Raw genomic sequence first — 142,757 nt, forward strand, 5'->3', positions numbered from 1 at the left:
CAGGTGAGTTGTGATTTATGTTTACATTCAGTAGTGATTTGAGATGCATAGAGAGCTCATAACCTGCACCCCCAGTGTTAGTGTTCCCGCCCAGAGTTGGGCACAGTCATTCACGTGATGTTCACCTCCCGCACCACACGCTCAGCTTGGATCCAAGTTAGGTGCACAGTCCTATCGTACAGACCACTTTAGGTGGTTCCGACTCGTAGGTGACCCGCGATTATTCGCCCAGCCTTCACGTGATCGTAGCTCGTATATATATATATTACACCCAGGCCTGTCGTACAGACCACTTTAGGTGGTTCCGACTCGTGTGCAGGTCTAGTTAGTGAGACGGAGATTTGAGCTCTAGATTCAGCCGTACAAGTCACATTAGGTGACTCCGGCTGACAGATTATATGATATTGATGCGATATTACCTGAGCACTTGCATTTTACTTTGAGGTTTTGGCATAGCATATTCCTGAGCATGACTTGTATATATATGTTATTTTCTGGGAAGTATACAGGTTTTACAGCGAGGGGTTAGAACTTATTTATTAAATGGTTTTCGAAAAGCTTTGTTTTTGCCCATTCACGCTTTTGTTTTGCACCCCTTCAGGTTCTAGTTGGCTAGCACGTTTGGTGGCTTCCCTGAAGATTTTCCCGACATATCTGACAAACCACCACCAGTGTAGGACCACCTTCAGGTGTGCTTTTGTTGTGTCGTTTTCTTCTGGACTGCATTAGGCTTTCATGCTCTGAACCTAGCGTTCACACTTACGCTTGCACTTGTTCATTATTACCTTGTGTAAAGCTAGTTTTTATTTATTCGTACTATTTATATTATTATTTTATTAGCTTCCGCATTGTGCACATGGTTACGTCACTTCCACGTGACGGCCAGCATGCCCTGATCTAGATCGGGGTGTGTCACGTAGTGCGAAGGAGGCGTGCAAGAAAAGCAAGAGCAAGAGGAGATGGTCCTAGTACGACAAAAGAAGATCATCCTAGCACCACAAATTGGTTAAGTGATGATGAATAGAGTATTTTTTGTAATCGGAGCCCATAATTTTCCAATCACTTTGGGTTGTAATTTATTATTTATTGAATAGAGTACCTTATGTTGTTTCCAATTTATTGAATTTAGTACTTTATTTAAAGTGAGAGTAAATTTATTTAATTTGGTAATTTATTTATACTGAGAGAATCTTTATGCAAATGACATAAACATACCAAATAATAAAAAACTCACTAAATGAACTAAAAAAAACACACCAAATAAAAACAAACACACTAAATGAACCTAAGTATCTTGAGCTTGTTTCAATTCCACTGGTACTCTATCAAGTCAATTTGCCAGGCATTGTGCATATATGGCCTTTGAAGTGCAGTATATCGTTGAATGAGCCTTTCATTGTAACGTCCATCCCTTTCTAATGGCTCGTGTTGCACGGGTTCTTCGGTGGCGTCATGAGCACAATATATTTGTGTTCTGGAATTGTTCATCTTGTCTGGCTCATATTCATCAATGGCATCATAATCGTACTCATCTTCCACAATCATGTTGTGAAGAATGATGCACGTCATGATGACGGATTGAAGCGACTCTACATCAAACATTTTGGCAGGACCTCTGACAATTGTCCATCGAGCTTGGAGGATACCAAAACAACGCTCCACATCCTTCCTGCACCCCTCTTGACAGCTTGCAAAGTGTTTTTCCTTTGCACTTCGTGGACGTGGCACTATTTTGACAAATGATGACCACCTTGGGTAAATGTTGTTTGCTAGGTAGTATGGCCCGTCGTACTTATGTCCGTTGACCTAGTACGTGACTTTTGGTGCATTTCCTTGCAGGACATCGTTGAACACTGGGGATTGGGCAAGGACATTGAGGTCATTTTAAGCTCCTGGAACCTCAAAAAATGCATGCCAAATTTATGTATCAAAAGATGCCACCGCCTCCAAAATGATACTTTTTGCTCTTTTCTGTCCCCATAAGTGCCTTGCCATGCACTTGGACAATTTTTCCAGGTCTAGTGCATACAATCGATGCTTCTAATCATCCCAGGAAAACCTTGCATCTCGACCTTCTTCAGAAGCCTTTGAAAGTCCATGCCAGTAGGTTTCTAGAGGTACTCTGCGGTTTAGATAGATTCGATTGCTCCACAAAACCTCATCAAGGACTCAAGAATGGTTGATTTCCCCATCCTCGCTATTGATAAGCTCATATTTATATATTTTTTTAATATCAAATTCACTTGTCTTTTCTTAGTTAGTTCCTTATATTTTTGAGTTATTTACTTTGTTTTTGTGTTTTGTAGGATTTGTCAAGCAAAGAAAAGAAAAATAGCACAAGTGGGATTTTAAGTAACAAATTCGTCAAAACTGCTTGTGCAAGTCAGCTGACTTTGGAAGCAAGTTGCGGACAGCTCAGAATGAATTAGAGAATGAGCCTTATATGCTTGGAAATCTACGGATGTCTATTTTCTGGAGCATTTCGCGTATTGTTAATATCATTTTTCTAGAAGAAGTTATGGCCGTTTTAACACTGAAAGGTTCCCAAGAGGCTGAGCAGTTTGTAACTGACAAGAAAGCATTGAAAGCAATAAATCCAATAAATCTAGCAGCCAAAACTGATGCAATCAAGAAAAACCAGCTGACACCTATTCAAATATCAGAGGAAATGGAATTAAAGATGAGGATTAAGAGGGAGTAAATGGCATAAAGGCTACCCAAGGAGTTACAATTGTTTTACCTTTTCCTCTCACTTATTGTTATCACTAAATGACTATTAGTGGGTGAGTTAAGGAGAAGAAAATGATGCAGCAAGAATTGGTTTAAAAGTAGTGTTAGGGAAGGAAGGAAAGAGGAAGCCTTAGTCGATTTCTTTCGGTTCTATTTTCTCAAACTCATGTCTATCTTTTGTTTTAACTTAAGGATTGTGTAACTAAATTTTTAGTAGTTAGGGGCTGTTTGAAGCCCCGAATATGATTGCAAGTTTGTTATGACATTTCGTTTGAATTACTTTTATGAATGGATGAAAATTGGTTCACTACTTGTTTCATTGATGAATTCTTTATGTGTTTTCTATGGATGCATACTTAGTAAGCATATCTAGGATTCTAATGCTATGAATATGTGTGTGCCTGCCCTTGTCGAATGAGGACCTACATATGTTCTAGAGTAGTACTTGTTAATTGCAATTAACATGTGAACCAATTTCTAGGATAAGTAAGACAACATTAGTACTTACGATGCCTTGTGATGACTCCAACTCTTTTCGTTCTTAATGATTTCTACTTGTTAAATCTATGAACACGCCATTCTAGATTGCATGTTAAGGACTAAGTTAAGTTGAAAATGTCATTCTCTTAACATACCATATAAAAAAGAGTAATAGGTTGAGTTCTAACATTGAGCCAACTTGAGCATCTTCATCCATATATAGAAGGAATTTGAATGAAACATAACATGTTTGTATGATTATTTGGTGGTGGATAACACTTCCCCTAACTCGTTTTCTTAACTTGTGAATTACAATCTATTTTTACTACTTAAAATCTGTTTCTATCCTGTTTTTGTTCAATTTAATTTAAATAGCAAATCAACTCTAAAAATCCCAAAAATTTGTATGAGTTTAGCTCTGTGAGTCTAGTGTTCTCATATAAAATTTCGTAGACTTTAGATAAGTGTAAGTCAGTCTAATAATTACTTTTCGGTGGCTGGTTAGTAGGGACAGCATCCCAGTTTTTGTGACATTTTAAGTAATTAGATAAAACAATCTTCTGCGGGAAAGACCCTTATTTTTATAAGCTACAATTGACAAATCTTAGTGTTAATAAGGAAAATCAATAGGACATTTGTGTGCTACTTTGTGGTGTGCTATTAATCCTATCAAATTTTTGGCGCCGTTGCGGGGGATCGAACTCAGGTCACCCGCGTGACAGGCAGGAATACTTATCACCAGATATGTCTACCCTTATACCTTAAACATTTTTCCTTACCCTTTCCAAGCTAGCTAGTGAGCAATGTGAGATTGTCTTATGAGAAATGTTTGTGAAGTACTTTGAAGGAGTTTGGCAAAAGAATAAGTGTGGGGGTATTTCATGTTTGTATTTAGTTATGTGAAAATTGGTTCAAAAAAAAAAAATTGTATACAAAGCAAATAAAAAGGTTTTTAAGTTTCAGTTTAGAGGTGTGGTTGGAGGTATTAGTAGAGTGGTTGGAGAGCTTGAGTTCTTATAAATCTCAACAAGAGAATTGCTTGCAATGTAGCTTGGAAATTATGTTTACCTATACTTTCATTTCTATAACCCTCTCCCTAAGCCTCATTACAACCAATAAAAGTCCTCTTGATTTTAGTTTTGCAATTATGATTGTGGAGATGAGATCTTTATGCAAGCTTATGGTAGATCTTTCACATTTGATTATTTGAGCGAAACATGTTAAACTAAACATATGTGTGATTGAGTGTATGTCCCGTGAAAAGGTCACTAGTTTGCATGTGGTGTTTTAAAACAAAACTTGAAATTGCATTAGCATGGCTATTGTTAAACCCCACCCCCATTTTATTTAAAAATGGTTTTTTAGTTCTTAATTAGTGAGCCCAAAGGGTCCACCCCTTTATTTGTGTCCCCCACCCCGTGACCCTCTTCTTTCTCTCATTCCCTCTTTCTTCTCTCAACTCTCTTTGCACTCTCTCCTTCTACCCGAGCACCACACACACACATGCAGACCACCCACCCTTTTGTAGCCTCAATGAACCCATCACCCTCGAGACTCCCTCGTTAGGATCTTCAACACGTCGAAGTCTCTCTCTTCCTTTTACCACGACAAGCACCGAGAGGGTGCAATGGCGAACTCCGTCGAACTCCACCATTTGCGAGTAGGTGAGGCTCAGAATCATCTTACCCTATCTTAATTTGGATGTTGGTACGAATTTCTGAGTATGTATACCTGTTTTGGTGAATGTTGGACTTGAAATCAGTTTGGGTGTGTTAAACCAAGATTCCGCGCGGGTACCCGTGGCTTCCAGGCCATTTTCCAGCCAACTCCGGCCACGATGACAGGAACCAAGGGTATATTTCGATTCCTTACCTTTGAGGCTTCAATTTTGTATATTGAATGACATGTTTTGGTTGAGTTTTGAGCTCCATCGGAGCTTGGGAATTCTCCGGCATAAATCCGACCTTCTCCTTCCTTGGAATCCGATGACCCACCAAACCCAAGGCCTTTGGGCCTTTCCAGTCCAAGTCCCATAACCCTATTCAAATTTGTCTAACCTATTTATTTAAGTTAAGCCCAATAACCTTTTGGAGACCTAACCTATACTCTGGGTCCTATTAAACTTGGGCCTAAGCCCTTTTATTTTTAGTTAAGCCTGCGGGCCGAGTGTGTGTGTGCATGCGTATGCATGCTGTGCATGTGTGTGTGTGTTTGTGAAGTGTGTGTGTATGTGTGTCCTTGTGAGTGTGTGCACGTGTGTGTGTGTTGTGCCGTGTGTGTGTGTATGTTTGTGTGGGTTTGGGTTTAAGCCCAAACCACCTCTTTTCACCCTAACCCTTTTTAACCTTAGGACCCGAAAGCCCAAAATCTCTCCTAGCCCAGTTTCGATGTTCCGAATCTGTTTTTGGCGTCCATTTCCTGGAATTCTATCGTTTGGGCATAGTTTGATAAATTGTACATTTTTGTGCTTAGGTGAACTTGCTAGTGGGGATTTCCTTAATCCTTTTCTACACAACTCTGCTGCTACGGAGTATCTGTGAGTGGACCCCTTCTAAAATTACATTATTTCATAGTTTAATTGCATAAATGAATAGCATGCCTGACGAGTTTTATGAACTGATTTTATGTTAAGCATGTTTATGGAATATATTGTTTATCGTCTCATTTTTTGTGAGGAATTAAGTATTAGCCTACATTGAGCTATAGTTTGATACATCATATTTTCTATAAAAACCATGAACTGGTAGACTATCTGATGGATGACGATAGGATGCTAGAACATGTTTTAGAAACCCCTATTTATAGTATAAACGAAGGATGACTTTATACTATGAAGTGGTTATTTTTGAAAGGCGTAACTATTTGTGCGTACCTAGTGGACACTATGTCGCCTAGGGCGAGGATCTGGTGTTGGCAGTTAGGCCAGGAGAAATAATCCCTAGTTACAGTCTGAGGGACACTGAGCAGGCATTGAGCCGGGAGTTGGTTGATAGGAGCATATTTAGGCGACTTACTTAGCTTGTTTTCGTGCATCTATGTTGTTAATTCATAATTGTTTTAGTAGTTTAAGCCATTTTCGTGTGTTTTTAGGTTCATATGGCTAAGGAAGCAAAAAGATGCATTTTGGAGCATTTTGGAGCAAAATTGGGCTTGGAATGGATAACATATGCTTGGAGCCAAAGTGTTGGACGAATTTGAAAGCCTTGTATGCACTTTGGACATAAAACAAAGGGCCTAGCCCAATCAAACAATCCTTTGAGCCATGCAAAACCTCTAGCCCAATCAACAACCCTTAGCCACATGCATTCACATGCATCACAACCCCAAAACCATCAAGAAAAACCATTCACACACACATGCACTTACTCTTTCATCATTGCACCACCATTCACACACACATGCACTTACTCTTTCATCATTGCACCACCAATTCAACACATGCATTTCCACCTTCCTACTTCATCATTTCATCCACATGCACTCTCAATCATAACAACCACATTCACTCTTAAACAATCACCCACATACACATGCATTTCCACCTTCCTACTTCATCATTTCATCCACATGCACTACTTCATCATTTCATCCACATGCACTCTCAATCATAACAACCACATTCACTCTTAAACAATCACCCACATACACATGCATTTCCACCTTCCTACTTCATCATTTCATCCACATGCACTCTCAATCATAACAACCACATTCACTCTTAAACAATCACCCACATATTCTCCCATTCCCCCTATAAAAACCCATACATTCATACACAAAAATCACATCTCATTTTCATACACAACACATCACAAACACATCCAATCTTCCCTCATTGCCTTGAGCTACCATTCCCTTATAATCCAAACACCACTCCTCATCCATTTCCATAATTCCCCAATCCATTCAACACACCAACAACATCCCTTAGACCTTGTGCTACGACGAAGAGGAAGATAAGAGGGCCTAAACGTTCATACAATTCAAGTTTGAGTTGTTGGAATGTTTACGTGTTTCTTTGATTATCTTTGTTTTGTACCATGAGGAACTTCCTCTCGGCTTCATTCCATTAGATACACTCTCCCATTTCTTAAAGGATTTCGACATCAGTTTTGCTTCAAGGGTTCTTTCTTCTTAATCCTATGTTCACTCATGTTATATATTTTTATGTCAAACCTTTTGTAAACATGAAGTGTAACTAATCTCTCTCTAGGGATTCGATGTAGCCTTGCAAGATTGCCATGTAGTTAATTCGGAATTCTCATTTAATCTATCTATTTCTTGTTTCATTCTCCGATTTAATTGTGACTTAGTGTGTTGATTTTAATGCTTGATCATCATTTGAATTAACCACAGGTTGTTTAGCCAAGATTAAAGCACACATCATGCATAATCTTGGTAGATATGTGAATGAATGAAGGGAATGTTTTGCAAACATCCTGCCGAGTGTTCCCTTTGGTTTTGTGAAAGTTTCTTGTGCACTACATAGTCTTGATTAGGAACCAAAGTTGCACATCACAATTAGGCTCATGATTAAAGACATTTGATCAAATCCACACATCATATGGCTGATCATATCTAAGTGAAACAAACCCAAGAAATAAGTAGAGGGATGAGTATAATCTGACTTAACAAGCATGGACTTGGCTTAGCAATGGTGAAATCGAATCTCTAGCTTCATCTCCATTTGTGCTATCTCTTTTTATTAGCTGTTGATTCATTCATTTTGTGTTTACTTCATTTCCTTATGCTTTAATTTACAATCTGTCATTTAGTTTAATCAAAACTTAAATCCCCCTTTACCTTATTGTTCAATTTAGTTAGAAATCAATTTAGTTTATGCTTTAAAGCATTTTGAGTCTTTGGTTTGTCTTAGTGTTTTAAAGTTTAGTTTTGCATTCTTTGAGTCTAGTATAGTGTTTTAGATTGTGTTTTTAGCGTTTTTGAGTCAAATCCAAGTGATTAACAATCCCTCCTAATCCCCGGTCCAGAACGATCCCTACTTACATACTTACTACAATTGTCAAAAAGAGGGTTTAATTTGTGTGCGTATAATTCTCGCATCATTGGTAATCTCTGGCTATGGGCACAGAGACCACGGTGCTGGCATAGGGCTGGGAGTTATATTTATTCAGTGATCTTACTAGCAGCACACTGCGCTTATGAGACGATCTGTGAGACGATTGATATTTTGATTTCCGCGATATGTCTTTTGAGACGTTTTTGGCATGCTAGGGTTTTCAGTAAACCTATCACTTATTATGCTAGTAGTTTTCTTTATATAAACTGTGGGGGTTAGTATCTTGATAACTGTTTTATTATTATTGTATATATGAACCTGGTCTACTCACCTTTGTTTTGCACCCCCATTCAGGTCGTAGAATCGAGGCATACAATCCCGGTATCAAGGCACTTCAGCATCGGCATCTTCGAGCCCTCTTGGTGTAGGACCCACTCCTTTATTCATTCAATTTTATATTATTTCTTTTAGTGTTCTAATTAGTTGTATACTCTAAACACGTTCCTAAGTTGTTAATTCATTGTATTTCAATTCATAACCCTTATTTATTTCTCATTCTTAGCTTTTGTATCAATTAATGGCTTTCGTCACCCTCGAATGTCGGTCAGCACGTGTCTATCCTGGTATTCGAGCAATATCAGGGTCGGGGCGTGTCAGCTATTGCACACATTACACTTCAAGGATGATTAAAAGGTCGTTGTTAACATTTGAATCAGGAAAATGAGCTTGGATTAACTTGTTTGGTGCTAGCTAAGGTTCTTGATGATTTGTTTCCTTGAATGAAATTCTATGAGGGTCACATAGGGGGAAGCTAATGTTTTTCATGTTGCTACTTTTTCATGTTTTCTTTGTTGTGCTCGAGGACTAGCAAAAGCTAAGTGTGGGAGACTGTTATTGGCGTCGTGTCGCCGGGGATTGTTATTTCTAATTACTCATTTTTCTATTGTTTTCTTTTCTTGTCTAATTAGTGTTTTTGTTTTTATTTCAAGTACTCTTTGTAGTATATGCATACCCAAAGGTCCAAGAGGGTTGACCTAGCTTCCTATGATCCTGAGCTTGAACGAACACTTCAAAAGCTTCGAGAAATCAAAGTGGAAATTCAAAGTGCGAAGACCAGAAACATGTACATGTTTAATCATCTTTGAAAAACCAAATGCACATAGCCTTGTTGATGTGAAACCAAACCATAACTTAAAGCTTCGTATGTGAATATAGTGACCATATACAGCCTATGTCAGTTTTTGAGCCTATTGAATGTGTGTGCATTTTTCATACACTCCTATTCTTTCATGTGTGATGAACTTATGTGACTTATATCTCTATAACTTGCGTAACGATCTTTCAAAATGTTTGTCATTGATTGCATGAACTTGAAAAGGATAAAGGCATTAGGTTTATCACCATGGCCCAAATAAGCATGTTTCCTAAAGAAAAATGTCATTAGATTGCCAATTTAAGCCCTATATGTTGAGCCTTTTATTTCTTATCAGCTATCTCATTCACTTGGTCTGCAGATGCTTTATATGCAAGCATTCGCAAGGCAGCAATAATTTTTTGCTTATGAAGGAAACCTATATCACCAAAAGCATCATTCTTTTGCACAAAGTAATAATCATGGTTGCAAACAGCAATCATGATTTTGTTGAACAAATGTCGTTCCATTCTAAAACGACATCTAAAGTACGTATCAGGGAATGCACTATTACAGACAAAATAATCATCCAAGAGTTTCATACCTCGTCGTTGCTAACTTCTACCAAGGTTTTCGGAACGGCTGGGTCTGCAGATCTGACCCACAACTTGCATGACTCGATGGGAATGTGAGGCTCTACCCATTCTTACTTCGTCATCTGTCCTTCTACGATCCTCATCCTCTTCCTTCTCATTTTGGGCCACCTGGAGATTAAACATTCCTTCTGATTGGTTAAACAATTCTTACTCTTGCTGATCGATTTCCCACATCATCCTTGAAGAAGAGGACATTGTAAGAAGGAAGTAGAAATTGTGAATAATGATATAGATTTTGATTTTGGTGAAGAAGGAAGCAGAAACTATGAATAATGATAGAAATCTTCTGAAAATTGATGTGAGATTTCTGAGGATGAATGGTGGATTATATGGAAGATTCAGAAAGGATTAAGTTGTAGATAATGCCACGTGGCATGCCATCATTCGTTAAAAATCTAATCGAAATCTATCCTCAAATATTGTAAACAGATTGTGACACGTGGCGCGATGTGATTGGTTAAAAATTTTATTAGAAATCTATCTTCAACGATTCTGAAAAGGTAATGACACGTGACACGACGACATTGGATAAAAATTTTATCGAAATCCATCACCAATAATTGTCTTTTCGGATAATGACACATGGCGCAACGAGAACAATTAAAAATCTTATCCGAAATTACAAATTAAATTATTTTGTATTATTTTATAAATAAAAAAATTACTAATATTTTATTACCTATTGTCAGGGTTATTCGGTGTAGGGATGGAGATGCAAAAGGCAGTTACTGTTCATTAAGAGCAGTTACTGTTCACTGGGTGGATTAAATAGTGAATCATTCAGAGCAGTTACTGTTCATTAAGAGCAGTTACTGTTCACTGGGTGGATTAAATAGTGAATAGTTTGAAAGGGCCTTTCCCACGGGGGAACTACTCTTAGAATAAGTGATGGATTTCACTGGATTATGTAGGCTTTTATGAAAGAGAATTTTAACGAAAAGCTCTCGGTACTATTCATTTTACTCTTTATTTTGTCCTTATCGTTAAAACTCAAAGTTTTTAAGCCCTTTTTATTAGTTTTCATTTTATAAAATCTATATGGATTTTATAAAATTTGAGAAGATTCATATAACGGATTCTTATGAATTTTGATATATTTTGTAGTGTTGAATCTTAATCGTCAAATAAATCAAATGGTGAAAAATGTATCATAAATATAATCAAATGAAGTTGTTCATACTTTGGAGCTACACCTTGGAGCCGAAAAAAGAGTCAAGATTATCAACTTATCACATAAACCCAACTCCTTACAGATCCCCAGTTGCACCTCTTTCCAATCCTACTTCCTCTCCCACTTTATTTTTATCCCTCTCGTTGTCACCTGTATCTATTCAAGTATATCAATGCTTGATTTTTATACAGGAGTACTTTTAATATTAAGCAGACATGCTCTCAAAATCCCCTCTTGATCAATCTATTAGACACCTAGGTATCATAGTCTGGAGAAACCTTTCATCTTCATCTACGCCTAGAATACTTAGCAGTCCATCAAAATATGAATCTACAACGATAACTCAATTTTCGCTTTCTTCGAAAATTTATATTATAATAGCATTGATACACCAATATTCAATTGAATTATCGTTTCTGTTCATCCTGACCATTTCTAAAAAAGTGTAACTGCAGTACGACGAATATACCATTAGACCTTTCCTGACTTTCTCTTTCACTTTTGATATTATTATGTTGGGTAAATTACACAAAACTACATCAACTATAGGTTGTATCACAATCTCATACCTCATGTTTTAAAAGTTATAATGTCATACCTCATCTTACAAATTTGTTTCAATGTCAGACCTCCGTTAGTTTTTTTGTCAATTTTTCTCTTAAATGTTGACGTGGCTTGAAGTGGGACCCACTCCCTTGTCCAATTGGATTAAAAAATTAATTAAATAGTAAAATTAAAAAACAAATTCATTTAAATATTTTTGTAAAAGAATGTGAGACCCACATCCTCTTTTCCCTTCCGTCTGTCCCCCTCCCTCCACCACCCAAATCAACATGAATGTGACCTGCAAACTCAAACCCAGATCAACAGTTATAATCTTCCCCAACCCACCACCCAAAACATTTAGAAAAACAAAACAAACTCACATTTTACAACAAACTCCACTTGACCCACCACATGAAAACCATTAAAATCTAGAAAATCTTCAAATAACGAATCAAAGAATATAAATTTAAATTTACAACTCAATCAGATCAGAGTTCATCGTAGATTCAAAATTACTTCTCTTCATGACGTTATCGGAGTATATTGAGAGCTCGACGAAGAGTAGGATTTTGAGATCTAGTAGGGTCAGTTGGCGATGGTGGTTTTCTCATCGATGGTGCATGTGGAGGTGGTAACTGAAACTCAATTCTTTCCTCTCTTCCGATTCGAATTCCGGGTTCTTCTGCCTTCAAATTTGTTTGAACGCCTTTCTGGTGAAGGGATGAGGGATGGGGGATGGGGGGAAGGAGGGTGAGGATGGATGTTCGAATGCCTTCCCGACATAAAAATCTCAGAAATTCCACGGTTCGATCCACAATGAACGGCGGTAAACAACGTGAAATCTGGGTGGGTCTTGTTCGTGTCACTGAGAACAGTGGAACATTGGTGGTGGCAACAGTGCTTGTCGCCGAAGTTTGCTATAAAGTCACCTTGGAAGCTCGCCCAAGAAACGAGTTGGGGCAGATGGAAGGGAAAAGAAGGAAGGTTGTGGAGACGGGAAGAGTGAGGGTGATGGGTTGGTAGGGTGGGTCCACAATTTTTTACAAAAATATTTAAATAATTTTATCTTTAATTTATTAATATTTAATTAATATTTTTATCCAAATGGACAAGGGAGTGGATCCCATTCCAAGCCACATCAGTATTTAACAGAAAAATTAACAGACAAACTGACAAAGGTCTAACATTGCAACAAATTCATAAGATGAGGTATGACATTGTAATTTTTAAAACATGAGGATTGTGATTCGACCCATAGTTGAGGTAGTTTTGTGTAATTTATCTTATTATTTTGTAGTCAAACTTGGTAAGAATATCATTTTTGTTAGGGAAATTTTATTTGAACCCATATAACCTATCTCTACATCCAGCTTACTCTTTACACCCATATTATTTTTTATCAAACTTTTAATCTCTCCTTAAACCCAAATTTACTATCAATACTACCCTCAAAAGTCAATTTAATATGCAAATTTAGACACCCATGTTTTCGCATTAGAAGCTACCCGGATCACTCTCATGAAGATCCATGTCAATTAAATCCACTAATCTAATTAAACACAGTCGCCATGAGACTATGAGAGTCAAACCAAATTAATCAAACCCTAGTTAGTTTAACAAATGCATGCATATTTTGCAAGCCGACTTGCAGTACTGGGAATAATAGCTAGCAAGCATGCACGGAAGTTAGAAACTAAGAAGTGGAAACTCTTTTAGAATATATAAAATAAAATAATAATAAGATCAAGGGACTAATTATAAACACTCAATAGTGCACAAACAAAATGAAACGAAGTGCAATGATTATCATGTCCTCACATGTTTGCAGTGCATCTACATAGCAAGACTACTAATTAAACATGAGTAACATCTGAACGTGTTAATTAAAGAATTAAAAGAACTTTAATTACTTAATAAGAATGGATAGTTAAAATTGCAGAAAAACACTTTATTTAGAACTAGGTGTTGATCTTGACCAGCTGCTGCTTGTTGCTTTGGTAGCAGTTGTAACATCCCACATCACCCAGGGGAGTGGATCCTGTAAGCCTTATATGTATATTCTCATCTCTACCTAGCATGAGGCCTTTTGGGAGCTCACTGGCTTCGGAGTTCATCGGAACTCCAAAGTTAAGCGAGTTCGCGCGAGAGCAATCCCAAGATGGGTGACCCATTGGGAAGTTCTCGTGTGAATTCCTAGAAACAAAACCTTGAGGGCGTGGTCGGGGCCGGACAATATCGTGATACGGTGCCAGGTAGAGATGAGAATATACATATAAGGCTTACAGGATCTACTCCCCAGGGTGATGTAGGATGTTACAATCCACCCCCCTTAGGGGCCCAACGCCCTCGTCGACACACTTCCGGCCATGGATTGTCTCTAATACCAAATTGTCACATCCCAACCCGGGCCCCCCCACATCATGGGCTCGACTCCACCGTAGCACAATATTGTCCACTTTGGGCCCCGACCACGCTCTCACAGTTTTGTTTCTGGGAACTCACACGAGAAGTTCTCAGTGGGCCACCCATCCAGGGATTGCTCTCGCGCAAACTCACTTAACTTCGGAGTTCCTACGGAACCCGAAGCTAGTGAGCTCCCAAAAGACCTCGTGCTAGGTAGAGATGAGAATATATATATAAGGCTTACATGATCCACTCCCCTGAGCGATGTGGGATGTTACATAGTAACCGCGTATCTCTATGGAGATCTTGATACGAAAATTTATATTAAAGTTCCCAAAGGACTTACATTGACTGGTTCAAATATTTCTAAACTCCAGAACATGCTCTCAATTCAGCTAAGGATTTGAAAAAAAACTGCAAAATTTGATTGTGTAAAATTACATTTCTGGCTTATATTTCTTATTCATGTTATGTTTTAACTAGAAGGTTAAACTGATAATTTCATAAAGTTTTGGTTGACAATGAGTGTTTTATTAATTAGTTGAAATTAGTAGAGATTAAAATTAAAATTAAAAAAAAAACAAAAACAAAAACAAAAAAAACCTCATTAGCCCTCTTCACCTATCCCCAAAATCCCATCTCCCTCCTATTCCCAGAATCCCATCTCTTTCATCCCCTCTCACCGCCACTAACTTTACTCGTCTTCTTGCTCCAATTCATCCCACCGCCACCATCTTCCGCCACACCCGCATCTCGTTTGCAACCAATCACAAACCTGCATCTCCTCCACAATGGGGACCCGATATGGGCGATGATGCAGAAGTTCCTGATATGCTTAATGTGGGTGATGATGGGCTCCTGGGAATGGGTTGGGTGCCGGTGGATTGGGTAGAAGACTTGCTGGAAGCTGTGACGGTGAAAGGTTTTGGAGAAATGAAAAAGGGTTTTGGAGTGAGAGCAGAGGCAGGTGGTGGTTCAGGGGGGGCGGGGGTGTTGGGGGTAGTGACTGTGGCAAGTTGTGGGAACACAAATCTCAGCGAATTGACAACGGGATGGACGAAATCCCAACGAATCGAGCCAGGAACAAATCCGAATCAGTGAGAGAGAATGGAACACAGGACCCCGATTAAGTTTGATTTTATGTCCTCCTACTCCTAGACGAAAAAATCAGCAAAGGTAGAAGAAGCCGTCTTCGCCTGAATTATGAAGGTGAGGGTGGTGTGGGAGCAGAGAGAGCTGGAATCGCTAGTTTTGGAGGACATGGAAGGAGAATGCACAGTGGTGATGAGATGAGTTGCTAAGCTTAGTGGTAGGACACGATTCATTAAGTTTAATTTTAATTGTTAAATAAAAAATTCTTAATTTTTTTTAATTCTAATTGGCAAAAGAATGGGCCCTACTCTTGCTACGTCATCATTTAACAGCCAAAATGACATAAAATTTAACAGAGGTCTAACATTGTAACCAATTTATAAGTTGATGTATGACATTGCAATGTTTAAAACATGAGGTATGAGATTGTGATTCGACTCATAGGTAAGGTAGTTTTGTGTAATATGCAGAGAGAGTGCTGACGCTTCTAATTAGGTCGGTCAAACAAGTCGCGTTTTTTTGTTTGTGTCATATTTGTTATCATAACGGGTTGTGTTGTGTCAAACTCGTTATCATAACGAATTCCTAATAGGTGATCTGATAACGATTCGATTCATTAGCGGGTCGTGTTGTTTCGTCTCAGGTTAACACGTCATGTAAAAAATTGCCATGACTAGTGCTTAGAACTAACAAATGATATCTAATCGGGGTTTTTAATGCATGACCCAATAATGAACCGAATTGTTTCAAATTCTTAACTGATGTCCTAATAACAACCCAACTCGTTAACATGGTCTTAACGGATGACCCAATTACAATCTAACTTGTAATATATGAACCCAAAACCTGCTATTTTTGTATTATTTCATATTGAGTTAATAAGTCGTACACAAATTGTCAAAAGGACTTCCAATTGAGAAGTGGCTGTATTATTGTCAACCATGCCAATATACCAGGCGAACAAAGAAATATTCCTGCCCGTTAACAGTTAACTAGGCCTAGGCCATCACGTGAGACTTAATTTTTGACCTCTGAGTTTACTTGTCCTTTGCTTAAATGTAATCCCACCGCATACCCAACAGGATCCTCCGGATCTTTTTGGTGATGATCCTAAGAATTCGTAAATTGTATCCGTCAATCTTATATCGTGCGGTCGGTTTTTGTCAAGCATTGTTTGTGTTTAATTTTAAATAAAAATATTTAAAATGATTTTTGGCCGTACAATGTACAATGAATGGACACGATTCATGGATTTCTGCGATCCTCACAAAGAGGATCTGGATTCCATACCCAACAGGATCCTCTCCGGATCCTTTTGATGAGGATCCGAATTCACTACATACCATTGACTCTTTCCTCTTCTTCCTTCATTGCCTTTCCATTACAAAATTCAAAAATGAAATTACAATTGTAAGAGTAATGCTAGGGAGACTAAATTTTATAAACTAAATGACATAGAAGTTAGTAATTGAATTATTACTTAATCGTTGATAAATGTACTTATTTTCAATTGATGACATCTCGTTTGATTTTGATTTACTAATTTAGTCTACAACTACTAACATTACTCTAATAATAATATGGCCAGACCGGCACATTAATTCATATTATATAAAAAGGCCTAGTTTGCTCATCTTCTATACATTATATGTATGTACTCAAGCAAATTCACAGGGACATGCACCTGCACCTAAATCCTCAAGTCCTCATCCATGGCACTACTCTCCTTCGACTTACCCTCTTCCTTCTTCCTCGTCTCATTCGCCTTCTTTTGCATTGCCATCAAATTTCATCACTTGTTTCTGCACAAGGACAACACCGCATGCCCTGCCAAAGACTTCTGTACCTACGGCTCTTTCATCAAAGCCTCCAAATCCTTCCCCGGATTTGGCACCACCGGAAGTTTAACCACGCGCAAGCGTGAGATTGCCGCCTTTCTTGCTCAGATCTCTCACGAGACAACAGGTGGGTGGGCTACTGCCCCTGATGGACCATATGCATGGGGACTGTGCTTCAAAGAGGAAGTCAGTCCCCAGAGCTACTAATGTGACTCGACCAACAAGGAATGGCCTTGCTCTCCGGGCAAGTCCTACAAGGGAAGAGGCCCAATTCAACTATCTTGGTAAGTTAACTTGATTCATCACATTCACAGTTATATATATATATATATATAAATATACAGTTACCTCCGGACAATTGTTAGTTTATATTGGCAGACAATGAACGTCATAGTCCAAATCCTCTAGTAATAAATTGGTTACGATTCTGTATCGACAAGTATATATTATAACGTTTTGACAAGTTGAAAATTTTAAAATTAATCTAACTTGGTAATTGATTAGGAACTATAATTATGGACCTGCTGGTAAGGCGTTGGGGTTTGATGGGCTGAGGAATCCTGAAGTAGTGGCAAACAATTCGATGATAGCGCTGAAAACGGCTTTATGGTTCTGGATGACAGAGCAAAATCCGAAGCCTTCTTCTCATGACGTCATTGTTGGACTGTATGTACCCACAGAAGCTGACGTTGCGGCCAATCGGACTGTTGGATTTGGGCTGGTGACTAATTAACATCAACGGTGGACTAGAGTGTGGAATACCCAACGATGCACGAGTGAATGATCGGATTGGTTATTTCAACAGATATGGTGGACTGCTTAATGTCGGTACTGGACTTAACTTTTAGACTGTGAAAATTTAAAGTCCTTTTAATTAACTGTATTTGGAATTTTCTTAGGACTGCTTAGTATCTTAGCCTGATGGATTTCTCTCCTCTACTTTATTTCTCTGTGAATCTATTTCAGATTCGATGAAATTAAAATACGGTGTAATTAATCCCTCAATAATGGAGTGTAATTATAAAAAGAAGGATACCAATTTCTTTGGCGGATGCTATGCGTCCAACAGCAGACTCGTATTGCAGCAGCAGGGCACATAAAACATGTCTGACATATCTCCATGCCCATGCAAAATATAGTCCAATGACGCTAACAATTAAGAAATGGTAAGACTTATAAATAGATAGGAAGAAACTGGATGGGGATTTGAACATGACATTAAGCAAGGGTGTTCCTTATCAAATTACACCAATTGCTAGTTTGAATTGATCTGATATCATAGGTTGAGAATGGCAGCAAAATTGGCAAGTAATCAAGGAAGGGTCGTGACAAGCTAATGACTGGCGAGAGTTGTGACCAGATTATCACTAACCATGTTTAGCAAGCACCAGAGAGTCAGTAAATCAACTGAAAATGTCATCAACTAGTGATAATAATATTGACGGGCGGGGGAAAGAGGCAAAAGCCGCAAAGCAAAACGGCACTTACCTAAGTTGATGTGGAAACCTGAGAGCCGTTCGATTGTGTGAACGGCTAAAATTTGCTTACAAGTGCAGAGCTCTCAATCACTGGATTGTTACAATTGTACCCCTCCCTCCCTCCCTCCCTCCCTTATCCGAGCTCGTCTCTGCTTTAGTTTTACTCCAGACTAAACCGCCGCATGCGCAGCCTTGCCCTCTGCTCTCCTCTCTATCTTGTTCACTTCGTCTCCAAATTATCCAGTTATATCCAGGTGAGTCACTTCACTGTAAAATTAATAGCTTCATCTTCTTAATCTCTGGATTATGTTATGTTTTCTCTTGTAATCATCAATCAAAATCAATCTTGTGAGTAATATTATACTAGAGAGCTCAACAAATGATGGAACTTAAGCTGTTTCCTTCTTCCACCAAGTCCCTTTCTTTGCCCTTGTTTCTCTCCTCCTCCTCTTGCACCAAATCTCCTTTTCTTCTCAAACCCAAGCAATCTCTCAAAACCCCCCATTTCTCGCTCTCCCAAAAATCCCAGTTCTGGGGAAATGGTTTAGTTTTACACGAGAGAGATGCTGCTTGGGGTAACCTCGCCAAAACCACCCATGTCCCATTTGGCCCAATATGTGCTGCTGCTGTCAAGAGAAGGAAAGAGCTTCCCTTTGACAACGTCATTCAAAAGGATAAGAAGCTGAAGCTGGTTCTCAAGATACGCAAGATTTTAGTCAGCCAACCTGATAGAGTTATGTCGCTTAGAGAGTTAGGTAGGTACAGGAGAGAATTGGGTCTGCAGAAAAAGCGCCGTTTCATTGCCCTTTTAAAGAAATTCCCAGCCGTGTTTGAGATTGTTGAAGAAGGGGTTTATTCCTTGCAATTTAAACTGACTCCCGAAGCCGAAAGGCTTTATTTTGAGGAGTTGAAGGTTAGGAATGAGATGGAAGACCTGCTGGTGGTCAAGTTGAGGAAATTGTTGATGATGTCGTTGGATAAGCGGATTCTGTTGGAAAAGATTGCCCATTTGAGAAATGATTTAGGGCTTCCCCAGGAGTTTCGTGACACTATTTGTCACCGGTACCCACAGTTCTTTAAAGTAGTTGCAACTGCGAGAGGTCCGGCATTAGAATTAACTCATTGGGACCCTGAACTTGCAGTCTCAGCAGCTGAGTTGTCTGAAGAGGAAAACCGGGTTAGAGAGATAGAAGAGAAGGATTTGATTATAGATAGGCCTATCAAGTTCAATAGACTAAAGCTGCCAAAGGGCCTCAATCTTTCAAAGGGTGAGATGAGGAGGATATGCCTGTTTAGAGACATACCTTATATATCCCCATACTCTGATTTCTCGGGACTGAGATCAGGTACTATTGAGAAAGAGAAACATGCTTGTGCGGTTGTTCATGAGATTTTGAGTCTTACTGTGGAGAAGAGAACTCTTGTGGATCACCTTACTCATTTTCGAGAAGAGTTTAAGTTCTCTCAACAGGTGAGGGGTATGCTGATTAGGCACCCCGATATGTTTTATGTGTCCTTGAAAGGAGATAGAGATTCAGTTTTCCTTAGGGAAGCATATCGTGATTCTCAATTGATAGACAAGGATCGTTTGTTGATCATAAAGGAGAAGCTTCGATCTTTTATTTCTGTTCCTCGGTTTCCTAGACGGGGTGCTCCCAGAACTGAGGCAGATGGTGCAGAAGAAAGTGATGAGGCAAAAGATGGAACTCTTGAGGAAGGAGAGGAGTGGTCTGGGGATGATGATGATGAAGATGATGACGAAGATGATGATGAAGATGATTGGAGTGATGAAGATGATGATACACCCCCAGATTTTGAGGAAGATGGGAAAACACCGACTATTGGAGTGAGCAAACCAGTCAAACAGGAGGGCAGTTTGAGAGAGAATAATGGAAAAGTGCTTGTTCCATTGTTGCCAGATGGTCAACCAAGGGAGCGCTGGTAAATGAATGAATCTGTGGACTCCGGTCTCAAATATATCCTGATAGGGTTCGTTATTTGTTTTTGGCCTGAAATACTATATATGTTTGATCCTGCTCAAAGGAGAACGCCAGGCCTCTACCAATTTTCCTCTTACTCGAGGTTCAGAGAAGTTTTCTGTGGGAGACAAAGGCATCAACTTCAAGTGTTATATTCCTCTACTGCCTTCTGTAACAGAATCATATTATTTTTGTACTCTTTGGTTAAGATAAATGAATATTTTGTGGGAATGAAAAGTATCAGCCTGTTTCATATGATTTTTCGTGCATCTTAGTAACCTGGGTGATGTTGATCTGTTTAGCCGTTTTTCCGGATCTTCATCATACCACCGTTACTGCAATTCCTTACTTAAGGATTCAGAAACTACCGAATCTACCTGGTAAGGATCAAAAGGAACATCAGGTGAGAAACAGTTTTTTTTTTTTTTTTTTTTTTTTTCTTTTTTTTCTTTTTTTTTTTAATAACCCTGATGACAATGATAACAAGTATAACAACCATGCTAAAGAAAGATTGATCGTAAACAGGGAGGGATACCTGAGTTTGGTAAGTTGTGAATAATTTTGCATCTGCCTTTATCTGTAAGTTGTCCTCATTTTTAGGTAGCTGCTTCTGCAAATATGCCACTGATGAGACTATTACTTACTGATTAAAAGTGTGCCTAACTGCATATATAAGCACATATTGTTTTTATAGGACTTATCAGCTTGCTGAAGAGTCTTCTTGTATTTTTTGTTGCGTGCCTCATACCGTACCACTCCCAGGTCTAGTTTTGCTCAGACTACAGTTCTTCTGTACTTGTGAAACATCATTATCATACACAATCTCTCTCTCGTCAAGGATGAAATTTGATAAACGATAGATGCATGCGGGTGTGGTTGACTGCTCGTAGCATTTCACTATAACAAATAGAGAGGCCACACTTGGCCTCAAAAACGCACATTATAAGGCCCAGCACCATCCCAACACCCTACCAGTAACTCCATTGTCACTCCTGCACTTAGCTTCCCACCCTATTTTCAAAACTACAGGCTACACTGGCTCTAAAGTTTGTTCTTGTATGTAAGATTAAGATAGACTATTTGAAAATCATCATGGAAAAGTCCTAGTGATCTTCAATCTTTTCGCTGCGGACAAGAACATCCTGCAAGCATAAAATTGATGTAGAATTAAATTAAGCACAAGGACAGGAAATATTGTGACTGAAAACTATGTGGGAGTTAGGAAGCGATTAAGAATATGGATTGAGATAATGAATTGATGAAATAGACTTACTTCCAAGGAACATCACCAACTATGAGCCAATCCCCTTCCTCGTCCTCATATGTCAAAACATGAAGTTCGTAATGACCAGAGTGCACTCTGTCCACATCATCTCCCCCTGTTATTGTTATTTTTTGTTATACAATATGTATATATAAGTAGAATGAAGTTAGAGGTAGGTAAGTACAGAGAATGTTGGTGTTGAACATATGTTGGGAGTGTCCATATCGTGTCATGAAAGCCATGATGGGCTAATAGGTCCAGCTTTCTTCCAATGGCATGCCCTTCCATGTAAACCTTGACATACAGTCTTCTTCTTGTGTTCCTGCAGCTGCTGCTGTTCTCAATATCATTGTAATCATCATCTGCTGTCGCTGCATTCATCTTCTGAATAACTGGCTTAATTAAATTCTTGTCCGATGCTCTCCCCCTAATATTATTACATAGAAGGCCAGGGACAGCGGCTACTAATTAATATTAGTTAGTAATATGGAATGGAATGGACTTAGTAATATGCAACTTGCGGCAGACTCAGACAAAGGGCTTGTGTTGGCTTGTATTGTACTTGTTGAGAGGCTGCAGAGGGTGATAAGCTAAGCCCAAGCTTAAGTTCTTGGTGAGATCTCTCTTCAACTGTTTTAACTGTTTTGACAACCGTGAGTGGTAGTGTGACAAGGAGGACGACGATGAAGAACAAGTAGTGCTTGTAGTTAGTTATAGGTGTGCTGCTGCTGCCTCTGCTCATCGCTTTTAGCAAAATCATTGATGAAGCCGCAGCATCGTCATTGCCATTGCCCTTGCTCTTGCCCACCAACTTTGTGTATGTTATATGTATGGTTTTTATGGATTGAATTTTGGAGGGACAAAGAATATTTATCAAAATCTAAATGTGGATATGTTTTCTATGATTTGATACAGTGACACTACTAGGTAGGTGTGGAGTGTCGACCCGAGAACTCGGATGCTCTCAGCCCAGCCGACAACTGGTACACGTTTCAAAATCCGCTTTATTAGGTACGTAATGTATCAAAATAATTACATCTCAACTTGATGAATGCACATGCAATGTTGAGCATGCATGTGAATATATTATATGTATATTAAATATGCAGAAGAACAAACAAAAAGTTGTATTTTTAATCTTTACCTTTTATGTATCCAGTTCACAGCTTTGAGGTGAAAACTAGAAACATCTTTCTCGCTATACAAATCATTACATATGGAGTTGTTTCATTTAATAATCCGCAACAAACTCAAACATGCAACACTATTTTTGATTTGTGCGTGGTTGGCTTTAAATGTTCTCATTGTTACATTATTGTTACAAGTATATTTCTTTCCTTAATTAAGAAATATAAAGTAATTATTGAACAGTATTTTGGATGTACATACTTAACCAACGAATTAGCGATGATTATGGGGATGGACTCTCAATCAATAAGAGCTCTGGTATCAAATTCACTAATATTGGTTAACTAGTAGATTTGAATATATACTTTAAGCTGCTATTGACACTCTAAACAATTTTTGAAATGAAATTGAAGCATTTAAGAGTTAATCACCTTTGTCATCACATTATAGGACGTAGGAATCGTAGTCACACTATTCACACTAGGAATTAGGGAAAGAATGGGACAAAGAAAAGACACTAATTACTAGTATTAGCTATACTGCTATAGTGCAGTCAAATTCAAATTCTTCTTGCTTTGAATAAATTAAATTTGCAGCTTCTCCATTATATTTATATTCCCCCTGCATAAACTGTGTAATCATGATTCATGTGTTAGATTTCGTGCACCACTTCCACTTTTACTTTTGCCAAATTAATTTTCACCGTCTTTTTTGTTGATATGTTGGGTTGCATTAGATTTTCCATGTTTTTATCTCGACCGAGACCGATGCCGATGCCGATGCCGAAAGGCCCAGAGAGGAAGGGAACATGAATATCTTTCTTTCTTAATTCTTACAGACCTAAACAAGAATTGACGAATTAGAAAACAAGGGAAAAGGGAAAAAGTGCATTTCATGCTCCCCACTACCCCAACCCATGCCATCATAATAACAAGAAGGTATCGTTGCATCAATTTAATTTCTTTCATCTTTTGTATATAAAAAAATATACAAATACATATATTATGAATTACCTGAGTTACAGCAACTTTATAATTTGCTACATCAATTAATAATTTATTATTTTTTAAACACAATGTTTGTTAAATTAATATTTTAAAAATAAAATATAATACATTGAATGGTGTTTTGCCGACTCCTTGATCTCAACTAGAAGAAGTGCTTCCGTACAATAGGAAGGTCATTGCAAAGTATTTCAAACCAATCAAACATTGCTACGTGAAAGTTATAGTGCAAGACAATACAAGATAGTTTTAAGATACCGTCACTAACGACATCTCAAAATAAGTTTGTCTCCTCAAGTATGCACACGCTGCAAAGGTGCCTAAAGCTAATGACAATAACAACTTTAGTGTGATGGTAAACCTTCACCTTGGAGGCGCCTGATGTTTAAAGGGAAGTGGAATACCCATCGATAAACTATGGCCAATCGTCCCCCTTCTCTAAGCCTCGTCATCAACCCAAAGAAAGAAATAAAGACAAGAATTTTCCAAGTGTGGGTGTGAGTAAGTAGATGCTAGATAGAACTAGAAGAGTGTAGGTGGACCAAAGCAAAAGTTATTACAACTCACAAGTCACAAGTACCAAGTAAAACTAATAGACAAAATACAATACCAAAAAGGAGAAGGAACTCTATCTGCAAAGCCAGGCTGCCCGAGAAGTCCAAAGGAATATCTTAACTTCCACTTCCTAACATTGCACTTCTACAGGATACATTGCAGAATCACCGTTAATTGAACTATTTGTAAGCATATTTTGATACAAAATTAGCCACCTCAGCCGCAACATCATAAGCACCCTCAACACATCGACCCAAGGCTACACCAGTGACATAGTTGCCGCCAAGAAACAACCCTTGGGTCCCAGTATCACTTAGACCGGCTTTTGCAGCATCAAGGACATCAAAATGACCAACCAAGAACTGTGGAATAGCTTGTGGCCATACTTTCACACCCAATACAAGCGGCTCCTTAGCATTACGGTTTAGGAGGACTTTTCTCAGATCTTGATCAACTGCTTCAACAAGCTTGCTCTCCATCTGTCCGTGTTTTATTTTTTAAGAAAAGAGTTAAAAGAAGAAAAAAATCAAAGCCTTGGAAGCAAAAAAAATGAGAATGTGAATTACATATCCATGCGCGCTGTTCAAATAACGAGAATGTGATTTTAAATGTATATGCAAGTGCACATGGACACGAAGACAGACCAGAAGCAGCAATGGCACAATACCTTGGAAAACAAAGCCTGCTACCAAAGGACAAAACACATGTTTCTGCACACATGGCTGACTGGGACTTGTATGAAGATCCGAGATTCATGCATGATTGCTTGACTAATCAAGTATATGAAATTATGGTAGGATTTAGGTTGACGCCCAAAATGAAAGGTTCACCGGATAGTTACTGAAGGTAATTACAAAAAAGGAATCAGGATATTGGATAAAGTGGGGTCTTCTTTTAGGGTGCCGTATATAAAGTGAAGTACATTTTACAACCTCCATGACAGTTTATGAGAACCATCAATCCACTTAAATGCTATATCACCTGCCTTATCATCACATTCATGGATCTTTCCCACCACAAAATCATATATCCTATGGCAATTGTCTTACCTCTGACAAAATTCCAGGATTGGTGGCACCTCCAATATAGTTCAAGAGCAGAACCCTTCCAGGTGGTGCACGATTAGGAAAGAGTGATGAGCTGTAGATAGTTCCTGCAAAACCCAAGAAAACCCATGGAAAAAATCAGCAAGAAATGGTGATCGCTGATGTCAAGCATAGTTATAGGCATAGATAATGAATTCCTAAACCAAATCGAATCTACCTAAAGTTTTCAGCCCCTGGCTACGAGGATGCAGTTGACCAAAGCCCTTCAGTTCACCATCTATCAAGCAATCAGTCCGAATTGCTTCTTTTGGATATGAAATAGAAACTGCTGCAACTGGTGGGTAATAAAATTTTGATAGTGCATCTGCAGCAGCAGCCTGCAAAAAAGAAACAAGATGAGAAACCCATTGATTTGTCTTGTAAATCACCACTATTAGAAAAAAACTTTGACCAACCACCAACTGTAAATGCCTCAAAATCAAGATTTAACTGTCAAACAAGTGGCAGTAAAGATAAGAAACATGTAGGGCAGAAGCATACAGATAGAGGTCGCAATAAACCACTTGCTACATAGGATGGAACAGTCATCACAACACTTCTGCTCAGAACTGAAACCAATCCTTCTGGTGTTTCGTAGGTCAAAGTGTACCCTCTATCCAATTTACTGATACTTGAAAGCTTCCAAGATAATTTTACTTTGCTGCCCAACCTGCCAACACGATAGAATACAGTACATCATAGCTGTGAAATACAACACGTGTGTTCTCTCCTTGCCAACAAAAAAGGATGACCAACCAACTAGAGTAAGAGTATTTATCCTTTGTTGAAAGAAAGTACCTTGTAGAAATTGCATCCGGCAACATACCAAGTCCCTTCCTAAAAGATCCAACTGTTTGGCCCTTTGGTTTCGGAAGACGCCTTTTGAAAAACTAAAATTAGGGCATTGATAATAAACTTTACGAGTTAAATCATAAAATAACTTCAAAGAAACAAATATATTATTACGGATCTCGAGGTGTCTTAGGGGCATGATTCCTCCCCTGGATTGCTTTAATGGCACCACCAATGATACTACCTCCATTTTGCTCTAGCTGCCAAACTTTTCCGAATGCTGCTTTCATACTCAGTTTTGAAGGATCACCCGCATAAACACCTGAATATGACAAAAGTTTCAGGGCAATTAAGAAATTACTATAACCAGCTGACCAAAAGATACACCACTTTAAAAGCTTAACAAGCATATACCAAATTAACTGAACAGCTTTTACAGGAAGGTTTATGCGGTTACTTTGACAAGTATAATTCACGTAGATAAGTGAGCATGGCTGAATAAATGAATGTGGTCAAAATTCAGATCCTGTGTGAAAAAATGGCAGTTCAGTTAAAAGTGCCTTTTAAAATTTGTGAAAGGTCACATTTCTGTGATGGACCATTTGATGTCACATGGTGCTTGCTTGCATAAATAACAAAAAGGAAGAAGTGCAATTCAACAGTGCAAACAATTCTTTTTCATTTCTGTTTTTGATTCAAGTTTGAATAGGATATGCAACAATTAGGTAGGTTTGAGTCCGAACCGATCTTAGGATCCCAACAGAAGGAAGAAGCAAACGAATATTGGAGTAACTAGAAAAATGCACGAGGAGAAGTTAATGATGTAGTCATAATTATTCAAAAATGGAGATGACCTGAACAAAAAGGCTCAATTAAGCGTTCAAAAACCTCATCGCCAAGATTACGACGAACAAACTCTTCAACCGATTCTTCGCGACCCTGTCACTTTTGTCAAAGATTATGTGAAATGAGCAGTACAGTTGAGGAATTGAGGAATAAGTGAGAACGGCAACATAATAAATGAAAAATAAAGTAAAAAGAAAGAGAACAAACTGGAGAAGGCGGAGAAGGGCGAATGCCAAGAGCACCAAAGGCGGCCCTGAGTTTGCCACCGATGCTCATCAAGTCAAAGAAAGGTATGTCAGCTGGGCTGGACGGCACGGGCCTCAGCTTGCCATCCCACAACACGAACCTAGGTGCATTTGGATCCCCCAGAACCAGATCATCCTTCAAACCACAGTCCACCTACCAAACACAAGAAATACCCAACACACAAATCAATACACATACATTATACACACAGTCATTACTCATACAATTAGAGGAAGAAACTGAATGCCCCTACCACTAGCTAAACATATACTAGCAGTCTAATCTAAGTTCTAATTCACTAATTTGCAATTAATTAATTCAATGTAAGTGTTAAAATGTAAATGTAAATGCAAGAACGAGAACTGTGCCAGAGCAGAAAAGAGAAGTAGAGAAGGGCAATACCATCATGGTGAGCATGGGATCGGACGGCTGAAAACTATTGGGACCTTCTTCCCAGAGATAGCCGTCCTTCTCGACGGTGATGATGTTGCCTCCCACCCGGTCCCTGGCCTCCGTGACTATGACATTCGGGACGGCGTCGCCGTGCTTGGTAGCCAGCACCTGAGCGATGCAGAGCCCACTGATTCCACCGCCCACCACCACGCAGTCAACAGAAACCGACTGTGTACCCTCTCCATTGATCCCCGACGGCGATATGGTCGACTCTTTGGCCACCGAGCATCGCAACTTTAGGGAGGGGGAGGTTCTGTTTGGTTTAGAATCCACCACATAAATGGAGGGAGGTCGGTGACAGTGAGGTGCAGAGAAGAAGAGAGGCTGAGTGGCCGCGATCCTGGCGGTGCTCATGGCGATTGGTTGGCAGTGACCACCACCGGCGTCGACTGAGATAGACAGAGGGCACCCAACCACCGTTTTCTTATCTTTACAAAAACTCTAGTGTCCCAAATCTTATTTTTGGCTTCGATGTATTTTTACGAATTGACATTTTCCTATATATTATGTTATACAATGTTATGATTCTATGCAATTGAGTTGCAACTATGCCCACCCATTTTTCCTAGTTTTTCATTCACTTCATAACTGAAACATACATGACAAATGATTTGTATGTGAGTGACGTCAAATGTGACATTTCATTCCAGTAAAATTTAGAGTTTGTCTCCTAACATTCAGCTCTAGTTTAAATTTAGTTCAAAAACTAAAAAACTGTTAATTTAAGTATCTAAATTTTACAAAACCTACACTTGATCCTTGCCTTTAACTTACATAAAAAAGTCTATTAGTTTGACGGAGCTTCTAAAACCCTAAGGGTGTGTTTGTTTGGAATCACTAACCTTCACTGGACTGGATTGGACTAGTGATTATGAAGTCCTATGTTTGTTGCAAAGAGAGACTAAGTTTAATGGGACTCATGAGGACTACAGTGGACTAGCACCTTCGCTAGAAGGTCTTAGCCAATCCCCCCCAAAAATGAGAGGACTGCTAGTCCCGTCTTTTCCTTCATTCACCAGCAGTAGCCTCACCAACAGATCCTCACCAGCAGCAGCCTTTTCTTTGTACTATGTCTTCTTTTTGCACCAACAGTGTAACAACCCGTCCTGGATTTGACGAATTGGAAGGGCAATTTGGTAATTTCATTTTGGTTGTGGGATATTTGTTTGAAATGTTGCATTATGGCCTTAATTGGTGTGCCCAAGGGGGCCCACCCTTTGATTTTATCCCCCGACCCATTACTCATTCTCCTTTTCCCTCTCTCTGTGAGTCATCTCTTTCCCTCTCCCTGTGAGTCCTCCCTTTCCCTCTCCTCTTCACTCTCGGTGCTCTCTCTCCATTCCGAGGACAACACACACATACATACACGAACTGTCATCAACATCATAGCTAGTTCGTCACTCCGTTTGCTCCTTCTTGTCTTTGTCAACTCTGCAATTAGCCTTATGCGATGAAACGACGACTTCCTTTGACGGCTTAATTCGAAACCCGATGAATCGAGGTGAGTTTGTTAAGTTTAGGTTGTATCTTCGTCTCTAGTGAGAGTTTCTGGGAACCCAAGTTGTTTTTGAGCTAGAAAACCAAAGGTTTTAACCCTGTTCATACGTGTTCTTCTCATTTCCAGTTTTCAGGCGAAACCCGACAGCTTTTGAGCCAATTTCCAGCTAACTCTGGCCACTACTTGGGGAACCAAAGGAATAATCCTAATTTACTCTAGTTTTTCTTTAATTTGGTGGGTAGATCATAGGTTGTAATCGAGGTTCGAGGTTGACGTCTTCGTGAAAACCGATCTTAAAACTGAGGTTGACTCGACCCGATAGCCTTAAACCCAAACACACAACCCTAGTCCGGCCCAAAGATTTGGGCAATGGAACCCAGCCCAATTGTCAAACCCAAACCTGAAGCTTTTTGGCCTAGTTTAAGCCCAATTACATATCCCAAGCCCAAACACCAACCCAGCCCAGAAACTAACCCAAAACCCAGGCATCGCGTGGGTGTGCGTGAGCTCATGTCTTGGTCGGTGCATGGAGCACATGCGCCTCCACTAGAGGTACTGTGCTTCGCCACCGTCTATGGCAGCGTTGACGACCCAAAATGGTGCGTGGCCTTCTAGGCCGCCACCCTATGACAGCGCATGAGGGCGCGTGCACGTAGAGGTACTCGAGGTCGCCTCTTATGTTTTTCAACGTCCTGAATCCGTTTGTGACATCCGTTTCCCAAAATTCAATTGTTATGATAGAGTTTTATTAATTGGACCTTTTATATGTTTAGGTGCATTTGTTTATGGCATTTTCGTCCTCTCTTGTTTGCACGGCTCTTCGCCAATAGTGTAAGGTGAGTGGAACCCTTCTAAAATCCATATTTTACTATTAGAAATGCATACATGAAAAGCATGATTTAATGGTTACGTTTTATGAAACGTTTACGAGTAAATTAATTTTACACTTTATGATATTCATGCTTTATTGATTTTATGTTCTTCGTAGTGTATATGATTGATGACTATATACTACGAATAGGTTTTACGATATGACGTTGTAGCTACCGAACTCCAATTAGGATATATATATATATATATATATATAGTATGTTGATGTCTTTACGTACTTATTTAGTAGTTATTCGAATGTTACTGCCTATGGGCAAATGATACTTTTATATATGCCTTCGGGTGGGTGCTGTAGGAGCCTACAGGCGATTGATACTTATATGCCTTCGGGTGGGTGGTGTAGGAGCCTAAGGGCGGAAGATACTTATATTAGCTTTGGCTGGGGGTTGTGGTGCCTACAGGCGGAAGATACTTATATTGGCTTAGGCCGGGGGTTGTAGTGCCTACGGGTGGAAAATACTTATATTGGCTTCGGTCGGAAGAGTTCTATATGCCTTCGGGCAGGCACACTATATATGATATATGTTTTACGAAGTTTTATGGCATGCTAGGGTTTTCAGAAAACCTATTACTTATTATGTTGTATGAGTTTTCTAAACCTGGGGGTTAGTACATTAAAGATTAACTATTTTCGTATTACTTATATATCACCTTGGTCCACTCATGTTTTGTTTTGCGCCCCCTCAGGACTTAGAATTGAAGCGTACAATCTCGGTGTCAAGGCACTCCCGCATCGGCATCTTTGAGTCCTTTCGGTGTAGGACCCACCTCTTTCTTCATTCAATTTTATGTTTTATATTATTCCTTTTTAGTGTCTAGGATTAGTTGTATGCTTTGAACACGTTCCATAATTGCATAATCATTGTATTTAAATTTATAAGTATTGTTTATATTTATTATTTCTCATGCATCCTAATATGGCTTCGTCACCTTCGGGTGTCGGCTAGCACGTGCATACCCTGGTGTTTGGAGAATATCAGGGTTGGGCATGTCAAACAGCCCTACCCACCCCAATCATCTTCTTCGATAGTGGTGGGCAGTTGTTTAATTCCCCGTCTTCTTCTCTGTCTTCTTTTTGCGCCTACAGCCCCACTTACCCTATTCATTTTCGTCGTCTTGCAAATTGGGGATTCGTTTTGTAGCAAGAGAGGGGAGATTATTTTGTCTTGCAAATTGGGGATTCTTCCTAATTCATCTTGCTTTGTCTGTTTGATTACTGTTGTTATGTCATTTCATGAATTTGCAGGAACAAGTTTGATTTTTTGGTGTCTGAGTTGTTATTATGTTTGATCAAGTTCATCAAATATGATTTATATAACATATTTTTCTTCATTAATTTTGAAATGTTAATTAATTTGAGCATTTGGGTTCTCCAAAATAAGTGTGATCTGGGAAACTCAATCTTTATCTTGGTAGGGAATGAAATACGATGGTGGTTCATGTAATCCTTGCTGCTTATGTATATTTTCTAGGATTCTCAATTGCGAAGTGCAAAGCAGTCAAATTTGATTGGTGATTCATCTGATTTGGGGATGTTACTCATTACCTCTACTACTTCAATTCGATTTTTTTTTGAAAAATTATTACTTTGTTTTCTGTGTGATTTTGATTCTCACTTTTAAGAATTCCAATTTTAGTGGTGTTACTAAACAACTTGCTGCCTTGCTGGTTTGGTATCTTTTGCAACCAAAGAAGTTAAATTCTTTGTTCTTAGTTGCAACATTTTCTTAGGGTTAATTCTCTACAGAGAGTCAAAACTCATTCTTTTGAAAGTTAGATTTGTTCTTTGTTTACATGTTAAGATGAAACAAACAATTGGAAAACAAACTTTTTGACTATATAGTAGAAATATGCTCGGACCATCAATTTGAACAATTGATTGAATGGATGGTTATTTGTGAAGTTCCTGTGTTATGGGAAGTAAAAATATAAAAGGAAGCTGAAATTAATTTTTTGAGCCAAACAAAATTTCTAGTCTGGGACATAGTCTGCTGGTGCACCAAACACTTCACTATTCTTATTATGCTTAGTCCAATCCAAGCGAGTCCGATTTAGTCCCTGAAGCTAGTCTAGTCCAAGATAGTTTGGTGCAACAAACGCACCCTAAATGCTTATAATTAATCATACCTGGACTTCATCAAACTTTCTCAAAACCTAAAAAAAAAGGTAAGTTCGAGGACAAGATGGTAATCTAACAACATAATAAAGATTGTTGGGACACGAAATTCGCTAACTTATCACAATAGAAATGTGTAGTTGTATGGAATTTCTTGGGCAGTGGTTCGAAAGAACACATTACACTTCATATAACCAATTTCGTCAGTTGTGTAGCAAGTAGCACAACACTTTAGGATTTAGTGTAAACCCAAAAGACTGTTGTGCACTTGGCAGGGATAAAACTAGTAAACTGTGTAGTATGTTGGCAGGCAATAGAGTTTTGTATGAGCAAATTAACTGTTAATCTTTCACAAGAATGTGCGGTTGTATGAGTTTGCGCGACTTAATTGCTTGAGGGGTAAGACGTAGGCAATCTTCCAGAATTTGTAGGCTACTCAGTGAACTGGCAGCAAACTTTAGGGTTCTAAGGATACACAGAGATCACAAATTGGTCACATACAAGGTGCTCAGTTGCGACTGCTAACTGGTCACATCAAGGATGCTTAAATGCGTTGAACCTCTATGCGTAGCCAAAGCTAGGATTCCATATCCACGTAGAGATTGCATGTATGTCACGCTGGAGATGCTCAGCTGCTAATGCTAGTATGGTCACATCAAAGGCGCTTAATCGGGATGTTCCTCTATGGGCAGCGGGAACACTATTCCGTAACATGAAGATCGTTATTTGGTCATATATAGGATCCTCAACATTGGTTTCATCACATTAGGGATGCTCAAATACGGTTCATCTTCATGGGCAACCATCTAACGAACAAACTACGTTGCATGCCTCCTCCGTCTCTGAGGCTTGGATCCCTAAAGACCAAGCCAAAGGCCAAAATCCTTTAGTAAGCTAAGTCTTAAAAAGACCATTGTGGCTAATTCTATGGATGTCGGCACATGCCATTGTGTGCCCAGTTACACCAGGGCAGCCTGACCCATCAACGTCTGGATATTTGAAGTGCTAGTTTACCCTCTTCTAGAGGGAGAGTATGGTTGGTTCCCAGAGGGTGCAATTCCTGCGATAAGTCCCGTGTAAGGTGCGATCTTCATTGAAGTGCAGAAGTGATCAGTTGTTATAGGCATGCAGTCGAACCAGGCTTGTGAATGACTTCTTTGATCTTCAAATAAACGTATCAACTTTGCTGAAAGGTAGAAACTGCATAATAACTGGATAATCCTCGGCATGCAAGGTCTTGTTCGTCGAGCTGCTTGAGTCATTGAACTTTGAAAGGCTTGGACAGGGTCTATATGGTAATGACAAAATGTGGGATCCGTCGTTTTGGAGCCTTACCGTCGGGCAGTGATAAAAGCTTTTTTAGGATCAAGTTTCGGGCTAGAACTATAAGATTCGTCCTCTTATTGTAGCTAAAGAGGAACTACTACTGGTGGCATGTGACACGGGTGATAACCTTCTTGCGTTAATTATCTAATAGGTTATGTGTGGTCATCTTCTTTATGTTCTACTCGGGAGTAGGCAATAGAGTATTGATGCTCAACATGGTAAGATTGGGATGAATGATTGCTTCTGAACCGAATACAAATGAGAAAATAGTTTCGTTAGTTGCTCGTTGTTTGGTTGTGCGATACACCCAAAGAACACTGGGAAACTTGTCTGGCCATTTTCCCTTCTTATCTGACAGGGATTTCTTGAGGTAGTCGATGATTGTTTATTGGATGCCTCAACTTGCTCGTTGCCTTAGGGATACCTCGACGTAGACATGTATTGCTTTATGTCATATTTCTTGAAGAACTTTGCCAATCTTTGCTTAAAAATTGCAGGCCATTATCTATGACGATAGCTTGATGGATGCCAAACGGGCAGATAATGTTCCTTTATATGAAGTGCTCTGTGTCTGTCGGAGTTGTGGTCGTCATGGACTTGCTTTCACCCCTTTGGTGAAGTAGTCAGTTGCCATAATCATCATGTCTTTGCCCCCTAAAAGGGGGCAACATTGGTTTTACCGTGTTGATTGCCCATTGCATGAACGGCCAAGAACTCGTCTGCGGGTGTAGTTCGCTGGTAGGTATTGCTGGTACCAGCTTGTAGCGTTAGCAGCTGTCGTACTTTTTCATAAATTCCTTAGCGTCTTGGTGTATTGTTAGCCAGTTGTAACCTACGTTAAAAGTCTTATACCCTAAGGAGTGACCTCTTGAGTAGTTTCACAAATGCATTCATGGATTGAGCTTAGAAACTTCAGGTTGTCGGGAGGTTTTAGGCAACAAAGATATGGTCGAATGAAGGATCTTCGAACAAGCATGTCGTTCAACATGTAGCAGCCTACTGCCTTTGTTTGGAGCTTTCTAGACTCCAATCTGTCTGCGGGGAGTGTCCCATTGGACAAATAGTCTATAATAGGGTATTGCTATCTCAGAGTTGTACTAACTTATGATACTTCGACTGCTGGTTCTGTTTCTATGCTTGACTTTTCCAAGTGCTCGACTGGAATAAAGCGTCTGAATTGATGATCAAAGATAGAGCCTAGGTCTTGTTAGTGCATCTACGTAAGATTTTTCTTCTCGTGGAACTTAAGTAAGGGTGTAGGCGTGAAACATTGTGAGTTGCTTTCATACCTTTTCGAGGAGCTGGGCCATCCTTGGATGTTTGACTGCATACTCCCCAGTAGCTTAGCTGTGATTAATTGAGAATCGGAATAGATTACGAGCTTTTTTACTGACAGGTATTTTGCTTCAAATGTTTGCCGGTAAAGCCTCGTATTTAGCTCCGTTATTGGATGCCTTAAAGTCTACATACCACAGACATAATTATCGACGGAACAGTGAGTTGTAAAGCTTGAGTCAATGTGGCAGGAAGCCATGAAGTATGATTCTCACAGTTGGGAGCTATGGTGCAAGATAGGTGCGACAAGGAGCCGCGAAGCTGGGGTCGTGTTACGAGTAACATAAGGTGGTGCTCTATTGTCGATATAGGTACACTCAAATGCCGAGTTATGGAGCAAAGGTCGATTAAGGCTGTGTGACGCTCAGCAGAAGATGGTGCTCAACTGCTGGTGTGAGGTCATTCTAGGGCCGAGTTGCGCGCAATAGGAGGTGGTGCTCAACTGCCTACGTTGGGCCATTCTAGGGTCGAGTTACGGAGCAAAGGCCGACTGGGGCCGTATGACGCACAGTAAGAGGTGGTGTTTAACTGTTGGTATGAGGCCGTTCCAAGGCTGAGTTGCATGCACCAAGAGGTGGTGCTTAACTGCCAGTGCTGGGTTGCCCCTATGTAGAATCTTCTAGGGTGATGAGGACAAGACTTGTTTCCGACACTTGGTGGTTGGAGGAACTTTCCCGTAAGTTAGGTTAGTGCGCATTTCTAGTGTTTGTTTGCCCTTGGCACGCCTTCGGGCTGATTTATGCGTTTGTCGGAATAGACTTTGCGTCCGTTAGTGTTTACGCCTTTATTGTTGCACGTCTGGATTGGGTAGATTAGTACGTCATGAGGATGACTGCATGCGTTTGAAGGTATGACTTGAGCTTTTGGGTTGCAACAACTAGCAGCAAAGTCAACTTTTGAATTTTGGGCATTTGATTGCATCGATGAGAGCTTTTGAACCGTGGAATACAAGTAGTTGGGCCTCAGTTCTTCTTGTATAAATGTAAAGCTTACTTCTACTTCAGATACTGCCAAGCATGTAAATAAGTTCTTCGCTGCTTCCGGCTTAGATAGTAGGATGTGATGTCAGGTACTTCTTTAAGTCCTGAAATGCTTCATCTCACTCATTATCTTGTTGCACATTCTTGATTGTCTCAAAAAAGGTTTACATCGGGACGGTGGATCGCAATGGGAAACAATTGAGTGTGGCTACTCGCCTGGTCAAACCTTGATACTTCTTTCAAAGCAATGAGGGACTTCATATCCAAGATTGCTCATCGGCCTCATATGTGCATTTAGCGGGGTTGGACTTCGTTTTGTACTCATTGAGAATGTTGAACGCCTCCACCAAGTTGTTGATGTGGTCAGATCGCTGCTTAGGGTCAAGCAAAATGTGCTTGGCATCTTCTTGACCTACTTGCTGTTATTGCTATTCGGTTGAGGTATAGTCGTTTTTTTACACCTCAGTAACCTCTACCGGGTAGAGAACTTCTTTTTCCACTTATTCAAAACTTGTACAATGCACCGTCAGGATGTGGCCTGGTTTAATTTGATCTCTCCGACTCATTTTCCTAGGATGCGGAATCAAATTTTTTGGTAGTCGACAGAAGTTACCGCGCTTAGGTAGTCGACAGAGGTTACCGCGCTTAGTCTCACTAGCTAGTGCCGACCTAGAATCCCGTTATACAAACATAAGTCACTAACTATTATGAATGTCTATTTAAGACCATTAGGAATGTTTACATTTCGAGTTTTACTTTGCCGATAGCAGTCAATGTGTGACCGTTGAATCCGTCTATTTGGCATATCATCGTGTTTCCAAGCCCATCTACTGAATGACTGAAAGTTAGAGTAGGTTGGCTACGCTGTCATTGCCCATCATTATTCTGTTAACTATGACGTAGACCTATTGAACATATACAACCAGAGCATCGTCGTGTGAGAAGTCTACACTTTCAGCATCTTGCTCGATGAAGCAAACAAGGGTTCAGGGTTGACGTCGGCTGCTAGACTTGTGAGATTGATATGGCCTACTAGATCTTCGTCTTCTTGGACTTGTTGGTGGCCTCCAAGTGCTCGGATTCTGCAAAGATGTTGTTCATTCGAATCGTCTTGGCAGATGGTTTTTCGTCTGCGTCTGCGTTCCTCCTAGGTTGCGTAGCTGGTTTGTCCAGATATCTGTCATATTTACTATCCTTCACTAGCTTCTCTAGATAATCCTTCCAAGTATAGCAGTTGTCGACACTAGGACCTCGGTGGAATGCGTAATATTTGGTGTGATCCAACTTGAAAATGTCTCATTTCGTCTATTTGGGTAGCTTAATCCGAGGTTTGCTCTTAAGGTTGCAGAGGATTTGGTTGATCGGGATCGAGAACTTGGTGTAGTTCTTGGTGGTCGGGGACCGGTCTTTGCGCTTAGCCCCTTACTTGCTCTTGTCATTGGACTGCTTCTTGTTTACCTTCTTTTGGGCTACTTCTAAATCATTCCAAGGCTGCTCGGATGGCTTGTTTGCTCGTCAAACTTCGTCCCTAAGTGCATGATTATTTACCATAGTAAATGAGTCTACCAGAGTCAAAACTTTTTCCATGATTAGTTCGCCAAATCATAGGTGGTCTGCTGGGAGTCATTTTTAGAAGGCTATGCTAGCAATCTAGTCGTTGCAGCCGACTATCTTTGCTTTATCTGCCTTGAACCTCTTCACGTAGTCACTGAACGACTTTTTTGGGTTTTTCTTGATGTTGAACAAGTGGTTGGACTTCTTTTTAATCGAGTGGTAGGATAAGTATTCTTTAGTGAAAACCAAAAAAAAGTTCATTGAAACTCCGGATGGACCATGGTGGCAGGGTGTAGAACCAATTATATGTTTCACCTTGTAGGTTGATGGCGAATATCTTGCACATGAACGCGTTGTTGCTCTGATAAAGGATCATGATGCTGCGGTAGTGCTTTTTGGTGCCTCTCCAGGTCTTTGTCTCCCTTGAAAAAAATGAAGCGTGGCATTTTAAACTTACGTGGCAGCTCCGTTTACTCGATCTCGTTCGTGAAAGGTAATTATTTATGGTGGTGACGTCTCATCGAAGCGCTTCATCAATGGTTTTGAAACGTTGGAATTCGCACAGTCGCTCAGTTAGGAGCCTCTTTACTTCATTCTGAATTTGCCTCTGCTGGGGTAGCAGGCATTCCGGCTCGTCTATGTTGTAGTTGCGGTGCATGTGGTTCATTCTTGGCAGGCGAGCAAGTTGTTCATGCTTGTACTAAGCGCAGACTGCCAGTTGAACTTAAGAGCAATATTGAGTGATTGTTTCTTCCATCAGTCATGTTGCCTACTCCGATATAAGGTGGATGATGCTTATTGTGAGCTTAGTCGGGAATGAACAATTCGCCTGGAAGGTTGTCCATGTTGGTTATCGAAATAGCCTCAACCGTGAATGTACGTTTACCTGTGGGCCTAACCGAGAGTGCATGCACCTCTGTGCTCTAAGACGAGAGTCTACATTATCCGGAGGGCCTAGGCAGTATTGTACGTTGCCAGATCGCTCTGTTCGTGGTTGGTTGATGGGTTACTTGCTGAGACGTCGTCTGCCCTTATCTTGTTTCAGGACACTTCGTTTAGGGCATGCTGCATTTCAGTGCGCTGTAAGAGTTGATTCACCAAGGTCATTTGATGCGAGAGGGTGCTTGTCAACTTCAGAACCTGTTAGGACAAGTGTTGTTCATCATTTGGAGTGGAAAAGCTTAGATGGTATGCGTCTTCTTGAGTGATGGAAGTGTAGTGGAGTTCGGGTGCTAGATTCTAGCTGGGATTGATCAAATCTGTAGTGTACATAGGCGCGGGGCTGCCTGCTGGGTACATGGGTGTTAAGCCTTTGCTAGACTTAAGACTGCTGCTGCATCGGTATTGCTTTGGACTGCGATTGCTGGTTGGGCCACAGCCTGCTAGGCTGGTGCTGTTGCACTGTGGGTTTGCTGCTCTGTAGCTTCTTCACCGTGGGCAGGGAAACTTCATACATTGCTGCTGACATAGCCATGATGGGTGTCCTAGATGGTAGTGGTGCGACTCTTGCCGTGGTAAGCCTCAAGGAGTGATGACGTGGAGCCATGTCGTGATCCTCATCGTCTAGTCCGTATCCTTAAATGTAGAAGGTTCCGTTTATAGTGGTTATTGAATTTCCCGTCATCGTATCTCTTCCCCAGGGTAAGAAAATTCTATAGCAAGGTACGTGTGGGGAAATCTACGAATGAACAAAGAAAAGTAGAAACGTTGAATACAAGTTTTTTTCTAGTGCTTAAATCAAACTCTCAATGAAAGCCTCAATTTGTCGATGCAAATTTCGGCAGTCTTCAGTCTTGACGAAAATGTACTTGCAAAAGAGTCAACACCTTTGGTCAAAGACCAAAAGCCTCATGGGCCTACGATGAGTGGGGGGACATCATGGTTTTTCTGTATGTAGAAAAAAGGGAAGTGTTTAGGGTTTTTCTGTATGTAGAAAAGACGTCCAATTTTTGTGTGGAGAAATGAGGTGTTTATAGGGAGAGCAGCCAACATTAGGGTTAGATTGGTGAGAATATTCTCAAGATATTGTGTAAATAATATCTTGGAAATAAAGGTAATTATCCTAATTAAATATAATTAAGATTACTTACTTGATGGGGTTTGTCTTCAATTGGGAGTATTAATAATATGATTTAGGGATAATCCTATTATTAAATACTTTGACTTTTCCATGGGCAGTGGAGCTCTGAGTAGTCGTAGTCTGCAGCCTGTATGTCCTAAGATGTTGAGCTATGTGTGGGATGACTGCTCATTTAATAAGGGCAATTTTGTCTTTTTAGCTAAAAGTCCACATGTCGCCTTCAGGAATTTTGGGATTATTTTTTGCTCTACAAACGATATTTTATACTAAGGGGAAATGGTGAGCTTAGTCTCATAATGAGTTATGAATAATGTAGTTTAAATTTGCCTTTGGCGAGAATCGAACCTAAGACCTCTCACTTGTAAGTGAAGAGAATTACCATTAAGCCATGATACTAAGTAGTAGTAGTTCAACATAAGTTTTTTTTAGTACATCGAGATATTTTTACACTAAGGGGTAAGGAGTTCTGCTAAGCCACACAATGGGCAACCTAATTTGGTATCGAATTCGCCGTCTACGAGATTCGAACCTAAGACCTCTCACTTCCAAGTGAATAGGAATACCACCATACTGTAGTAATGAGTGGCAGTTCAACATAAGTTTTAAATAGCCACTTAGTACTACGGTGTGGTATTCCTCTTTACTTGTAAGTGAAAGGTCTTAGGTTTGACTATCATTTAAGGTGAATTTGAACCACATTATTGTTAACCCATTGTGAGGCTAAGCACACTCATTCTCCTTCGTATATATAATATTGTTTGTTGAAAAAAAAAAAAAAAACTTATGTTGAACTTTGTTATTTAAAACTACCTATCGACTTTTGATACTATTTTTAAAATCGCTAATTTTTTTGTTATTTTCTACATGTGAAAAGAATTAACTAACCCTGTAGTCTTAATCCCTTGCTTCGTTCCATTCCATTGCTCGAGACTAGGGGTGGGCAAACGGGTATAGGAACTGTGGGTCGGGGCGGGTAATCACGATTTGGGACGGGTGCGGGTTGGTTCTAGGGAACAATCAGGTAGGGCGGGCCATGCCCTTTTCATTTACGGGGCGTGCCAAGTCCAGATACTTAGAAAAACGAGTACCTGAACCGACTCGTTTCTAATTATAATGAACAGCCAAGATTTAATGATAACCTATCATCTAATCTCAACTGTTGGTTTCAACCCTAGTTTCTACCTGAGTCCAAGGTTCCAAAATTCACTCTCTCAGTCTCAGCTACCTCTCTATCTCCCACAATCTCTCTCCCCAAACCTTCTTCTTCTTCTTCTTCTTCTTCTTCTTCAAGTTCTTAATCCCAACTGGGTTAACCAGTTCTTGATCTTTGTCTCTAGAATGTTCCAGTCCATCTTCTGAACCTGTGAGAGTGTCATCTTCTCGATGTCAAGGAGGTAAAGGCTTTCGTTGAAGATCGATTTTCTGATGATGTTGTAAATTCTCACGCACTCTTTGCTGTATTCGGATGCGATCATGCAATCGACAATGGATTTCAAATCAAACATCGCGACCCAAGAGATGTGGTCCACCGACTCGTCCTTCGACTCGGAATCTTGATCTGATACGCTAGTCCTAGTCGAGGCTTTGGAGGACTGGTTGGAGACTGTTTCGACGTCTAAATATTCCCGATTGGCGGACAAAATCTGGTAAAACTCTTTCTCAAGACATTTCATGACGGATTGCATGAGATTTTGAGCTCGAATGAGCTTTTCGACGCTGGTGGTTTGGGAGATGAGGAAATGCTGCATGGCGATTAGGGCCTTAACGATTTCGATGTTCTCTTCCATTAGTGAGTCAGAGAAGCTGTGGCGCGGCGATGAAGGCAGCATGGCGGTGGTTCTGGAGGGAGAGTTTGAAGGCGACGGAGACAAATTTGAAAGACAAAGTCCTCATTCCTTTTTGTGGTGGTTTTGTTAAAAAAAAAAAAAAAAAAAAAAAAAAAGCCCAAAAGACCCTTGGACCTGACCCGGATCGGCCTGGGTTCGATTTGATTCCTGTAATGAAATATGATGTACCCAGCCCTTCCCGTCCCATTTCTTTTAAGGGAGTTTTAAAAAAAAGCTCGCGGTACTGTTCACTTTAACGAAAAACCACATTTTTTACACTAAAAAGTCAAACCTGGTACTATTCACTTTACCCTTTATTTTGTCCTTATCATTAAAACTCAAAATTTTCAAACCCTTTTCATTAATTTTCCTTTCTTTTAAACTCCGATCTGATCCGATTCTTTCAAAATTAGGTTTGATCTGGTCCGTGTCCAGCCCTACTTGAGACCCCTAAAGAATAAGTTGAGCCCATCTCTTAACACTTATCGAGTAAATATCACCGAATAAATATAACAGGTTAAAATATTATAGGGTCAATTAAATTTTTTTGCACGTAAGAAAAGGACAAACTCTGAAGTCTGAAGAGAGAATTCAAAATAGAGAAGCTGGTCCATGAAGCTACAGATAGCCCAATATCGAAACCCATGCGACCCAACGGACCTATATCCAACCTGGGCAGGGGTACTATCGCCAACTGAGTTTAAAGTGAGTGCGCAATACACTTCTGGAATAAAATAGAGCCGGTCAGGCGCCAGGAGAAAAACTCACATGTATTTCCCGCCGTGTATTTTCATACATTTTTCATTGTTCTGCGTCTCTCTCTCTGATTCACCGTCGGCAAAAAAATTGGATTGTGAAAGTTGAAAGCTGGAGGTCATCGATCATCAACGCTCAACAAGCAGTAGGCTATTTACTATGATTTTGTTTTTAAAATTTTCATTTTCTTCCATGTAGTTTCTGGTTATGAGATTTTGAACTCCGATTTTCACTTGTTTAATTTCGTTGTTTGAATTTCTCACATTCGTACATTTTCCTGGTCTGGTATGGTGTGGTGTGTCATCTGATCTCTGAGATTCAGAACCTAAATCTGCAATTCATCAAGGTTGTGAGCGCCTGAAAGTTAATTTTCGGTGAATTAGGGTTTATTTCGTATCACCATCGTCTAATTCCAATGAAATACTTTACTTGGTGATTATTTACCAATTACTGATTTTTTTCGTGTTGGTTGATGAATTCGAAATTGTAGAGCCTTAGCTTTATCTTGGGTGCTACAAAGTATGATTAATTAGGAATTTAGGATAAGAAATCATGAAGGAATAGTAAATCCCTCTTTACTTTTGTGCGTGCCTTTTACACTCCTTTAGAAACTTTGAAACCCTAAACTATGTAATAAAGTTACCCATCGATCTTGGTTCTCTGTGTATGGTCTGAAATGAATTATCATGATATTGAATTTCTTTTAGATTCATTTCACACTTTTTTTTCTTCATCAGCAAAGACTATTAGCTTTCTGTCTGCCTTGCTCTGCCCCTCCTCTTACGCAACTGTCTTTGTTTTTCGAACTAAATTGCTTAGTTTACTGTCCAGGTCACAGCTGCAGTTTTGCTGCTTCTTTGTTCTCAAACAATGGAGGTGGATTCACTGCAATACTTACGGGATGTAAGTACTAACATTTGAATATGTCCTAGTTATATAGCTAACGACTGAGTTTCTTTAAAATTTCCAATTAATTTTTTCGTGTTCATCATCTTATTTGGTACTTGGTGCATAATCTTTCATGAATCTCATTATATATATGCTATCATTTACTCATGATTGCCATCTGTTAATTGTTAACATCTGTGTCACTGAGTTGTTCATGTTGCCATTTTGGTTTTACTTTGTTTAATAAGTTATGTGCATGTTATGCATGACTGAGTTGCTCAATCTGAAAATGTTGTTTCATCTGATATGTCTTTCCCCCTTTTGCTTGATGGTTTATTGGATATACATCTTATAATATAGATAAAGGAAACAGGATGGTAGAGTGCAATTGGGATTTGCGATCCCCAAAGAATTAGAATCCTTGGAAATTTTAGTCGATATTGAAAACAAACAAAAATTATATGCTTAATCCCTCACCAAATACGTTTCAGGACCAAACAAGCAATTGTAGGAGTTTTGGAAGCATTAATCATCCATTTAGCCAATCGAGAAAGATATCGATTGGAGTTGTGGTAGACCCATCAACCAAGAAAAAGTCTGGAGTCACCAAGGTAGGTGAACCTGTGGTGCCAAATGCAGAAAGGGGAACATCTAATTTAGGCAATACCACGGAGGAAATAAGCAAGGAGCAAGATGTCACAGCTGCCAAGAAAATAAAACAAGCTAGGGATCCAGAGCAGGTGAATTCCCCATGGGTTAGTACTGCATCATTCCACGAGAAAATGCGTACTTCAGATCCCCCTCTTCATGCAAAACAGTCTTCTGATTTGCCATCTTGTAGTGGGAAGCAGTCCAAATGTGATGGAACAACGAATGCACCAGTTACAAATTCTGTTCTGTTTTTCGCAAACCAGACTTCCTTTTTCCAGTCTGACGGTAAGAAGCAGAAGAACTTTGATGGAGTTAGATACAGAAAGAGAGGAGTGAAGGATGGATCAGTGGAACTTCAGGATTTCACATTTGTGACTGCACAGGAAGTTGTAATGATGGATAAGGATTCACCAGTTGATAAAACAGATGCAACAGACAAGGAGGTGACAGTGGATAAAACAGATGCAACAGAAAGCAGGAGAACTGAAACTCTCAGAATGAAGCTTTGGGAGATATTGGGAACCATTTCTTCACCTGATGAGCATTCCAAATCTCAGCCTCCTGAGGTTGGTGATAGTATAAATCCACAGCCGGAATTTGACCAAATGGGTTCCACAGTTGTCAAGCCTAAGCATATACCAGAGCAAAAGTATGATGACAAGGGTGATGCATTTATCAAACCCCAACAAAATTCAGATACTATAGAAATGGATTCTGAAAGTCCTGATAATATTGTCAGGAGACCTGTGACTCATTCATTGAGCCGAAAGAGAGGTCCAACGAAAAAACAGCAGACAAGTACAAAAAATGGTCCATCCTCTGGTTACAAACTGAAACAGCAAGAGAACAACATATTTTCCTTCGAACAAGAATGCGATGGGAAGCTACATGGCTCTTCTGGTGGTGGATCCTCAAAGTCTATGCGGAAGAAGACAGAGGTCAAAAGTTTCAGAACTGAGTCCCATGGGATCTGCCTTCCTGAAAAGGATAAATCAACTAAGACTCAGAAAGAGATTATTAGGAGTAAGCCACAATCACCTGCCAAGCAAAATAGTTCTGTAGGCAAGAAAATAGGAGATTCTCATGGTTGCCAACATGAGAATAAAAGAGAGTATCATGAACTGGAAAAAAATATTCAAGAGCAGGAAATCTGCCAATCACCACTCATATACAAGAAATTTAAGGCAGATTTTGTCAGTCCCGCAAATAACGACTACCAGGAAGACAATGGCAATCCAAGCTTGAAGAAAGCTACTAGTCCAGAAGCAGATGATCTGAGTCCCACATTTGGAATTAAAACACCCACATCAAGTTCTTCCCCTAGCTCAATCCCAAACTCAGACCAAATGGTAGATGCTAGTAGTCCTGCTGTAACAGAGAGGAGATTTACTGTGGGAGACATTCGAAGTTTCAGTACTTTCTGGACTCCAAAACAAGATTGTTGTGATAATGAACAAGCAAAATCTTCTGTATCCTTTGTTATTGAATGGTTCTGATAAGATAGTTTCACAGTATACCATTCTTTGATTAGTATTTTGTTTCTGCCTTCTGTCTTTCCTTATTGAACTTCAGGATGCTGTAGAGGAACTCAAGGATTCACCATTGAGAAAAACAACACCGGATATGGAAGAAAATGCTGCAGAAGATGGCCTTCTTTCATCATCATCTGAAGAGGGGGACTTGAGGAGTTGTGGAGAAGGTTCTCCTATTATCCAAGGACGTGACTGTATGTTCACCCAGACCCTTATCTATATTGTAGGATAAATGCATTTTTAACTTAAGCATGCTTGATTGATTAAGCACCTTTAGAATACAATTGATTTTAATTGTATGATGTAGGAAGCTGCCATATGTTTCTTTCCCCCTCCCCTGCCCCGCAGAAGAATGATAGCCACTTCAGTTATCTAACTGTTCTGTAGGTTTCTTAGAAAAATATACATTCCCTCCAGAAATTAGTAATGCTGAAAAACTATATTCCAACTTTGTACAGGAGAGACTCTGCTGCCACAAACCAACACATTTATTCATTTAAAGCTTTCAGCTACCTCACCCTCTCTTAATATGCATTAACATTTTGATGTTGCAGGGACTGAAGAAGATAACTGGATAGAGGAACCTTCAGAGCCTAATCTAGTGGATGGACTGGCTAGGTTTTCTCCTCTCTGTTCTTTGTGTTGTTATATGTGATTTGGTGCAGTTATACTTGCTACCCGTTTGTGATTTATGTGTTGCGCATGATAATGTTTCAGGGCTGTTGAATTGTTTACATTGGAATTAGAAAAACTTAAAGCCAAAATGAAGTCAGCAACTAATAGGAAATCCTTTGAAATTTTAATGTCTGTTGCTGCGGAGGTACATATGCAGCTGCAAACTGTTGACTCTCAGATTCAAACAGACATGTAGGTACTTTCAACTGACAGGTTTGAGGTTTCTCTATTAATTTCAACAATTTCTTAGATGTTTTGGATGATTTTCAGAGGGAAGCTCACAAACCTCAGTAAATCAAAGAGAAAAAGGCTGGAATCAAGGTTTGAAGGTTGTAAAAGTTGTATTTCTGATATTTTCAGTTTATTATTATTATAATTATTATGTTTTGGATTGAGTAATTTGAATCTTATAAGTAACGAATATTAAAAATATGTTTCCATCTCCAAATACTTATGTCCTTCCACTTTTCTGTTTAAGGGTGGTTTGATCAAGCTGAACTGTACCCACTCCTGACAGATATATTTATGACACATGTGAAAAGAGTTATTGTTAGATTTAAATGTATCTTGGTAATCACTTATATCATCGATCATAGTCACCCTTCCTTTAGTGTGTTCTATCATGTGATTAGTTCCTGAAAATTAATTTGCTAGCATTTTTGTAATACTCACCTGCACTGGGTGATTTTGCAAGTTCTACTGGGGAATTTTTTTCCTTTTATCCCCTGATTCATGAGGTTGTTTGTTTGGCTATAGGAATAAATGATATACCAATATCATAATAGGTTATCCCCTATGTCATGAGGTAGTTTGTTTGGCTATAGGATTATATGATATACCAATATCATAATAGGAAACAGAGCTAGCTTGTTTTAATGGTGACATGTTTTAAATTCTTTATTGTTGAGAATATGAAGTCTGGCATCAAACGTTCTAAGCCTTTCATTGTAATATGTAAATCCTAGGCCTCCCTTTCAATTGGTAACTGGTTTTGGTTGGGTGGTCCAGCTTAACATGGTATCAAAAATCAAAACAGCAATTCATCTAGTCCAATTTGGCCACATATATTCCACATCACCCCAATATGATAAACCACGTGTTTGTGGGGGGTGGTTTTATTTATTTATTTTTTTTTGGGGGGTGGACCGGGGGGGGGGGGGGGGGTTTGTGTGGTTTTGAGAATAAAGAATCTCACATCAAACATTATATTGATTTTTAGATTGGACGCTCTAGCTTTTTAACATTTAATATATTGGAAATCCCTGATCTACACTGGGTACTTTTTTTGTTGAAAATCACACTCCATATTTTCTTCTTGGAGGGAGGGCTTCATGGAAATCACAAGTATATAATCAGTTTAGCCTGCGTGCACTTGGAATTGGGATTTTCTTCTCGTTGAAGCTATGCCTGAAAACCCACCTTTTTTTATGCAGAGCAACAAGAACAATTGAAAGTGATTTATGACAAGTTCAAGGAACAAGTCAATCAGCATCTTCAGGAATGCAGGAGCACACTTGAAGGGCTGGAAGTGTACCTGACAGAGTTTAAGGGAACTGTTGATAAGCAAAGTATGGCAGCATCTCTACATTTATTATATTTGTATTGTCTTTGTGTCAATTCATTACTGAAATGTGTTTGTATAGGTGTTATATCATGTCGATCATGATTCTGCCGATAAATTATACTTTCAACAAGCTAAATAATAGATATAAAAGCCTCCCGATGATAGTTTAATATGGTGACATCTCCATAGTCACAGGAGTCTTTGAATGCTGACTACATACATTAAAGTTCCATGCATCCTATGCTTATATAGACTACATGCGTTGAAATCAACACAAATCCAGCATTTATTGGGATGATAATGATGAACTAAATAAGCAGCTAGAACTCTGTTTGTGTGGCCGCATTATGTTATACAGCAAAAATCATTGATGTTGAACCCAGACCGTACTGTAAAAGGCCTTTTTAGATGAGCTAAAAGTGTTTGTACTCTCATTGCAAACAAACAACGTTCCAAATCCTGGTACTCTTTTGATTCTGTTTCACTTACAGAAGCATCACACAGAAAGCTTCTCGTGCAAGTGGAAGAAGCAATTGAGGCCCAATTCAATGATGCCCAAAGAAGAATCCAAGTCACCCAAAAGGCAAGTTTTCCTTCTATCTATGTAATATTTATTAGGGAGTTTCGTGCAATTATTTGCGTAATGTAACTGTGTTGCATGTTGGTTTTGCCTTGGTTGTAAGTACATAGCTATAAAGTTATAAACTTACGATAAGTTGGTGCGGCATATATTTTGTGTATATATCTAACTAGCTATTAGATCACTTCCAGCAGCATAATATACACTTTTCAGTGCGTGTCACTCAATAGACCTCGTGAGAAAAACAGACCTACGAAATCCTCTCAATCTTGGACTCTCATCTAGCAGGGATTTATCTTCTAAATTCCCTAGAAAGAAATCCTGCAGGTGTCATTCAGTGACTGGAATCATGGACTTCGTAGTTGGGTTAAGAACTTGAAGATGTTTAAAAAAATTGTCATTTTGTAATAATCAGCCTGTCATCTCATCTATCTCTTTTTATTTGGGATAATGCGTAGGCATCTGGTATAGCTAACTTATTGTCTCACTAAATGCAGATGGCGCGTGGAAAGATGCTCCAGTTGAAACACGAACTGGCATTGTGTTTAAAAGAGGGCATTCTAAGTTGATACACAAACTGCGTACAGCTCAGCTCACCACACAGAGATTTAGAACCAGATAGCCCCAGACCCGAAGCTTGGTACGAATTATCCCATCCTTCGTTAAATGTGATTTCATGTAACGCATGAAAATACACAGTTGAAGAATGAATATGATGTAGTAAAAGCATAGAGCAGGAGTACGGGAAGGAAAGCAAGAGAGACGGCCGGATTTCTTCGGTTCGTTCACAGGAAATTGAGACTAATCACCTAATACAATGACCTTTCTCCTCCCTTGAAAGAGCTGGTGTTTGGTCAAAACTAGATTTGACAATTCATCTTATCTAATAGAACTCTGATTGTCAATTATAACTTCATGAAAATACTATTATAACCTTCTTATTTAAAGCTAAACAAAATTAAAAGACATGGCAATTTAGTAATTACATACCACTTAAAATTTCAGTTTTTTACATGAACCTCAAATGTCATGTATTCTATTTTAAAAATAAAAAAATAAAATGAAAAAATGGAGGAGTTTTTGTCTTTAAACCCACGTCTCCCCACTTCAAAGCCACCCCCTTAACCCCCTCTTCAAAGTTTCACGCCCAATTTTTTTTTTTCCAAAGAAGTGATAAAAAGATTTTTATAACAAATAAAAGACAAATTTAAATTACAAACGTATAACATGTGCGTATATGACTAGTATAGTGTTATAAAATGCTCAAATCAAATGGTCCTTGATATTTGAGTATAGTAGTTTACCTCTTTCCTCTTACTTGTGAGTAAGACGTGTGAGGTCTAAATTTCATAAATGACGAATTCAAAACTAATTTATTAATCCACTTCTTAGCGTAAAAATGTTGCATGAAAAAATAAAAATTGCCCCTATTAACTTAATGTGCACAAATACTTACAAATTCTATGATAACAAAAAACATAAGTTAATTGTTTGATGTCTGCTCATTCTTCCCTCTTTATTTCCGAATCTAAACTTCTATGAATTTTACATGTTGTGCCACGTTTCACCCATTTATTGGTTTCTCTTTGTTTTTGTATTTTTTATCAATTGGTCACCAAAATATAAAACAAACATTTCAAATAACATAAGGTAAGACAGAGAGAATAAGAACTTAGGCTAAATACATTACATAACAGATGTCCATATACGAGGCCTTCGTCTTCTCCACATTCGCCCTAAGTTCCTTGATACATATAAATATTTTCAACCTTTTTTTTTCTTTACTTTTCTTTTAGAAAGGGAACAATTGGTAGATTCGCTACGACAATTCATTTTTCTGGGTACCGAAAAAACTCAAGAGACATTTCAACTTGACCTTAACCACCACCGTGTGATCTTTGAAGTATAGCATTAGTTTTAACTGTCCTTTATTATCTTCAATGCTTAGAAGCGCGAAGCTCGAGCTAGCTAATAGATAATGGACAATGGATTGGGCTAAATCATTATAAGTAAATGGGCCAAGATCACAAACTGGGAGACGAGCAACGAGACGACAGCGTAATGGAGGCCGACGACACACCATCTTCATTAGATTGGAGGTTAGAGTTGAGTTGATTATTTGAATTTGGTTGGGGTTTAGAAATTGAAATTGAAATTGAAACTGGGAAGGAAGCAGTGGACAGTCGAAAAATGGAAGAGAGTGAGAGTGAGAGAGTGAGGGAGTTGATAGGGAAAGCAGTGGGCGATTGGGACGACCAAGTGATGACGAGAGCCCGATTCAAGGCGTTTAGCGGGCAGAGATCCGATTGGGAACCCGTTTACCTCTTCTGGAGAGATTTAATCCTCTGCGTCGCTCGCCAGTTGGGCGTTTTCTTCATTTCCCCCTCTCGCCTCAATACCCACTGGTTCAATCGAGGAGGCCTCGCCCCTCTCTGCCTCCCCACAGTTCTGGTATCCCTCCCTATCATCTATGCATGTTTTGGGTACGGACTAGGATTAGGAACATCAACATTTTCTTGATTTCTTGTTTGTTTGTTATTTCAGTTTGAAATGTATAATGAAGGTGAGGTTGTTCTCAGTGTGGATCTTGTGGACCCCACTGCAGGGCGTCTCTCCCAGATTTTCAGCAGACTTTCCAATTCCATGGCAATGCTCAGGACCACTCCGGAGCTTCTTATGTCCCAAGATCGTCTCATCCTTACCTCACTTTTGAAGGCATTCATTTTTCTCTTCTCCATCTCCATCGCCATCACTTTGGTTTTAACTTCTTATTCTTGGTCATTTGATAGGGGTTTTGTTGGTTGTGAATGTATAGGATAAAGCTGCTCAAGTTGTGAAGCTTTTATCTGAATGCCATTGGACTTCTTCATGCGTCATCACCATGAAGAGGTTCCAGGACTTATGTGGAGGACCCGATGAAGCTTCCGCGGTCTTGTCTCATTTGGTAGCGCAAGCCAAGGCACGCTATCTCTCTCTTTCCAAGGGAGACCTCATAGAGGTAGGTAGTACGAGTACTACTTGTCATTCTTCTATCCTATTTCTTTGTAATTATGCACAATGGATTTGTTTCCTTCAGCTTTGAAAATCATTTCTCATATGATCACGTAAATTGAGATTTGTTTTGTTTGTGGCTTTCTTCTTTTGCAGGGTGTGAAACTTTCCCTTTCAGCATCTTCCCTTCCGAGTATTTCAAGTCTAGATTGTGATGTTCTGCACTTGATTTGGACAACAGAAAAGCTTCAACAGCAACTTCATGTGATTGACCAACGTTATGAAACGTAACTTTTTCTCACTCTTAATACTCTACTTTCTGACTTTCTTGTTGGAGAATCTGAGACCATCTTTTCATAGATCTCAATCAACATACTCACTCATTTCTCAGTTAATGGCATTGTGTGACATGATGACATCTACGGTAGCTCAAATCACTTATAAACAAATGGGCTTATGTGAACTGTTACAGAGATTGCCTCTGCTGTATCATGATAATATTTATGTTATCATTACCTTGGCTCATCATTTCTTGACTTATTTGATATCTCTGGCTTGTGCCAGCTGGTTGGAAAGTTCCGTCAACATTAGTAACCATGGACAATTAGAATGGATTTGTTTGTTATAGAAATGTTGGGTGCAGAACTGTTAAAGATCTACATTATAATTGCCGTCTTCTATGCTCCCTTGATTTATATCTGTTTTCTTATGTGGATAAAAACAAGTGTGTTTGTCCTAGTGATTGAGTGTGTTTTATTTTATGTATAGGTCACGAAAATCAGCATTAGCTTGTTTGAAATCTGGAAACAAGAAAGCAGCGCTGAGGCATGCAAGGGAGTTAAAGTTAGCCAATGAGAGTAGGGAAAAATGTGCAGCTCTCTTGAATAGAGTGGAGGAAGTCCTTGATGTTATTGCAAGTGCCGAATCAACGAAGAAGGTAATTGTAGGAGTGAAGATAATCTTATGTATTAGTGCGTAAATAATTGAAGCAATTGAATAATTTTTGAAATGGGGGAATCTTTAGTAAGCTGATCCATTTTGGCTTGTTGGCAGGTTTCCGAAGCCATTCAAATTGGAGCTCAAGCTATAAAGGAAAATAAGATTAGTGTGGAAGAAGTCCAGCATAGCTTACAAGAAATAGAGGAATGCATTGATACACAAAAGGAAATAGAAAATGTTCTAGGTAATTTCTCTTCTTGAGTTAAAATCAATTAAGCAATGGTTGAATTGTCAGGAATGTGTTTGGTATTTAATATCATATCTGATGTATTTGGCTTTTGCAGAAGCAACTTCCCTTTACACAGTTAATGATGAAGAAAGCATCGATGAGGAGTTGAAGAAATTAGAGCTGGATATGGGATGTGAAAACCTTCACGAACCAAACCTGAGCAGCAGGGTTAACAGCGCGGGGAAAACAGAGGCTTCAGACTCAGCTGATTCATTGATAGACTCTTTATATAATCTCAAGCTTGTAGATGATGGTCAAGCAAGGATACCAGCAGTTGAGGAGGGCACTGCTGAAACAAAGAGAAACAAGAAAACAGAGAGGTCTGAGCTTCAAATTGCCTAAGATTTCCCACATGGCAGAATCAACTGGTGAGTATTACTTTACTAATTCCTTGTGCACTATTTGTACATAAGTAGTAAAAACCTTGTAATAGCCATTGTCAAGAATATCAAAATTAACCCAGTGAATGACGGATTGGGTCAATTTTGTAAATGGACGACTTTCATTTGTTCCATAGTTTCTTTGATTCTATCATTCTATGTCCTGTGACCTGCCTACTGCCTAGAGGTGCAATTTTGATTGGAACTTTTTATTTGGCCCGTCAATTCTTTTACCTGAAAAATTCTGAATACAAAACATTTAAAAAACTCAAAAATTGAAAATTGTGATCCGAAATAAAACTTTAAGAACGGAAATTGGGACCTTTGCTTCGGATCCAATCCCTCCAAAAATGACCCTCCTTACTCCATGTTCTTTGGGTTTTAGCAAATGCACACCTGTTCTTCCTATCCTCTAGTTTTCATTTGTTTTTATTTTTATTTTTTATCTTGGACACAACGATTAAATCACACTCAAGCAATGATAATGATTATGTATCAAACTCATAAGGCGATGAGCAGTAGAATATAAGGTCTTTGTTACTCTGGAAGTGGAGGCGGCCTCTCGTCAACACACTTAAAGGGATTCTCTTTAGATCTTTTCCTTTTAATTTACCAAATCAGGAAATCCGTGTCATTAAAATTTGATCCAACATCTATAAATAAGAGCCCACTTTAAAAGTTATAATAACTTTAGCCGTTCAATCAAATTTTAGTAGTACAGATTTTTTGATTTGGTGGATTAAGAGATAGGGATCCGGAGAGGATTCTTTCCTGGTATATGCATGCATGGGACACGTGTAGCGTAGGAAACGGGAAACTCTCTCCACTTCGATCCGATGGGGACATAATCAGATGAGATTATCAGCTGGAGCCTGGAGCTGTCGTTTGCAATCAGAATTGAGAAGGCGATCGCAAAGCAAGGAATTGGATATGAACGATGACGAATAATCAACGGTCGGTTAACGGCAGTTATAATAATATTAAGCTGAGTTTTTTTTTTTTATTATTAAAATATAAGCTGAGTTATTTAATTAAAGAATTGTTATTAGTACTTCGAAAATTTTATTCTACATTGTTAAAAAGTGTTTTTTTTAATTTTAATTTTAGAAAATTTAGAATATTAAATAAGATGTTTAAAGTGTTAGTAATAATTTCCTTTTAACACATAAGGTTTTACTAGTTTCCCTCCCTCCAAAATTCCAAATTCATAGGGTTAGGGTTTTCTTGCTCAAGAAATCATATTTAATTATCATTAAATTAGTGTTAATGGATAAATAGATACGCTGCCTTTGCCTCTGCCTCTGAAAGCAATGTAGAAATAGAAAGGTGGTCATGGTTGGTAGAGATTTTTCACTATGTTCAGAACATAGAGTAGCACAATATATTTTATTATGCAAGTAGAGGAATGTTTAAAAAATAAAATTTTCTTCTATTTATAGTGACTTGTGATGCAACATCTCGTGTTTACTAAAAAATTTCCCCTTGGTTAGAACTTGAGAGGGCACTTGTGGGGATGAGGTTTGACCACCGTGCCTGCCTGCCTGCCACCTGTCTCTCTGTGACTGCGAGTGGTGGTTGATGGACAAATGGGCCACAAATGGGCCAAATTTGGTATTAATTTGAGGCGGAGGAGGGAGGAGGTGTTGGACATCCATAAAACCATCCATCATTCGTACGGACCCCACAACCACTTGTTTTCTTCCATGTTAGTGAAAACGCGGACAGGTGTCTCGCGTCCTTCTCAAACGCGGTTTTGCATATTACATCACATGCCATATCTACGACTCTTTTCAACATAAATACCCATTACCCGGCAATTTTATATGTTATCAAAAACATGGAAACATTCATTTTATAAAAAACTCAAAAAAACAGAAATTTTATTTGAACTTGTATAATCTCTTTCTACGTTTAACTTAAATTTTAAAATGAATTATCTTTTTTACATTCAACTTAAACTTAAACTTAAACTTATAAATCGAAACAAAATGTTATTTAACATTACGTCTAATGCTATTTTTTTTATTATATAAAATATGAAAAGGGAAAGCAGTCAAATTTTATATAAAGAAGATTATACACAAGGGACCCAGCACCACCGTGGGAAGGAAACTTGTTTGTGGTATCGCATATGGCAAGTGCTCCAAAATTAGTAGTAGAATCGTATAAAGGGGGAGGGCATTGCAGGGATTAACTGAGTGAGACGTAAAGGTATTAGAAAAAAGATGAAATAGGGTAAAGATGAGATGAGGACTAGGTGGGGTTGGATTATGGATATAAATATAATGATCATGGACCACACCTTTACCTTCTTCTTACCATCAACCAACTCTGCTCAACTCAACGCCTCAATCATCACTTCATCTTCTTCTTCTTCTTCTTTTCACTACTACTCAACAGCTACCACCACTAGCTAGCTATCCATTCCTTAAACGCTTTACCTCGCCAGCGGCAGCGGAGGAAGAGGAAGTCCGGAGAGTCAAGACAGACTGACACACACACACACACACATATATCAATGGCGTCGGATGAGAGTATGACCATCCGCTCTTGCATCTCCATGCAGGAAGACGAGTATGACGCCGGGGATACCGATGACGGGTATGATCATCATTATTCCCATCCCCACAACTTGTCCAGGCTTTCCATGTGCACTCGGAGTCGGAGTTCCACCTATTACGACTATGATGACGACCAAGACATTATTATTGCTGATGAGGAGGAGGTTGCTACCTACGCCCTCGACTACTACCACCAAGGCCAACAGCATCAAGATCAAACCCATGCCCGGCAACAAGGCATGACTATGCAAATGTCACTCTTGTCCATCGAAACCCTTGACGATGGCTATGTAGACGACGAGGAGGACGACACATCCTATCACAAACGGCCCAAACAAGTCCTACCAGAAGCTGGCCTCTCATCCGACTCCGACGGGGAACCCGGATGCTACTCGCTTCCCGCAACACCCCCAAGGCGAAGGCGGACACAGGCTGCTGCTGCTGCTCCGGGCCAACTGTTCAGTTATAAACATCCCAATCCCTTTTTGGTCAAAGAGTATGCCAGCGAGAATGAAGATCAAACAGCAACGAGCCACCATCCCAAGAGGAGCAGGAGGAGGACAAGTAGGAGGAGAATCGTGAGGAACCGACACTCATGGCTATCGGCATCACCAGACAGAGGAACCCTTGCGACGAAGAAAGATGAAAATGACGAGGAGGAGGACAATAAGGAGAGCATGAAAATGATGATGATGAGGATGTGCAATATCAGTAATCATCAGCAGCAGCTTGATCATTATCACAGCTTTAGCGGGGAGAGTGATCAGGGCGGCACCAGTGGTCCAGGTACAGGGGTGGTGGTCATAACCAGGCCCAAGGGAGGGAGGAGGTCCCTCTGCATGGACTTGGACGAGGTAAAGGCTTGCAGAGATCTTGGATTTGAGTTGGAGCACCACCAGATGCTGCACGAGACGCCCTCCCGTCTTTCTCGCTCCGCCTCCACCCTCGACACGAACACTACCTGCAGTAGCGGTGCCAACTCCCCCATTGCTAACTGGCGCATCTCCAGCCCTGGTATGTATGCCAGACCTCGAGTTGCTTCTTTTTGAAAATTTGAGTTCTAAACTGCATCTTCCCAAGTACTAAATGTCTCGCTTCAGGTGACGACCCACGGGAAGTCAAGGCTCGACTCAAGGTCTGGGCGCAGGCAGTGGCACTGGCATCCACATCACGACCAGGAAGCTGAGCTAGCTGACTCATTCACAAAAAATCGTCTATTATCTCAGTTTTGATTTCTTATAGGTATTTAGTTTACTCCTTAGTCCTGACACTTATGTTTGAGTACAGAACAGAACAATGAGGCATTTCGGGTCCGGAGGGAGAGTTCCCAGTTTGGGGATTGAACATAGTGATAGTATAGTAGTAGCCTTTCCGCTAAGCACATTTTTCTTTCTTCTGCCTTTTGGGTACATTTTCCCTGTGAGTGTCGGAATTTATGATTGACGCTCCTTCATCTGTATCGAGTTCACTTTCGCTCGTACCTCTGCAGCTTCTCCACATTGTAAATATGACACGATCAATGATTGTCTCATCATGGTAGACTTAGATACACGCTTGATTATGTTTATCGTGTATGAAAGATTTGGAAGTTTCAGTTTCCAATTGGATATTGGTTTGATTAAGTGTATATCCTAAATAGGATTGGCATCGATATTGTATTAGTTATGCAACATGTATCCAAAAAATTTCTCCTCTCTGCATAGTCCTATTGTTGTCCAAAAATGTTGTGCTACCAAAACTGCTCGAAAGCTCTTAAACAAGATTGACTAAACTAAAACAGAGACAGACGAAGAAACAACGCCATACTTATTTGGGTGAAACCCTGGGTCCAGGAGATCAAAATTGAGGTAAAGTTTTTAGCCCTAGCTTTCTCTCTCTAAATCAAACTGCGTTAACAATTAATGGCCGCAGTCAGGCCTAAGGAGACAATCGATGCTGGAGGGTTTGTGCCAGCGAGCTAGTAAATTAAACCCTACCTCGTGATATTAAAGAAACAAATAGAAGGCGAAAATTGCAGTCTCTGCACACACAGAGAGAGATACCACCTATCATCACTGGGCATACTGAAACCACATGATGCATCCGGAACAAATTATGGGCACCATCAAGACACTTAGCAGATTTAGCACGGTTAAAGACAACCTTGTGGACTGAGAATATGTCACGGACGAAGATAAATCCTCGCTGCATAGTAGAAGAATCATTTCAGTCTCTCAAAATTGAAATCGACAGAAGAATTTCGGTAAGGTTATAGAAATCTGACAAGAGAAGGCATCTGCTCATTTGGATGCTGAATTTACTCCTATGTTGCTAACAAGTTGAAAACTTGTACACCGAATAAACACATGAACAACTATCGAAACCAACACTTTCCCAACTCAAGGACGTAGGCACTCGTTCAAACCTCTCCATTTTATTGGCCAGTGCCTCACCACAAGGATCTCTTGATCACTACAAATCTAGGGTCTGTATGGTACTCTACTTGAATCCAACATTTTAAACTCAAAAAACAATTTTCAAGTTTTACGCCTAAAAAACTTGTTTGTTAGGACTATTTTTAAAAACTGAACTCAAGACTAACTAAAAAAATATAGTCTATTCTCTAAAAACATAAAAAGTAAGTTTTTAGAGTTTTTAAACTTAAACTCACTCCTTTCTTTTCCCTCCCTCTTGTCCTCTCACTCCAAATTTATCTCTCTTTTCTTCTTTCTCTCTTCTCTTTTTTTTTTTATTTTTTATATCTTTTTTGTCTCTCCTCCAATCTGCTCTCTTCATTTTCTCGGTTCTTTCTCTCACTCCACGTCCTCTCTATCTCGTCCGATCATCTCTCTTCTTTCTCTTTCCTTCAATCATCTCTTACTTTCTTTTCTCCTCTCTCATGTTTCTCCCTCTCCTGCGACCCTCTCTTTATAGATCTCTTTGTCTAGTTTAAGCTGTAAGATTTAAAATTTTTAAATCGCAAACCAATCAAGTTTTTTAGTCTTAAAGAAAATTGTTTTCAAGAAATGTTCTTAAGAAATGTTTTGAGAAATGATAAAAAATTTCAAATAGGATACCAAACAGGCCCCTAGTGATTTGTGGGCCAATTGACCTTTTGAAACAAAAGCAATAGCAACTAATTGAGTCATAAGGAGTGCACTACTTAGGAGCCATCAGATTTAAAATCATGAAAAGATTCCAAATTATATTGAGCCACCAGAATCTCTTAATGTGAGAGAAAATGAGGATGACTCCAGCAATTACAAAAACTTTCATAAAAACAAGTAGTAAGTTTATTCCAATAAATGAATAGATACAAATTCCAGAAATGGTAATGGAGTAAGCCATGAATTCTCACTCACTTGGACATAAGATTGTGGCAGGTGTTATCGCAGGGGTATGCACAGTCAATAGCTTTAACTGGCACTCTATCAAAATACCAGTCCCCAACAGACACAGCAATTGCCTGCATAAAAGAAATGTAACTTAATCCATGTCTTTTCAAAAACTAATTTCATTTCGTCATAAATGACTGTAGAAGCCAAATATGTGCATCTTGAGATTTCGAATGCTACATTTAATCATTCAATGAAAATTGTTTGCTACATTTTACTGCCTGTAATATGGTATTAACAGAATGCTTCTGCCATTCTCATTTAACCGAAATATTTCAAATAGATAATTACAGACACAATTTTGTGAGTTTAAGGCTGCCTCTGCCCTAGATGAGAATTCACTAAAGTAACCTTTTTCTCATCTCAAACTCTTACTATGACTTCCACAACCATTTGAAAACATAGATGGGGACATACCCTGTTTCCAAGAAGAGGAGAATCATCAGCAAACCACGTATCTTGTCTCTCGGACTGGCAGTGAGCGAAGCAGGAATTTATGAATAATCCGTTTTTATTAGACTTTGAGAAATCACTAACAGCATTGAGCATTTGATTTCTGAAGTCTGCTCCATTGAAGAGAAAGAGAAGATCATTATGTGAGCCTGTTTAAGTTATGAATACATGACGATAAAACAAATAAAATCAAGACGAGCAAAAAAACTGAGAATTACCTTGGAGAAACTGGATCTGGGATGAGTTACAAAGTGCATAATTTCCTTTGCATTCGTTCCATACTCCATGAGGATCAGCAGATCGAGGGGCTAAACTAGCTTGCACCTGAAGAAAACATATACAGGACTTGGGTCAAACTATCAAAGATTTTGTTAATCATCGGGGCCATGAAATACCAGTAAGTCCTTGGCAATTGGTCTTATTAGTACTGATTGTTGTCCTAAAAGTAACAGTCATATGGTTAAAAACTACGGCTTTCAACTATGCCTCTTATAAGAAGAGCATTTTAAAAATAAAGAATAAACAATGCAGTGGCTTGACAATCCAGCAGTTGCACCAAGCAGACAGTGTTTGAGGAGGTATAGATAAATACTGTCAACCAATAACAACAGGCCCTCCAAATCGTATAATGAAAAAAAATAAAAAGAAGATTACCTGCCATGCATCATAGGCTGCATTGAGAAGAAACATGGGGGTCTTAACATTTGCAACCAAATTCTGAGGAAAAAAGCACTGAGAGAGAGAGAGAGAGAGAGAGAGAGAGAGAGAGGGAGGGAGGGAGGGAGGGAGGGAGTTAAAATTGTATTCACACACATACCATCAAATTCAATTAAACAGAGGATTACCGAAGTTGGGTCTAGATGATGGAGACAAGTCTTAGGCAGATTTTTTTGCACTTCCTAAAATTCATAACAAATATCCAACATCAGAACATGCAAAGTGACTGGAGAGTTCTATAAAAGAAGCCGATAAGATGACAATTGAAGTCCATATTGTCTGTTACTAGTCAACAAATACTAATGTCCCAAATCTGTGCTACTAAATATTAGTAAACTTCATCTCAAATGACCAAAAGCAACTCAAACTGAAGTTGTGAACAGATAGCTGCGGTATTGCAATTAATTTGTAGGCCAGCGTGACTACTATTGTTGTGAGTCTTGTGACAAGCTCACAAGCAATACATAGAAAAAGCTAGACTTATTTAGAAAGAAATTTACAATTATAATACAAGCTCTGTCCTTCAAAGGTAAGACCCAGAACTAAACCTAGGTTCTTAATTTAAAATTGGAGGTTAGTCAACCATGAAAGCAGAGACTGAAGAACCCTACCTGCAAGCTAACTACACCTGCATAAAAATTCCTTAATGTGTGCCCACCAGATACATCAGTTCTGCAAAATAAAACAAAAACAATCACTGGAACCTCAACTGAAGAATGCACATTGATAGAAGTTATAGAAGATCAGCTCATTACGCATCAAGGAACATTCCAGCATCACTTAGACATTTCACCGTGGTAGTTTCTGGAAACATGTCCCGGAACTCATCACAGTGTAGTATGGATGCCAGACCCCCAGCAGAGCATCCAGAAAGAAAAGCCTGAAACACAATTTAGTGAATAGAAAGTAAAAATATCGAAGCTGACTCCCATCACTAAAAGCAAGTTCAATGCAAAACCTTGTCGGCTTTCTGCATTCCTTTCGACATTAACTCATCCATGGCAGCCAACCATATCCTTTGCCCTCGAAATTGAAGTTGTGCAGCCTGAAAAGGAGAAATTAGAATATTCAATAAAATTTACAATCAAAAGCTTTTAGTTTTCAAAATAATGAACTCTGCAGTCCTCGTGTGTTAATTAAAAATGCTCATTCATCGATGTAGATATTATCTCTAGTTGACCATGTTGAAAATATTAGGCCAACGATGCAGTGACGGGTTGAGATTTGAATTAAGCGAAGCTAAAGGGTTACAAAATGGTTGTGGGTCACCAAACTAATCCAGAATTGCTAATGAAACCCCTAAAGTTGTAGCGGTTATAGGTCTTAAGTATGAAGGTGATCGATTCCAACACCAACCTCATTCTGACTGTCTCCACTGAAAGATGCCCCGTCGCAGTAACGGAGCTTGACTCTGTTCCAGTTGAAGAAATCTGCAAACATGCAACATATAAATTATCAATTAAAAATTAAGCACGTGCAAATAATTAACCAAGACAAAGAGGGAGGAGCTGAAAATGCATTTGATTTTGATTTGATACAATAAAAAAAATATATTATAACGCATTAAGTAAGTAAGGCAGCAGCGGGAAAACAAAGCAAACCAACGAACCAGGGTTTTGTTGAGGTTTATTGCTCAATAATCCAGTGAACGGTAATTGCTTTTCCATGTACTTGGAAGAACCGCGGCGAGTGGTTTTACGGAAAACACAATTTCTGATTGTATTACACCACCCACCTCCCTCCAACTGAATCAGCCAGCTATTTGCACCCGATCCATACCCACCATGAAGATGGTAACCAGGCAATGTGCCATCCAAACAGACTGCCATTTAAGTATTCAACTATTTATGTAATAATTAACAATGGGTTTAATTTAATTTAATTTAATCAATGGGTTATTAGTTAATAAATAAACGTTGAGTTGAATCAATTCAAAAGAGACGACACGAACCAGCTCCTTTGGAAGCCGCAGAGTCGATAAGAGTGAGGCCAACCATGAGCTCAGGCGCCGCCGCTGCTGCCGCCGCATCCTCCTTGTCGGCAAACTGAAACTCTAACGAAGATGGCTGTTTCTCATATTTCTGGGATCCGTTCGCATCCGCAGCCACCAATGCCACCGTCACCAACCACAACCACCACCACACAACATGCTTCATTCTTCCTCGATCCTCTCTGCTCTCCTCCTCCTCAAGCAAGCTCTCTCTCAACTTGGAATTCTCAAACTCGTATTAGAATTTAGAATTTAGCTCAATTTAACTAATTACGCAGAAAATAACAATCGAGTGGGTTAAGTTAATTCATTAAAGTCCAAAAAAGGAAAGAGAAAAAAACTCTCTCTCTTTCTATTTTTCTTCGAATATGTTCAAAAAAGCATCCGTAAAAGTGATCATTAGTCAGTCATAACAGTGACAGTGTTTACTGCTGAGTGCGCAGAAGAGAGAGAGAGAGAGAGAGAGAGAGAGACTCGTCTTGTCTACTTGTCTATCTAATTTTAATAATTCTCTTTTATACAGCTGTTTCCACCATCCTTTTTCTTTTTTTTTTTTGAACACACCATCCTTTTTCTTTTGCGACCTATTACGAGTGATGAATGATGATTGACCAGGTTTAAAGTTAATTTCGGTAACATAGCAAATATTAATTTTGGGGAAGGATTGCCAAAGCAATATGATAGAACTGATTGACTAAACGAACCGTTTAACTATTTATTAGAGCTGATTGAAAAAAAAAAAAAAAAAAATCTTAATTACATTATGTTTGAATGAGAAAAATAAACTTAAAATTTTGATAAAAATCAAAATTTATAAATTAATATGCACCAATTCATTTGTTTGGATTTATAAACATAGAAATTCAAAATTTTCACGTGGAAACAAATTTTAGAATTTGGAACCTCTAATTCTCAAGTTTAAGTTTCATGTAAATATGTGTCAATTCTGAATTTTCATGAGTGAGTTTAAAAATAACAAATTCTATTTTAAATTTCATTGTTTTTTTAGGTTAACTAAACAAGAAAATTTACAAATTTTAGAAAATAAAATTCCGTCATTTTAAAATTCTTTAATAATCTTATATTTCCTCGTCCAAACAGAGTGTAATTTTAATTTCAATTATAAGTACAAAGTTCTGTAAATCGATGATAAAGAATTTTGATCAAAAATTGCTACTAATCCTTTAATAGACAAGTATTATTTTGAAAAAGAAAAAAAAATTCAGTTAATCAGTTCTCCAAACTGAGATTCGTATTTGCCACCATCAAATAATCCAATACAACTTTACAAAGAGAGGAGGCGTTTGCATTTGAAGAGCCATAAGGAGAGTACTAGTAGGCAGTAGACAGTAGCAGTGGAGTGGATTCCTCCCTCCTCATGAATCAGAATCACTGTTAAAGCATGCTTTTATATCTAAATTCTAATAGGTTGAATGAATATACAAATAAATTCTCTCTCACAATGCAAAACTAGCGCCTCCGCCACGACATATCAATCTACCCCGAAGTTTGAACACTTCGTCCTCCCCCAGTTATTACATGTTTAAATTGAGTAAATTGTTGTAATGATCTTTTAATTTTAACTCAATTGGAGCAATAATATTTCTCAACTAAAAATCCATTATTGTTGATCCCTCAACTTATCAAAACGTACCACTATGGTCCGTCAACTAAAAATTCATTACCATCGATCATTCAACTTTAATTCAACTGGAGAAATGATCATTCGACTTTAACCTAATTGGAGCAATGATCCTTCAACTTTAACTCGATTGTAGCAATGATCTTTTCAACATAACTCATTTTGACAAAATTTTGACAAAGTTGACGAAAATAATCATAACTACATGTTTTGATGAATTGAGGGACCCAATTGTAGAAATAGTCATTCCAACGTAACTTATTTTGACAAAAATTTTACGAAATTAACGAAAATGATCATAGCTATGCATTTTGATAAGTTGAAAGTTCAATGGTAATGAATTTTTAGTTGAGAGATCATTGCTTCAATTTGATTAAAATTAAGAAACTATTGTTACAATTTACTTGTTAAAATTTAATCAAAATAATTTATGAGCCCTTTAAAAACCCATCCCACTTGACAACTTCTCCCCCTCTTCTTCGCCAAACTGATAGTGCTCATACACTTCAAGTAAGAGCTCCCTGCACGGCACAACCGCCCCAAGCTTGATGCAAGCCAAAAAGGCACCCGAAAGCTTGCGGTGAAGGCTGTACGCCTCGTCAGGTGGTGGAGTCACCCTGTGTCTCAGCATCGTTGCCCCAAGGTTTGATACACTCTGAGTGATGTTTGATGCACGGAAGTCATACCCACCAGGCTTCGCAAATGGTAATCCCACAACAAACCCGGCTTGAACATGCGTTTCTAACATTATTTCTGACTCCGTTCCTGAGATGAATCCAAGTCTCCTAGACATTTCTAGGACTGTATCACTATCACCATTTGCACAGGCAAGAACCTAATCAGTCACATATGCAGTGCAAAGTCCTCAGCAACTTGCAGCTCGGTCTAAAACGTTTTAAACAACAAACAAACAACTAATACTCAACCACAAAACTCAGTAAAATATAGAGAGTAAGGAGATTTCACCATTCTTAGATAATCATCAACAAAACTCTTTGGGTAATCCCTAGCTGCTCCAAAGTCGATCAGATTGATTGATTTCTTAGCCTCGTCGTACAAGAAATTACTCCAATTAGGATCAGTCTGTATTCCATAAGGCACAATTAAAGCAAGTTGAGCTGCAAGCCTAAAACTAGGAAGAATGCATGACTTACAAAATCTCAGAATGTTAATTCCTATACGCATAGCGTAGAAAAAAAATATCAGACAAACCATACAATAAAGTTCACATGATGAATAACGCTGGATCAGTTGTCCAGCAAAATGGATATCCCTGAATTTTGATATGTGAAACGAACTAAATATCTTTCATACATAGGAACTGGACTAGACCATAGGTCTTGCTTAACTTGACCCCCACCCACGGCATTTAGCTACCTTAAATCTGCGGCTGGAGATTAAAACTCAGCATATGTGCTAGCTTCTAAACTGGGGCCCATCACCAAACCCTACAATCTTTAGGGGCAGAAAGCACTAGCAATTTCTGCATGAGTACTTTCAGGTTTCAAACCCAAGACCACATAGGGCAAACCTAAGTGCCTCAACCACTCCCATTGAGCCTCCATTGGTTCCTCTACTTATTTCTTTTTCCAATGGAAGCACTCATAAATCATTGCTAGCCTATTCTTTCTTCTAAAGCTCGTCTTTCTTAAAATTTCTGCCATCTTCAGCCCACCATAATCATAGGGACACTTACTTTGTGTTGTGCACTTGTGCTACACCAACTTTACTTTAAACTACTGGCTACTGCCGCTAAAAAATATTGTTACCGTGTCCCTTACAAATAAACTTGGTGGGATTGCTAGTAGGAGACATACTTTAAGTTGACTAGCAAAATGAAAAAAAACTTCGATGGATGGAAAAATACTAAGATATCAACTTCATTGTTGAGAGCAAGTTATTCTTAAGGTTGTGCAAAGTGAATGCTTATAAAAATAACGTAAGAAAAGCAAAGCAAAGATTAAAATAAAATGCTATGTATGCTTGCATTGGTGAAGAGATATAACACAGAACATGCCTGCATGAAACGAAAAACAAATAACTCCTTCAAAGTGAGCTCTAGCAACTTTCTGCCAACATAGTTGCGAGTTTCCTGGTTTAAGAGTGCCACTTTGTCAATAGATATTCCTGCAGCAAGAGAAAGCAATATCATGTTCAAAGATATATCAAGTTATCAACATAAATTCTCTATTGATGATACAACCAATGCTACAATGAAAGCTCCATTTTAATGATAACAATAGGAAAAAACTAGAAAAGACAGCTAAGTTAAGTGATATATACGACAGAAAAAAAATATCATTAGAGCTGGTTAATTATTTTTAATCATTACCATTTTATGCTTTCTTCAAATTGCAGCAATGCAACTTTCAACGTATAAAATTCTGAATCCGTGTAACTTAAGATTGAAAGGAAATCTCTAACCAAAAAAAAAAGGGTCTAAGGAAATGTTGCAACTCATTTCTAGAAGTTATAAGCAGTCCTTAATTACATTCATTTATGATAGAAGATGACTTGTGCATATGGAGCATGAAAAGAATATGACATCATCCAATTAGTAGCTTGCTTTTCAATATCGTCCCTTGATTCATAAGCTTAGTTAGTTACACACACAATTTTGATAGAAATTCCAATTGCTGCACTAGTAGAAAATAAAAGGTGGTCTCTCGACCAGTATTTGTGTGCCCACAACATGTTGTACAGTTCAATATTACAAAACAAATCTTGAAATAAACACTGCTTCTTCAAGTAAGTGTGTTTGAAGATTAACTAATCAGCTTTGGATTTTGTCCATGAGAAAGTCCCGAAACAAAGCAAAACATGTTGGGAATCAGTTCTTTAAATTCTCATCATTGAGAAATCACCCCAAGCAACAACATAAATTTTTCAGGGTAAAAATCATTTTATCATAGTTTAAACAATGTAATAGCATAATTGGCAAAGTTTACTTGCCGGAAACAAGCTCTGTAGTTAAGACTCTTTTGCTCGATATATCATCCACTACCAATGGAACATAAAATCCTTGTGCATTGGATAGCAAGTCACGAAACCTTTTTTGACTTTGTGCCTCCAACACATAGTCGCATTCACGGGACAATTCTTCTTTTGCCACCTAAAAAGGATTCCAAGGAAGAATATAAGCATGCATTTTGAAAATTTTAAGATATCTCATCATCTTCTGAGTTTGAAATCATCCTCCACAATTCCATGTCATCCCGATACATTCCAAACGGAATAAAGTTCTGAAGTCATGAGCATAAGGGAATGATCAATGAGGATTAGATACGCATCCACACTAAAGAAAGAGTAGTATAATGGCCAAATTTGTAAGTGAAGCAATTAGTAAAATTAGGCTCACCTATAATATTCCTAATATACAATGTAAGTCATACAGATGCAATAACCAAAGGCATACAAAATAAAAATACCTTCATAGCTCTTTCAAGATAAAGTCCCTTGGGGAGTAGATTTGTATAATCTAGAAGAAGTTTGACGTTGTCAATGTCACTTTCAATGCTATCAGCAACACCAGGGTACTGAATTTTCATTGCAACATCCATACCATCCTTTGTGACAGCTCGATGAACCTAAAAATGCTATAGATTGTAAGACAAACTGTCTGAACAATGTAAAATACATGACAAATTTTATTACAGAAATCTATCAAGAGATGCAGAAGTTCATGTTGGATTATGATCGCGCTCTTAGGCACAAAGTTGGCATTACAAATACATTGATGGCCATCATGAAAAGTCTTTAGAGTAAGTGTTTAATTTTCTAATACACGGCAATTTGGATGCCCCAGAGGTTGAACATATATAGTGGGTAGGTATGCGTGCTTGAGTGTCTGTAACAGGTAGCAATTAACAAGCAACAAGAAACAAGCAGTACTGTATCTGTCACTGTCACCTGGCCTATACTTGCAGATGCCAAGGGTTCATAATCAAAACTAAAAAGCTTAGATTGCCAGTCAGGTCCTAGTTCAGCATCCAAAACTTGATTAAGCTGTTTCCTGGGCATGACGTCTGCACCTTGACGGACAATATCGAGAGCTGCCAAGATCTAGAAGAAAATGAATATAGCAAAGACATTAAGAAACTGAAAACATGCAATGCAATGTGCTGTAATGCATATGAATTTTATTTAAAAAAGAAAGAAAGAAGTAGAATGTTACGGGAGCAGGGACGAGGGATTCGTCCTGTATACTGAGCATCTGTCCCAATTTGAGGGCAGCTCCACGCATTCTACAGAGTGCGAGAGCCAAACGTTCTGCATTTTGGGGGGACAAAAATGGAGAAAGAGGAGATTGCTTGTCTGATGAGGTTGGTGTACCATAAACGAGCCTCTTGGTAGACTCCTGAATGGTTCCCCACGCGAGCCCAGCTCCGAGACCAGCAAACCTTTTTAAATCATCAATCACAATCACAAATCACATACATATTCATGATATCATTCATATGGAAAAGCAATCATTCATAAGGAAACTAAAAAAGAGAAGTGTAGAGACCCGAGTGCTCTGGAGAAGGGGGTGGAAGGAACTCGTCTCTCTCTGGGCTTCCGCCTCTGCAATGGCTGAGGTTGTGGTTCTTGTTCCACCAAATTCTCCTTCTTGGCGGAATCAAGGACCTCCACTGTGGTGGATTGATGTTCTTCTTCTTGTTGCACTGGTTGCTGCAACTGTTGTTGATTGTGTTCTTCTTCTTCATGCTCCGGTGCAGGAGCAGACGAAGGAGGAGGAGGTGGTGGTGCTGCTTCAACTTTAACTTGTTCATGTGTGAAGTATACGACGGAATCTTGGCCTCTGGTATTCGTATTGGAATTGGAGTCATTAGTACCAATGGGGTGGTTGTTGGTGAATTGGGAGAGGGTGCCTTTGGTGAGGCCGGAGAGGTCGGTGGCGGACACCATGGCTTTCTTGATTAGGGCATCCAAATCGCCATTTTTGGCGCTCTGCAAAGTGGGAGATCGATTCGCCAACTCCTTGGCGATTAGAGACACCCCCTTCACCACTCTCCCTACGTCCTTCCCCCACTTTCCCCATGATACCATTGCTCTCTTCTTTTTTTTCTCTCTGATTGTTTCCAATTCAATTCGATTCTACACACAAAATAAAATGTATATTTGATTCGCTGCTCAAAGTTCAAACCTCGAAGCCGCCTCCAATTTAAAGTCTCAACCACCAATTGTGCAATTTCTGACCAAAAGAAAGATTAACCACCAAATATTAATATTAAGGTTCCCTGAGAGTCTGAGACTGAGTCGTGTGTTCTTCCGACCCGCAGACACCACTTTTGTACTTTTTAACCCACCCCAAACTGCCCAGAATAACTTCATCTTTGGACCACTAAGTCCATAGTTTTTTTCTAAGGCCCAACTCAACAATTCTGTACTGGGTTTAGCAACCCCAAATGTTTCTGCTGTAGTTTGAGTTCCTTTAGTTGCGACTTAATTTTTAAATATTTCCTTATTCATTTTATATATTACTAGCTTTCATACAAGCGTATCTATTTGTGAATCACAGCGTGCTACTCGTGACTTACATATTAAATATATTTATATACATGAATTGTTTCAATATTTTTTTTTATGACAAAAAGAAAGTCAACTAAATGAATAATATTAGACCATACTAGAAGAAACTCCTCATAAACCAATCAAATCAGCTGAATTCACATAATAAAATCGGTCTTTCAATTTCCATTTACATTTTATTGAATTTACAATAAAAATAGAAAAAATAATATTTGATAAGCAACTGATTGAATCACATTATTGCTAGCTCATTGTGAGACTAAACCTACCCCCTCCCCCTCAGTCTAGATAATATCGTTTATTAAAAAAAAAAAAAAAATCATTTGACAATTAATTGAATCACATTATTATGAGTATGCGAAATACCTTTCTTATAGTCGGCAGTACGTGATAGGAGCATATTCATGCGACTTAAATGGCTTGTTCTCGTGCATTTACGTTATGTTTCTCTCGTTATTTTAGTCCTTTATGCTTCTTTTGTGTGTTTTTAGGTTCTAAGGGCCTAGGGAGCAAGAAAGTGCATTTTGAGGCCATTTGGAGCATTTTTGGGCATGGATTGGATAGCTTATCCATGGAGCCAAGAGAATGGACGAATTTGAAGGCCTTGTATGCACTTGAAGACACAAAACAATGGCTCTAGCCCAATCAAACACATTATGTCATACAAACCAACCTATTTTAGGCCCATTCTATGTACTTAAACCCTAGCCCTTTAAACTAATTCATTGATCACTTATCAAACCATTCACTTATCACTCACCACATATCATTCACTTATCACTTAACATATCATTCATTTATTTCACTTCCATACTCCTCTTAATTCCACATGCATTCTCACACATGCACATCATTCACTCACATTTCCACCATTCATTCTTTATTCCTTTCCAAACATCTCACATGCATTTCCACCTTCCTACTTCATCATTTCACCACATTCTCCCTCTTTAACTCACATGCATTCTCACACATGCACATCATTCACTCACATTTCCACCATTCATTCTTTATTCCTTTCCAAACATCTCACATGCATTTCCACCTTCCTACTTCATCATTTCACCACATTCTCCCTCTCTAACCCTACATGCATTATTTATTGCATCTTCACATGCATTCACACACACTTTACACATTCAAACCGTGAGCTCCCATTCCTATATGCCATTTTCATATTTCCACCCACTAACCTAGTCATCAACACATGCACTTCCACCTTTCATCCACAATGATTCATGATTCATTCACTTTGCATCCTTTAAATCACATACTTTTCCATCATTAATTAGCCACTTGCATCTTAAACAAACAACCATATGTTCCCTCCACTACTCCTATAAATACCCTTGCACCCATTCAATTCATATCTCATATTTCCATTCACAACACTTCACACAACACAAATACCATTCCATTGCCGTGAGTCCCATTTCATTTTCTGCATATTTTCTCTTCATTCTTCCATCTCCAACCACTCCCTACTCCATTCCACATACACCTAAAGCCCTTAAGCTCACCTTAGACCTTGTGCTACAACAACGAGGAAGAAAAGAGTGCTTAAACGTTCATACAATTCAAGTTTGAGTTGTTGGAATGTTTAGGTGTTTCTTTGATTTCAAAGTTTAAATTTAATTCTCTTTGTTTTGTACGTATGAGAAGGGAAGAGAAGAGTGCCTAAACGTTCATACAATTCACGTTTGAGTTGTTGGAATGTTTAGGTGTTTCTTTGATTTCAAAGTTATGAGGAACTAAACCCCCCTTTAGCTAGGGGGTGATTCGAAACTATGTTTATATTTGCATTTTGAATTGATTACGTTTGGTTGGAATTTCATAAGTTGTGGATTCAATTCGTTTAACTGTTTGATTGATAACTTATTTATGTATGTTCATTGAGATTGCAAGCTTAATTTTCATGCATAAATATGACGCTAGAATATAAGTGAATTTCACCTAATCGTTATGAACTTATATTCACAAGTAGTAGAGGTTGCTTATAAACAATCTCGTTAAACGAATTCTTGGCATAAGTTTCATGCGTATTCCATAGTAACGAATGCCTCGTCGATGTTTATGATTTCCGTTGAACTTAATGATCTTGGTTAAATGTCTCTATCATGCGTATTCCATAGTTAGGGACTTTGATTAAGAATAATTTGGTTGTAATGCGTATTCCATTCAATCCAACGAATTTAGGGAAATCTGAAAGTTAATCTAAGCGGATCTAATTAACTTGGAGCATTGAGTTTCACAACTTATCGAAAGACCAACTGAGAATCAATTTTGTTTGCAAGTGTAACATGTGTGGAGAAGAACCCCTTGGCTATTCCATCATCCATATTTTCATCACATTCATATTTACATTTTGCCTTTAATTATATTCTGTCTTTTTAATTTAATATCGTCCAAACACAATTCCCCCCCTCTATTTTGTTAAGTTTTAATCATTCGTATTTGTTTTATTTTTGTAACTTTAAGCTTTTGGAGTCATAAACATTTGCAAATTCGTCTAAATCAAGTTCTAGCTTCTATTTGAGTCAATTTGATTGTTTTAGACAATTTGAGTTTTTTCAAAGCCATTCTGAGTCATAGTAGTCTTGTTAAGAGTATTTTAATTTAGTTTTTATGTTTTTAAGTCAATTTAGAAGGTTTTAGCAAGCCCTCCTAATCCCCGGTCTAGAACGATCCCTCACTTATCCATTCTACTACAATTGTCAAACGAGGGTTTAATTTGAGTGTCAAGTAAATCTCGCATCAAATTTTGGCGCCGTTGCCGGGGATTAGCAACTTTGCTAATCCTTTGTCTTTATTTTTATATTTTTTTGTTTTTCGTGCATTCTTATTTTAGATTCTTAGTTTGTTTGTTTCCTTGTTTTTTAGGTACTGTGTATGACTCGTCGCTCTCGGCCTATTATAGAGAACATCTCCGACTTTGACGGTGATTTTGAACGCACTTTGAGGAGAACGAGGAGTCAACAAGAGCCACCACAACCTCCACCACAACCTGGGCTTGAAGAAGACGAAGTAGGTGTAGAAGAAAAGCCCACGGATCAGATTTTTGAAGAAGAACAAGCCATGGCAGCAGATAATAGAACCATCAAGGAGCTTTCGGCCTCAGGTTTGGATAATGCATTGCCTCTTTGTATCCAATACCCCACGGCTGCAGAGGGGAAGACTGAGGAATTTGAACTCAAATCCAGTTTGTTACACCATATTCCGAAGTTCCATGGCTTGTCTATGGAAGACCCCAACAAACACTTGAAGGAGTTCGAGGTGGTTTGTTCGAGCATGACCCCCGTCAATGTGGATGGGAGTATATTGAAGATGAAGGCCTTTCCATTTTCACTTATGGACAAGGCCAAAGATTGGCTCTACGAACTAGCCCCGGGAACTGTGACTTCGTGGGAGAGTATGAAGCGTGCTTTCTTGGAGAAATTCTTCCCTACTTCGAGAGTGATTCTCCTACGGAAGAAAATTAGTGGTATTCAACAGAATCATGGTGAGACATTCCCGTCTTATTATGAGCGCTTCAAGGGCCTTGTAGCTTCATGTCCTCAACATCAAATGAAGGAGGAACTTCTCCTTCAATATTTCTATGAGGGCCTCCTTCCTATCGAACGTCAAATGGTTGATGCGTCAGCGGGAGGAGCATTGGTGGACAAAACACCAAGGGATGCCAAGATTCTCATAGCCAACCGAGCGCTCAACGCTCAACAATATGAAGGAGTGGGCCAAAGGGAAGCCCCACGGCAACAAAGTGTAAATGAGGTGAGTGCTATTTCTGAAATTCAATCACAACTTGCTAATCTTACTTCTCTTGTTTCTCAGGTTGTGATTGGTCCAAAAGCACAAGAACACCAAGTTTGTGGCGTGTGCTCAATTCAAGGGCATCCATCCGACAAGTGCCCTCAACTAATCGAGAATGGTGGGTGGGAATCTGCCAATGCAATTGGTTTCCAAGGACAAAATCAAAACAACCCATACTCGAACACTTACAATGCCGGATGGAGGGACCATCCAAACTTCAAATGGAGGGAGCCACAACAAGCTGCCCAACAAGGAGGATTTAGGCCAAACCCCCCTGGTTTTTATTCCAAGCCGTATGCACCCCAACAATCCCAACAACCTTCGGCATCATCTCATTCAGGTACGTCTTTGGAAAGTAATCAAGCTATGCAATTACTAACCTCTATTTCGCAGGGGTTGCAAAATCAAAACAACCGAATAGAAAATAACGAGAAGGAGATGATGGATATGAAGAAACAAATAGGGCAGATTTCTGAGTTCCTTGGACAGATTAGAGAGCAAGGAAAGCTTCCTAGCTCAACCACAGTCAATCCAAAGGGAGGATTCGAATCCGCCAAGGCCATCACCCTAAGGGGTGGAAAAGAAGTTGGGACCGAGCCAAACAATCCCAAATCTGCCCAGAAAGTAGATGAAGAGACGACACAACCTGAGGCAGATCACCCTAACTCGGCCAAATCAGGTAATTTAAGTTCAAATTCATGTACTTCACGTCCTAATCTGCCCAATGTACCTTTTCCTCGCAGGTTCATGCAAGAAAAAAAGGAAGAAAGCGAGAAGGACATTCTTGAAACGTTCCGGAAGGTGCAAGTGAACATACCGCTTCTCGATGCAATCAAACAGGTTCCAAAGTATGCTAAATTCCTCAAGGACCTATGCAATACAAAGAGAAGAAGGGCAAACAAAGAGGTAGTGAAGGTAAGCGAGAATGTGTCCGCTGTTATGCAACGTAAACTGCCTACCAAGTGCAAAGACCCCGGTAGTTTCACGATTCCTTGTGTAATTGGACATAATCGTTTTGAACATGCCATGCTTGATTTAGGTGCATCCATAAATGTCATGCCTTATTCTATTTATGCATCTATGAATTTGGGTGAATTAAAACAAGATGGTGTAATTATACAATTGGCTGATCGTTCTAACGCGTATCCAAAAGGAGTTTTGGAGGATGTGCTTGTGCAGGTGAACCATTTAATTTTTCCGGCTGATTTCTACGTCCTAGACATGGAGGATTCAGCCCATTCTACATCTTTGCCGATTCTCCTTGGTAGGCCATTCATGAAGACGGCCCGAACGAAGATTGATGTATACAAAGGCACCTTGACAATGGAATTCGATGGGGAAGTGATTGATTTTAATATTTCTGAAACTATGAGATATCCCGTTGATGACCATTCTTGTTTTTCCATTGATGTTATCGATTCTTTGGCGCAGGTATACCTTGAAGAATTGAACGAGGACGCCCTGGAAACAACCATCACTAAGGCCATAGAGCGCAAAAATGAAGGATTTGGGCCAATGCAAGGCCACGGCAAGGAAGAGGAATTCTTTGCAATGGGTTCTAGTGAAGAAATAATTGAGGTTGTGGCAGCCCTTGAGTCATTGCCACAACAATATGGTAAGGTTCCACTCTCACTTTCAAATTCAGTTTCCACTAAGATGCTACCTTCTGTTGTTCAGGCACCATCGCTTGAACTTAAGCCGTTGCCGGACCATTTGAAGTATGTGTTTTTGGGAGAAGGCGAAACATTGCCCGTCATCATTTCATCACGTCTCACAGCAATGGAGGAGGAGAAGCTTGTGCGGGTGCTGCGAGAGCACAAAATGGCCATAGGGTGGACTTTGGCCGACATTAAAGGAATAAGCCCTACCACATGCATGCACCGTATACTTCTTGAGGAGGGGGCTAAACCAACTCGAGAGGCTCAACGCCGTCTCAACCCTCCAATGATGGAAGTGGTGAAGAAGGAAATAATCAAGCTTTTGGATTGCGGAGTGATCTACCCTATCTCCGATAGCCGTTGGGTCTCTCCAGTTCAAGTCGTTCCCAAGAAGTCCGGAGTAACTGTTATCAAGAATGATGAGAATGAGCTCGTGCCTACACGCATTCAGACTGGATGGCGAGTATGTATCGATTACCGGAAGCTAAATGCCATGACTAGGAAAGATCACTTTCCTTTGCCATTCATCGACCAGATGCTCGAAAGGTTAGCCGGTCATGCTTTTTACTGTTTTCTTGATGGATACTCTGGATATAACCAAATTGTGATAGCCCCGGATGATCAAGAGAAGACCACATTCACATGTCCCTTTGGAACATTTGCTTATCGTCGCATGCCATTTGGCTTATGCAACGCACCGGCCACTTTCCAAAGGTGTATGGTAAGTATATTTTCCGATTTTGTTGAAAAGATCATTGAGGTTTTCATGGATGATTTCAGTGTATTTGGGAGTTCATTTGATAATTGCTTGGATAATCTGACCTTAATTTTGAAACGATGTGTTGAAACTAACCTTGTCTTGAATTGGGAGAAATGTCACTTTATGGTGAAACAAGGTATAGTTTTAGGACATATTGTTTCAGAAAAAGGAATTGCAGTAGATAAATCGAAAATAGACCTTGTACGTCACTTACCCTCTCCTACTTCGGTTAGAGAGGTACGTTCGTTTTTTGGCCATGCAGGGTTCTATAGGCGTTTTATCAAGGACTTCTCCAAGATGTCCAACCCTCTTTGCCGATTGCTTCAAAAAGATGTGCCATTCAAGTTTGATGAAGAGTGTAATTCGGCATTTAACCAACTCAAGGAGAAGCTAGTCTCGGCCCCCATTATTGTACCTCCAGATTGGAGCCTTCCGTTCGAGCTCATGTGCGATGCATCCGACTATGCATTAGGAGCTGTTCTAGGACAAAGAAGAGACAAGCGGCCGCATGTCATATACTATGCCTCTCGGACTCTCAATGATGCCCAATTGAACTACTCCACGACGGAAAAAGAACTTCTAGCTGTGGTTTTTGCTTTAGATAAATTCCGTTCATATTTAATTGGTACTAAAGTAATCGTTTATTCTGATCATGCAGCTTTGAGGTACTTGCTCACGAAAAAGGAAGCAAAGCCGAGGCTTATCCGTTGGATTCTTCTTCTTCAAGAATTTGATATTGAAATCCGGGATAAGAAAGGAAGCGAGAATGTAGTGGCTGACCATTTAAGCCGAATGATCCACGAGGAGCATGAACATGCCGTACCTATCCCTGAAACTTTTCCCGATGAGCAGCTGCTATCCATTGAGGTAAGTGAACCATGGTATGCAGATTTAGTGAATTACTTGGTGGCTAAACAAATTCCAAATGAACTAAACAAGCACCAACGTGATAAGCTTAAAAATGATGCACGTTTCTATGTTTGGGATGACCCTTATTTGTGGAAGTATTGCTCAGATCAAATTGTACGTAGATGTGTGCATGATTCTGAATTTCACTCAATTCTAAGCTTTTGTCACACATATGCATGTGGTGGTCATTTTGGCACACAACGCACTGCCCTCAAGGTTCTAGAGTGTGGTTTTTATTGGCCGACTATATTTAGGGATGCTAGAACCTTTTGTATGTCTTGTGATCGTTGCCAACGAATGGGTAACATAGGTACCAAGGACCAAATGCCGCAAACCCCTGTCTTTAATGTTGAAATTTTTGATGTTTGGGGCATTGATTTCATGGGCCCTTTCCCTCCATCTTATGGTTTCACTTATATCTTGCTAGCCGTTGATTATGTTTCTAAATGGGTGGAAGCAAAAGCCACCCGTACTAACGATTCTAAGGTGGTTGCAGATTTCGTGAAAACTAACATTTTTGCTAGGTTTGGAATGCCGAGAGTAATCATAAGTGATGGAGGGTCTCACTTTTGCAATCGGACCATTGAGGCGTTGCTAAGAAAGTACCATGTCAACCATAAGGTCTCCACACCTTACCATCCTCAAACAAATGGCCAAGCCGAGGTGTCTAACCGAGAAATCAAACAAATTTTGGAGAAGACCGTTGGACCAACAAGGAGGGATTGGAGCTTACGTTTAGATGATGCACTGTGGGCATATCGTACGGCATACAAAACACCCATTGGGATGTCACCTTTTCGGCTCGTCTATGGTAAGCCATGTCATTTGCCCGTAGAGTTAGAGCACAAGGCACATTGGGCCGTGAAGATTTTCAACATGGACATAGATGCAGCGGGAGTTCATAGGAAGCTCCAATTGAATGAACTTGAGGAGATTCGGAATGAAGCCTATGAGAATGCCCGGATGTACAAAGCCAAGACCAAAGCATTCCATGATAAAATGATTCGAACCAAGACCTTCACAGTTGGGCAGAAAGTGTTACTTTTTAACTCTCGCCTACGTTTGTTTCCTGGTAAGTTGCGTTCTAAATGGATTGGCCCGTTTGTTGTTACTAATGTTTTCCCTCATGGTGCAGTGCAAATCAAAAGTTCAAGGACGCAGCAAGAATTCAAAGTGAATGGGCATCGATTGAAGCCCTATTACGAGATGTTTGAGGAGCATGTCGTGGAGGAGGTACCCCTCCATGCCGTGGAACCTAGTCAAGCTTAAACGGAGGTACCGTCCGGCTGCAAGACGTAAAAGAAAGCGCTTCGTGGGAGGCAACCCATGCATCCGAATAGAGAAGAACTTGGAAACCCCTTTAAGAGACTTATTTTTATTCCTTTCTTTTTCTTTACTGCCTTTACTTTGCTTTCTTTCTCGTATTTTTTTATTTGCTTGCTCTGTTGTGACTTTCTGCTTAAAACATTGAGGACAAAGTTTGATTTAAGTGTGGGGGGGTAAACAATTTGTATTTGCATGAATTTCGTGGGATTTATTCACCTTTCACTTAGAATGTTGTTTCTTGCTGTTTTAAGCGTTTTTAGAGTGTTTTAATGTGTTTTATAGTGTCTTGGTATAAAACTCCGAAAATTTGATAAAAATTTTAACTAAAAAAAAAAAAAAAAAAAAAAAAAAAAAAAAAACTCCAAATCCAGATTCCTAAAAAAAAAAAAAAAAAAACTCTTCTCTTTGTTGCTATTTCGTTTCTGCCTTGTTAGGTTGTTTAATTGTTATTGTTTGTTTGTTTATTAATTGTGTGAGTCTATGATTGTAACATTGAGAAAATGTTTGATTTATTGATAGGCACTGCTAAACAAAGAAAGATGGTGCTTCACAAAGGGTGTTTGCTTGAGGCCCCACTACGTGGCTTTACTCTTGAAGCGGAAGGCGTAGGAACAGAAGGCATCGGAGCGGAAGGCGTAGGAACAGAAGGCATCGGAGCAGAAGGCGTAGGAACAGAAGGCATAGGAGCAGAAGGCATCGAAGATAGAGCATTCCAGGCCTCAATACTTGGCCAAGCGCTGGATGAGCCAGGAAAAAGGTGCCTCTGGAGGAAAGACGAGAACCTTTGACGGTCACTGTGAATCCGACCTTCAGACTCTTGCAGCTCATCAAGCTTCCTCTTCATGCCCGTCGAATAGTTGTTTGCAAGCACGTGCAAACTTCTATTCTCATACTTCAGCTGCTGGATCTCCTGCTTGAGACTTTCCACCTCTGCCATCAATGATTCCACCTGACGGGAGCGGGCAAGCAGGCGTTGGCCCATGTTGGACACAGAACTCGCACACTGAACACTAAGTGCGAGGGATTCTTGAACGGCCAGCTCATCGGACCGTCCTGACAGCAGCCTATTATCTTTCGGAGTGAGGAGGTTCCTAGCTACTATTGTAGCTGTTGTGGCGTCCTGCATCACGGAGTCTTCACCTGTGAGATGACCGTTAGAAGAAAAGAAAGAAGGGCGCCATACGTTACCTTGACGCGGCGCGCCCGTATCACTGCTAAGGCTCAATTCCAAGCTAAGGTTCGATGAGTTTGCCATTTTTCAAAAGTGTTCAAAGAGAAGGGATGGAGTTAAATTTCAAAGGGCCGGAGTCGATTTTCTTCAGAGTGTGTTTGTTGTGGTGATCGATAGCTCAATAAAAAAGCCAAGGCGACGCGTCCACCAATTCAAAAAGCCGGAATTTCCGGCGTAAGTTCGGCGACGCTTTCTCGGCTTTTCAGAAGGCGCGTTCAACTTTGTCAAAAGATTTCTTCTTTTCAGACAACACGTGGAGGCCATCACCGCAACTACACATCTTTAGCCGACAAGCGCAAAGTTCGGCGACGCTTTCTCTGCTTTTCAGAAGACGCGTGCAGCTTTGTCAAAAGGAGCCGCATCTGCACTACCACGTGTCGTTCAGAAAGCGAAGGGGCACCTGCTCAGAAATCGAAGAGGTGTGTTCAGAAATCGAAGAGGCGTGTTCAGAGATCGAAGAGGCGCCACTATTTCAAAAAGCCAGATTTGCGGGATCAAAACGTTTGTCGACAAAGGTAAAAAGTACCACCACTTGATATTATCTCTATATATGTCGACCTTCGTCTTTTATGGCAGGGCAAACCTAAAGAAAAATGCCCAACTCTCCCTCACCTCTGAGGGCGTACTCCCAGCAAAGCCTTTCGAAAGACTCAATTCTTTCTTCTTCCCCAAAGATGATACCAGATGCCTGGAGTACATATGACCCAGGAGGAAACAGCACAACAAATACATGTGCTGATTCATTCACCGCTTCTTCAAAAGCAAAGGTATCTCATATCATCAAGGTCAAAAGCAAAAGTATCTCATATCATGCTCTTTCCCTGTCTTTTTCTTTGTCCTTGTTCTTACTCGCATGGCAAAGTAAAACAAGCAATCAGCCGGCACTTGGAGTCAGTCTTCCGATCTGGAGCCAACTGCCTGGAATCTATTCCTGATTGCTTACCTAGCGTTGCTCTCGAGTAGTCATCTTCAACGGTTGATACACTTCCGGAGAAGGGACCACTTCTGCAAAGGGGAGAGAGTAAGGCAAGTGAAAATGATACATTGAAGCATGTGGAGACAAACATAGGCTGAGTTATCCTCCAACCCTTTTCAATACGAATTGGAAAGATTGAACAAAGAAACAGACCAAAGGGGTAAGCTCAGACCTTCGGGGGAGACCAAATGAACCATCATGCTGCCCAGTTCAAGAAGTAGCACAAAGGAAAATCAACGATGGGCGGAAACCAGTTCGAGAGTAAGCCTGTGGAATCATCAAGATCAAGCCTCAATGCAATCAACAAAGAGAAGATGGAATTTACACTCTATAACCAGATTTGCGTCTCTAAACTCTTCTCTTTGTTAATTACATTATGCCATGTTTAGTATGTTTAAGTGCTTTTTGTGTATTTACTTATGCTTTGTGTGAATCTATGCTTAAAACATTGAGGACAATGTTTGATTTAAGTGTGGGGGGGTAACTAAGTATATTTGATGCAAATTCGTTGGATTTTATCACCTATCACTTCACATGTTGTTTCTCACTGTTTTAAAACTGTTTTAGTGTGTTTTGTCTTAAAAATTCGAAAATCCCATAAAAATTTGAAAAATTGTTTTGAAAAACCCAAAAAGAGTTGTTTTAAAGTTGTTTTTGTGTGTGTGTTTGTGTCTTAGGATACCTTCCAACACAATGATAAGGATTTGGTTTGTAATTGCATGACTGTTAAAAAGAGTTATTAACATAGAGAAAAGTTTGATTTACTCTTGGTATATGCTTGGTTATGGTTATAATGTATAACTTCACATGCAATCATAAAAGAAAATTTAGTTTTTGTAACATGCCTGAAGGAAGGAACTCAAACAAATGCTACAATCCTGAGAGACTTGAGCCTATAACGTTCTTTGGAGAGTATAATCTGTGATTTCTTGTTTTCTAAAATCGTTGCATGATCTCATTATTCTTTGCTTGGTTACTACTTAGAAGGCGTTTCATCATATAGTTCCAAATGCTAGAACTCATGCCCATTTCATTCAAAGCATGTTATTGATTTGCATAACATATATCAAGATGAAGTTGTGTAGTTGCCACCATAGCCAAATAGCCTCGCTTCCCATATTTCGTATATGTTGTAAGTTTTACCCCCGTTGAGCCATGTTAACCCATGTTCTTTGTTAACCCACTTTTTCCTCACCTAGCCTAGTTTAGGACAATCCTCATCCTTGTTCTTAAAAGATAGTGAGCATGACTTAATTGAATTCCTTTTGAGTTACATTATGAAAGAAAATAAGTGTGGGGGAGAGAATGTTTAAGTGTTTATGTTTTGAGATTCAAAAAAAAAAAAAAAAAAAAAAAAAAAAAAAAAGAATAAGTGATTGAAGAAAGGTTCCAAAACACCAATTCTGGGCGTAAATTGTCTAAATTCTCCCTTTTTTTTTGTTCAAAAGTTGAGTTTTCATTCAAAAGTGAATTCTAAGTTGATTCAAATGCTTTGCTCACTATTTCTTTAAGAACCTTTGTTTTCCATATCCCTTCTTTGTTATCCACATACCCCAAGCCCCGTTACAACCCTTGACTTCTATCTTGAGTGTTGTGTATTTCAATTTGTGGAGTTTGAACTTGGTATGAGCTTATGGTGTCACTGGTTCTCGCATCTAAGTAGTAGCATTCCATTCATGAGATCATATCTAAACATGCTTATTAACTCCAGAAATTGCTTCCTTTGAAATACATATATGTGAGTGTTCGTTTTTATGTTTACATCAATCTTCTCACATATAACTAGTTTAGGGTGTGTAGTCAGAAAATCTGAGTGAGAATCGAGTTCATATCTTGTAAGGAATTGAGCAAATTCTCTAAGGCATGTTACTACATTCAAAACATGGTTTTAAATGCTTAATTGTGAACTAGTATATGGTGACTATGATTAAGAATGTACTTAAGTGTGAAGATGACTAAAATCTGTGAGAATGATGATTTTTAACTTGTCATGTGCATTGGAAATCCCTAAGACGGTTGTGGAAGGTTTAGGTTGTGTTTTACGTGTTTAGTGTCGTTTTGTTTATTTGTTTTTATTCTGTTTTGCTCGAGGACTAGCAAAAGCTAAGTGTGGGGGTATTTGATAGGAGCATATTCATGCGACTTAAATGGCTTGTTCTCGTGCATTTACGTTATGTTTCTCTCGTTATTTTAGTCCTTTATGCTTCTTTTGTGTGTTTTTAGGTTCTAAGGGCCTAGGGAGCAAGAAAGTGCATTTTGAGGCCATTTGGAGCATTTTTGGGCATGGATTGGATAGCTTATCCATGGAGCCAAGAGAATGGACGAATTTGAAGGCCTTGTATGCACTTGAAGACACAAAACAATGGCTCTAGCCCAATCAAACACATTATGCCATACAAACCAACCTATTTTAGGCCCATTCTATGTACTTAAACCCTAGCCCTTTAAACTAATTCATTGATCACTTATCAAACCATTCACTTATCACTCACCACATATCATTCACTTATCACTTAACATATCATTCATTTATTTCACTTCCATACTCCTCTTAATTCCACATGCATTCTCACACATGCACATCATTCACTCACATTTCCACCATTCATTCTTTATTCCTTTCCAAACATCTCACATGCATTTCCACCTTCCTACTTCATCATTTCACCACATTCTCCCTCTTTAACTCACATGCATTCTCACACATGCACATCATTCACTCACATTTCCACCATTCATTCTTTATTCCTTTCCAAACATCTCACATGCATTTCCACCTTCCTACTTCATCATTTCACCACATTCTCCCTCTCTAACCCTACATGCATTATTTATTGCATCTTCACATGCATTCACACACACTTTACACATTCAAACCGTGAGCTCCCATTCCTATATGCCATTTTCATATTTCCACCCACTAACCTAGTCATCAACACATGCACTTCCACCTTTCATCCACAATGATTCATGATTCATTCACTTTGCATCCTTTAAATCACATACTTTTCCATCATTAATTAGCCACTTGCATCTTAAACAAACAACCATATGTTCCCTCCACTACTCCTATAAATACCCTTGCACCCATTCAATTCATATCTCATATTTCCATTCACAACACTTCACACAACACAAATACCATTCCATTGCCGTGAGTCCCATTTCATTTTCTGCATATTTTCTCTTCATTCTTCCATCTCCAACCACTCCCTACTCCATTCCACATACACCTAAAGCCCTTAAGCTCACCTTAGACCTTGTGCTACAACAACGAGGAAGAAAAGAGTGCTTAAACGTTCATACAATTCAAGTTTGAGTTGTTGGAATGTTTAGGTGTTTCTTTGATTTCAAAGTTTAAATTTAATTCTCTTTGTTTTGTACGTATGAGAAGGGAAGAGAAGAGTGCCTAAACGTTCATACAATTCACGTTTGAGTTGTTGGAATGTTTAGGTGTTTCTTTGATTTCAAAGTTATGAGGAACTAAACCCCCCTTTAGCTAGGGGGTGATTCGAAACTATGTTTATATTTGCATTTTGAATTGATTACGTTTGGTTGGAATTTCATAAGTTGTGGATTCAATTCGTTTAACTGTTTGATTGATAACTTATTTATGTATGTTCATTGAGATTGCAAGCTTAATTTTCATGCATAAATATGACGCTAGAATATAAGTGAATTTCACCTAATCGTTATGAACTTATATTCACAAGTAGTAGAGGTTGCTTATAAACAATCTCGTTAAACGAATTCTTGGCATAAGTTTCATGCGTATTCCATAGTAACGAATGCCTCGTCGATGTTTATGATTTCCGTTGAACTTAATGATCTTGGTTAAATGTCTCTATCATGCGTATTCCATAGTTAGGGACTTTGATTAAGAATAATTTGGTTGTAATGCGTATTCCATTCAATCCAACGAATTTAGGGAAATCTGAAAGTTAATCTAAGCGGATCTAATTAACTTGGAGCATTGAGTTTCACAACTTATCGAAAGACCAACTGAGAATCAATTTTGTTTGCAAGTGTAACATGTGTGGAGAAGAACCCCTTGGCTATTCCATCATCCATATTTTCATCACATTCATATTTACATTTTGCCTTTAATTATATTCTGTCTTTTTAATTTAATATCGTCCAAACACAATTCCCCCCCTCTATTTTGTTAAGTTTTAATCATTCGTATTTGTTTTATTTTTGTAACTTTAAGCTTTTGGAGTCATAAACATTTGCAAATTCGTCTAAATCAAGTTCTAGCTTCTATTTGAGTCAATTTGATTGTTTTAGACAATTTGAGTTTTTTCAAAGCCATTCTGAGTCATAGTAGTCTTGTTAAGAGTATTTTAATTTAGTTTTTATGTTTTTAAGTCAATTTAGAAGGTTTTAGCAAGCCCTCCTAATCCCCGGTCTAGAACGATCCCTCACTTATCCATTCTACTACAATTGTCAAACGAGGGTTTAATTTGAGTGTCAAGTAAATCTCGCATCAGTACGCGCCTCTTAAGTATTTAAAAATAGAGAAAATAATATTTAATAATGATAAATTAGGTTCTCATCTCTCATTTCTCCATCTAATTAATTGAAACATTATTCCTTTTTCATTTTTGATCAAGGTCCCATGACTTTTCTTCATGTCATTATTTGAATATTAAATTATTTAATTACAAGTCTTTAAATTAGTACTAGGTTGATTAAACCTTATTCCTTTTTATTTTTTCTCTTCACTTACAAGTCTTAGGTTTGAATCTTGTAGATGGCGAATTCAATACCAAATTAGGCTGCCCATTATGTGGCTTAGCCGAACTTCCACTCCCCTAATGCAAAAATATCGATGTACTAAAAAAAATGTTAATTTGTGTTTATTTTATGTTTTAAAATATATCAAAAGTTATTTCTTGCACTACATTAATAATTACGTGAGTACATTTTTTTTGCTAGAACTATGAGAAAATTAAATTACTCTATTATTGATTTTTAAGTAATTGTTATATTTGTAACAATATTATTTGAATTTGTTTAAATTTTATAATTTGTGGGATATTAAATGCATAAATGTATGAGTTAAATCCCTTTAATGATGTTAGGGACCTTGATTAAACTATTTAAACAAATAAGGTTTCATTCTAACAACTAGGTTGATTAGAAACCGAAACCAAAATGACCAATATCATAAACAAATGATTGAATTACATTATTGTGTGTGTGCGAAAGACATTTTTTTATAACCGGCGGTGTACACCTTTTAAGATGTTTTGAACATGTTTAAAAATAGAGAAAATAATGTTTTTATAAACTACTGATTGAATCACATTATTGCTAGCCCATTGTGAGGCTAAGCTCACCTCATCCCCCTTAGTGTAGATAATATCGTTTGTTCAAAAAAAAAAAAAAACAATAATTTGATAACTAATTGAATCACATTGTTATGCGTGTGCAAAAGACCTTTTTTACAACCGGCACTACGCGCCTCTTAAGATGTTTTCAACGTGTTTAAAAATAAAGAAAATAATATTTAATAAACAACTAATTGAATCACATTATTGTTAGTGATATGCCCCGATCCCGATGTCCTCAAGACATCAAAATGGTCACGTGCTAGGCGACACCTGATGGTGACGAAAGCCATTTTTTGAATGCAAATGCTGAGAATAAGAAATAAATAAGACTTATAAATTTAAAATATAATGAATATGCATTTCAGGAACGTGTTCAGAGCACATATCTAATCTAGAACACTAAAAGAATTTATATAAAAATTGAATGAATACAAGAATGGGTCTTACACCAAGAGAACTCGAAGATGCCGCTGCGGAAGTGCCTTGACGCTGGGAATGTATGCCTCGATTCTAAGTCCTGAAGGGGGTGCAAAACAAACATGAGTGGACCAAGTTGATATATATATATATATATATATATATATATCTATATATATAATAATAATAATAAAACAATTATCAACATACTAATCCCCATGTTTTATGAAAACTCATATAACATGATTAAAATAGGTTTTTCGAAACCTAGCATGCTGTGCAATGTCTCAAAACATATCTCGTATATATCGTAATCATTAGTGAATGTCCAATATCCCTCCAGGCCCTATGCCAACTCCCCATCTCTTTGCAAATTGGCAGAGGAAAATCACTCCCAGGCCCTATGCCAGCTCCCCGTCTCTGTGCTAATAGCCAGAGGAAAACCATCTTCAGGCCCAATGCCAACACCGTAACCGTCACCCGGGACGGAATCTATCCCTCGCCCCGTAGTAGGATAGGGATCACTAGGTAAGTACAAAACCATTGAACATACATTTATTTGAAAGTCAACTTCATAGTATAAAGTCATTCATCATCTATACTATAAAAAGGTGTTCTAAACGTGTTCTAAATATTATATCATCATCCATCAGATATTCTATAAAAACACGGGTTATAGGAAAAATAGTAATAATTCAAACTAGCCTCAGTAAGCATGTTATCTCGTAAAACATTTCACAAAACGTAATCATTAAATCATGCTTTTCATGTATGCATTTGTACTGTTAACACATGCATTTTTAGAAGGCGTCCACTCACAGATACTTAGCCGCCGAAGAGCCACGCAAACTAGCAAACACGGAATCGTCACAAATAATTGCCCATAAGCACATAAAGGTTCCAATTAATAAAAATATATTAAAACAATTGAATTTGGGAAAATGGACGTCGGAAACAGATTTAGGATGTCGAATTACCCTAAGAAGGGTCCTAGATAAATTTCTTAAAAGTCAATAGAATATTCCAAAGAATATTCCCTGATAGAATATTCCCTAACAGAATATTCTCCAATGGAATATTCCCGAGTTCTAAATGGCCCAAAGGCCTAAGTAACAAAGGGTTAAGGGTTTAGGCTAAAAAGGTTGGGGCTAAATTCAGATTTAGGTTTGGGTTTAAAAAGGTTTTGGGTTTGGGCTTAAGAGGGCTTGGGCTCAGCAGCCCGGTCCAAAGGATTGGGCTGGGTAAAAAAGGTTTTGGGTCTAAGGTTTGTGGGTCACCGGACCTTATTGAAGAAGAAGGCTGGATTTCGACTGGAAAATTGGACAACTTTAAACGTTCATAACTTTGTCAATACTCAACGAAATTGAGTGATTCAAAAATGGAAATCATAGTTCTCGACGAGACAAAGAGAATGGTACCTTGTATAACATCTAACTAGTCGTGGCTTTGTCGGAAAACGCCTCGAAAGTCAAAGAGGTCGCCGGAAACTTGGTAAGATTCAAATGAGTATAACTTCTTCAATACTGAACGAAATTGGGTGAAATAAAAAGGAAAGTTGTAGTGCTCAGCAAGACGAAGAGATTGATACCTTGAACGCATGCCAACTCATTGTGCTTTGGCTGGAAATTGCCTCAAAATGGGCGGTGCTCGCTAGAAAACTAGGGAAAGCTCTCCGAGTTGTTTTCATGTCCAAACCTTCACCAAATACCACTTTTTAGCAACCATTAAGCCTTCTAGACTACTAGGGAGAAAGATGGAAGAGTGGTTCGACTTACCTTCGTTAGAAATCACTTGCACAATGACTGTGTATAGTGCCACAGAGAAGGAGAGAGAGAGACTGGAGAGGTGAGGGATGGAAATGAGGGTTCGAGTGATGGTGATGGTGTGATCGTGGTGATGGCTGCTTGTGTGTATATATGTATGTGTGTGTGTGAGTTCAGGGAAGAAGGAATGAAAGAATTGCAGAGAGTCGATAGGGAGAGAGAAGGGAGAGTGATAGTTGAAGGAGAGAAAGAGAGCTTGAGGGAGCATAGAGAAGAGAGAGGTCGGGGGGCACAAAAATAAGGTGGCCCCCCTGGGCACACCTATTAAGGCTCTAAAAACAAATTTTAAATAAAAACCCAAAACTACTTTTAAAATCAAAGGTAGAGTGTATCAATCTACCCTTCTTATAAAAATTTCGTCCCCGAAATTTAAAATCACTTACTAAACTGAAATGCTCGAAAATGGGAAGAAGAATATATGTATAAAGAGAAATTATGTCAGAGTGGGTGCATCAAAGAGAATATGCTACACCGTCGCGAGCAGGTTGCAAAATCCTCTATCATGCCTCCAAGCTCTTACTTTCTTCCCCATCCGTGTAAAAGTAGAAACATACTTTGTAAAGATATAAAGTCGAAAACATAATAGCATAAGGTCAAAAATATGTAAGTACGCAAAATACAATAATGTCAAAATAGATATGTAATCACATAAGTCAAAAACTCGCATTGACTTAAAACTGAAAATGGAAAAGACTTCCCACAAAACATTTGTAACGTCTAAAACAAATATATAACTATAATAAGGAAATTTACAATACTTACACTGAAAATCCAAAAGCAAAAATGAAAGTGGGTCTCGCCTAAGAATTTGTAACCTCACGTACTCCGAGAACAAATGTGTCTTTGGGTCGAGTCCCAAGAATAACAATCCCGTGATAGCTGCCGTATATGGGTTTTCCTACCCACTTGCTTGATGAACCCAACAAATAAGCCATCGATAGCACAGTCGGCCCCGCGATATCGACCACCCATTTGTTGTCTTGTTAAGCAAGTAGTGATTTCCTGAGGGTGCATGATCTCATATGTCGTAATTTCGATCCTCCGAATACCAGTTCACAATATTCCTCTGTCAGTTAGTGTTGCATGTAGAACATTCTTGTACCATGTCACAAAAAGTGCCATACCCAAACTAAACAAAACAAAAATTATCGTTGTAATGACTCTATCCAGCACCAAGCACACCATCATCCTCAATTCTTCCAAATGTGACCAACTACTCCAGTGTTTTGCGAACAAAGAACCCATTTGAAAATTGTACCTTTGGATTTAAGAGAAGTGGCTACCATGTTAATAGCAAACTTAAAAGCTTGAGCCAAGTAAGCAGAAAATGAGAAGTCATCTTTCCTAACAAGCAGTATCTCTTAGGAGTTGTTGCAATGCTCAAACCACCTCTCCATTTTTGCTTAGTTGCAGACTTCTAGTCAAACAAGGTCAATGTTGGTGGAAGGAAGAAGGACTCGCAAGTGATCAACCTAAAAACCCAATGAGAGCACACATCTTTCGAGAGAAGTGTAAATTCCACATGTGCTTAAGCCACACAACGAGTGAACACAATGCGTCCTCCAAAGTCTAGATAGTTTATTCAGATACCATACTCGAAACTCAAGATGGAATTTAATCTTAATAGATGTATATCAGAGGTGCATTAGGGTTGGGTGGAAGATACCTTTAAAGTATTTGGGCAAATGAACTTACTTACATATCGTTGGAAAAGAACTACTAAAGTATGATATGATGTTTATGGATTGCATCAGGATGGTGAGTGGTGACCATTCAATTCAGCGTGAAGATAGTGATGCAATCTGTTGATCACTTGAACTACCATCTTCACCAGTCTCTTACCAAAAGACAACTCAAACCTCACACACACGTGGAACTTTTTTTGGTAAGTCTAGTAAGCTTGTGAAAAGGTTATGCTCCTAACGTTCCTGTCCGAAACGATAAGAATTGAGCGCACACTTTCGCCGAATCGATTGATTGTGAATTTCTCACTAATTGAGCGAGAAACCATGTCGAGAAGGCTGAAAGAACATTCAAGAATTTGAGGGTTAAAACAAGTTCATTATCTAGAGTACAAGATATCTGGTTGAGTGAGAAATCATGTCGAGAACAAACGTTTTTTTTTTTTTTTTGTTTTTTTGTTTTTTTGTAACGTTCCGGCATGATCCAGTTTTACATTAAGAAACGAACAAGCGAAGGAAGGTGGAGATGCAGAAATAGAAGTCATTGTTTATCATTATTTGGCCAATCATCACAATAAGGTTGACCGGTTTCTTAGCCAAAAGGAAAACAAGTCTAAGCTAAAAGAATAGTTAAGAACTGCTAATAAGATTTGACGAGGCCAAAGACATTTTAGAATTCACAATACCTTGTGAGAGTTGTTTCGAAGTTAAAAAATTAAACATAGAACCTCTGAATCAACATAATGACGAAAAGAAAGACACGAAGCAGCCTGTGTATGCGGTGACACGATTGGCTACCTTAAAGTGATGCCCTTGAGGAAACCAAAGCTCAATGAGTCCAGAGAAGTTTATAGCAAAGCTCGATGTTCATACAATGATGAATATGGTGGAGTCTTAAGCCATTACACTGAAAATTACAAGGCTGAACCGTTAGTGGACAAGAACATTGGTCAGTTGGGCTACAAGCAAAAGGCTAAGTTCACCTCTACTGAAAAATACGTGGACACTAAGCTAGGGTTTACCATTGAGTACCAAACCCAGGTGAAGTTCAAGGAGTTTGTTTATACAAACAATACTAGATCTTCATCATCCATATCCAACTACAACAACAATAAGAATCGCAACTCCTTTTGAAAATTGGTAAGAATAGCTGTCACATCCCCGCCCGGGGCGGATCACTTCCCGGGCCCGCTTCACCACCGTAGCACGATATTGTCCGCTTTGGGCTTACCATTCCCTCACGGTTTTGTTTTTGGGAACTCACGAGCAACTTCCTAGTGAGTCACCCATCATGGGATTGCTCTAGCCCCCTTCTCGCTTAACTTCGGAGTTCCTACGGAACCCGAAGCTAGTAAGCTCCCAAAAGGCCTCGTGCTAGGTAGGGATAGGAATATACATTTAAGGATCACACCCCTGGGCGATGTGGGATGTCACAATAGCGTTTGTTACCGAGGAGTTTCCCAAGAAAAGCAATTAATGTAAATGAAGTCAACACTCGAAGAATTTGGTGTAAAGCTGACGGTCAAAGGTTAAGGAAATTGACTTTGTTGTTGGGGTAAGTAAGAGGGTTATCGATAGAACAATCGTCGAGAATTGTTCTAAAGATTCACACGAATTTCTTTAGCGGAAATGAGTCCGAGAACATTGGTTCGATCCCACCAATTGCCATTTACTAAACGTCGTAACAATCTGCGCTTTCTAGCTTCCTTAATACTCATTTCGAAAGTTTGTAGTAATTTCCAAAGAGATATGACTCTGCCCGCCATTCCTAGGGAACGCATGTCGTAGAGTACAACACATTTTCAGATCTTCCAAATTCAAACCACTTAGGTTTTTCTGTTTCCCAATGCTCTTATGTAGATCCGACTCCGCTCGCAACTCCTAGGGAACACATGTTGCGAAGTATAGATCTGATTTTGAAAGTCGTCCGACAATCACTTCATCATTACTGAGGCACAATCCTGACACAAATTCTTGTATTTCAACCAGATGGTGTCAATTCAAACAGAGAAAGGTTTATACAACTGCGCTAAATGGCACCAAATTCGGAAGTCGTGACATCCAAATGACGTTATGACAAACATACTACTATAGTAACATAAAGTCCTAAGTATGCTTTGAACAAACCACATTCTGATACCAATCTGACAACGCCCTGATCCCAATGTCCTCGGGTAATCGGAATGGTCACGTGCTGGCAGACACCCGAGGGTGACGAAAGCCATCTATTGAATGCAAATGTTGAGAACAAGAAATAAATAAGACTTATAAATTTAAAATATAATGAATATGCATTTCAGGAATGTGTTCAGAGCACACATCTAATCTAGAACACTAAAAGAATTTATATAAAAGAATGGGTCCTACACCAAGAGGAGTTGAAGATGCCATTACAGAAGTGCCTTAATGCTGAGATTGTATGCCTCGATTCTAAGTCCTGAAGGGAGCGCAAAACAAACATGAGTGGACCAAGTTGATATATATATATATATATATATATATATATAAACAGTTATCAACATACTAATCCCCAGGTTTTATGAAAACTCATATTACATGATTAAAATAGGTTTTTCGAAACCTAGCATGCCGTGCAATGTTTCAAAACATATCTCGTATATATCGTAATCACTAGTGAATGTCCAATATCCCTCCAAGCCCCATGCTAGCTCCTCGTCTCTGTGCAAATTGCCAGAGGAAAATCACCTCTGGCCTTGTGCCAGGTCCCCGTCCCTGTGCTAATAGCCAGAGGAAAACCATCTTTAGGCCCTATGCCAACACCGTAACTGTCGCTCGGACGGAATCTATTCCTTGCCCCATAGCCGAACAGGGACCATTAGGTAAGTACAAAACCATTGAACATAGATTTATTTGAAAGACAACTTCATAGTATAAAGTCATCCATTATCTATACTATAAAGAGGTGTTCTAAACGTGTTCTAAATATTATATCGTCATCTATCAAATATTCTATAAAGAACACGGGTTATAGGAAAAATAGTAATAATTCAAACTAGTCTTAGTAAGCATGTTATCTCATAAAACGTTTCTGTTGAGCAAAAATTGTACACAATATGTAAACCAATAATTCACTCGACACAATTTCACCCTCGTTCATTTTTTGAAAAGGGTTTTATTAAATTGAGTTCGACCCATTCTAGGCTACGCGCCTATTAATTACAACCATTCTTTTGGGAAAGGAATACCCTTTGATTCTAATATGAATAAATCGTAACTTGGGGATTTTGGTGTTTATTTGATTTTGTGACTGCATCTAGGTAGAGCCCTAGATTGCCTACGTACCCTCGTTGAGGGATCAAGTCACTCGTAGTTCCTTGATATTTGGTATTTATTTAGACTTGACACCTTGTGCAGTTTCAACTCATGCAGGCAAGGAGCATTTGATGCCTTGTGCAGTTTAGGCTCTTGCAAGCGAGGATATTAAGCCATTGGAGCTGTTAATGCCTTGTGCAGTTTTAACTCATGCATACGTGGACTTTAAACTGTTGGAGCGTTTGATGCCTTATGCAATTTTAGCTCATGCAGGCGAGGACTTTAAGCCATTCGAGCGTTTGATGCCTTGTGCAGTTTTAGCTCGTGTGGGCGAGGACTTTAAGCCGTTGGAGCAGGACGTAGCTTTGTGCCATTTGAGTCTTGTTACGGCTTTGTGCCGTTTGATATTTGATACGGCTTCATGCCATTTGAGGTTTTGTCGCGGTTTTGTGCCATTTGATATTTGATTTTTCATTTGACATTTGTCGTGACTTCGCACCATTGAAGTCTTGTTATAGCTTCGTGCTTTTTGATATTTGATATAGCTTCTTGCCGTTTGAGATTTTATCGCGGAGTACCATTGATCTTTGTGTTCTGAGATGGTTAGCATCACGATGTTTGAAGTGATGCGTGTCTACCAACTTGATGCCGGCATTATCTCTATAATGTTGATATTGTCTTTATATTTCTTTTCATCTTGGAATGCACCATCCCCTTGCCATTTAATACATGGTCAAAATTCAAATTCATGGGGTTACTCACATACAGAGCCTATATAAATTTAGATGGGGGGCCATGACTTTTTTTAGAATGCCACGTGAGTGACCTTCCTGCAGATTGCCACGTGAGTGACTTTCCTGCCCACAAGAAAAGACCACATCGACATTTTTTAATCTTACTTTTGTCTCTTTTGAATTTTTGGCTGGAACTCTTCTTCTCTTCCTTTGCAACTTCCTTCTCCAATGTGTTTTGTAGGAATTCAATCCTATTTGAAATAGGACTTTGAAAGCATTAAAGCCGGCCCCTTTTTTTATTGTGAAAATGACTTATTTTACTTCCCTTCCCACGTGAGGTGCAGGCTCCTTTAGCATTCATTTCCCCCCGCGAAATGGGTTAAGAGATTTTTCCCCCTTTTTCTTGGCTCTTATACCAGTGGTCTTCCTCTAGAAATAATTCCGATATTCTGGGCTTCCGCGAATTTCGTATATTTCGAACTTCTATTTAGATTGGGTAACTATTGATTTCCAAGTGAGGATGGGTAAGGTTTGTTAAAGCTCAGATCCTTTTCAAATTTCCTCAACTTACCATCATTTCCCCCACCACCCCCCCCCCCCCCCCCCCAAATCGTAAAGGCTTCCTCTTGTGTAGGTCATAAACTCTGTCATTTTTCTGCTGCATTGTTCTCTTGCTCTCACTACCCGGCTTGTGATTCTTTTGTGGAGCAAAAATTCAAAGCAAAAAGGAGGAGAAAATAACCAGCAAGTCACCCCATTTTCGTTTTTTTAATGTTCTGGGTTTGATTTGGAGTGGATTGAAACTCTGAATTGCAACGAACTTATCAATTCTTTCATGCAGGTGTCCCGGGCAATGATCTCTTCGATTTGGTTTGTTGCTGTGTCCTTCAGGTAATGAACTTGATTGGGTTGAAAAAACAAAACCCTTCTTTTTTGTAATGGTAGATGATAAGCCTAATTTGATGTTGGTAACTTCCGTAGTCTAAATTTATATAACTTGTCGTTTATCATCAGTAGCTTTCAGTACCATTTTGACTTGGTTTTTGACATGGTCATTGGACAAACCATTTTGCAGTACCGAATTTATTGAAGAAAATTGTTGATTCATGGCTCCAAAGGTGAGAATTACACCCCGAAATTTGTAGTAACGTACTCATAGTATCTGCCGTATTTTGAATGGGTTTTAATGTTTCAGTGTGTAATAATCGCTCTCTGGCATTTCTATTGCGTTGAGAATTATTTCGCTAGTCTTGACAGTGGGTATTTGGACACCGTTTTTGTGCTCCCATCCATGTGTCGTCTTTGATACTTGCCATCTTTTCTCATTAACACTTGTACAAAGTGATACTTTTCCCAAATTTTTTTGTAATTTTGATTTGTCTTCTAGATCTTTGGGTGTTAATACAAAGGTTGCCATGTGAATGAGTTTCCCAATTAATTTGGGAAGTTTGATAGCAAGCTGTTCCTTATTTGTAAACTTGGGATAGCTTTGAACTCTTTCAAATCCAACTTCACATGGCAGAGAAGCAAATCCCCTTTAGCTGTTTACTTAGAGATTGGCAAGTTTCCTTTCTTTCGCTTTGTCTTGTAGCATCAGTCTTACTTCAATGCTTTTGGTCAATATTTTTGACCCATACTTTTAACTTTTTTTTTTAGTAATGTTATTCTTACTATCTAAATATACCATAATTTTATACCATCTTATGTGGCAATTTAGATGGACATCCACATCAGTTAAAAAAATCCCATGTCAACTAAGGTGGATATTTACGATTTTACTCAATGATTTTTATTAATAAAATAATTAAAAAATAATAATGAAACCTACTTGCTCGCGTTTTCAAGCCTCACCGATGGGGCCTCCTCCCTCTTCGCTCTCCAATTTCACCTTCCTTCACCTGACGATTGATGGTGCTCGACCCCCTTCATCACTGCCAATTGGCCGAATATCCTGATGGTGCTCCCAGTGATTGTTTTGCTCTGCCACCAAATCAAGTATGCAATTTTAATGGTTTATGCCTTCTAGCCAAACATTGGATTTCATAGGTTTTTAATTCCAGCAACATTGAACAAAAATCTGAAACGGATTGGATACGATATTTTCCTTTCTGTTCTACTGTTGAGGATTTTCCGAATGGAAGAAGATTTGGAAGACAACCTCTTTTACTCTTTCTTCATGGACCTTTGGGTAGCACCAAAATCTTTTCCTAATCCTCTATAGGAATGAAAATTTCATTCCATGTTATATCCCGATGTCGAAGGTTTTGGCTTGAATTTTCATTGGAATTATCCTCTGTTGGACTCAAATCAGGTGGAGAGATGAAACGTATCTAACTGGGAAGTTGAATAGGTAGGGTTTAAACAAAAATAAAATAAAAATAAAATAAATAGAAATTCCACCTAGGTTGACACCTAAGCTTCCACATCATGTGGTATACTAAATGTGGTATAATAAGATGGTAAGAATAACATTATTGGTTTTTTTTTGGTAAAGTCCCATGCTTTGACTTTGGTCTATCTTTGAAATATACAAACATCATCCCATTTTTGTTGGAACTTTATAAAGGGAGACATCATTTTTTCCAATTTCTCCTTTTCCTTGGACTCTTATCCCAAGTGAGTTTTCATAGGATTTTATGCAAAGGCCTTCCCCTCGTCTTGTACTCGTGAGTAGCAAAGAAAACAGAACAATTTCTTTCCTTTTGAGTTGCATTTTGTTATATGTTGATCCCTTGTTGTTTTTCTTCATAGAGACCAAGCATGGGTCGGTTTAAGGGAAACAAAAGTTGTATCTGACTTCTTTTCCTTTGTTCATTTGTCCATAAGTGCACCTATTTTCTCATTGGACCGCAAAGAATGACTTTGCATATAAGACTTGACTTTCTATATTTGCTTCCTTGGCTTGATTTTTGACCGATAGCAATTAGAATGATCCTTTGTTGTCTTTCAAATCTCCTTAAGTTTGCCCAACATGATAACCATACGAATGGCATTCATGTTACCTAGAAGACTTGCCGTCAATGTTCAGAGTCGAATGAAACTTTGCTCTTTCTTTATCCAAACCTTTGCTTGTCGTAACACCAATTGCTCCTGTCCTTCTTGGCATGGACAGCAAGCATGGGTTACTTAGTCTTGATTGGAACTTCATGGGATGATCTAGGCCACCCCGAAGAAATTCATGGGAATGACGGCAATGGCGAGGAGTGAAACTCTTGTGTACTTTTGCTCTCTAGGAAAACATGTTGCTACTTTTTTGGATTACTTTGTGTTGTTGTTGCAGGTATAGAAGAGTAGTCGGGCTACCATTTAAGAAACCCTCCTTGCACAGAAACCTTTTATGGTGGTTTGTTGGCAACTTTCTTGTATAATTTGAAGATTAAAGGTTCTAGGTAGTTGTTTATGCCCCATTTTTTCACTTTTGTCTACAACACAACATTAAACAAAAGAGATAAATAAATTAACAGAACTTGTTTCATACCTGGTTATGAATGTTCTTCTTTGGAACTTGATTCGAAAGCACGAATGGTTGAACTCCTTGTTGACTTTCCTGGCAGCCCTTCGTTCCTTTTGATATTTTCTCTCAAATTTTTTCTTATTTTCTGCAGACTATCCCCCCTCTTTTTCTGTCTCCTTGCTGCAGCTGATGCCTATTTATAGGCATCCTGGGAAGGTTCTAGAGTTTTTTACGTGGGGGAGGTGGAGGCCATGTTTTCTACCACTTCCTTTTAACCTCTTCCACGTTTCTCCCTTTTATAGGAAGGGATTCACATCCTGTTTACTTTTATTATTATATGTAAAGCCCATCCTCATCTTTTGGGCTGAATTACATTTTTATTTTGCCTTGTAGTTTGACTCAATTTATATGGACTCTATTTTTTTTACGTTGTATATTTTTGTTGTTCAACAGTTTAACAAAACGTAATCATTAAATAATGATTTTCATGTGTGCATTTCTATTGTTAAAACATGCATTTTTAGAAGGGGTCCACTCACAGATACTTAGTCGCCGAAGAGCCACGCAAACTAGGGAACATGAAATTGTCACAAATAATTTGGCCCTAAGCATATAAAGGTTCCAATTAATAAAACTATATTAAAGAAATTGAATTTGGTGAAAATGGACGTTGGAAACGGATTCAGGACGTTGAAATATGCTAAGAAGGGTTTCAGTTAAATTTTGTAAAAGTCAATAGAATATTCCCTGATAGAATATTCCTTAATGAAATATAACCTAACAGAATATTCTCCAATGGAATATTCCTTAAAGAAATATTCCCCAAAAAAGGTTTGGGCCTAGGGTTTAGAGTTTGAAAGGTTAAAAGGTTTAGTGGTTAAGGCCCTAGATTAAAAAGGTTTGGGTTAGGCTTTTAAAAGGGTTGGGCTTTAAGAGTTTAGGTTTGGTTTCAAACAAATAAAATACATAAATAAATAAAAGGGGTTTAGGCTTTGGGGGGTCATGGGCCTAAGGCCCGAGTTTTAGATGGCCTAAAGGCCTAAGTGACAAAGGGTTAGGGGTTCAGGCTAAAAGGGTTGAGACTAAATTCAAATTTAGGTTTGGGTTTAAAAAGGTTTTGGGTTTGGACTTAAGAGGGCTTGGGCTCAGCAGCCCGGTTCAAAGGATTGGACTGGGTAAAAAGGGTTTTGGGTCTAAGGTTTGTGGGTCACCGGACCCTATTGAAGAAGGAGGCTAGATTTCGGCCGGAAAATTGGACAACTTCAAATGTTCATAACTTTGTCAATACTCAACGAAATTGAGTGATTCAAAAATGGAAATCATAATTCTCGACGAGATGAAGAGAATGGCACCTCATACGTGTCTAACTCTTCGTGTTTTCGCCCGAAAACGACTTGAAAACCGCAGAGGTCGCTGGAAACTAGGTAAGATTCAAATGAGTATAACTTCTTCAATACTCAACGAAATTGGGTGAAACAAAAAGGAAAGTTATAGTACTCAGTGAGACGAAGAGATTGATACCTGGCACACCGGCTAACTCGCTGTGGTTTGATCGAAAATTGCCTCGAAAGGGATGGTGCTCGCCGGAAAACTGGGGAAAGCTCCCCGAGTTGTTTTCATGTCCAAACCTTCACCAAAAACCACTTTTTAGAAACCACTAAGCCTTCTAGACTACTAGGGAGAAAGATCGAAGAGTGGTTCGACTTACCTTCGTTAGAAATCACTTGCACAGTGACTGTGTACAGTGCCAAAGAGAGAGCGAGAAAGAGAGAGAGAGAGAGAGACCGGAGAGGTGTGGGGTAGAAGGGAGGGTCCGAGTGATGGTGATGGTGTGATCGTGGTGATGGCTGCTTGCGTGTATGTATGTATGTGTGTGTGTGTGTGTGAGTTCGGGGAAGAAGGAATGAGAGAGTTGCAGAGAGTCGAGAGGGAGAGATAAGGGAGAGTGAGAGCTGAAGGAGAGAAAGAAAGCTCGGGGGAGCATAGCGAGGAGGGAGGCCGTGGGACACAAAAACAAGGTGGGCCTATGGGCACACCTATTAAGGCCCTTAAAACAATTTTTAAATAAAAATCCAAAACTACTTTTAAAATTGGGGATGGTGTGTAACAGTTAGTTCATTGTGAGGTACTAATTAAATTTTTTTTTTTTAAATACTGTACAAAAAATTTAATTATTAAAGAAATACTGTTTATATGACAAAAACACTCCTGTATTATTTGATGCATTATTTTAAGCTATTTTTGAACTTTTTTGTTTTGGGAGGCATTTTTATCCCCTTATTTTGTATGAAGATGTGGCCCCAAAATGAAGCTACTGGCTTTATGTATAAAGATCACATACGGTATTTTGTATCCAACTCTCTAATTTTTTTTTTTTTTTTAACATCCAATAGGGAAGAAAAATTCTTTCAGGTATAAATTATAATACAAATTTGTTGACACGCTTTTTGATAGAGATGGATGGTATCATTATTCGTGGGATAATTCACTTGTACTAGCTAGCCTAGTTTGGTTGCAAAATGCTGAGACAGCAGTCATGACTCATATGCATAAGTTGTAGAATAATGCAAAGTGATGTAATCGTCTAAAATAAATAATGTGAATTATGCATGTAGGCATTTGCATTATGCGTTTATTCCATTTAGCCACCATGTTAGAGAGGAAGGAATAGTCTCCTCATCTTGACAACCCCACTCCCACTCCACTCCATTCCACTTACAGGTTGTCGGTGTCAAACAGAGCATGAATTCTCCCACATATCTTAATTTGATTCTTAAATTCCTCAACAATTTTGCCCCAAAAAAAATCCTCATCAGTATCTATACATACACACACATCCGTACATACACATATCCACACGTATATATATGATCTCTTGTTAATTTTTAGCATGATTTCACTTTTATGTTATAGATTATTCTCATGCTGATGAGTAGTGTCGAAAAAGATATATAAGAGATAAATCAAGTAGTTAGAGAAGCATATATGCATGCATATTAGTGGCTCATACATACATATAAATAAATATATATATATATAGAGAGAGAGAGAGAGAGAGAGAGAGAGAACATTTTATTTCTGCATATAATAAGATTCAAAACCCATATGGAATATGCCTCCATATGGCACGTTTTGTTAGAGATATATGGATCGAAAGAGACAGCTGCCTTGAAGCAAAGAACAAGCATATATGGTTTACGGTCCACACTCCACAGAGAATATAATATATTTCCTGAATAATATATATGCTCCATATCACCATCAGTATTCAGCTGTATCACCACCTCTGATGGTACCGCTACGAGCATGCACATTCCTCAAGAATTTATATCTATATATATGCACAGTACCTGGCCGTAACCAATAACCATCGATATACCAGCGTTATCTGTTCGTCATTCTTGATCTGCTACGTATTCAAGGTAATAACATTATCTTAAATTTCTATTATACATGTTGCATGATTCACTGCCTCCTACTCCATCTCCATGTACAGATAATTGAATTTTATATATTATAATCTTTCGGCGTTTTAATTTACTGATCATAGACTTGCATATTAATACATCATGCTTTCATTATATATATACTCTTTTGGTCCTTTGTTTTGCAAGTGTTATTTCCACTTTCAAATGAAATTGCCATGCATTCATGTATGTTCATCATTAACGTACGTAAGAACTAAGAAGGATCAGATAGATGGCCAGGATTAATTCCAAATAGGAAATAGCTCTTATGATTTCTTATTGCAAACTTAAATTATTTCAAATTAATCGTTAGCTCCTACTAATTTGTGGAACCGGCAGCTTGTTCTGCAGGTATATTCTTGAAGATGGATGCTGCTATTGGGAGGTCCGGTGGAGCCAAATATGACTGCTTGCTTTTTGGTATGATACAAATCATTCAATGTGAAACGTTAATTTGTTAAGATTTCTGGATTTGTTGTCAATATTAATTCAACTCTTTCTTAATGCAAACCCTTTTGATTAATTAAGTGATTAATGTATTTTTGTTAAGATTTCTGGATTTGACTATTAAATGTACATTCTGCAGATTTGGATGATACTCTTTATCCCCTGAGCTCAGGCCTCAACTTGGCATGTCGCAAGAATATTGAAGGTACGTATATGTGTATATATATGAATCAGATAATGTATTTACTTATTATAAGTTATAGCCAAAACTACATTAAACAGTATTAACTGATGATCGAGGTTGAGCAATTACTGCAGAGTTCATGCTGCAGCAATTGCAAATAGAAGAAGGTGAGGTACCAAGGATGTGCCTGGACCTATACCGGGAATACGGGACAACCATGGCTGGTCTAAAGGTAAAATTTACAGATCACTAGCGAACTGTCCTTGCAGTTGCATTCCCCTTTAAGTTCGTGGAGTCGAGATTTTCTATCAATCTCACTTCAAATCATAGTTATATATGTATACCTTGAATTTTGATATATAGTCCCACTTAATCTCTCTCTCTCTCTCTCTCTCTCTCTCTCTCTCTATATATATATATATATATACACACACTACATATTCATCCAGGCTCTTGGTTACGAATTTGACAACGATGAGTTTCATGCCTATGTCCACGGTAGACTGCCCTATGACGTATTGACGCACGATCTGGTGTTAAGGAACCTTCTGTTATCAATGCCCCAGAGAAAATTAGTACGTCAACTAATTAATTAAATTTGTTAAAGCTTGTTTAGATGACCTGCAATTCATCCTGCGCATATCTATGACATAGTTACATATAGTCATCAAGTCGGTCTCTTTGTTTATGTAAACTAATTTATTAAGATGCTTCTTTGTGTTGGTGGTTTCAGATCTTTACTAACGCAGACAGGGCGCATGCAGCTCAAGTTCTCAACAGGTTGGGCTTGGAAGATTGTTTTGAAGGCATCATATGCTTTGAAACTCTTAACCCTCCTCATAATCTTGATGATGAAGCAGAAGAAGTACTTAATTGCATGAGCAGTACTCCTACTGCAGCAGATGACCTCCGTACGGTCCTCCCAAAACAGGCACTGGAGGCTAAAGCCACTGACTTGACCGTTACTAGTGTAATCGGTCCCCCCAAGTCACCAATCCTTTGCAAACCCTCTGTGAAAGCAAGTGAAGCTGCTATTCGTATTGCAAATGTTGATCCAAAGAAAACAGTAAGATCGATCATTCAATGCTTTCTTAGCTAGACATGGAACATCGCGCTTTAAATTTTTTGGGTTAAACTTTGTTTACTACCCTCATGTTTCGTGGTTTTCAACATTTAGTACATTAAGTTTTTTTCATCCTAAAGTCATACCTAAAGTATTAATTTTGGGATAGTCTCATATATCCGTTAGTCAAACTGTTAGTTGTCCCGTTAAATGATGACATGGCACCCATGTGGACAATGATTGGACGCCACATGTCATTAAAAAAATTAATTAAATTAAAAAAAAAAGATAAAAAAAAAGAAAAACCCCATCCCTTCTTCTCCCCGCACCCCCAACCTAGAAGAACAAGAACAAGAACAAGAACAAGAACCCAAAAGAAGTAGGAAAACAAAAAAAACCTAGTCCTGCCCCCAACCTAGAAGAAGAAGAAGGAAAAAGAAAACCCAGTTCATGGTCTGGGTTCGCGTTCGCGGGGCAGGGCGGGGGACGAAGAAAAAGAAGAAGTCTGGGTTCGTGTTCGCGGTCGCGGGGCAGGTGGGGGACGAGTTGGGTTTGGGTTGTTTTTTTTTTGTATTCTTCTTCTTCTTCTTCTTCTTCTTCTGGGTTGCAGATTTGGAACGCAGGGGTGGGGGGGACGAACTGGGTTTGGGCTGCTGGTTTTTATTTTTATTTTATTTATTTATTTTTGTTCTCTTCTTCTTCTTCTGGATTGCAGATTTGGAACGCGGGGGGAGGGGGGGGGGGTGTTTGAACGAACTGGGTTTGGGCTGCTCTTCTTCTTCTTCTTCTGGGTTGCAGATTTGGTTTTTCTGTTTTTTTTTTTTCTTCCTCATCCTCCTTCTTTTTCTGGGTTGCAGATTCGGTTTTTTTTTTTTCTTCTTCTTCTTCTTTTGGGTGGGGGGCCGGGGAAGGGATGGGATTTTTTTTTAATTAATTATTTTAATATTTTTAATGACATGTGGCATCCAGTCATTGTCCACATGGGCGCCCAATCTGGGATGAAAAAAACTTGATGTACTAAATGGTGAAAACCATGAAACATGAGGGTAGTAAACAGAGTTTAACCCTTTCTTTTTATTTAGCTTCAAACAGAGAGGAAGCTGTATAATGGAGATTATTTTCCCCTTCTGTTCTCAGATTTTCTTTGATGACAGTGCTCGAAACATAGCAAGTGGGAAGGCAGCAGGACTTCATACAGTCATTGTAAGAACTATCTACATGCAACTAGTAAAAAAAATAGATCAATTGAAGCATTCAAGGATGGAAACTTCAAGCATATCACAAATAAATTAAACAAGCAACTCAACTAATTGAAGTTGAATGAGGTTTTCTGATACAATTAAGTGGAAAAACTTATGGCAGGTGGGGAGCTCAGTACTAGTGCCCGGTGCAGATCATGCGTTGAGTAGTATCCACAACATTAAAGAAGCATTGCCTGAGATATGGGAAGGGGAAGAAGGCCAACAACTCGAACAATTTATGCAGTCAAATACCGTTGAAACAGTAGTCCTAGCATAGGTCTTCTACCGTGGCACAATTTCCACCTTGTAATGCAAATTTCAGCTAATCAAGGCTGGCGGTAAATTGGTGAAATAAATGAAATTAAGGATCTTTATGAATCCAGCTTATTAGTAAAACGATAGAGTTCAAAGAATAATTTGTGTAACTGACTCCTGGTTCTTGTATAAAAGAGACTGTTTTGCGCAACAGGACATATGGAGCAACTCCATTCTAGCTTATGTATTGGCATTTGAACTTTTCTCGGCAGCAATGAAACGTAGATGCATGATTGGTAAACTATATTCCACAAAATAATTAATATACATAATTAAGAACAACTCTGGAGTGGACACACCGGCAAGCGGCGTTCCACAGTTGTACTTTATGTCATGAAAAAGCAACTCTCCACGGTTACCGGTTTTGCATGGTAAATGAGGTACATCTGACCCGCTTGTTTCTTGGGATTCATATTTCCTCAGAACATGAGTTCCTTCAATTACAAGTCCGAATCCGAAACTCACGTGGTGATTCTCCTAACTGCTGATTGATTATTCAATAGAAAATCAGAGAACCATAACTCAAAAGAAGAATTAATATAATGTGCTGATAGTACCAGTGTTACCAGAGGCAGAGGGGAATTAACGAGATGGAAAAGTTAACGAAAAAGAATATGAATCCAAGCTCAATCATTTTCTTCTTATTTGCTTGCGTTCTACTTTTCTGTTCCTTCAAGTTTTTGTTGATTTAAGTCTTAATTGTGGATATTTTTAGAATTCTATTTTAGGTAGGATTAGGATTTGTAATCTTCAGAATTTGGTTTTCGTATCTTAATTATATTCCTTATAGAATAAGGCATATGTGCCTATTTATTATAAATTCTAGAGGATGAATAAAGTAACCAAGCATTTTTAATGATTTTCTTCTTGCCATCAAGAGATTGGTTTCGATCCTAATTACAAATAGTAAACTGCACAATCGGTGTGTTTTCTGCACTTGTGCCGTGTGTGTACATCGCAGTTGTATTGAATTGCAGCGTGTGGGAAGAGGGTTGGTTTTGTTTTGCCGTGTGAAAGTTTGTACTCTTTTATGCTATTTTGTCCGTGTATCAGTGTGTGTTCCCTATGCAATTGCTATTGTACCCTAATAATAACATACAAGGAAAGTACTCGGGCAGGTATTCCAATTGCTGCTTGCTGGTGTAGTGTGTCAAACAGTTGTTTTATCGTGTACCGTTCTCTGTATGAGGGTCTTCTCCGAATCCTCTCTGTGAGGATTTAAGAGATCTTTTAATCGTGTTCGTTCATTATAAATCGTGTGATTAGTTTTTGTTAAGTACTATTTTTGTTCAATTTTGAATAAAAATTTAAAATAATTTATGACTGCATAATGTACGATGAATGAACACGACTAAAGAATCATCTGGATCCTCACAAAGAGATCCGGAAAGGATCCTCGGTCCCGTTCTACTGTGTGTACACCGTGCCCAGTTGCTGTGCAGCAGCAGGTTGGTGACGTGCGTGGTTTGTCTGCCGCCTGGAATTGCAATGATGTGCTGGTGGTGCAGTGTGTTGTTGTGCTGCATGGATTGGCTGCAATTGTTGTTGTGCCGTTTATTGCTGTCTATAATTACTTTCCGTGCAATCGGTTGACTTTGTTGCAATTGTTGTTTTGTCCTTTGCCGTGCTTTGTTATTTGCAGGACAGTGCTGTGTAGGAGTATTCTACTGCAAGTACGCCTCGTGTGCGTCGTGTGTGTTATTATAATGGCGATTACGGGTTGAATTTTAGATTCTGGTGCAACGGATCATATGATTTAAGACAAAACTTAGTTTCAATCTAAACCCATCCTCATAGAAAGTGTGTGGCAATTGCTAATAGTACTATTGCTCATGTCGTTGGAGCATGAACAATGTATCTTACACCCTCTCTCCTTACATAATTGTTTATTGATAGTCATTGTCCCATCACTTATTATATATACCACAAGTTACTGAATAATTGGATTATGTTGTATTAATGTATCCTTCATTTTGCTTGCTTCATGATATTCAGATAAAGGAGATCATTGAGTGTGACACTAAGAAAGATGTGCTATATTATGTGGATGACGTGGTTCTTGGAATAGCTAATTTGGTTCGTGCTTCGTGTAATAGTAATCTACAGAGGGTATTGTTGTTGCATCAACGTTTATGGCATGCATCTTGTAAAGTCTAGTCTTAAGTGTTTGGCTTTTATTGTCAGATATTGTAAATGAACCATCATGCTCAATCTAGCTTTAGGATATACTCTAATTATGGGCTGTTGTTGCTGGAGGAAATGTTCATGAAGTGGCACATTTCACCTCAAAATGTATGTTCATGCATGTGCATTTCATATTTCTATTTGTGTTGCATTCTGTCTAGTTTAATTGTCTAGTCAATTTTGGGTGCTAAATTTTAGATGTCTAGGCACACAGATTAAGATAGCCCACATGAGTTGACTGAGACCTTTTTGCTGGTAGTCAATTTTTGGTCATTGATCTGCCTAGATCAAATATTGTAAATGAACCATTATAAATGCTCAATCTAGCTTTAGGGTATACTCTGATTATGGGCTGTTGTTGCTGGAGGAAATATTCATGAAGTGGCACATTTCACCTCAAAATGTATGTTCATGCATGTGCATTTCATATTTCTATTTGTGTTGCATTCTGTCTAGTTTGATTGTCTAGTCAATTTTGGGTGCTGAATTTCAGATGTCTAGGCACACAGATTAAGACAGCCCACATTGATTGACTGAGACCTTTCTGCTGGTAGTCAATTTTTGGTCATTGATCTGCCTAGATCTCTTTTGCAGCCGATAAGTGTTTGTGGGACAAATTGGTTGATGGAAAATCAGATTTCCTTGGGTATATTTGCTTCTAGGGTTGCAGTTTGTTTTTTGGGGCTTAGAACTTAGTTTTAGAAAGAGAGGGAGTTGCCTTAAGGGCTTTGAGCTTGCATTTTCTCCATAAATGAAACCCTAACTGCCAAATCTTCCTCATGCATTAAACACCAAATCATTGTCTATTAGGGTTGCATTGTTTTAAGGTTTTGCATTATAGTCTTGGTTTGGTTTTAAGCTTTAAATTTGATTTTAGACCAAGCTTTTGGATTTAAGTTAGATTCTTCCTTCAATTGTTTGACTGGAGAATCTGACTGGTCATTTAAATCTAGATTTCATATGCATATCATAAAATCATATCACATCATTGACTATGTTGATCTTGGTGCCACATGGTGATGAGCTCAGGAAGAGTTGCCACTTCTTAAAGTTCGAAGGAGTCCATCTCATGTAAGGCAAAGTTGCAAAAAAGGTAAAGCTATTCCATAGATAGGGATCTAGGAATTAAGCTTGTGTGATCTTTATATGAACCTTTGTTTACACTAGTGGATTGGACTCAGTGGAGAGTCCTCGATTTTTTTACCTAGAGGTGTGTTTTTCCAGCCAAAATATCTTATGTTTAAGTTCTTGTTATTGTGTCACACATTTCAGTACACATACATGATACATATATTTGTTGAACATTTAAATGGTATGTGCTCACAATCCTGCCCACTTGACACATTAATAACTTGCAACGAACTGCAGCCTTGCTGACTAGGATGGTTTGTGAGAACAGAAATTGGTAATTGAATCTTTGATTTATTGATTAACAAATCTATCTTAGTTGACTAGCAGGCTTGACTAGTCAGTCCAGCGGATTATAATTTTTATTTACAGGATATTTCACCTGGTACCAATCTCATGGAATAAGATTCTCTCCTCTTCTTCTTTTTTCCCTTATCTTCCATCCCCTTCTATTTGAACGGTCATGATTAAGCCACGTCAACATCTTATATTAATTTTCTTATAGAGAAAGACATGATGGAAAGTTTGAGAGAAGAGGATAAAATGGGAGTGGTATACACAATGGAAAGTATGAGAGAAGAGGAGAAAATGGAAGTGGTATAGGACGAGAGAGAGTTCTACTCTCACTCCCATCCCCACACCTGCTTCAACCTCTCTCGTTCTTCATCCCCTCCGAACAAGCCCAGAACCCTCTATTTATCTCTCTAGAAATAGAAAAACGGGAATGCATCGACAAACCCTTTTTTGCCCTGTCTGAAATTAGGGGTCTGGATAATCTTGATAGTCCTTAATTGTGAGACTGGAATCACTCCGGTCAAGTTGTTGAAGGAGAGATTAGTAGTGGAGTTTTCTAAAACCATTTTCTTAAAACCAATTGGAACTTTTCTAGAGATTTTGTTGTTGGAGAGGTTCAAGTTGCGTAGGTTTTCGCCGCCAAAGTCAAAGGGCAGAGTCCCGTTGAGGATATTGAAGGAGAATCATCCAAAACTTCAACGAAATTAAACCCAGTTGATAGATTCCTAGAAAAGTAATTACTCCTCCAAGAAATTACAGTGAGGTTTTTGTTAAGAAGTGAGATTTTCTGGGATTTTAAGGCTGGAGATCATGGAGAAGGTAAGTGGGGCTTCTATTTAGGTCATTGGAGAAGAATGACACACCTTGACTCGGAATGTCCACTTAGACTTCGAATCAAGCTATGCTAGCCGACACCAGGAGGGTGACAAAGCCATAAAGTGTAGTGATGTGGAAAATGTGAATAAATTTAAACCTAAAAGTGCCTAGATATAAGAGTGCGCTAGTGAGCGGGAATGAACCCATTTCACACGTGATGTCAGAGCATAAGTAAAGTACAGTAGAGTGGATTGAGAATTATACCCTTGAAGAAAACCTCCTATAGCAATATTTGCCAAGAATCCTCGTCGACACGAAAGCTCAACTACTAAAACCTGAAGGGGCGAAAAAAACAAGGGTGAATGGGCCTAAAAACAAAGCTTTGTAAAAACCTTTTCGAAAACATAATAACCCCTCGCCATAAAACAAGTACAGTTTCCAAATATAACATACTACGTATAGTATGAAAATACTTACCATAGCTAGTTCAAAGCTCCAAATTTCAAAGCTCTGTTTAAGAACGAAATAAAAGTTAGGAATGTGATGAATAGAAATATATCAATTAGAAGCCCAGTTGTGACCGGCGTTGGCTGGGAAAGTGGTCTGAAAGTGGCCTAATGTCCATGGTTTTAGCTTTTTCTAGAAATTTGAGAAATCTTCCTTGAGGTTTTTCTGCACGAAAACACGTTCACTTAGTTAGAGCTATGCCCTGAATGTCAATCTTTGGAAGAAACCTTTCAAGATAATGTCTGTATGTATAGATAACTCTAATACAACAAAAGGCAAAGTCACTTATTAGAACTATCTCAATGAACGATATACGTCCAAAATTAGTGAGTCCATGGACAATGGATCGATGGAAGAAGTAATCTAAAGATGTTAAATTACAGAGACCTTCTTCATATAACCATAATGTCCAAAAAGGTTCCTAGTCATATGATTGTTAGAGGGACGTTGACAATTCGGATAGACTAGTACGTACTATGTCTGCTTCAAATGGGAAGGATGGAAAGTCTCAAGCCATTCATGTAGTGACACTAAGACAAGTATGTAGGTGCTCATTAAGGGAATGAGTTCACTGAATACAATCAAACGAGAGTACTTGCATGGAGGTCTACTCACATGTCAAGCAAGTAACTCTACTAGTTGTAATAATGTAAGTAATCATTTGACCTGAGACATCATAGTTGTCTTGGGGATACGTTACTGATCATTTGATAATGAGACGTGACCACATCTCATCTTGGATGTGTTCTATGCATTGTTGCAGTCAGTGATTTATTCTCAGAGGCATGCGAATGATCAACAAGGGATCTATAATCCTCGTTAAGAGAGGAAGAATACTCTAAGATATGATTCGAGAATCTTCAGCCGAAGTATCGAGCGTAATGATGGAAGGCATTCCTATACGACTCAATTGAATCATATAACTTGGTATAATCACATTGAGGGTTTGATATTAAGTATCCAGACCCTAGTGCTGACCTGTTTCTATTCTTTTTTTTTTTTTTTTCTTTTCTTGGTGGTGTGTTTTTTTGTAGGCATTGTGCAACATTATATGGATTTGGGTGATAAGAATTATAAATGTGTCCATTGTGGTTCATATTTTTTTGTTAAGAGTCTCTTAAACAAAGTTGGAAAAAAATTGAACCTGTTTTCACTCTTTGTTGTCAACAAGGAAAAATTAAATTTGACGCTCCAAAACCAACACCAGCTTTTTTAGATTGTTTGCTTGATCCAAATGAATGTCCAAAAAGTATATCATTTCGAGAAAACATTAGGGCTTACAATTCTATATTTTCATTTACTTCAATGGGAGCAAAAGTTGATCACTCAATTAATGATGGATCAAGTCCTTACATTTTTGAGATTAGTTGTCAAGTTTGTCATTTGATGGGATCTCTTTTGTCTATTGATAACGAGTGTCCAAAATTTGCTCAGTTATATGTTTATGATACGTATAATGAAGTCCAAAATCGTCTCAGAGCTTTCAATTCTGATGGACAAAATGGAAGACTTGATGCATCAATTGTTCAAGGGTTGATTAAAATGTTTGATCAATCAAACAAGTTAGTCAAACTTTTTCGAACAGTGAAGGATTCTAAACTTTTTCGAGGTTTGTCTGATTCTAATAGAGACATCATTATAGATTCTAAAAGTGAAGGATTAAAACGTGTTGCAAAATTGAATTCAAAATTTATGGCTCTTTAGTATCCTATTCTTTTTCCGTATGGTGAAGATGGGTATAAGCCTAATTTAAAATGGAATGAAAATTATAAAGGGCCAAAAACAAAAAGACAGAGTGCTCATGAGAGCTTATATTGCTTATCAAATTTAAGAAAGAGAACCATGCTTAACTACATTGTTAAAGGGAGGTAGACATTTTCAACAATATTTGGTTGATTCTTATGCAACACTTGAAGAAGATAGGTTGGATTACATTAGGCAAAATAAATAAAAATTGAGAAGTGAAATTTACAAAGGAATTTATGATGCAATGTCGAGAGGCGATAATGATGCAAATAAATTGGGACAAAAAATTGTGTTGCCTGCTTCATATACAGTAAGTCCTAGATATATGATCAATAATTATCAAGATGCTATCCCTATTTGTAGAGAATGTGGTCATCTTGATTTGTTTATAACATTTACATGTAATGTGAAATGGCCAGAAATTGTAAGAGAATTTGAAAAAAAAAAAAACCGGGTTTCAAACTTGAGGACATGCTTGATATAATTTCTAGAATATTTAAAATGAAACTTGATCATATGCTTGATTTCATCAAATCTGGAGAACCTTTTGGAAAAGTTGAAGCAAGTGAGTTCTGAAAACTTAATTCTTTTTTATGTTGGTCTTTTTTTTTTCTTTTTTTCTTTGTGAACCTAACTTTTTTTCCATTTTTTGTCTTTTGTCATCTCTTTTGGTTCTTTTTGTAAACAGATGTTTGCACAATTGAATTTCAAAAGAGAGGTTTACCTCATTCTCATATGCTGATATGGTTGAAACCAAAATTTAAGTGCTATACTGCAACATATATAGATTCTATCATTTTAGCTAAGTTACCAGATAAATTCGTGAATCCTAAACTTTATGAAATTGTAAATCAATTCATGATTCATGGTCCATGTGGTTATATCAATCAAAATTCTTCTTGCATGTGAGACAATAAATGTTCCAAAAATTTTCCTATGCCGTATAAAAATGAAACCATTTTTTAGCCCCGTGGTTTTCCTATTTATAAATGTTGTGATGATGAGACAAAATTTGTTATAAAAAACGGAATCAAAATTGATCATAGAGAACCTTATGTTGAACGATTACCGGTGCATTTACCAATAGAGCAAAATATTATTTTTAATGATGATCAATCACTGCAGTCAATTGTCAATCAAAATGTTTCTGATCATACAATGTTGACAAGTTGTGTTATGCATTTAGCAACCTAAATATTAAGCTACTAATTGCACGTTTTAAACTTGTAAGTGCACAAGATCAAACACATAGTATAGAAAGCAAATACGAGATCATTCCCACGAGGATTGCACTAATATGTATCCAGAGTATGATTCCTAACAATTTAAATTAATTAATTCACAAAACTAGCAAATATGCACATAAAGGTTTAACAAAATAGTTTGAGATGTCTTAAGTTTAAGTATTAAAACACACTATAAAGAACGTAGGCAAATAAAAATAATTGGCAATAAGGGTTTTGAAAACGATGTTTGAACAGTTGACTTCCATCTCTAACCCTTTTTTTGCATAAGCAACCGATACACACTATGATACAAAACAGATTATTGATGCTTTACATTTGTCAACCTAAAGGCATGGTATCTACTCTTTAAGCTATTGATTTCCCTAAACAACGAATTAGGCATGGGTGTCTACACTAACTCTTTTCATTCTCGAAGTATTTAGCATGGTGTCTACTAAGTTGCACTCTGAGAAAGCATAATACAATGGAAATCGACAAACACACGAATCCTAGAACATGGTATCTATTCCGATTATTCGTGATAATTAATTCCAAGAACTGTAACTAGTTCTCTTGTTACTCGGCATAGGTACAAGACTCGATCATCCAAATTTACCCATGTAACAAACTTAATTACAAAGCTATTCTATGTTGATCAATCATAAAATAACTCAATAAGTTTGGAATTAAAACTGGAATTAATCACTAAAGCATCAACAAATTGTCTTGTAATAAAAGTGTTCGAACATACTGAAGGAATCGTGATTAGGACTTCAACCAAGTCCCAACTATGAAATTTAGTTACTCATAATCTAAATGGGCAGTAAAGATATACAAAACAGAAAGTAAAAGGAGAAGAAGAAACTCTTCGATGACAAATTGCAGAACGGTGCTCTGGTCCTTCCTTTTTCCCCCTTCTGTTGTGGGTTGTTCTTTCTCTGTTTTGGTGGTTCTTGCTGCCTATCTTCCTTTTTTTTCTTTCTCTTTTGTTTCTCTGCTTTTTATATCTCACGCCCCCTCTGCTGGTCTGATTAGGGATCCTCCTTCATTCCCCTTCTAGTTGTAACTGACAGGGCAATTAGTCTTCTTTTCCTTATCAAGCTTAATGAGCTTTTAAGTCTCATTATATTAAAAAGACCTTTAATTTACTTTCTCTCAGACTTTTTGGCTTTCTTCAACTGATTAGAACTCCTAATAAATAGGAATTTTAATCTTCCTTTAATCTTCCTTTAATCTGCCACATTGATACACGTTTCTAGAAAACTTTGTATTCGCGCGTAGCCCGACCTTCATGTACTAAAACTGCCATAACTCCCTCTAGAACATTGATACACGTTTCTAGAAAACTTTGTATTCGCGCGTAGCCCGACCTTCATGTACTAAAACTGCCATAACTCCCTCTAGAAAAATGATATTCACGAACCGTAAAATTCTACGGAAAATAGACATCCGTGGCTTTCCAAAAATATATGGCACATATCCTGGTTCTTCCCGAGTCAATACAGTTTAACCCACGAACTCAGCTGATCTGCACAGGCTGTGCTGATGACATAGGATTGTAAAAGCGTTTTTAAACTCCTTTTGCACTCTTTGCTTGTTACAACCTACAAAACACAAATATAATGTAAAACCTATATAGAAGAGTAAAACAAAGGTATAAACAAGGAGAATTATTATATATATATATATATATAATAACGAATTTATGAGCATAACGAGTTGGTTTGAAGCTAATAAAATTTATGGTGAAGCACGTTCACTGACATATGCACATATTCCATCAAAATTTTTATATGATGCTCAGAAAAAAATTTGGAAACCAAGGAAACAAAAAGGTTCAATAGGTAGAATAACATATGTACATCCTGCATCTGGTGAGTTATATTATTTAAGAATGCTTTTAAATTTTAAAAAAGGTGCATTAAACTTTGATGATATAAAGACAGTTAATGGTGTTTTGCATATTTCATATCAAGTTGCATGTCAATCATTAGGATTGTTAGGCGATGATAAGGAATGGATTGAAGCTCTATCAAATGCTATGAATGTGGCGTCGTCTGCTCAATTGAGACAATTGTTTGTTACAATTATTTTGTTCTGTTATGTAGCAAATTCTCAAATTCTTTTTGATAAATATTGGCACAACATGTACGATGACATTTTATACAACTTGCGAAAAACTTTTGCGATTCTTGATATGATTGTATCACAGGATGAAAAAAAAGAAGGAAAACTAACGAAAAGTCTTCAAAAACTTTAGTTTTAATGAAAAAGACAAAATAAAGGTGTAAGTGAATAATACCAGGAGTGACTTTTCAAGGTAAAATGTCATTTTCATTAAAAGTGAACAGTATCAGGAGTATTTCGTTAAGCTTCCCTTAAAAAATTATGTGTTGTTTGAACTAGAATTGCTTTTTAACAATGCATCAACTTCTTTGGACAAATATTATTTACCGATGCCTGATGCAAATAAAATGTTAGAAATGAAAAATAAACTTTTTAAGAGAAGAATTAAATTATGATTGTGAACAATTGTCAAAAAGACATACGGTTTTAAAATTACAGCTAAATCAAGATGAAAAGCATATTTATGATACTGTTATAGACACTGTAAATAAAAAACAATAAAAAAAGGGAGCTTTAATGAAAAGGGCTTGGGTCAACAAATATTTAACCAAAAACCATCCTAAAATGTTATTTAACCAAAATGGCTCAAAGTTTAATAAAAAACCATCCAAAACTATTGTCTACCTTTTTCGTGCCCTTATCCTCATCTTCCTTGTCATCGTCCTCATCCTCATCCTCTTATCTGCACCACGAACAATTTATAGTGTTATTATTTTATTCCAATCAGATCCAATAAGGACCTACGGTCCCGGTGATGTACGTACATATCAGGCGTTTGTAAATAGGGAACAAAAAAAAAAGAACCAAAACATAAAACTGTTTCTAGAGAACACAAAACATAACACTGTTTTTGGAAAAAAAAAAAAATCAGATACAATGTTTGTTTTTTCTATGCATAAACAAATACTGTATCTGGAAAGAAAAGAACCAAAATCCAGAAACAGTGACTTAGATTCCAGATCAGTGACTTGGATTCCAGAAACAGTTTATGTTTTAACCTTTGATTGTTTCTTTTCTTTCAGGCATCAATTGATTATATTTAAAAAACATGATGCTTATTTTACTTTGAATCCAAATACAATGAATTTCACCATTTCTTTTCTAGCTTACATTTAAGAAACAGTGTGTTTATTTCATTTGGATCCAGAAACAGTGACTTAAATTCCAGAAACGGTAACTTAGATTCCAGAAACAGGGTTACTTAAAATCCAGAAACAGTAACTTAGATTTCAGAAACAGTGTTACTTAGATTCCATAAACAGTAACTTAGATTCCAGAAACAGTGTTACTTAAAATCTATAAACAGTTTATTTTTACAGTTCAGAAATAGTGACACGTCGTTATTATTGATTAATATGCAGATCTCAACCTTATTTTCTGGAGAAACAAATGATGAACTCCATTAACGAAGAAAAATTGAAAAACAGGACCCCGAATACTTTATGAATAATAACGACGATCACGTTTCAACGAAATAATACAAAATATAAATTAAACAGCATGAGGATCTATATTTTTGTTTCAAAGAAAAAGAAGGTTTGCAAAACAACGATGAACTCCATTGATGACAAAAATCTGGAACTCAACCTAAAAAAGTTAGGGGTAAAATCGACAAATCATAATTTATTATAGTTAGGCCATTTTTAGTTGGACTACTTTAATATGGACCTTGTACTAATCATTAAACAAAACTTATAACATGGTTTTTTTTATTAAAACTAAAACTTTTCAAGCCGTTTTCATTAGTTTTTCTAAAAAAAAAAAAGGTGTATTTTTTGTCTTTGGTCATGGAGGCACTAGAAAAACATTTTTATGGGATGCCATCATTAGTAGGCTTAGGTTTGAAGGAAAAATTGTTTTAGCAATGACATAATCAGGAATAGCATCATTATTATTACCGGGTGGCAGAACAACTCATTCCAGATTTAAAATACCATTAGTTATTACTGATTCTTCAATTTGTGCAATAAAAAAGAATACACATCTTGCTACATTAATTGAAAAAGCTGATTTGATTATATGGGATGAAGCACCTATGAATCATAAACATTGCTTTGAACCATTAGATAAATCACTTTATGATGTTTTGTCACATTTACATAGTCCTGAAAACAATATGCCCTTTGGTGGTAAACTTCTTTTATTAGGTGGTGATTTTCGACAAATATTAAGTGTAATACCTGGAGGAACCAAAGAAGATTTAATAAACGCATCTTTAAATAGTTCATATTTATGGTCACAATTGAAAATTTTCCGTTTAAAAGAAAATATAAGATTATCAAGAAGTGTTATTAGCATTGAAGAAAAGAAAAACAAATCAATGATTTTGCAGATTGGATTTTGCAAATAGGTGATGGAAAAATTAGTGATATAAGTGATGAAAATAATTTGAAGGATTCAGACACATCTTTGATTCAAATAGCTGAAGATTTAATAGTTCATTCTTCTGGAAATCCAATTTCTTCAATATTTTTTTCAACTTATCCCAATTTTGAATTTTTTTTTATAATTTTGATTATTTAAGCGAGCATGCTATCATAACACCTCGAAATGCAACTGTTACAGATATAAACAATTATATAATTGATTTGTTACCTGGAGAACAACATGTGTTTCTAAGCTATGATTCATTGTGTTCTTCTAATGGGAATATTGAAAATTTAGAGGCGTCATATCCTGTTGAATTTTTGAACAAACTAGATTTCAAAGGTCTACCTTCACATAACTTCAGTTTAAAAATAGGAATGCCAATTATGCTTACGAAATTTAAACCAATCTTTAGGTTTGTGCAATGGAACTAGATTAGTTATTACTAAGTTATATAGTAGAATTATTTAAGCTAAAATACTTGTTGGAAATAATACTGGTTACAAAGTTTTCATACCATGAATCACTCTTGCAACAACTGAGAGTAAGTGGCCTTTCATTTTTGAAAGACGCCAATTCCTGATTAGACCATGTTTTGCAATGACTATTAACAAGAGTCAAGGACAATCTTTGAAACAATTTAGTTTATATCTTCCTGAACCGGTTTTCAGCCACGGTCAATTATATGTTGCATTATCTGAAGTGACATCAAAAGGTCTCAAAATTTTAATAGTGGATGGAGAAAACAATGTAAAAAATTATATTGCAAATATCATGTATAAAGATGTTCTCCAAAATTTAGGATAAAATTGTTAATCTAATTAACCTATATATAAATATTTATGTAGTCACTCATGTAATTCAAACAACTATATCACAATGTTTGCTTTTGGTTTACAAATAACTACTAACTGTTATAACTATCTACCTTTTGGGTGTGCAGGATGAACGATATAAGTAGTGGAAAAACACCATAGAAAACAACATTCAACTTAGGTTAGTTTTCATACAACTGTTTTCCTTTATTTTTGCCACATTAGAACTCATTTAGTTTTACACAAGGCTTATAACATCTTAAATCCCCATCCATTTTCACCATGTGTTTTCCAATTCATAAAACATATATATATATATATATATTCTGATTGCTTAGACAATATATATATTAATGTTGATTTCCTTTTTTGTGCAAAATAGGTAATCAATCTGTTCAAATACAACCTTTCTTTCTTATTCCCCTTCTTTTGCCTTGCTGCTACTCTTACTCTTCATACTCACTTAGCTACACAATCAATCATCTACATTGTTTCTTATACTAGTACATTTGTGTGCCAATCAATGGTATGTTAAAAAAAAATTATAATTTATTCTTTTTTCCATAACTGTTTTCCGTTTGGATAAAGTTTTCGCTAACGTTTCTCTTTAGGGGAATTGATTGCTACCAATATATATGCACACTATCTATTTTTTACCTGCTCTTAACACATGATTAATTACTTTTCTGCCTACTAACGAGTTCAGTTGTGCATCCAAAAGTATTATCAAAAGTACTGCCACTAAAACTGTCCCCGCTCCGCAAGCTTTGATTGAACCAAAGAACGTCAAAACGATAAGGAAATCGTTAAATCTATCTTTGCACCATTTTTAGTAATCATTAGATAGATTAAACGGTTCCCCTATTTATATTGTGTTCTTTGTTCAACCAAAACATGTCAACAAAAAATATATATGGTTAAAATATCTAGATTCATGCTTTTGGATATCCATCTTAAACCCCTCGATGAACAGCCAAGCAATTTATCATGTGTTTACAGCAGGTCCAAAGAAAAAAGTCTTTGTCTATATATTGGTAGCAACGAATTCCTTTGAAGAGGAGAGATGGAAATGATGATGATACTTTAAATAATCAAAGCCCAAACAATTCACCAAATTGCGTCTTTGTATTCTACAAAGATGCGGAATGACACATATCTGATCCATCTCTGAATATCTTGTCTTACCGTTCTTTCAATGTAGTTTTTCCAATGCCTTAGAAAAAAGTTCCATCGCTGTTCACAATTCATATGTCCAGCTTTCGAAAATTAGAAGGTATTCTACCACCCTGCATAATCTAGATATCTATAGTGTGCATAAAATTTGTAACTTCACTTTGGGAAGTTTCTGGTACACAACCAAATCACTTATATAAACAAACTCACATCATTCATTCAAATCCTATACAACTTATGTTACTGATTTGTTCCCGTATTTCTTCATTGTTCATTTCTATTCTCAATATTTTTCCATTCTTCATTGATACATTTTTGTAAACACTTATTATGTACAACTTCTTTTTTATAATTTATGTTCTCCATCCTCTCATACAATCTGATTCAAAAATTGTTTTGTTACAACTGTTTGTAATAAGTTTTGTCTCAATCCTTAACATCATCTTATACCTGATTGTTTCTTTGTTGGTCTGTGCTTCTAGGAGCTCTTATTGATTTTTTTTGTCTTCTTTTGTGCATGTGAGAACTATAGTCAGCAATACATGCATAGTTTTTCGTTGTTCTGGAATTTTTATGTTCCTATAATTTTTTTCATGCGTTTATGAATTCTAAATAAATGTTGATGTTACAAATAATCATAGTGGATAAAATTGTTGGCTTATACACGCTAATGTAACATGGCAGCCTTTCAGCTACCGCCCAAGGATTTTTTTTAACAATGATGTTGTTAAAGCGACTGCATGCTTTATCAAGTATGTTTTATATATAGTGTTAGTGTGAGTCATAAAGGGTATGTAAAGATTATGTAGATATTATAGAGGTTTTCTTTTAGGAAGGTTACAGATTGTGTCCTTTTATATATGTTTCCCTGTGTAATTAGGACTGGATGTATATATCTTGTACTCGTGAAATAATAGAGATTAATTCCTACCGTATAATTTCAACTTGGCATCTGAGCCTAGTGTGCTGTAACCCTAATTCCTTTAAAAAAAAAATAAAAAAAATCCATCGTGTTGCTGTTTCTGTGATTCTACAAGGGTTGTGTGGTTTCTGTTCTTGCTGTGCCTTTGCTGGTGTGTTGCAGTGAAGGAAGCAGTTGTCAGGTTTGTGAGACGTGCTGCGTTGTTGTGTGTAACATATTAGGAAGATGGTGAACGTTGAAGATGGGAGCTCGGGGCAGAAGCTTGGAGTTGGTGTTGGTGGTCCAACCAACAATTCTGTTCTGAACTATGTGGTAATCTAGAATGATGTCTTGGTAGTGCTGAGTGCGATGAAACTTAACGGATCAAACTATCCTCTTTGGTCCAAAGTATTAGAGATACATATCGCAAGACGTGGTAAGAAGGGTTTCGTGACAGGGAGCATCAAGGAACCTAGTGAAGATAGTATCGAGTTTGAGACATGGGAGATTGGGAATGCAATTGTGAAGGGATGGTTGATTAATTCCATGGAGCCGGCTATCATGAGTTTTTTCATTCACATTCGTACTGCTAAAGAAGTGTGGGAGGAGGTTGCTCGAACGTACTATGATGACTTTGATATCTCTCAAATTTATGAGTTGAAGGTTAAGTCGTTTCGACTTCGTCAGGAAGGGCGTCCGGTTGGTATGTACTATGTTGATCTCAAATCCGTGTGGCAGGAGTTGGATCAACGAAGGCCAATTAAGATGGAGTGTGCTCAAGATTTGAAGACGCTACGAGAGGAGCTGGACCGAGTGTATGCCTTCCTGGTAGGTTTGGATGATGTTTTTGATAAGGTTCGTAGTGATATCTTACAAACCCAACCTCTACCGTCTGTCGAGAAGGTGTTCTTTATGGTCAGGCATGAAGCACAATGTCACGCCTATATGATGGGTGGTAGTCATGTTGGCAGCCAAGGAGGGGGGACCTGTAGTAGCTATGGTGTCACGGCTTCTTACCAGTTTTCCTTCATGTGGTTTGTCAAACTTATCTTTGAATTCTCGTCCATTCACCTGAGAAAACAAAGATAATTTGAAGTGTATATTCTTCGATCAAACCCGATATACTTAAGATACATGCTTTACGAAGCATGGAGTACCCGAGTGGTCTCCGGAGATGAAGAAATAGTTGCGTGCAAAAGAACGTGGGAACAATAGCTCTAGTGATGGACGGGCATCCTTAGCTGTTGCCACACTGAGCAAAAATAAAGAAGCCGAGGTGCAATCTGGTGAACCGAGCCAATCTTTATTGACTCGTACTACTCTTGGTGAACCATCTTCAAATACAGGTATTGTAGGACATGTTCTTTTAGCCTTCGACACTGCTCATCATACAGGTTGGATTCTAGACTTTGGTGTAACAGATCATATGACATATGATAAGAATTTGTTTCAGTATATGACAACGCTCCGTAGAACATGTGTGGAGACTGCTAATGGTACTACTGCTTCTGTTACTGGAGCAGGCACCGTGTGTCTTACACCATCTCTCTCTTTGCATCACTACTTATTTGTTCTGTCATTGTCTCATCACCTACTATCTATACTGCAAGTTACAGAACAATTGGATTGTGTTGTATTAATGTATCCATTTTTTTGTCTGCTTCAGGATATTTAGACCAAGGAGATAATTGGGCGTGGCACTAGAGAGAGGGGTTGTATTATGTGGATGATGTCGTCCCGGGAAGAGCTGCTGCGGTTCGGACATCCACTGCTAGTAATTTAAAAGACGTATGAATGTTGCATCGCCGTTTGGGCCATACCTCTTTTGGTTATTTAAGGCGTATGTTGCCTCATTTATTTCATGGAATAAATGAATTAGACTTACATTGTGAAGTATGTATTCTTGCTAAAAGCCATCGTGTTTTGTTTCCTCCAAGTATGAATAAAAGTTTGTTTCTGTTTGATCTCGTGCATTCTGATGTTTGGGGTCCCTCCCCTGTAAGTACGGCTTCTGGAGTTAAATGGTTTGTTACATTCGTTGATGATTGCACCCGTATGACCTGGTTATATGTGATTAAAAATAAGAGTGATGTTACTATGGTATTTCAGTCTTTCTCTCAGATGATTCAGACACAATATTCCTCTATTATTAAAGTTCTCCGCTTTGATAATGGAGGTGAATATATTAATTTTAAGTCTCCGCTTTGATAATGGAGGTGAATATATTAATTTTAAGTTGTCTCAATTTCTCTGTGCTCATGGGATTCTCCACGAAACGATGTGCTCTCACACTCCACAACAAAATGGGGTTGCTGAGAGGTAAATCGTCATATCTTAGAAACTGCTCGTGCATCGATCATATGTGCCTTCGTTCCTCAGCGATTGTGGCCTGAAGCTGTCACTTATGCTGTTTATATCATAAACCGTATGCCATCAAGGGTTGTGAGATTTCAAACACCACTTCAGGTGCTCAGTAAACATGCCCCCGTGGTGTCCACAAATACTCTCACCCCTTGTGTGTTTGGTTGTGTGGCGTATGTTCATATCCAAAAAATTCATCGTAGTAAGCTTGATCCCTGTGCACTTCGGTGTGTCTTTGTTGGTTTTTCCCCTCAACAATAGGGATATAAATGTTATCAACTTGGAACCCACCATATGTATATGAGTATGGATGTTACATTTTTAGAATTCAAATATTTTTATGTTCTTACCCGGTCCACTTTAGATCACCAGGGGGAGAGTGAGAATGTGGGTGATCTTGGTTGGTTGGATTGTGATTTAGGGGGAGATATGGGTGGTAAACCCGAGACTGGTGATGCCGGAGGAAGGGCGAGCATCATAACAGCACCTAGTGCCGTGTATAGCAAGGATGGGCAACATGTTATGATTGCCGAGAATAGTGAGCAGGTTCAGCAAGTCAGTGCTACCGAGGAGAATAATCAGGTTCTGCAAGCTCCTGCCGAGCCCAGTATTGAATAAGAACAACTTGCTGCTACCGAACCCAGTGCTGAGTTTAGTAGCGTATTATCCCCTCTCTCTAGTTCCACAGTATTGTCCAATGCATCTTCTCTGAATATACCTGAGGTAAGTACAATAGATGTTTATACAACTAATCCAAATAATATTGTAAATGCATATAAGTTGCCACCAAGACAAAATTGAGGTGTACTTCCTGACATGTTTTCTCTGGAAGGGAAAGTGAAGTATCCAATTGCCAATTACGTATCTTGCAAGAACCTTGCACCTGAACGCAAGGCTTTGGTAAATAACATAGAGTCCATTAAAGTTCCAACTTAAGTGGAGGAAGCTCTGAAAGATCCAAAGTGGGTGAAAGCAATGGATGAAGAAATGATGGCTCTACATAAAAATAAAACCTAGGAAGTAGTGGAACTACTTAACGGGAAGAAGCCTGTTGGATGCCACTAGGTGTTTACAATTAAATACAAAGCTGATGGATCCATAGGCAGATACAAAGCAAGGTTGGTAGCAAAAGGGTATACTCAAACGTATAGTGTAGACTATCAGGAGACTTTCTCTCTAGTAGCCAAGATGAATACGGTATGTGTTCTTATTTCTTTAGCTGCAAACATGGATTGGCCACTAAAACAGTTTGATGTGAAGAGTGCTTTCCTTCATGGAAGTTTGGAGGAAGAAGTATGTATGATTTTTCCTCCTTGATATGATGCAGGTAGGAAGACAGGGGTTTGTCAATTGCGTAAGTCACTTTATGGACTTAAGCAATCGCCTCGTGCATGGTTTGACAGGTTCACTTAAGCCATGAAGAAGAATGGATATTGTCAGAGTCATTCCGACCATACGCTGTTTGTGAAGCGTAAATTGAATAAAGTAAATGCGTTGATTATCTATATAGATTACATGATTATTACAGGAGATGATTTTGATGAAATATTAAGGTTGCAGATAAACCTTGTGGTAGAATTCAAAATGAAGAACTTGGGAGACTTAAAATATTTTCTGGGAGTTAAAGTTGCCCGTTCATCCAGAGGTATTTTCTTGTCTCAGCGTAAATATGTGTTGGATTTGTTGAAGGAAACTGGTATGCTAGGGTGTAAACCTGTAGACACTCCTATTGTTGAGAAACATCATCTGGGCATATATTCGGATCAGGTACCGGTTGATAAAGGCAAATATCAAAGACTTGTAGGAAGATTGATTTATTTGGCTCATACTTGTCCTCACATTGCCTATGCTGTGAGTGTTGTGAGTCAGTTTATGCACTCACCAAGTGCAGACCATATGGCTGCAGTCATGCATATTTTAGCATATTTGAAGTCCGCACTAGGAAAAGGAATATTATATGGGAGACACGGACATCTGAGAATTGAAGGTTTTACTGATGCAGATTGGGCTGGTGATGTAACTGATAGGCGATCGATATCTGGATACTTTACTTTTGTTGGAGGTAATTTAGTTACGTGGCGTAGTAAGAAACAGAAAGTGGTATCCCGATCATCAGCTGAAGTCGAGTACAGAGGTATGGTGCAAGGAATTTGTGAGATTCTTTGGTTGTGTAAGCTTCTTTGGGGACTTGGGTTCAAACCAAAGGATACTATGAAGTTATATTGTGATAACAAGTCTGCAAGGGATATAGTGGACAATCCAGTACAACATGATAAGACGAAGCACGTGGAGGTTGACAGACATTTTATCAAGGAAAAACTCGAAAGAAAAATTGTATCTCTTCTGTTTGTCACTTCCGAGGAGCAACTTACAGATGTCCTTACTCATGCAGTATGTAGTAGAACGTTTAATGACTCACTCATCAAGTTGGGCATGTGTGATATCTATGCACCAACTTAAAGGGGAATGTTAGCGTGAGTTATAAAGGGTATGTAAAGATTATGTAGATATTATATGGCTTTTCTTTTAGGAAGGTTACAGATTGTGTCCTTTTATGTTTCCTTGTGTAATTAGGACTGGATGTATATATCTTATACTCGTGAAATAATAGAGATTAATTCCTGCCGTATAATTTCAACTTATAGTTCATCCAAATGCTATACAGCTTATGTTACTGATTTGTTTCCGCATTTCTTCCTTAGTCATTTCTATTCTAAATGATTTTCCATTCTTGGTTAATAGATTTTTCTAAAGGGTTATTATGTTCAACTTCTTTTTTACAATTTCTGTTCTTCATGGTTTCATGCCATCTGATTCAAATGTTGTTTCATTACAGGTTCTGATGTGATTTTTCCAATGTCTTATGAAAAAAACGGTGTCACTTTTGATATTCTAAGCATCCAACTTGAACAAATTATGAGGTATGTATAGTTTTAAACCCGCATCATTGTGCTGACACCATTGCTAGTCAAATCTAAAGGTAGGTATGAAAAATTGATCACCCGATAACTAAGAGAACTGGCTCTCCCACTTGCGGTAACCATGACGACGTTCAATGTCGGTGATGAGGGGGTCGAAGGAGATAGGGTTGTGGTGTTGGAGTGTAGAAGCAAAGGTGAAGTTGGACCGGAGCTTGAGGCGACAATAGCTAAAAAACCTTTAATTTATTTAATTGTTAAATTTGAGGATATTTGTATTTATTTAAGTAAAATTTTGGATATATTTGAAAGTTTTTATAAAAAATGACATTTTTGAAATTAAGATTAATTTTTGGCTATATTTGATAAATACTCCTCTCCAACTTACATCCCCTATTTGCAACTACAAGTAGAAAGAGGACAAACAATAAAATAAGAGAAATAGAGAAGATATTGATGATTGAGATAAGAATAAGGCTTCATTTGTGTGAGTGAGTGATAGTGAATGAATGAAAATGCAAGCTCCAAGTCTTAGTAGTTACACAACTCTGCTCCATATCCCTTGTCCCACTGCTGCAACTGCAACTGCAACAACTCCAAAAGCATTGCTGCTGGTACCACAAAAAAGCCCTAACCTTGCAGCGACAGCGAGTGATTTTACTTTTTCTATTTTTAGAAATCCAAACCTTTTCACCGCCGTCTCTCAATTCAGTAGCAGTCCTCATGTGCAGGTGCAGTGCTCATCTTCAAACAAGGTCGATTCGTCCATCTTGTCCCAGGATGATGGTGATGACGATGCTACAGAATCGGTAGCCATAGGCGAAGATATTGATCTTGATATAGATATAGAAATAGTGATAGAGAAGATGGGAAACAACTGCCGGAGGATCCGGTTGGAAATTGGGATAGAAGCCCCACTCAACACCGTCTGGAATCTATTGACTGATTACGAGAGATTGGCCGACTTCATTCCGGGACTCGCCGTCTGCCGAGTGCTCGATAAGACGGACGGCTATGCTCGGCTTTTGCAGGTCTCTCTCTCTCTCTCTCTCATTTGTCTAATAGCAGGGCATGAGAATCTGGTGCTTTACAGTTAAGGAGATCAAATTAAATATGTTATCTGAATTAATGAATGAATTAATTAGTAACAGATTGGGGAGCAGAAGTTGGCGTTGGGGCTGAAATTCAATGCTAAAGGGATCGTAGATTGTTACGAGACTCCACTTGAGACCCTTCCTAATAATTTCGGTCACAAGCGTGATATCCGATTTAACATGGTTGAAGGCGACTTCGAAATCTTTCAAGGAAAATGGTCTCTCCAACAGCAACACCCACACCCGCAGGTACCAACTTAACTCACTATCTATAGATATACATATACATATATTATATATAATATACAGGAGCGCTCAAGCCCGTCAATGCCGGCCCTAATTAGGAAAATTAATGATGCAATTACAGCAGCCGCAGCAAGTGCAAGTGCACACAAGTCTCTCCTACATGGTTGATGTAAAGCCAAAGATGTGGCTGCCCGTTCGCCTTGTTGAGGGTAGACTTTGTAAGGAGATCAAATTAAATCTTGCATGCATCCGACAAGAAGCACTCAAACTAACTCGCCACAACACTACTGCTCCTCAATAATATTATTCTTATAAGTATATAGTTATCCATCCTTGGATTAGATTTATTGGAAAGGAACAATTTCTTGTAATTATAATCTGTCTCCGAGTTTCACTTGGCCTTGTAAATCTCAAAGAAAAGAACTAATTGTAAAGAATTATGAATTTCCAACTACGACAAGTGGCTTAGTGGAAAAATGCGAACAACTTGCTGAAGAAAAAAAAGGAGAGGTCCTAAGTTCGATACTTTGTAAACTATGAATTTGCTTAATCATGACCATGGGTAAAGTGCAATTCTCAACTAGTCTCCTCCAGTTTCAAAGGGTTGGATAACCGTAATTTGCCACTAATCGTCTCCCTTTTCAAAGAAAAAAAAAATTATGAATTTCCTTTGGAATGTCTTGTGTACAATCCAATGGAGCAATCTAACCGATCATCCTTAATTTTTACTTGTGCTTCTAATTATGGTAAATTATATAAAACTACCTTAACTATGGATCGATCCACAATTTCATACCTCATGTTTTAAACATTGTAATGTCATACCTCAACTTATGAATTCAATAAAATGTAAAACATCCGTTAAAAAAACTAATAATGTTGCAATTGCAGTCTTTGATCACAAATAACCTAATAAATCATTCGACTGTCCACATACCAATGGCATTAGGCATTCAAATTTCATGAGATAATAATTTCACATATATACATGATACTTACATTAGCCTCAATATAAGCATCCTGTTGCAAAAATCAAATCCCGAAAAGTTTAGAGTTTCTTCTTTATATATACTACAAAAACTGGCATAGAACCCATTCCCGAGTTCTAACCGCTCCCTTCTCCCTTGGGTCAGGGATTTTCGTTATCCTTAGTCCCTACACGTACATAACTGAAATAACCTCTTAATTTGTCCAGCATTCAGAGCTTAAGGCGGAAACTGAATGCCAGATCGTTTTATCGTACTGCCAACTGTACATAACTTTATTTTACACTAATGATATCATTTTTCGACCCTAAGGTTATTACATAGATGTCCTAGTTCAGGCCTCGCGTACATCCATGATGTGAATTTTATATCAGCCACAGAAGTGCAGTAGAGGTAGGACCTAAATGTTATAAGGAAAAAAGTACCGCCTGCAGATGGAAAGAGAGGGTTACATATAACAGAAAAATTAATCAAGAACTCAACAAAAACGTTATTGCTTGTTGAACATATCCATGTAAAGAATTCATGCGATCAATGCAGTACAAATGCATGTTTTGTGGGTTTCAAAAGTAAGATGAAAAATGGAGGACCTATAGTCAAGAAGGCATCCTCTGAATAATTCAAATCGAAGCAATTGGATATCCGACTCACCCAATACAATACAAGAAATACATGCTATAGTCAAGACTCAATACATTACAAGAAATACACACACGCAGAGTTAATTCATTTACATTTAGTAGTATGCACGCAGTTTTTCCCTTTTTTCCGACAGCAATTTATATCCATGATTCAGAGAAAATCAATTGCTTATAATAAAAGGTTTTAACTTTCCTTCTTTCCTTTGTATTTTGAAAAGGAACAATTTTATTAAAAAAATATTTGCAATCAGTGAACAACCAGAAGCCAGATACAAGGGGAACTAGCAGAAATCATCATCCGCTGCCTCCCAGTCTAGCAAGATAGTCGAAAGTGAATAATCCCTGAACTGTGACAAGACCGAAGCCCAAAAAGAAGACTAGAGAGAATAATTAAGGGGTATTGTATTGTAAATAAGACCAAATAATTAGGCTCAAACGGAGGAAGAAAAATTAGAGAGATTGGCTGGTTTGTGGGGATGCAAAGTGGGCTCTTGGCCTGTCAAGTATTTGGGTCTTGCTTTAGGACGTAATCCCAGAAATATCTCCTTCGGGAACCCGATTGTGGAAAAAGTCCAAAAAAGATTGCAAAGCTGGAAGTGTGCCTTTCTTTCAAGAGGGGAAAGATTAACTTTAGTTCAGTTGATGTTAGGAAGTTTACCAATTTATTTTCTATCTTTGTTCAAGATTCCTAAAGGAGTAGTCAGGAATCTGGAAAGCTTAATGCGGCAATTCTTATGGGTTGGTGTTGGTGAAGATAAGAAAGATCACCTCATTAATTGGGATACAATTTCAAAACCGAAAGAGGAAGGAGGTTTAGGTATTGGCAATCTATTGGTAAGAAACAAAGTTTTGTCAGCTAAATGGTTATGGCGTTTTCCAGTCGAAGGTGATTCCATCTGGCATAAAGTGACAATGGTTAGGATTCCAAGATAGTTCGGTTTGGACAAGTAGAAGTCTTGGAAGGATATTACCCAAGGGTATAGTTCTTTTCTGCCATTTTGTTCTTGGTAAAGTAGATCGAATTGAAGAAAGTTGAGGTTCTACTATAAAACCAATTGGCAATATAGGAAGTAGTCCAACTTCTTATAAGTCCATGCAAGGTCCCCTCTTCCATATCAATGTGGGACTCATTCTCAACATACCCCCTCACATGTGGCGAATTTTTGAGTCTAACATGCGGACAACACAACGGGGTGACGTGGAGCACATGTGGCCTTTTGGCTTCACACGTGGGACAACCTACTCTGATACCATGAAGAAAGTTAAGGTTCCACCATAAAACCAATTGGCAATATGGGAAGTAGCCCAACTTCTTATAAGCCCATGCAAGGTCATTTCTCACACATCAATGTGAGACTTATTCTCAACACAAACTAGATTTTGGGAAGACATTTGGCTGGGCTAAAGATCTTTACAAGTCTCATTTCCTAGGTTGTTCAACTTATCTAGATTTCATAACAAGAGTATTTCTAATGTGGCTAGTTTTGCTGAACATTCTTTGAATTAGGACTATGTGATTCGAAGGAATTTGCGTGACGTGGAATTAAACGAATTGTCATCTTTCCTAACAAGTTTGGATCGGGTTAGCATTCACCCCTCAAGGATTGATGCAAGAAATTGGATACTTTACTCTTCAGGAAGCTTCTCTATTAAATTTTACTGCGATTATCTTCTCAAAAGCTGTGCTGATAGGGTATTTTAGGCTTATGGCCTGGTTTGGAAATCTAAAGTTCCTAATAAAGTGAAGGTCTTTACTTGGTTAGTGGCTCATGGGAAAATTAACACTAGTGACATGCTCCAAAAACGGCAACCTAGCTCATGTCTACATCCTGATTGGTGCATTTTATGCAAGAAAAGTTCAGAGTATGTTGACCACCTGTTTCTTCACTGTCCAGTGGGTTTAAATCTCTGGTTGAAGTTGTTTAAGGAGTATTACTTGGGTCTTACCCAGACATTATTATTCTCTTATGGTAGAGGAACATAAATTATCAGGAAAGGGGAAGAAAATAAAGGTCTTACGGGGATGTATAGTTTCAGCTATTTTTGGGGTCATTTGGATGTAAAGAAACAAGCAGATTTTTTTAGGACAACGAAGGCAGTTGAAGGGAGGATATGTGGGATAATGTTCGGTGGTCATCTCTGTGGGCTGCGGTTACTTCAGAATTTAGAGATTTCTCTTTTTCAGAAATTTGGCGGAACTGGAATGTGGCTATTTGTTAGTCTTGTGTTGTTTTTATAGTTTCTAAATGTCTGGGTGATGGTAGGCGAAAACTCGCCTAGACATGGTCGAGGCACACCTTAAGGTGGTTGACCTAGCGTTCCTAAATCCATCAGAGATTATCGAAGTCAAAAGGCTGTGTCCTCTGGTTTATGACTGTTGTAGTGCGGCGGCGTCTTCACGAAGACGACGAAGAATTTATTTTTTTAAAGACTTGGTTCAAAACGTCGTCGTTTTGGTCAAGTCTTTAAATGTTTTTTATATGACTTGGCCCAAACGACGTCGTTTTGCCCAAGTCTATATTTTGTTATAACCCTAAGTAGTGCCCAGTTATTTTTTATTAACCCACAGTAGTCCCCAATTATACCCACATCAGTCCCCAATTATTTAGGTCTTGTAAGGCTTCGCTTCACGCCTCAAGGTTTTTGCCACGCGGGGGGGGGGGGGGGGGGGGGGGCTATTCATGAAACGCCTCACCTACGCCTTCGCCTTTTAGAACATTGAAATCAATGGTTGTTTTTAGCCTTTAAGAAGGTACTGATTCAACCAACAATATGGAAGTGCAACCTTTAATTCCATTTGAACAATCTACAATGGAGAAGACATCTAGTCTATTTATGAAACGCCTCCCCTAAACCTTCGTCTTTTAAAACATTGAAATCAATGGTTGTTTTTAGTCTTCAAGAAGGTACTGATTCAACCAACAATATGGAAGTGCAACCTTTAATTCCATTTGAACAGTCTACAATGGAGAAGACATCTAGTCTATTGGATAGGCAAGATTTAATTCTTCCAGCGAGTGACATTCCTTGTCCTCAGGATTCCAGCGACATTGTTCCCTATGTTCCTCTTGCCGTGCAACAAACTTTTGAGGATGTTGAAGTTAAAGATGTACCACTGCTTGTCTTTCAGTTTCTTCCATTGAAAAGAAAGTTAATTTGGTCATGCTAAATATCAATTTGCAGTTTGCAATATTCTCCGTAAATAAACAACAATTTGTCATGAATTATTTTTTGCTACTGTCACACATAGTTGGCAAAACAGAAACTAGAGTCCTATACAATCTTCATCTCCCTGACGTCAAGAATTATCCGTTTGATAACGGCTAGGGTTCAAGCTCCTCACCAAACTCGACGGAGTCGCTTTTTCAAGCGGGGGAGAAAAATGCGGAACCAAAGTGCAGGCTTAAATCAATGGGTGTTTTAATCTTTTACTCTTTAGGGTTTTTAGTATTTTAATATCCAGGGTTTTAGTCTTTGGACTTCCTTCTTTATTAAGATTCTTTTCAGTTTGTGTAGGATTAGATTTAGTTTCTATTCTATATTGATTAGGATTTCTTTCCTAAAATAGGTTTACTTTCACGTGTCCATTAGGTTTAAGGCTTTATAAAGATCCCTTGTAGTTCAGATTAACAAACAATTAAGAGTTTATGAATAGAAAGCGGTGGGATTGTTTTGGTGAGAGGCGAAGAACGGGTTGGACGCCCCTGGAGTGATTCCAGTTATCCTTTATTGTTGCTTTAATCTACGTCTTCTTTGTTTTCACTTCTGCTAAACAATCTAATTTTCGCTTCTGCAAACATTCATTTGTAATAAATTAAAAGAAAAGGAGGACAATGCTACTTCAACCTACCTTAACGCTTTGATCCCCATGTCCATGAGATATGCTCGTTGCTCATCCTCAGCATCAGGGAACTTCTTGAGTTCCTTACTATAATAAAGAATGTCATCTCGCAGATGTCCCGCACCTGCACACCTTTTAATTGAAGAAACAAAGTCAGAAACATCAACAATAAGAGCCAATTACTAGCACCTGAAGGTATGTTAAGGGTCATTAACTCCGCGCAAATATAAAATAAACTAAAATCGAGAAAGTGCATGATTAAACAAATGAAACACAATCTGTCCAGCATAGAAGCACAATTTTTCTTTTTTAAGTTGACAGAGACATGGGTTATCTGCTTATATGGCACAGCCAACCCTCCAATTTTCTACACTACTAATTCGTAGACCTGCTTTTACATTTCAAGACATCACCTGATGCTTAGACAAGTAGGAAGCACCATAAGGAGAGAATTCTCCGTGGACTTTTTAATATATAAATACCTTTCTATAACAATGTCAACTTCTGCTTTGCTCTTAGGACCGTATACAAGAACTCTTGTAAGGCTTAGTATGTCTTGGTAGTCACCCATCCCCAGAGCTTCTTCATCAGAAGCTCGAGAAGGCAAATCCTCTTTAGGTTACACAACAGGTTCATTCTAACCAATGGTTGTGGATCCTTTGGTAGGGAGTTTGTTTCTGCACCAGTTCTGATACAAATAATAGCCATTGCATATGCAACTCCTCCAAACCTTGTGTGCGATACAAAAAGGTAACTCCCTGCAGAACTATAGATAAAAGTTAATTTTACTGAATTTAGAATTATTAAATTCATAAATAAATTCACAAATTGAACAGCAAAGCAAGGGATGAAGCAAATTCAGCTTCTTACAAAACTCATGAACTGCAATAATGATTTATACCAAAGAACCTCAATAGTAAAAAACAAAAAGAGAGCAAAAATTGGAAGTATATCCAGATGCCGGAAGTGGTGTATTAGTACAAGACCTCTGAGTGTTTTTCACTTAGAAAAATATAAATAAACTCCTGTAACATGTTTGTGGTATCATGATGAGGACAAAGCCCTTCAGTATGTTGAAATATAAGTGCTTTTAGCGGAATAAATTTGTATTTAGTTTCAGTTTACAGATTTAAATGTGAGCCATTGGATTACATTCCAATTGGACAGCTAAGATGTAATCTTAGAGTTAGTGATTTGGGTTGACACATGTAACTATCTTATAGGGTAGATTGCATGAATGGTTGGATTTGAGTTTTGTATTATAGAGAGAGAATCTCTCTAACGGTAATATACCTCTCGCACGTTTTGTGTGAGGTGAGAGAGTGAATGAATGAAAGCAACTTTCTGTGAGAACCTTCTCTTTGCACCTCTCTGAGATTTTTCCAGAAATAATCATCACCATATTCGATTCATTCCTTACCACAGAGATCATAGTCTCTGAGATTCTAACACAGTACACAACTTTGTTATTGTAATGGAGGGCAAAGATATAATTCCCAAAAGAAATAATGGTGTCAAGAGTACTTGCTAATTTACATCTATAAATTTTATTTCACAATTTTCATGGTTTGGTATAATTTTTGTTAGTTTTAACAAAATATATCTTTAGTGGTATCGCCAGTTACAGATGGAATCATACAAAGTGCGGATACTTACTCATCTATGTAGTATTGAATTGCATCCACATCAGAAGATAAAGCCTCTCTTTCTCTAGTTAATGGTATTCTCCTGTATGCAAAATTATAACCCTCATCTTTCAAAGCAGTAATACTTCAGCTGGTGTCTTCACATCATCTGCAAAGATGCTTTCTAAGTATCCTATGACACTGAACTGGTTCAAAGCTGGGCTATATTCTTCCCGGTGTAAAAGCATACGGCCACCAGACTGCCTGACCTCAGATAGTATATCTTCTTTTAGTCGTGCTTCCATGTGTTCCACCTGCAAATGTTCCGTTGAATTTGAAATTGGAGTTTACAGTTAGCTTAGGAATTGTACTTGAAATATGAAAGGAAAAAAACAAAAATATTGGTGCACACCACTGGGCCTGTGATTCCCACATGCTTGAGTGTATCAACAGGTTTGTTTAACTCCCGTAGAACAAATGATGTGCCATTAATGTAGACAACTACTTCTTCTCTCAGATCAGTTAAAATCACTTTTTGAGCAGCAGATCCTTCTGCTTTGGGTTTGGCACCTAAATATGCTAACATCTCTTTGGCACCAAGAATTGTCGGTGTAGCCATGCTATACACAGGATATCCATCCACCTGATTGAAACAAAAATAAAATTAGGCTAAAAAATAATTATAATCCAGTAAAGCTTATATAAAAAATATTTATATACGCCAATGTAAATATATGGGATCCAATATGATAAAGAAAAATATACTGGTTCATGCAATCAGTAACTCTGAGTGCCGGAGTTAGCACTTCAACATATCATTAAGTGTAGCCTTTACGCAAAACCATTATGCACTATCTATGACTTGCTTGGGAGTGCTTTTGGCAGCACCTAAGGAAATGCTTCCAAATTAATAAGTTACAACTTACCAGCAATTGGGCGCGTAGAAAAATCTTACGGCATGTTTAGAATTAAAGAACTACCGACAAAAAACATTGAGTAAAACCGCTATCTACAAAATCACTCCAGAGAATTATCTTGAAAAAACTATTCTGATTCTTGTGAGGAATTTTTTTTCAAGGATGCAGGCAAGTGTAAGTAAACAAATCCATGCTTAACAATCATTAGTTGGTATCTGTTTGAAGGTTGTAGCTTTCGATGTAGTTGATGCATGGTTGAAACTGTTTCCCATTTAATTGTCGTTTCCATTATTACCACTTAAAAAGCCAAATGCCTTGAAATGTCTAGAATCCCTCAAGTATGACCTAAAACGACAATTAACTTAATTACTCCAAGATGGATGCTGTGTTGTCTATTTGGTAGCTAAGGATTACTCTTGATGCATTTTGTCTCTTATATAGGGAAGTACTAGTTATGTTAATATAAACTAGACTAGACATATATCCAAACTTTTTAACCTAGAGAAAAACACAAGTATAGTAATCAGTGAATGCTTGCAGAATTTTGTCCCATTGATAATAATTCAATAAAGATTATAATATGAATAACGCCTTAAAATTATATTATATATACTTCAAAAAACTTGTCCCCTTTATCTTGTTGAACCCGAAAGGAGCAGAGAAAAGAAGGCTTCTTTATATGGAAAGGTGAGTTCTTTTCTTTTTCCTGCTCTTTCTTTTACTCTTTTCCCCTTAAATGGTGGTAATCATAAACATTAAATAAACCCTAGCCTCTATCTCATGAGTTTAAACAAAAAGAAGCAGAGAAAAGATGGCTCTTATGTGGCTGGCTTAGAAATAATTTTTGAACATTACAAAGTAGCCCCTTATTCTTGCTTTAAAAACCACGACCTCCATTTGAAGGAAAATTGCAGTACCTCTGTTGTATCTGTGTGACATATCAGAAAGGGCCGTATATGGATGGATTGCTAGCCAATTTTCTTAAGTATCTGTGCGACATAGCTCACATCGTAAAACACCACTGCCAATATCCCAGGCGTTGATTTTTTTCTTTTCTTTATTTAGTCGTCTTATAATCTATTTCATTTCCTATATACGGTTGTGTTGTTTTTTCTTCCTACCAAATCTCACACTACTTTCCACAATTTTTATCCCCCAAAGACGCTTGAAAATTTCCCTGAAATGTGAAAGTATTGTTGCTGGTGCAGAACCCCAGCACCTCGTTTCCCCTTCCTGCTCCTATTGACCTATCAATGTTCTATTTGGTCAGATTAGTGTTCCACATGCAGTATGTCAACCTTGCACCCCAATCCATAATAAATATCCAGGTGGTTTTGGGGTTGGTTACGTAACCAGAGAAAAAATTCACGTGTCAAGAACAACGGGTACAAATATTCCACATCATCCAAACATAATGCGTCCACGTATTTGTCTCAGTCCCAACACGTGCGGTTGAAAATGTAACTCTCAGATCCAATAGGTGAGGGTTGGGTGCTCTAATTTTACCACTATTCTTCCAAATTCCGACCCCACTGCAAGTTTTTCTAACTTACCATATGTCAGGTTAAAGGATAAACCATTTTCCAACCCTGTTAACTTATATTAAATACATCATTGAGCATGACGAACACCTAAAACCAGAAGACGACCTCCTGACTCGCTTCACCTCAAATATGTAAATTTAAACATATAAGTTTGTATAAAATCAACCACATGGAGTAATGCTGTTACACACATTACATACACTCCATCTGTAGCCTTATCCAATTGAATAGAAAACTTAAGATCCCTACTAATCTATTGCGCAGGAAGAAATACAAGCATACCTTAAAAACATGTGGTGCACCATGTATTTGTATGTGACTAGACGTCCTTTGACCTGGAAAGAAATACATTTTAAGTATAGAACCTTTCCCCAAAACCGAACCACTACGGGCCTTGACAATGGCCTCCATGACAGCATCCCCATGCTGGGACTCAAGTGGTGCTCTTAACTCCTCCTGAATTCCACAAAAAAATAAAAAGGCAAAAATTATATCCATCCCAAAATAAAGAAATATCAACCAAGCTATTAGAGTAAGCTTGCCACCCAAAAAATAAAAATAAAAAACGAAAAAAAAGTCTCTAAGCCAAAAGTACAAGGAATTTACAGGGACAGTTAAAAAGCGTCCAGGTCTTAGTCTTATGTTCCATTTCATTGTTTGAACCTCCGGTCGCTGATGCAACCAATTCTTAAACGTCATCCTAGATTCTCCTTGCCCACAAAATCCATCAAATGCTTCACTTCCCAAGTATGCTGCAAAAGCAATTAAATGGAAGTAGCGCTCCAAGTACTCAGCACCACGATTTAATGCCACCCTCCTAGCCCTTGGCTCAACATGTTGTTGATTGAATACCTTTCTGTACTGCAGAACAGCTTGACGTATGTTCTGTAGAGCAGAGCATCTATCAATTATAGCATCAAGGCTTCCCGGCATTCCACCCCATTATCAAATAATCTTGTTATTTTCCACAACAAGAGGATGCCATTCATGCCGAATACACGGCTTTGCTCCTTTTCATTTCTAAAATTTGTAACACTGGAGGTTGATGCAGCACTACTACCTCCAGTTTCTTCACCACTTGAGCTACCACCATCCACTTCTTCAAGGGTAATATTGTCAACCAGGATTTTGATAGGTCTCCCGTAGTCAATTTGGAGTTTCAAAAGGCAAGCACTTACCGTACCTGTAGTTGTCCTTCCTCTACCCATCTGTGAATATTAAAGGAAGAGAATAAAAAGATCAGGAGAAAGAAAATAATAGAAGGCAAAAGAAAAATACTACAGATTGGTTATGAAAAAATTTATTGTCTCCTTTCACGCATACAGAAAAGAAGGAAAAGGGAAAGAATTAAATGTCAACCTGGCAATTGAAAACAAAAGCAGTGTCCTTGGAAGCAGAAGCAATATTAATAGCCAATGTGTCAAAATCAGAACTTTTGGGAGCTTTACCATCAGTGATGGGTACACGTGCATACTTAATGGGAAAACCATCTTCCTCCAAACCTTTAAAAACCTCTACCGGGGTCTGAATAGCCTCAGAATTTACATGCTCCCGCATCAAATATTTGCCCATCATCCATTTCATGAATAACCATTATGGCACCCCCATAATGCTCAGCTTCTCGCAAGATATCTTCTTTTAACCGAGCTTCCATCCTCTCCACTCTCTCACGATCAATACCCTGGAAGAATAGATCTTAGTTTCAATATCTCCCTCAAAAAGGAACAAAACAACGCCAGTTGTACCAATGATGACAGTTGTAATTACGTCTTGGATTTGTACTCTTGTATGGGTCTTAGATGCCACGTTCATGCTAGGATACTTGTCTGCTTGAAACCCCAAATGTGCCTAGGTTGAGGTCCATATTCTTTTTACTCTTGTTAAAGTTCAATGGAGTTAAAGTTCTGAGAAGAGAGCCATTTACTCTTTCCCATTTGCAGTACAAACTCTCATCCATAACTGTACAGACATCTGTCTTGATATGATAAAAAAAATTAAAATTATGGACTGGCTGACTGGTGCAATAAAAGCTGGACACTGAGCGACGGTGTTGGTAATAATTCTTTGTATTTCAAAAATAAGTATGACTTGATGAAAGATCAAGGGAAGAAACGCTTGTTATCTGGAGGTGGGAGGCTTAGTCTTGTGCAATTTTCTTTTTCCTGTTTAGTAACTGGACATATCCAAGATGATAACCCTTGGTGTATGCTTTTCGCAGATGATATAGTGTTGATAGATGAAACGCAAGAGGGAATAGACGCAAAGCTTAACCTTTGGCGGAAAGTGTTGGAATCTAAAGGTCTTCACTAAGTAGGTTAAAGGTAGAGTATATGGAGTGCAAGTTTAGTGGGAAAAGGGGTCCAAATGATATAGGGGTGAGGATTGGAGACCAGAAAGTACCAAAGAGTGAGCGCTTTCATTATCTTGGATCTATCTTGCAAAAGAGTAGAGAATTGGATGGATATCTCAACCATAAAATAAAAACTGGATGGATGAAGTGGAAGAGTGCATCAGGTGTATTGTGGGACTAATGACTGCCACTAAACCTCGAGGAAAAAATTTATAGGATGGAAATAAGGCCATCAATGCTTTATGGCACAAAATTTTGGGCAGTCAAGCATCAACACGTGCAAAAAATGAGTGTAGTGGAGATGAGAATGCTTCGTTAGATGTGTGGGCATGTGAACCGAAGACCTACAAATGCTCTAATTGGAAGGTGCGATCATGAGACAACAGGGTCAAGGCAAAAGGGGTAGAGGAAGACCTAGGAAGACTTGGAAAGAGACTCTAAGAAAAAACATGGGGTACTTGGAGCTAACAGAAGACTTGCGCAAAACTGAGCGCATTGGCATTCTAGAATTCATACAGCCAACCCCATTTAGTGGGATAAGCTTTTGTTGTTGTATTAACGAAAGAGGTTCTGGAAAATTCACTAGCATAACATGTCTTTGTCCAAAATTCCAAATCGCGTGCAAAAGTAAACAAGAAGCTTATTAGAGATCTTCTAGTGAAGGGCATAGAAGAAGGGGAAAATGAGCACATGGTGAAGTGGGAATTGGTTTTAAATCTATTGGAATAGCAGGACAAGACTGGGGGCGGGAAGTTAGAGTCAATGTGGTATTGCTAGGCATTATAATATAAATATTATGGAAGTGGTCTTGGAGCAAATCCTTTTGCCATGCTGTCCATAGGAGTAAATATGGTCCTGATGCCAGCGGGTGGTTATGTTCATCATTACCCTGCATGGGAGACTCTGCTGCTGAACCCCGTCATGCAGGTATAGCATATGTAAAGGATAATATTTTCTTTTATTCCCATAACATGCTTATGTTCTCAAACAATGAATTACACCACTCTTCAGGCAACAGAAGCATCTCATGATGCCCAATTATCTGGCAAGATAAATATAGCTAGGCAAATCTTTTGACAGTACAAAGATGATTAAAGTACCATGCAAAGTGCAAGTTATTGATGTAATCTAGACTTATACTGCAAGGAGCAAAATGTACTCTCCCACAGCATTTATGGTATGATCAAACAACTGAGTATAAACTACTAAACCAAAGTGTCTGATGGTTTAAGTGAACTCCAAGCAACAAGTACTATTTCATATTTTATTTCCATGAAATTATATAAAGAGGTGACATAAAAGGTAAAACTAAGAAAAAATATTACCGTGTAGTCGTGTACTTGAGCATATTTTTGTAAGGCCTTTCAACCTCGCGAAGTACAAATAGTTTTCTGTTGATGTAAATAACAGGTTCTTCTCTCATATTATGCCAAAAAACTGGGTGGTCATCTTTGGAGTTACCAATGCTTTGGATGACAGATCGTATACCATCAGTTGTTGGATTTGCAATTCCATAAACTGAAAATCCAGGGACCTCTCGGAAATTAGGGGCACCATCCACTCTTTCTGGTAAATTTTGGTTTTGACAACCAGGACAGTGGTCACTTTTCAGAACTGTTTGGCTACCAAGAACCTCACCCTTTCTCAAGGTGGCAACTACACCCATCTCACAAGGCCGACCATCAGCAGATTCAGCAATCTTCTTTAAAGATGGCTTCAAACTGGCATATCCAAGTGCACCCATTGGATCTCTTCTCAGAAGCCTACAACCAAGAGGAATCAAAGCAAAAGAACTTAACCAGATAGTGTCCCAATAACTAAGTGTGCTAATTTCATTTATTCCATGAACATAAAGTAATCATTAACCAAGTTTCATCTCATTTGTACATTAGCAGACAAGAAAAAAAAACCAAGAAGATGGTACAAAAAAGAAAGGAAAAGTCAAATGCTAAGCCTGTTATTTTTACCTGCGAACGATACTATACAGTTCAGGCCTAGCTTTCATCCAGTCGGCAAAACTACTATAATCAATGGAACTAGAATGAAGGGCTGCTCCTTCTGAATGAATGTACACGGTAAAGCATATAAGGAAGTAGTGTCGTTCCAAATACTCCACGAAAAATGAAAGTGATGCCTCCCTTTTCATCTCATCTGGTTGGTGCATAATACTATTGCAATAAGTGGGAATTGCTTCACGTAAGTTCTGTACTTGGATTCAATAGACAGAAACATCACAACTCTAAGATAAAACATGAACAACTTATATGAAGCAATAAAATCATATATTCAAAAAGGAAAAAATAAATTTGAACTTTCATGGAAAAGTAAAACATGTACTGAGATGCCATTCAGTAAAGTCAATCAATAAAGGATTGAAACTATACCTGCATAGAGGCACACTTGTCAATAACTTTATCCACTTGTCTCTTTCCTTCAACACCACCCTAAAGGCACGTTGTTGATTAATAAAATACTTCGGAACATCTTAACTATTTAATACAATAATAGGCAACAAAAGAAGATATCAAATACCTCTAGTACCTGAATCAAGCTTCTTATGACCGCATATTCACCACTACGAATCGAATCTTCTGAGCTTGGAAAATTGTCAGCAACAATTTCACTGGATTCAGAAATTTTTCCAATTGAATTGGTTCTTGGAATACCTATTTTATTTGAAAATAATATAAAATGAAGAAATCCTTAAAAGCATAACAAGCCACAATGTAAACCAATAAAGGACTTGAAATTCTCTAAATTAAAGACACCCTAAATAACTGAAATTATTGTAAACATGCCCAGGACTCTCACAATAACCCAGCAGAAAATGCAGACAATGGTTTATTTTTCAATGGAGGAATTTGCTAATGGTAAGAGAAGCTTTTGGTATTTCAGAAAAATAATAATAATAATAATAGAGTTGGGTGTTCAATGGCAGGGATAAACACTCAAAAGATGGAGTTGGTCTCGGTTTTGATATGTGAGGTCTGGAGGTGGCCTATAGCACATTTGGGATTATCTTTAAATGACAAGGCAACACAGAGGCAATTAGCGTTTGGCACCCTGTTGCAGAAAAAATGTGGAGAAGAAGTTAGATGGTTGGAGGCTTGGAGCAAAGAATTTTGTTGCATGGGGGTAGGTTGTAATCCAATCGGTTTTAAGCACGCACCAATAATCACCTTTTGGTTTTAGTGTGAGCAAGAGGCTAAAGAGAGCAATGAGGAATGTTTTGTGGGAGGGAGTGGAGAAGAGAAAAATAGATCATTTGAGAAGATGAAAGTAATGGCTTGGGTGAAGGAAACCGGAGGAATTTGGTTAAGGATTATGAGGTGCTTGGAAAATGGTTTTCAAGGTTTCGGTTAGAGAGCAATTCCTTCCATATGCTGTCCTTATATAATATGGGCTTTATGAGAGTGGTAGGGATCCAGCTTTGTGACAAGAGCCTCAAGTTGAAGTCCTTGGAAAGATAATTTTAACGCCTTCTTTCTTTTTGTTCTAATTGTTGTTTTGGGATGTGGAATGGGAAAAGCGTGAGGCTTTGGAAGAATGTCGGGTTCTAGAACCGTTTTGAACTATTGTTTCCTCATCTATACAGAACTTTGTGCAATTGTTTCTAGGTAATTGGACTGGAGAGGAATGTTAGGAATTGGCTCGTCAATTGTTAGTGTCCTATTTTGCTTAGGATTGTATTAGGAAAGCTAAGGTGCACAGATTCTTGTCCTACAAGGATTAGGAAAGAATTAAGTGGGTGTTCGACTGCAGAGCTAATGCACATATCCCAAGTGATGAAAGGTCCAAGCTCAAACCTAACTCTGCACACTGCATATTCTTAGGTTTTGAGAAAGGAGTGAAGAGTTTCAAGCTATGGGATATCATCAACAAGAAGAAGTTGTCAGCCGAGATGTTGTCCTTGATGAGACAACCATGCCTCTGAACAAAGCTGAGACCAATTGAATCCGATGCTTTTGGGGAAGAGGAAGAGCATCAACATCATTTACCAAGTAGGAATCAGGTGGAGCAAGAAACAGGGCAGATTGTAGACACTCCAGTCCGCTAGACATCCCAAAAGTTTCAAACTTCAACCCACAATTCACCTGAATTCCGGATATGTATAGCATTGGACAAACCCATTCGAACACAAGAAGAAACCTGACAGATTGGGGTTTGACCAAGAAGAAGTTAATTATGCTCTTAACATCAGTCAAGGAGATCCAACTACTTATCAAGAAGCTATAGCAAGTGATGACTGAGATAGTTGGATGAGTGCACTGACAAGAAATGGAGTCTCCTTACAAGAACTTCGTTTGGTAGTTGGTTCCTAAACCCATAGATTGAAAGTTAGCTGGATGCAAGTGGGTTTTTGGTAAAAAGGCAAGATTACATGAACAGGATGCTGTCAGATTTAAAGCAAGGCTTGTGGCAAAAAGGTACTCACAAAACGAGGGGGTGGACTATGATGAGATCTTTTCACCCGTGGTAAAGCATACTTCTACCATATTGCTTTTAATGGTAGCATGGCATGACATAGAGATTTAGCAGATGGATGTGAAGACTGTGTTTCTCCATGGGAATCTAGAGGAGACGATTTGTGTGGCAGAACCAGTAGGGTTTGTTGAGTATGGGAAACAGAACCTAGTATTGCAGCTTAGGAAGTCCATGTATGCCTCAAGCAATCTCCAAGACAATGGTACAAGAAGTTTGATTCCTTTATGCTGAAAATTAATTTTCGGAGATGCTTATATGACTGTTGTGTATACTATCATATATTCTAAGATGTGATGATCATGTTGATGTTGCTCAAGGCAAGTCTAGGATTCAAGACTTGAAGAAGATTTTGAGCGAGGAGTTTGACATGAAGGATCCAGAGGCTACACAAAAGATCCTTGGCATGGAAATTCAGAGATATAGGACCGCTGGACGAATCTGGATATCACAAGCCAAGTACACCCAAAAGGTTCTTGAGAAGTTCAACATGCTAGAAGCCAAGGCAGTTTCAATTCCTTTGGCGGCTCACTTTAGGTTAAGTTGGCAACAGTATTCAAAGTTCGAGAAAGAGAAACAAGCAATGGAGAAGGTGCCTTATACTAATGTCGTGGGCACACGACCTGACTAGCTAAAGCAATCAGTGTTGTTTCCAAGTACATGGCAAATCCAAGAAAGCAACATAGGGATGCAGTCCAGTGGATTTTGCTTTACTTGAGAGGTTCTTGGCGACAGCCAACAAGGGATTATGTTTGAGAAGCAAAAAGAAAATGCAAGGGTTTTGGGATAGCTGATTCAAGCATTGCTTGAACTTGATCAATCTCGTTGATTGATTTTGGTGGAGCACCTCCTCAGTTGAGATGAAATGAGGTGAGAAGAAGTTTGCCAAGGTGAAGGTTCTTGAAGATTTCCAGAGCTACTTCAAGAAGGGCGAATTAGAAAATATAGTCTTAGAGGATCAAATTGTTTTCCCAATTGAAGTAGTTTTTAAGGAGTGATTTTCCCAATTAGAGTTGGTTACCCAATTGGAGTTGTTTACCAAATTGGAGTTGGTTTCTCAATTGGAGAAGGATTCATACCTAGAGTCCAATTAGCATTATTAATCCTTATTGAAGAAGACCTTTATTATGTCTATATAAAGGGACTATTGTACTAGTTTTGAATTGGAGCAAAACAATAAGTTGTATACCACTCAAGGAGTTAGAGTGAGAGAAGGGCAAAGTATGTGCGAGAGAAAAGAAAAGCGATAAGAGTGTATTTCTTGTTGGGTTTTTTCTAGCCCATGATGAGTTGTCCTAAGTCTATTAGGGATTATAGCCTGGGAAGATTTAGCGGTTGTTCCCAATT

General features: G+C 38.3%; 12 protein-coding genes and 2 pseudogenes across 14 annotated transcripts in view; 8 read left to right on the forward strand and 6 right to left on the reverse strand.

The window, feature by feature from the left end:
* The first annotated feature begins 16,942 nt into the window (after positions 1-16,942).
* On the forward strand, positions 16,943-17,942 carry LOC137738687 (chitinase 10-like; annotated as a pseudogene).
* A 644-nt stretch (positions 17,943-18,586) lies between these two features.
* Positions 18,587-20,790, forward strand: LOC137739912 (protein WHAT'S THIS FACTOR 1 homolog, chloroplastic). The gene has a single exon (XM_068479659.1). The coding sequence runs from the start codon at positions 18,926-18,928 to the stop codon at positions 20,489-20,491; it is 1,566 nt and encodes a 521-aa protein (XP_068335760.1). The 5' UTR covers positions 18,587-18,925; the 3' UTR covers positions 20,492-20,790.
* A 215-nt stretch (positions 20,791-21,005) lies between these two features.
* LOC137740794 (auxin-responsive protein IAA4) lies at positions 21,006-23,357 on the reverse strand. Its single transcript, XM_068480594.1, is given in 6 exon segments — positions 21,006-21,667; positions 21,799-21,904; positions 21,974-22,001; positions 22,003-22,250; positions 22,324-22,600; positions 23,349-23,357. Coding segments are annotated over 6 exon segments (720 nt in total). The 3' UTR covers positions 21,006-21,615.
* Positions 23,358-24,419: 1,062 nt separating this feature from the next.
* LOC137739520 (protoporphyrinogen oxidase 1, chloroplastic) lies at positions 24,420-28,384 on the reverse strand. The gene is made up of 9 exons (XM_068479114.1): positions 27,848-28,384; positions 27,407-27,598; positions 27,208-27,292; positions 26,528-26,675; positions 26,360-26,440; positions 26,063-26,231; positions 25,740-25,899; positions 25,526-25,629; positions 24,420-24,955 (listed from the first exon to the last, which is right to left on the reverse strand). Exons 1-9 carry the CDS (start codon positions 28,250-28,252, stop codon positions 24,656-24,658), a joined length of 1,644 nt encoding a protein of 547 aa, XP_068335215.1. The 5' UTR covers positions 28,253-28,384; the 3' UTR covers positions 24,420-24,655.
* A 12,580-nt stretch (positions 28,385-40,964) lies between these two features.
* Positions 40,965-41,507, reverse strand: LOC137740795 (exocyst complex component EXO70H1-like). Its single transcript, XM_068480595.1, has one exon. It carries the CDS (start codon positions 41,505-41,507, stop codon positions 40,965-40,967), a length of 543 nt encoding a protein of 180 aa, XP_068336696.1.
* A 765-nt stretch (positions 41,508-42,272) lies between these two features.
* LOC137739832 (meiosis-specific protein ASY3-like) lies at positions 42,273-48,990 on the forward strand (annotated as a pseudogene).
* Positions 48,991-50,050: 1,060 nt separating this feature from the next.
* LOC137739994 (uncharacterized) lies at positions 50,051-52,897 on the forward strand. 2 transcript variants are annotated; one of them, XM_068479773.1, is made up of 7 exons: positions 50,051-50,633; positions 50,730-50,865; positions 50,966-51,148; positions 51,298-51,428; positions 51,910-52,078; positions 52,195-52,324; positions 52,425-52,897. In XM_068479773.1, exons 1-7 carry the CDS (start codon positions 50,341-50,343, stop codon positions 52,709-52,711), a joined length of 1,329 nt encoding a protein of 442 aa, XP_068335874.1. In that variant the 5' UTR covers positions 50,051-50,340; the 3' UTR covers positions 52,712-52,897. The 2 variants fall into 2 exon arrangements, with proteins under 2 accessions (XP_068335874.1, XP_068335872.1); XM_068479771.1 differs by having other exon boundaries at positions 50,058-50,601; positions 50,695-50,865.
* A 2,244-nt stretch (positions 52,898-55,141) lies between these two features.
* On the forward strand, positions 55,142-56,859 carry LOC137738968 (uncharacterized). The gene is made up of 2 exons (XM_068478436.1): positions 55,142-56,324; positions 56,411-56,859. The coding sequence occupies exons 1-2, from the start codon at positions 55,268-55,270 to the stop codon at positions 56,494-56,496; spliced, it is 1,143 nt and encodes a 380-aa protein (XP_068334537.1). The 5' UTR covers positions 55,142-55,267; the 3' UTR covers positions 56,497-56,859.
* A 237-nt stretch (positions 56,860-57,096) lies between these two features.
* Positions 57,097-62,135, reverse strand: LOC137738967 (pectin acetylesterase 3). Its single transcript, XM_068478435.1, has 12 exons — positions 61,806-62,135; positions 61,464-61,676; positions 61,211-61,284; positions 60,813-60,899; positions 60,610-60,734; positions 60,466-60,526; positions 59,983-60,036; positions 59,792-59,869; positions 59,356-59,461; positions 59,102-59,247; positions 58,652-58,755; positions 57,097-57,494 (listed from the first exon to the last, which is right to left on the reverse strand). The coding sequence occupies exons 1-12, from the start codon at positions 62,008-62,010 to the stop codon at positions 57,362-57,364; spliced, it is 1,386 nt and encodes a 461-aa protein (XP_068334536.1). The 5' UTR covers positions 62,011-62,135; the 3' UTR covers positions 57,097-57,361.
* Positions 62,136-63,605: 1,470 nt separating this feature from the next.
* LOC137739895 (protein ABC transporter 1, mitochondrial) lies at positions 63,606-68,743 on the reverse strand. Its single transcript, XM_068479632.1, has 8 exons — positions 67,994-68,743; positions 67,661-67,886; positions 67,396-67,548; positions 66,915-67,073; positions 66,439-66,598; positions 65,504-65,613; positions 64,453-64,569; positions 63,606-64,321 (listed from the first exon to the last, which is right to left on the reverse strand). The coding sequence occupies exons 1-8, from the start codon at positions 68,533-68,535 to the stop codon at positions 63,926-63,928; spliced, it is 1,863 nt and encodes a 620-aa protein (XP_068335733.1). The 5' UTR covers positions 68,536-68,743; the 3' UTR covers positions 63,606-63,925.
* Positions 68,744-100,641: 31,898 nt separating this feature from the next.
* On the forward strand, positions 100,642-103,160 carry LOC137738758 (uncharacterized protein C24B11.05). The gene is made up of 6 exons (XM_068478233.1): positions 100,642-100,734; positions 100,952-101,077; positions 101,236-101,358; positions 101,491-101,568; positions 102,703-102,768; positions 102,928-103,160. Exons 1-6 carry the CDS (start codon positions 100,642-100,644, stop codon positions 103,081-103,083), a joined length of 642 nt encoding a protein of 213 aa, XP_068334334.1. The 3' UTR covers positions 103,084-103,160.
* A 19,022-nt stretch (positions 103,161-122,182) lies between these two features.
* LOC137740796 (uncharacterized mitochondrial protein AtMg00810-like) lies at positions 122,183-123,614 on the forward strand. Its single transcript, XM_068480596.1, has 2 exons — positions 122,183-123,157; positions 123,603-123,614. Exons 1-2 carry the CDS (start codon positions 122,183-122,185, stop codon positions 123,612-123,614), a joined length of 987 nt encoding a protein of 328 aa, XP_068336697.1.
* Positions 123,615-124,116: 502 nt separating this feature from the next.
* On the forward strand, positions 124,117-125,549 carry LOC137738688 (uncharacterized). Of its 2 annotated transcripts, none has more exons than XM_068478165.1 (3): positions 124,117-124,715; positions 124,836-125,027; positions 125,123-125,287. In XM_068478165.1, the coding sequence occupies exons 1-3, from the start codon at positions 124,194-124,196 to the stop codon at positions 125,129-125,131; spliced, it is 723 nt and encodes a 240-aa protein (XP_068334266.1). In that variant the 5' UTR covers positions 124,117-124,193; the 3' UTR covers positions 125,132-125,287. The 2 variants fall into 2 exon arrangements, with proteins under 2 accessions (XP_068334266.1, XP_068334265.1); XM_068478164.1 differs by having other exon boundaries at positions 124,119-124,715; positions 125,146-125,549.
* A 449-nt stretch (positions 125,550-125,998) lies between these two features.
* The window catches only part of LOC137738689 (uncharacterized), a 24,955-nt gene continuing 8,196 nt past the window's right edge, over positions 125,999-142,757 (reverse strand). Inside the window, 17 exon segments of the mRNA XM_068478166.1 lie at positions 125,999-126,431; positions 128,318-128,323; positions 130,502-130,624; positions 130,975-131,128; positions 131,131-131,258; positions 132,149-132,260; positions 132,263-132,431; positions 132,530-132,760; positions 134,861-135,034; positions 135,185-135,501; positions 135,504-135,786; positions 135,938-136,130; positions 136,132-136,259; positions 138,238-138,691; positions 138,896-139,131; positions 139,313-139,372; positions 139,461-139,594. Coding sequence (XP_068334267.1) covers positions 126,305-126,431; positions 128,318-128,323; positions 130,502-130,624; positions 130,975-131,128; positions 131,131-131,258; positions 132,149-132,260; positions 132,263-132,431; positions 132,530-132,760; positions 134,861-135,034; positions 135,185-135,501; positions 135,504-135,786; positions 135,938-136,130; positions 136,132-136,259; positions 138,238-138,691; positions 138,896-139,131; positions 139,313-139,372; positions 139,461-139,594 — 3,029 coding nt within the window. The 3' untranslated portion in view covers positions 125,999-126,304.

Source organism: Pyrus communis, chromosome 7 (genome assembly GCF_963583255.1).
Source record: "Pyrus communis chromosome 7, drPyrComm1.1, whole genome shotgun sequence".
Taxonomy (NCBI): domain Eukaryota; kingdom Viridiplantae; phylum Streptophyta; class Magnoliopsida; order Rosales; family Rosaceae; genus Pyrus; species Pyrus communis.

Excerpts from the sequence above, each read along its gene's own strand:
- LOC137739912 (XM_068479659.1), top strand. The coding sequence starts at position 18,926 with ATGATGGAACTTAAGCTGTTTCCTTCTTCCACCAAGTCCCTTTCTTTG.
- LOC137739520 (XM_068479114.1), bottom strand. The coding sequence starts at position 28,252 with ATGAGCACCGCCAGGATCGCGGCCACTCAGCCTCTCTTCTTCTCTGCA. Across the intron at positions 26,441-26,527 it reads CCTAAGACACCTCGAGATCC|GCGTCTTCCGAAACCAAAGG; the intron begins GTAATAATATAT and ends GTTTTTCAAAAG. Across the intron at positions 25,900-26,062 it reads GTTTATTGCGACCTCTATCT|GCTGCTGCTGCAGATGCACT; the intron begins GTATGCTTCTGC and ends TCTTTTTTGCAG.
- LOC137740795 (XM_068480595.1), bottom strand. The coding sequence starts at position 41,507 with ATGCTGCCTTCATCGCCGCGCCACAGCTTCTCTGACTCACTAATGGAA.
- LOC137739994 (XM_068479771.1), top strand. The coding sequence starts at position 50,341 with ATGGAAGAGAGTGAGAGTGAGAGAGTGAGGGAGTTGATAGGGAAAGCA. Across the intron at positions 50,866-50,965 it reads TCCTTACCTCACTTTTGAAG|GATAAAGCTGCTCAAGTTGT; the intron begins GCATTCATTTTT and ends GTGAATGTATAG. Across the intron at positions 51,149-51,297 it reads CCAAGGGAGACCTCATAGAG|GGTGTGAAACTTTCCCTTTC; the intron begins GTAGGTAGTACG and ends CTTCTTTTGCAG.
- LOC137738968 (XM_068478436.1), top strand. The coding sequence starts at position 55,268 with ATGGCGTCGGATGAGAGTATGACCATCCGCTCTTGCATCTCCATGCAG. Across the intron at positions 56,325-56,410 it reads CTGGCGCATCTCCAGCCCTG|GTGACGACCCACGGGAAGTC; the intron begins GTATGTATGCCA and ends GTCTCGCTTCAG.
- LOC137738967 (XM_068478435.1), bottom strand. The coding sequence starts at position 62,010 with ATGAAGCATGTTGTGTGGTGGTGGTTGTGGTTGGTGACGGTGGCATTG. Across the intron at positions 60,900-61,210 it reads GTGGAGACAGTCAGAATGAG|GCTGCACAACTTCAATTTCG; the intron begins GTTGGTGTTGGA and ends TCTCCTTTTCAG. Across the intron at positions 60,735-60,812 it reads GAATGCAGAAAGCCGACAAG|GCTTTTCTTTCTGGATGCTC; the intron begins GTTTTGCATTGA and ends ATTGTGTTTCAG.
- LOC137739895 (XM_068479632.1), bottom strand. The coding sequence starts at position 68,535 with ATGGTATCATGGGGAAAGTGGGGGAAGGACGTAGGGAGAGTGGTGAAG. Across the intron at positions 65,614-66,438 it reads AACTACAGAGCTTGTTTCCG|GAATATCTATTGACAAAGTG; the intron begins GCAAGTAAACTT and ends CTCTTGCTGCAG. Across the intron at positions 64,570-65,503 it reads TTGTTTTTCGTTTCATGCAG|ACTGATCCTAATTGGAGTAA; the intron begins GCATGTTCTGTG and ends TATGGAATACAG.
- LOC137738758 (XM_068478233.1), top strand. The coding sequence starts at position 100,642 with ATGCTGCAGCAATTGCAAATAGAAGAAGGTGAGGTACCAAGGATGTGC. Across the intron at positions 101,078-101,235 it reads CAATGCCCCAGAGAAAATTA|ATCTTTACTAACGCAGACAG; the intron begins GTACGTCAACTA and ends TGGTGGTTTCAG. Across the intron at positions 102,769-102,927 it reads CAGGACTTCATACAGTCATT|GTGGGGAGCTCAGTACTAGT; the intron begins GTAAGAACTATC and ends AACTTATGGCAG.
- LOC137740796 (XM_068480596.1), top strand. The coding sequence starts at position 122,183 with ATGAAGAAGAATGGATATTGTCAGAGTCATTCCGACCATACGCTGTTT.
- LOC137738688 (XM_068478164.1), top strand. The coding sequence starts at position 124,194 with ATGAAAATGCAAGCTCCAAGTCTTAGTAGTTACACAACTCTGCTCCAT. Across the intron at positions 124,716-124,835 it reads GCTATGCTCGGCTTTTGCAG|ATTGGGGAGCAGAAGTTGGC; the intron begins GTCTCTCTCTCT and ends AATTAGTAACAG. Across the intron at positions 125,028-125,145 it reads AGCAACACCCACACCCGCAG|CAGCCGCAGCAAGTGCAAGT; the intron begins GTACCAACTTAA and ends ATGCAATTACAG.